Source organism: Chelonoidis abingdonii, chromosome 16 (assembly GCF_003597395.2).
Source record: "Chelonoidis abingdonii isolate Lonesome George chromosome 16, CheloAbing_2.0, whole genome shotgun sequence".
NCBI lineage: Eukaryota > Metazoa > Chordata > Testudines > Testudinidae > Chelonoidis > Chelonoidis abingdonii.
Window position 1 is genome coordinate 15,808,639 of NC_133784.1, and position 130,772 is coordinate 15,939,410.

At 46.3% G+C, this 130,772-nt stretch overlaps 2 protein-coding genes across 42 annotated transcripts in view; both read left to right on the top strand.

Moving 5' to 3' along the window:
* Positions 1-35,905, top strand: part of SORBS1 (sorbin and SH3 domain containing 1) — a 297,291-nt gene extending 261,386 nt beyond the window's left edge. For 12 of the 39 annotated variants that reach the window (XM_075072816.1, XM_075072825.1, XM_075072829.1 and 9 more), the window contains 10 exons: positions 1,771-1,946; positions 5,481-5,566; positions 7,856-8,023; positions 9,595-9,641; positions 10,883-10,997; positions 11,106-11,231; positions 12,346-12,540; positions 28,992-29,050; positions 31,801-31,913; positions 33,773-35,905. In XM_075072816.1, coding sequence (XP_074928917.1) covers positions 1,771-1,946; positions 5,481-5,566; positions 7,856-8,023; positions 9,595-9,641; positions 10,883-10,997; positions 11,106-11,231; positions 12,346-12,540; positions 28,992-29,050; positions 31,801-31,913; positions 33,773-33,840 — 1,153 coding nt within the window. In that variant the 3' untranslated portion in view covers positions 33,841-35,905. Of the gene's footprint in view, positions 1-1,770; positions 1,947-3,239; positions 4,749-5,480; positions 5,567-7,855; positions 8,024-9,594; positions 9,642-10,882; positions 10,998-11,105; positions 11,232-12,345; positions 12,541-14,269; positions 15,023-16,461; positions 16,576-26,057; positions 26,157-28,223; positions 28,284-28,859; positions 29,051-31,800; positions 31,914-33,772 lie in introns of all 39 variants that reach the window. The other 27 variants (XM_075072803.1, XM_075072805.1, XM_075072804.1 and 24 more) reach the window with 6 other exon arrangements.
* Positions 35,906-46,631: 10,726 nt separating this feature from the next.
* On the top strand, positions 46,632-121,599 carry PDLIM1 (PDZ and LIM domain 1). Of its 3 annotated transcripts, XM_032792395.2 has the most exons (8): positions 46,632-46,764; positions 72,509-72,660; positions 91,014-91,098; positions 103,316-103,386; positions 105,306-105,611; positions 111,760-111,908; positions 115,426-115,543; positions 121,064-121,599. In XM_032792395.2, the coding sequence occupies exons 1-8, from the start codon at positions 46,669-46,671 to the stop codon at positions 121,248-121,250; spliced, it is 1,164 nt and encodes a 387-aa protein (XP_032648286.1). In that variant the 5' UTR covers positions 46,632-46,668; the 3' UTR covers positions 121,251-121,599. The 3 variants fall into 3 exon arrangements, with proteins under 3 accessions (XP_032648286.1, XP_032648292.1, XP_032648301.1); XM_032792401.2 differs by lacking the exons at positions 103,316-103,386; positions 105,306-105,611 and adding an exon at positions 102,864-103,060 and having other exon boundaries at positions 46,635-46,764; XM_032792410.2 differs by lacking the exon at positions 105,306-105,611 and having other exon boundaries at positions 46,635-46,764.
* The last annotated feature ends 9,173 nt before the right edge of the window (positions 121,600-130,772 follow it).

Consider the following 130,772-nt stretch of genomic DNA (forward strand, 5'->3'; position numbering starts at 1 on the left):
TCCGGGGAGCTGTGCTGAGCCAGGTAGGGAGCCTGCCAGCCCTGCCAACAGGATTTTTAACGGCCCGGTCAGCCGTGCTGACTGGAGCCACCGGGGTCCCTTTTCGACTGGCCGTTCCGGTCGAAAACTGGACACCTGGCAACCCTATCAAGCACTGGTATCAGATGAGATCTGCTCTTATGAAACACACAACCTGGTTGACTGCTTAGCATGTCTTCTGCCTCTGGAAAAGTCATTTATCCTGTGACAATGCCGACCTTTTGTGTCTGGAAGAGAACAGTGAGCTGTAGGAATAATATTATGTAGCAAACTGCTTCTCAGATTCAGACCTTTGGGGAGATTCCTTAACCTTGGCCTGCCATGGAGTTGTAATCAATCACCTTAGTATCTATTGGTCTAAGCAAATGAAGTCATGTCTATTTTTAACATAAATCTCACAGTCTAATGCCAGGGACAGAATTCTGCTCTTGCATCTGCCTGGCAGATCTGGACTCCAATATTCTGCTCTCCCTACAGGGGAGTTCTGTGCATGTGGGCAGAAAAGAATGTTTCAAATTTGAAACAGTCTATTCTATTTGTGAATGGGAGGCAGCAAGGACTAGTGGTTAGAGCAGAAGCTTAGGTGCTGGTTTTTGTTTCCAGTTTGGCCGCTGACTTACTGAGTAGCCTTAGGCTATGTCTACACTAACGCAATAAATTGACCTATACAATACAACTCCAGCTACGTGAATAATGTAGCTGGAGTCAAGGTACCTTAGGTCAAGTTACAGCAGAGTATACACTACGGTCTCCCGTCGACTTACCTTACTCTTCTTGTCGGAGTAGAGTACAGGGGTTGACTGGACAGCGATCTGCAGTTGATTCGGCGAGTCTTTATTTGACCTGCTAAATCGACCTCTGGTGGTTCGATCTCAGATCGTCAATCCCGGCTGTAGTGTAGACCTGCCGTTAGACCAGGGGTAGGCAACCTTTCTAAAGTGTAAAAGCAGCAAACATGCATCTGACGAAATGGGTATTCACCCACGAAAGCTCATGCTCCAAAATGTCTGTTAGTCTATAAGATGCCACAGGATTCTTTGCTGCTTTTACAGATCCAGACTAACACGGCTACACCTCTGATACTTTCAGAAGCGGTGTGCCAAGTCTTCATTTATTCGCTCTTATTTAAGGTTTATCGTGCCAGTAATACATTTTAACCTTTTTAGAAGGTCCCTTTCTATAAGTCTATAATATATAATTAAACTATTGTTGTATGTAAAGTAAATAAGGTTTTTAAAATGTTTAAGATTCATTTAAAATTAAATTAAAATGCAGAGCCCCCCAGACGAGTGACCAGGCCCCGGGCAGTGTGAGTGCCACTGAAAATCGCTCGCATGCCGCCTTCGGCACCCGTGCCATAGATTGCCTACCCCTGCCTTAGACAAATCCTTACCCTCTCTGTATTTCCATTTCCCCATCTATAAAACATGGGGATAATACTTCCCTGTCTCTCGGGTGTGAAGAGAGGTGTAGCTTGTACAGCTCCTTGAGACAGTGGAATGGAGGATGCTAAAGCAGTGCTAAGTATTTCAAGTGTGATTTCAATACATTCATGGTCTTCAGCTGGAAATCTTACCTCAGCTGTATTGACATGCAGAGGTGTAAGAATCACAGGCACAGCTGAGCACGGGTTCATGAGTGATCTCCTCTGACCTGCTCATGATGCTGTCTACGCACACAGGAAGAGAGAGAAATCAGTCTCTTTCTTTTCTCTTTTAACCCATTTTCTAGCTCAGCCTATTTACCCAGCTACCAGGCAGCAAGGAGAGAGCTGGAACCAGCACCAGTGGACCCTGCTGGCTTGGAGAATGAAAGGCAGATTTACAAAAGTGTGCTGGAAGGTGGTGATATCCCGCTGCAGGGGCTAAGTGGTCTCAAGCGTCCTTCTAGCTTTGCTTCCACTAAAGGTAGGTCAGCAGAGCACTGACCCCTTCCCTCCATTACACACGGTGAGGTGGGTGAACCACCAAGGGCGGTTGGGTCCTTAACCAAACCTAGTGAGGTCTACCTGTCATTCCTCTCTCCTTCTCTGCCTTTCATCCTCTTTTCTGTTCCCCCCCCCCCCCCCCCCGAGCCTGGCCATGCTTTCCCTTCACCCAATCCCCAACCAACTCCAGCTTACCAACAGGGTCAGGACTCTTCCCTTTGCTTTCCCTTATTTCTCTTTCCAACTGCTAACAGTCGGCCAGCACCACCTTCCCCTTTTTCTTCCTCCCTGCAGCACCCCCATGTCCTCTTCCCGCCACCCTGCTGTTGCTGCTGTTCCTGGTGTGCAGTCTGATCAGGTCAAGCAGTGTCTGCTGGCCTGAGCATTATTTCAGTACCATGCACTCTGGGGCTCTCCTGGCTCAACGAAGCATGGGACACCTCTTGACCTGGCAATTGCCTTGGAGCCCATGAGATACAAAGAGAACAGCCAGCCCAGCAGAGACTGGTGGCACTGTTGAGCCTCCACCTTTGAGTTTGCAGCATACTGGGACAGGCGAGAAGCCTGATGCATCTCTGAGCTGGTTGTAAGCTAAAAATGGCTGGGGGCAGAGGAGCTGGTTCTTTTGTTTTCAAAGCCAGTCCTCCTACAAAATAGCATATCACACCTGGGAGTTTCTGTCTTCATCTCCCACTCCCAGCTGTTTTCAGCAAACATAGCTGTGCAAATAGTGCAGAAAGCATACTCAGCCAGTCCCCAGCGAACACAATTGCCGAGGGCCAGCAGATTTGGTCCACTTGTTTTAGTGCAGACGCTTCCTGACTTGCCTGTCCCTGGCAGGAATAATTTACTTGGCAGCTGTTGCATGGGCAGGACCATGGTTGGTCTGATCACTGGCTCACAGTGAAGCTGCTTTTGCAATATTAATCCCTCTGCATCTTTGCTGAGGCCCACATTCTGCTAGATGCTGAGTTGCCTCTTGCATGGTGTGGAGGATGCTCAACATTTGGCAGGACTGGGCCCTACAAGTGCTCCTGGCCTGAAAAAGACCTTCTTCTGATTTTAGAAACTCCACAGCACTGCAGAATTTTGCTGTATCTTTGCACTCGCTTTTATAGTGCATTTTGTGCCATCTCTCTGCTTTTGTGTCTTTTGAACACCAGTTTTTTAAAGTGCATTTTGTGACATCCAAGCATGTTATCTCTCCTTTCTTAATAGCTTTCCAGCATTTAAGCTAACAGGTTGTATTTATTTTATTCTGCATGCTTACCAGTGGATCGTAAAGGTGGGAATGCTCATATGATTGCACCCTCTTCAGTTAATAGCCGAACCTTTAACACTAGTCATACCAGTATGTTAGGTCATGCATGTAAACATAAGAAGCCCTTATCAGCTGCAAAAGCCTGCATTACTGAAATCCTCCCTTCCAAATTCAAACCCAAACTAGCTGCTCCTGCTGCTCTTGTGCAGGACACAAAGGGTATCCTGCTGCCTCATGAGAAAGCGCAAAGCTGTGAGAACCTTCGTAGCTCCAGTGCCTTATTTGATAACAAACAACCTTTCCTAGTCAATGGGGAAAGCGTAGAAAACCTTCTAATGCAATCAAAGCAGGAATATGTCACCAAATCCAGCAGCACTATGAGCCTGCAGGAGTACAGCACCAGTTCTAGGAAGGGCTACCTTCCCAGGAAGAGTGGGATGGAGTTTACAATGCTGTATAAAAATATGCATCAGATCAACAGGTCCAGCATCCACCTGGGCACCATCTCATCCTGCAGTGTGAGGGATATTGCATCCCAGTTTGAGAATGAGCTGAGGGACAGGAGTGAGCAGAGCCCTGGTCAGGAGAATTTGGAGCAAATCCCCAAAGACACTGTCTCATCCCGCATCACTGCCTTCGAGCAGCTGATCCAGAGATCCCGGTCCATGCCTGCTCTTGACTTCTCCAGTGGGCAAAGCAAATCGCCCATCTCTCCACAGTCTAAGAGCTGCCTGAGCTCGGCCTATTCAGCAGAATCCCTCCTGGAGTCGCCAAAGCCAAACCAAGAAGAAGAGGATGCTACCAGCATGGCCGACAACTCCTCTCGCTCCTGCAGCAACATGGAGGACTTGGTGTCAGATCTCAGTGACATTGTCCCCATGGACACACTCTCAGCTTGCACGGACGAGACTGATCTCCAGTCCAACGCATCCAAAGACAGCGGAGGCAGCCTCAGCCATGCCAACAGGCCCCAGAAATATAAATTAAACAAATGCAAAGGAGCTTGCCCGGCTTCCTACACCAGGTTTACCACCATTCGTAGGCACGAGCAACAGCAGGCCTCCAAGAACCCCAGTTCCAAAGGGGACGCCCAGAGGGACAGGCACGCGCTCCCCAGAAATGTCTATCTGATGAGCCCACTTCCCTTCAGATTGAAAAAGCCCTTCCAGCACAACCTGAGAAAGATTTCGCCCGCGGATTGCCTGGGAATCCCGCTGGAATATAGCACTGAGAACCAGAACAACGCAGCTCAGTCACAAGGGTGCCAGGCGGAAAAGAGTCACTACTCCCTGCACAGACAGTGCTGTGAAGACAGACCTCTGGCCCCTAGGCGCCTGTGTTCCTTTGACATTGTGGAAAGGCTTAGCCATTTCCCCAGCATGGAATCCAGTCCAGATAGCTCCATTCTCCGAGCTGATATGCCAGACTCCTTTAATAATGGCAATATTGTTCCATACACTTTCTATCACAGCTTGGATAGAAACAACAACCCACAAAGCGAACTCAGGACATACCCTGGAGGTGGCTATTTGTGTACTTTACCACTGTTACTTTATCTGTCTTCCCACTTTGCTTTTTTCTCCCTATTTTTTGTTGACCCGCCTCTGCGTCATCCAATGCTCATTTTCCTCGTGTGTCTGATGTCCTTTGCGTGTCTTGCTTAGCATTTTTGTTCAGAACTCGTTAACAGTTGCACTTCTGAAAAACAATTTCTGCTGCCTTTTCTAATCACCATCCAGCTCAGTTTGTCTCAAAGGCAACTCCTAGGATGTGAGAATCTTGCAATGAGATAGTCTTAATGCTTTATCACTTGCATATGTGCGAATAGGACACGTCAACCCAGTTGATTTAGTTTCCTAAGGAGCAGTTCCTCCAGGTCTAATTGTGTCTCTGTGTTTCTGAGTGTGCAATCGTGTTTGTATGTGTTTGCATGGGTGGTGACAGTAATATGCTAAATCTTATTTCAATGGCAGCAAATATTTTCTTCACAAAGTCTTTTTATGTTTTTACTCGCTTTCCCACCTCTGTATTATCCTTTGTTTCAATCTGTGTTCACAAGTACAGCCCAAAAGGGAAAAAAAAGATATCCAAAACATTATCAATATTTGACTGAGAATTTGGTCAACAACAACTGAAAATCCTTTCAGCTCTAATGGAAGCAAATCATAGTGCTGTCAAAATATTTTTTTTCCTTTCTGGTGACGCGAGATAAGTCCATCTGTTTTTTAACTGCCTTGTGTTGTTTTGAAGTAGATTCAGAATCACCAAGGCATTTTGCACCAGTCGATTACATGGAAACTCCAGAAGAAATTACTCGTAGACGTCATGATGATAAAGAGGTAAAGCCCTTCCTTGTGGTTTAGAAGCATTTCTCACAGCTAAATATACAGGAAGTACACCACTTGGCCTTACATAGCCTCTGCATCTCCGTACCTACCTATGGAGGAAGTGGTATGTAGTGTTCAGAGTAGCAGCCGTGTTAGTCTACATCTGCAAAAAGAACAGGAGTACTTGTGGCACCTTAGAGACTAACAAATTTATTTCAGCATAAGCTTTCGTGAGCTACAGCTCACTTCTTCAGATGTATAGAATGGAACACACAGACAGGAGATATTTATACATACTTCCACCTTTTCATGTTCTCTGTATGTATAAATATCTCCTGTCTGTGTGTTCCATTCTATGCATCTGAAGAAGTGAGCTGTAGCTCACAAAAGCTTATGCTGAAATAAATTTGTTAGTCTCTAAGGTGCCACAAGTACTCCTGTTCTTGTTATGTAGTAGTTAGAATAAGGGACTCCAGATTTCTATTACTGCATCTGCCACTGATTTGCTGTACAACCGTGGGCTAGTCTCTTCTTGACCTCTCTGAGCCTCAACTTACCCAGTATGTAAACGGGGATAATAATCCTTACCAACCATGCAAGGACTACATGAGAGGTCATTAAGGTTTGCAAAGTACTTTGAGATCTGTGAGAGAAGTATAGTACACTCTTGCTCTAATGAACCTGTTGGAATCCAAGCCTTTTGTTCATAATAGCTAGGGGTTCATTAGACCAAAAGGACAATCAAAATGAATGATACGCTGCTGGGGTAAGTTAATGAAGTGGCTTAAGATAAAAGTGTTCGCTACATTAATTTATTATTAATAATGATACCTGAGGCTAGGAGTTAGTCGTGGAGGGTGAGTTTAGGTAGCATCTGCAACTTCAGCTGGGAGTGTCAGGGCTCCAGGCAGTCAGCCCCTGCAGGAGTGAGGCTCCAGGTGGTTGGCTGTCAGCCCCACACGGTGGGGCTGGGGCTCTGAGACTGTAGTTGGAATCCAGGGACTGGGTTCGTTATGGCCAAGGTTCATAATAATGAAGGCCAATACAGTGAGGATGTAGTGTGTTGTTATAACTCAGCCGATGTGCTTTACAGGAGGGCAAAATGATCTTTCTATAAGCTAACATGGTCTCTTCAGCCAAGTATTAATTAGTAAAGACAAGATTTTCAAAAGCAAGTAGTGATTTGGGGTATTCCCAATTTTAGGTGCCCAATTTGAGACATTTTAAACGGATCTCATTTTCAGAAAGTGCTGAATATTCCATCTCTGAAAACCAGGCCTCTTTACCATGTGTCTGTTTGGGCACCCAAAATTCACCAGCCCCTTGAAATTGTTGGCCAGAATATATACAAACTAACATCATAAGGGAACCACCCAGTCTTTCCAAACCTGGCTAAATTCGATACTGAAGAAAGATACAAACTGTTGACACTCTGGGAGGTTACTAATTTTAGTTAGCCACCTATCTGCTTCTCTGAAAAGCCAGTGACTTAAACTGGGAGATATGTTTTCATTGAAGAATCATGTTATCATTCTGAGTTTAAATAATTTTAACATCTTGCTTTGAAATATTTTTAAGCCCTCCTTTTAATTTCTGTGGAAATACATCTTTTGCTATCTCCTCGTATTGTAAAATATATGAATAGCAACTATCTGCATTCACTGGCACTTAAGGCCCTTGGGTGAGTTAGCACAAAGCTTGGACCACACTCCTGCAGTCAGATCCAGGGGGATGGACACTCACGCCCATAGAATGCAGGATCAAGGGCCCTCATTTCCACTAATCTGCCAAAGGATGCCAAATACTTTTGTTAGTGAGAATTACTTATTTTACTAAATGGTGTTTGTTATGTGAGCCATAAGCAGCTAGGGGGAGATCTGCAAAGTCACAAAGGGTATTTAGCCACTCAACTTCCATTGATAGTCAATGGGAGTTAAGTGCCTAAATGACCATCTGGGCCTGATCTAAAGCTCATTGATGTCAGTGGAAAGACTCCCCTTGACATCCATTGATTTTGGATCAGGTCCTTGGTATGCAGAGTTATTTCATTGTAAATGATCCCATTAAGAACTACCAATAAATAATCTGCTTTAAATACACTGTAATGAAATGTATTTTCTATGCCAAGCTAATCAATTGGAAACCATTGTGTTGTTGATAAAATTGATCTTATATGTTTCTCTAAAGCTGTTGCTATTTGCCGGCACCTCTGAAGTTCTTTATTAAAGTCACATTTGCTGGCAGTCTTCAAATTCCCTAAACTAGATGATTTACTGCCCATTTTATGCAATTTTATGGCAGAAACTTTTAGAGGACCAGAGACGACTTAAACGTGAGCAAGAAGAAGCTGATATTGCAGCTAGAAGGCACACAGGGGTTATTCCAACGCACCATCAGTTTATCACTAATGAGCGGTTTGGGGACCTCCTAAATGTAGACGATACAGCAAAGAGGAAATCTGGGTCAGAGGTCTGTTATAGTTACCTCAGTCTGCTGCTTGACCCAATGCAATATTCGCCTCTCACAATGTTGTGCTTTAGGCCAACATTTGCTCTCCAGAGACTGTTTAATTTTTTTCCCATTCTGGCTTCATTTAGAATTGCTTTGGCTCTTGTGCCTGGTAAATTAATTGATATCTCTATACCAAGCTGTATATGTTAAAGCATGCCTGCTGAGAATTGCTGGTGCACACCTGTGATGCATGCATTTAAATATCAGCTACTTTTAGTGAATCAAAGGCATTTTACATCCCTTGCATCAGACTGCTACGTTGTCTTCTTGTCTGTGCCTTATGCTTAGAAACTTCATGTCTTGTTGATCCTGGTCATGTGACTGTCCTGTATTTTTGTTAGAAATAGAGTATGCTGTTCTCCTTCTTTTGAAAGACGCTCAGTGCTGCTCTAGAAAAGAGTTGGAAGAAGTCCCAGCATGTTTCCTAAACATTACATGATTTAGTCCTTCTAAAAGAGACAAAGGAGGAGATACTTTTCATGTCCTCTCATGGCACTTTTCACAAGAGTTGGGGTGTTTAGGTGGTCAGATGCCACTTCCTGCTTTAAACCATTGTGTATCATGCTGTGTGCTGTTAAACAGCTGCTGTATTTCACCCCAGTGATGAGTGAGGTTGATTCCTGTGTGCAGGACTAACTTTTCCCTCAGTTGCATGGGTGTAACTGAGGCCAGAAATGAACCCGTTGTTTTTAAAGTGCTTTGTGATCTTTCAGAATGAAAGGTGCCATGTGAGTGCAAGATATTAGTTATTATGATTATTATATTACCAACAACTGTAATTATTTTATTTCTAAAATTGCTAATTATTTTTATATTATTATTTCATTGCCATAGTGGCTTAAAAATTATCAAAATATTTTAGGACCATTTTAATCAGCCAACAAAATCATACCCTAAATGCTGTCGATAGACGTGCTCTTAACAAATCCCATCCTATTTACCTTTATAACTAACTTGAGACAGTTTTAGACACATGCTTATTTTTCTTCAGTTCCTCCTGGCCTTTGTCTCTTTCCTACCAATTGAAACAGTGACCATAGTAGTACATGGGCCATGGTGCAGGTGGACAATAGATTTTCAGTGGGGTGTGAATGCCATGTGAGTATCACCCTGTTGCTTTCTGCTGGCCTGCATATTTTTCCTGTATCCAAGGGGAATTTAATCCTAAATCCACAGACTCATTGTAGTTACTGGGGCAGTTGTCAGGTTCAGCAGGGTTTGACATGGTCACTTGTTTAAACATTTACTGCTGTTAAACTCCCTGCTGTAGGGCTTTCCTTGCCATTGGTTACATTTATACCAGAAGGTGGCACTTGGCCTATTGAGGGATAAGTTCTTCTCTCAGATCCATAGAGCGGATCTGGACTCTGGTGCAAGAAGCATGCAGCAGAATATCTGAACCAAGATCAGCTAGTTTCACCCCCAGATTTGTTCTAGTCTTTGAAATGGCTGGGAAGCATTTCCATAGCCTTTTCACTAATGGGTCGAAAACAGAATTGTTGTTTTAATTTGTTGTTTTCAATCTTTAGATGAGACTTGCTAGAGCCAAGTTTGACTTCAAAGCACAGACATTAAAGTGAGTATATCTGGATATGGTTGTTTCTATCTCTCCCTACCTGCTTTTTCTGCATATCATGCATCATTTAGGGTGTATAAGACGACTGATTAATGTTTCTGGAGTGTCTCTTGATCCAGTAATTCAAAGCAAGTCCTTCAAGTCAGTAGAGGAGCTTTGTATACCCTGTGTATCTTCTCCCCGTATGTCTTTGAGGCAAATCCAGTTGCTTCACTGACACAAACAAGTGTTTGTTCCTGCTAGCCCCTGCTGGAGGGTGAGCTGGATTCAACTCCACTTCATCCATTGTAAGCGGATCTGCCAGTTGTGTCCTGACTGCAGTATCTTTATTACTGGTGGTGTTTTGAGAGGCAGGAAGAACCCAGCTGGTTGCTTAGATCCCAGCCTGAGCTTGCAGAGAGAACAGTGTTTTTGGCCTGCTCACTACGTGCATTTGATGTTGATGTGGCCAAGAGAGAGAGGAGCTTGTGTCATCCATGTTAGGAGCGGACAGGGTGGGTTTTTGTCATTCGCTGTTGGCTGGCCCATAGGAGAGGTTTGAGAGTCTGATACAGTTGGTCCTTTCGTTCCTGCTTTTCTTGCTGAAGTTTCCAAGTTCACATCCTGCTGCTGGACTGGTCCAAGCAAAGTCTATAACGGTTGCAAAGACTGGCTGGCCATGGAGCGTCATGTATATGGTGCTTCCATTATCAGCAAATTAGCTTCCTCTTAAACTCTCTCAGAATAGTCCTGGCTCACTTATCTCCTTGCAAAGTGAACAACTGTGCAGGCAAAATGACCAGCCCAAAGCAGGAAAGTGGGCACGGCCCTCTCTCCTCCCATCCTATCCAGCAGCAGCAGCCAGTGGCTAGTGCTTTTAACACTTGCTTGCCTTTCCTTTTCTCTGCTTGTGAAGGGGAGATGCTCAATAATGTCTGGCCACACCTTCTTTATGGAAAGCCACACCCACAATGCACCCAGACAGTGAGCAAACCCTTGGCATCTCATAGTAAGAACAACAGAGTAGTATCTAGATGAGTGGGTTGAGTGTGATTTAAATGCTTCTTCCCAAACCCACCTTGCAGCAAATGGGTAGATAGGGACCCCCGGGAAAGTGTGAGATACCCAGCAGGTATATGGGATGGCACTTGGGATGTCCAGGGTGAATATACACAGCCTCTCTCTCTCTCCTGCAGTGAAATTCATTGTGCTTTGTTTGCGGACAGTATGCAGTTCAGCTGTAACCAATGTGTTGTTAACAGGGAGCTTCCTCTGCAAAAAGGAGACATTGTTTACATTTACAAGCAGATTGACCAGAACTGGTATGAAGGAGAACACCATGGCAGAGTTGGCATCTTCCCACGCTCCTACATAGAGGTACCTCTTTCCTTTTGAAATACTGTCATTCCAGAGCCACAGCTTTGCCTCAGAGCCACCTGCTTGTGGGCTCCTGATGGGTCATTGGACTTCATTTCTTTCTTTCAGCTACTTCCGCCTGCTGAAAAAGCCCAGCCCCAAAAGCTGGCCCCGGTGCAAGTTTTAGAGTATGGAGATGCTGTGGCTAAATTTAACTTTAACGGGGATACTCGAGTGGAAATGTCATTCAGAAAGGTAGGACCCTCATTGGCATGATGGGTGAAAGCATTCATCAAAACAAACCAGATGGTGCATCATTTCAAAGGAGATGATCCACTAAAATTGACAACATTTTGTGCATGTTAGAATAATCTAATTATCTTAATCTAATCCTTGGGGGTTTTATTCAGCACCCATCGCCATAGTATATTGTGATGAGTGTTTTGCAGGGAGACCGTCTGTATCCCAGAAAGCAGACACGTGCTGTATTCCCACTCCAGAGGGACTAGCATGGGTGCAGTGCTGGTGCTGTGATTCTGCATGCTAGATTAGGCCTTTAGTGACACCTGCACAGTCTCATTACCATCACTCGGGTTGCATGGGTGTAAAATGAGGTGCAGAATGTGACTCTGCACTGGAACATCAACTTTCTGTTGATGAATTACTGGCTAGCTTGTACTCCCATAGCATTGCTGAGCCAAACCAGATCACAAGAGTGAATAGAAGTGAACACATATCTGTGTTACTGTAGTGTTCATGTAAGGCAATGAATGTAGACAGGGAGTAAGAAGGTGCCATTTTCAGTCACTTTTCAGAGCAGAACTGAACGCATTTATTAAAGTACCTTAAATAGCAAAATTTCTCCATCTCAAAGGTGGCAGATGATTGCATGTGTGTTGATATTAAAATTCCATGTTCTCTATTTTCTTTTTCATTTTACACAAGGTTGGAGCTTGCAGTATATAATCAGGATTCAAAAGTTTTTCTTGTGTGTTTTGTCAGCAGAACAGAAGGGAAGAGGATTGAGGACAGAGCTTAGAGACTCTGCTATGGGATTCACATAATGAGATCAGAACCTCAGCTTTCATATAAAAAAAATGTTTCTTGCATTCTGCATGCAAAGAAACTCTGTGAAATTTGACCCAAGAGTGACTGCTGCCTGCCTGAGTCTGCAGACAGCCTGAGCTAGCTTCAGAAGGGGTGAACCTCCCCAGTCAGCTCAACTCAGAAACATACTGCCATGTCAAGAAGGGTGGGGTGACATGCCACAGGTGGCTTGAATTCAGCTGGGGCGAGGGCTCTCATCTCCTGTGCTGCAAGTTTACACGCTGGATTAGCATCAGTGCTGTGTGATGGTTCTCTCCTGCAGGGCGAAAGGATCACGGTGATTCGGCGAGTTGATGAGAACTGGTACGAAGGGAAAATCTCTGGTACCAACCGCCAAGGCATCTTCCCTGTCACTTACGTGGATGTGCTCAAGCGGCCACTAGTGAAGAATGCTGTTGATTACCCTGAGCTGCTGATGTCTCACTCCCCTAATCGCAGTACAACAGCTTCCCCGCAGGTACCCAGGCTAGATGTCGCCAGTTACTAGACCTTACAGAACAGTAGGAAGCAGTCATTTGTGTGCAGGAGGAAATCCCCAGCCAAGATTATGGTGTACTGTACAGTAGCACCATCCGTCCTGTCCAGTTCACTACCACTGTACCGGCCCAGGGAGAGCTGAGCTGAAGGGGTTACACTTCACTTACCAGAAAGACTGGGTGGCTGGGAGGACTGGGGACAGGACACAAAGCATTTCAACTCTGATCACAGATTGAACCTTGGCTAGATTGGCAAGGATGGCAAGTTGAGTGAATTTCAGTGTCTTTGCAGGGATAAGTCAGTGACTTTGGTCTCGTTTGATGAGACCAGTGCCTACACAAGTCAAACCATCACTGCAGTGGGCATCCTGTTTGATTAAAAGGGCATTGAGCCAAAGGGGTCAGTGGCAGTCCTTCCATCGATTTCAGGGGGATTTAAATTGGGGCCTAAATTATCCCTCCACACAGCAACTCCAGCTTAGGGCTGAGACAGCTGGGCAGGACAGTGTGTCAGAGGCCCGAGTTACCATTGCTCATGCTGTACACGATCAGCAGCAAAATGGAAGGCTTGAGTCTCTAGGGCCTGCCAGTCTGGCCCCATTAGGAATGCGAAACTGCCTTTAAAACAGGTGTAAAATCCGACTGAAGCCAAAAACCGGTGAATTAAATCCACCACAGAGACAGCGGCCAGTGGCAGTTTTTCCTGTTTCTAGTGGCAATCTCGGATCCAGGACTGACTGTGGGGCTTTATAGCCTTTGATACACTTCACCCTGTACCTGCAAACATTTTTGCTTTAAAGTTGAGTACATACATGAGGTATGTGCAGGTGCGGGGCCTGAGTCCCTGGGTGAGGGAGGGAAGGAAAGGTGTTAGCTGGTTCTGTTCAACATACACAACAAGACCCTCCAGTGAGTAATGCTGGGGGAGGAGAGTCAGGAAGTTAGGGCACGCAACGGAGACTAGGGAAGGATTGGAAATTTCAGGGCTACAGTCAGTGTCTCTGTCCTTGTCTTCCTTTAGTGTTCTTATTAGCAGATATTTCTGTTCCTGGCTGTTGAGTGAAGAGGAGACCATGCTTGCTTTCTTGGGGTTCCCTGAAAAAGTGAATCTCAACTTAGCTTCAGTGTGTGTGGGCCTGGCACATCCTACGTCACCATGGCATGCCTGCCATCACCTTACTGCCAGCTTTTCCCTTGATTTGGGAGCCTGTATGCACCCTTTCTTAGTTTTTTCAGCGGTTTTGTTAATTCTCTCAGTAAAAGCAGTTGTTTTCTTCCTTTCATTCTCGTTTCCTGCAATGCATGGCTGGTGTGCACATATGATCGGGGAAAGCTCTAGGCCTGTCATGCCCAAGTGTCCTGCACCCCTAGACAAGGGCAGAGTTCAACCCATCTTTGTTCCAGCTTCATAAACCTAGAACTTGCTTTAAAATCAGCCAACTCCCGGGATGCTCCCTGCCTGGTAGCAGTGCTGGCTCCTTCAGCAGCCCCATGGCTCCAGTCACTGAGGGGCAAGGTACTACTCAGCGTGAGTAAGGGTTCGCAGTCTGCATGAAGCCCCCAGCGAGAGTTTATCCTTCATGCTGTGTCGTCTGCTTTCCTGCACTCACTCTTCGTTTCCCCACTGCCTTCACTTGTGTTTGAAAATTTTGTACTTTTTCTTGTCATTTGTCTTATTTCTATCTTTTTTTCCTTTTCTTTCCTTTTAAGTCTCCTGGCTCTGAGCTGCTCCATACACCAACTCCTCCACCTTTGCCATTCCCACGCCATGCCCTGTCTCCAGAGGTGCAGGCGATCACGGCCGAGTGGATTTCCCTGACTGTGGGAGTGTCTCCTAGCAGTACTCCTGTCACAACCCCTCCATTGCCTCCTCTCCCCGAAGGCTGTCTCTGTCCCGAGGACTATCTCACGGCCTCAGCTGCAGCCAGCCCCTCCCCCTCTGTTAGCCTTCACCATTCTAACCTTTCGGGCTCCTCCACGCCACAGTCCATTATATCGCCACTGCCATCTTTCCCCTCCAGGCCACCGTCCTCTGCTCACACTTTCAGTCACTCCACTCCGCAAAGCGAAGAAAAGTTTGTTGGCTGCCCTTCCCCCAACCTGAGCAGCTGTCAGACCCTTCACTCGGTTGTTGGGAGACCCGAAAGCTTTCTCTCCGAGCTCAGTGATGTCATTGGCAACCAAACCAAGGTCCGAAATAATAGAGAAGGCAGCAGAAACAGTGAGAGGGAGGGTTGGAATGAGACAGACAAAGGCTCTAATCCCATGCCCGAGATCTCTGTGGAGGGTTGCTTGAAAACATCAAACCTAGACAAGAATATGAGCCCAGAAAAGAGACCCTTTGCGTCCTTTGGGGAAAGCCAATTATGTCAGGAGCTAATCACTACTGGGCAGGGAAATAATGCTGAGAAAAGAGGCACAAGGAAAGGTGAACTGAGACAGATTCGAAGCGGAACAAACAAGGTACTTCTCCTGCATGTATATGCTATTCTGAAACCCTACGCTTACTTGTGTTTTCAAATCCTTACTGCCCAGCTGGCCACACAGAGCCAGTAGCTGTTGCCTATCCCTTTATGGACTATAGCTAGCTAGTGGCTGTTAGCAATACTGTCTCCAGCGTGCAGGGGACTAAAATGGCCTAGAAGTGGATTCAGCAAGGCTGTAGAAAGAGTTAATTGAGAACAAATATGAAAGTAGGAATTGCCTTGACAAATATTCCAAAGCCTCATCTAGTCTGCTATACTGGCCCAATCAGTGGTCATTACTAGATGTGTCAGAGGAGGGCGTATTGCAGCCTCCATGCAATTCACCTCTCTGTACGAAAACAATGAACTACAGGGAATTCCTCCCTCACCCTAGCTGGTGATCAGTTTATGCCCTGAAGTATAAATTTCATCCTAGCTAGGGAGAATACCTATGCTGTTCTCATTCATAAAAATGAAGGCAGGTGAACCTAATGGAGCCTGAGGTGCCGTGAACCTCTAGCCCGGGTCTGTGTATTTGCACAGCCAGCTAGTTAAAGTTAAAGGAGTCATTTTTTCTTGTAACACACTCAATGGGCCTGATTCTCATTTACCCTACTGGTCCCTTTATGTAAATGTCACTAACACCCACTGTAAGGCCCCCTTTACACTGCCAGAGTGAGGTAAAAGGACCTAAGAATTAAAGCTGCAGTGTTTTCTCCCAAGAGTGAGTCAGTTATTTAAAATTATATATACACTTGTTGCTGAAGAGCAAGCTGTGCTCTGTGAAAAGAATAGAGGAATCTTAGGGGAGCTCTCAGCTAGCAGGAGGTGACATAGTTGGCTTCAACACCCCCAACATCCCCCGCTCTGCCAAATCTCAACTGATTTATGATCCCTTGGAGACCATAACCGGCTGGAGTAAGTTACAGTAGCCCCCTAGGTTCTTCTTGCTTACACCCAGGCTGTGGCTTTGGCAGCTTCAGAATCAGGTGCCTGGAACTGGCTCCCTTCCCCTTTCCTGTATCAAGCTGATCTTGATGCAACATAAAATCTGGGCCAGAATTAAACAAGGGAGGGAAAAATGCCTTCTGAGACTGTGTTCCATGCTACCAAATTATATTTTTTTCATATGAAATTAACCAGGTCTTCATCAAAATTGTATCTAAGCTTTACAAAAAGATATAGTTTTTCATCTTTATGTATTGCCAGCAGCCATTACATAAGCTTAACATTCTGCACATTTTAAAATGCAGTCCAGTTGTAAGCAAAGAAGGATGAGCTAGGAAGGTGTGTTGTCTCTTGCATGGAGTTACGTTAGCAATGTGCGCACCAAATTTGAGTGTATATATAAAGGATGCTCTTATCACAAAAGATGATAGCAGTGATTCTGGTAAGAAATCATGCATTTAGCTGACCAACTTTTCTTTCCTTTAAAAGACTGCAGACACTTCATTCTCTTCATCTGCTCTTCTCTCTTCCTCTGCACATTCTTCCTCTGCTGTCACAATACAACCACCTCCTAGACTTACACGCAGGGTCAGAATGCCCCAGGTAACCATTGTTACTGGTAATTATTCTGTGGCTGTTTCCATGCTATTGTTATTAGTTTGTTATGTGGTTGCTTGTCCATATGCTGATTTCACAGGTGAAGTACATCTGCTGACTTTAATATGATGAACCTGTTAAAGGGTCATTTAAAGTTAGTTCCAGATGCCTTGGAAATGATGGGAGTAAGCAGCATGGGTGAAATCTTCAGTGGCTGTATGTCAGTGTAGCTTTGTTGAAGTCAATGGAACTAAGCTGATTTACACCAGCTAAGGATCTGGCCCTAAATTCCTCCAAAGTGTTAGCTTAAGACATATTTGATCTTGTTGGATCCTGAGTGCCTGTAGCTACAGTGAACTTCAGCTGGAATTGCTGTGGTTAGTCTCTGGAGGGATCAGTAGCCTAATTAGTAAGAGCAGTGGTGGATTACTGCATGGGCTAATGGGGCCCATGCCCAGAAACCCCAGACAATTTATGGGCCCCCTCAGGAGCACCGGAACTCTGGCCCTGCCCTTGGCTCCTCCTCTCCCCCTGCCTGCCCAGCTGTGGTAGATAGGGTGCCCTATACCCCACTATACCCTGCCCCGCTTGTTGTGTTGGCTTTTAAGAATGTTTGGAACTCTTTGAAGTAGGAACCCATTGTTTTTTCTGTGTTTATGATGTCTGTGTAGTCTCATGACATGATGCCTTGATACTGATTTAAGCAAGGGAACCACAGTGTTAAACCCCTCCAGAGCCAGAGAAGGAGAGATGCTGAGATTGTGGATCACTTAAGAGCTGCCCAGGGAGCCTGGGCTGCTGTGGCATAGGTGCCGACTCCATCGGTGCTCCAGCTGGAGGGAAAAAAATTAGTGGGTGCTTTGCAACCACCAGCAGCCAGCCCCTGCTCCCTCCCAGTGCCTCCCACCCACAGCAATCAGCTATTCCACAGCATGCAGGAGGCACTATGGGGAGAGAGAGGAGCGGGGACGGAGAGCACTCGGGGAGGGGATGGAACTGGGCAGGAAGAAACAGGGCGGTGGTGCAGCAGGGGCAGGAGGGGGTGGGGGCTTGAGGGAAGAGGGTGGGGCCTGGGGTGGAGCAGGGGGTTGAGCACCCCCAGAGGCCAGAAGAAGCTGGCGCATGTGCACTGTGGGGAGCCCCAGACCCTCTACCTGCCCTGGGCAGGGGGCCAGCATGCCTGAGAGTAACCCCCAGTCCGTGTCCCTGCTCCCCATGGCGCACCACCCAGCATAGGTGGCCCGGGCTCCCTGGGAAGCTTTTACCCACTTCCGGCCTGGCCAGGGCCTTGGGGGGGAAGGGGAGGAGCAGGGGGTGGAGCCATGTGGCTCAGTATGGGCAGCTAAAATGTTTTTTGTGCCCAAGGCCCCAGTAAATTGTTTTCCGTGTCTAAGTAAGAGGGATGTACTGTATCAAGAAAATGGTTTTGCAGGGGTTGTTTTTTATTTGCTTCCAGAAGTTACTAACTACCTTTTTCTGGTATGGGCCACTAAAGATGGGCTCAGGCTGCAGCATTCAGATCTGGAGTGGGAACACCTAAAGCTGTTAGGACCTGTTAGGACCTGGAGTTCTGGCTCAGCACATTGGGAAGGTAGGGGGCCCTTGTAAACTTCAGGATCAGATTTCAAGGGGCCCAAAGTTAGGGGCATGGGGTTTGTATGTGTTTGCATCCAGAGTTTTGGATCTGACTCACATCTGTAGGACAGTGGGTGGCTAATTCTGTGATTATTGGCTTGACTGCTTTGTGTTGAGGGGAGAGTGTTTCTGGCATAACTGCTAATGTCCAGCCTGGTGTTTCATCTGGTTCTGTGGAACCCACTAACACCCAAATTCACTGCAAACAATACCAAAGGAGCCAGTGTTAATACTGTTGTAACATAAACAGCTCAGCGTAAGCACTGAACAGCTGATACCCCCTCCTTTCTATTCCCCCGAAAGGACAAAGAGGTATTCTAGTCTGTTTACACATCAGTATACTTCCAGCTCAGTTCCACTGGCTGGCAATATATGAAGGAGAAAGCACACACTTTGCAAAGGCTAGCGTGGGCTGCTGTTTATTTTTACCAGTAAAGTGTGCAAATTTGATCCAGAATTTGTTAATGGAGGATGAATCTATACACCTGTTGCTATTTTTAGTCATTTCCCTGATCATCAGCTGCTCTCTGAGGGTGAAGTATGGAGTTAAGCCTGCAATTTGCCCTTTGCTCACCTCTGTCCCCATTTCCCCTGGGGACAAGGGCTTTGAATGGGCAAATGTTCATTAAACAGTCACCTTCCCAGTCCCATCCCCCTGAATTTACCATTTTGATTTAGATTCCAAGTACCTGACCCCAAGGGTGGGTTTGTTTCCAGTTCAGATTTTAAAAAATTAAATTTGCAATTTACTTGTGGGTTTATGTTTTCTCCTAACATTTTATTCACTCATCCCTACTGGGAGCTGTGTGTGTGTGTGCAGGGCCGTCCCTAGGGGGGTGCGGGACCCGGGACATTAGAAACTTAGCGCCTATCTGCCGAGGGGTGCTCCCCCTGGCTTCACCCAGGCCCCGCTCCCACTGCACCCCTTTCCGCAAGGCTCCAGCCCCACCCTGCTTCTTCCCGCCCCACCTCTTCCCCTCCCTGTTCTGTCCTCTCCCCAAAGCGTGCTACGCCCTTGCTCCTCCCCCGCAGCGCCTCCTGACGCTGAGAAACAGTTGATCCTTCTTTGGTAGGTGCTGGGAGGGAGGAGGAGGAGGCGCTGACCGGGGAAACCTGTCAGTGGGCATCAGGCTCCTCCTCGCACCCCCCCTCGCCTCCTCACTCCGCTCACCTGCCATTTCACCTCCCCACCCACGATCCTCCACAAAGCACGGGGTCTGGGGCAGGTGCCCCAATTCACCAGCCCAAGGGACAGCTATGTGTGTGTGTTTTTGCACATGTATGCGAGAGAAAGAGAGAGAAAACAGGATGTGATCACAAAATGATAATCCTAAAGATGCACTTTCAGACTAAATGCTGAACAGATGCTGTTTTATTTATGGTTTTGTGCCCTGCTGATAGTATGACCTTGATGTCCTTTTCGGGGGGTTATCAGGCCAACATTTTTATTCCATATGCCATGACAACTACAGTGTTGTGAGGGTCAGGTTAAAATTATGCATTGACTTATGAGAGGCCTCAATCTGCCCTCTGAGTTTGTGGGCAGTTATTTAGGGTGCAGTTAGCACATTTGTATGTACAAATAGATATCCCATTACCTGAATGGCGGGTGGAGACACTGTTTGCATGAGCAGAATTGTAGGCACCAACTCATGGGCAGGTTTTGAAATCTGGCCTTCTATTATTTTTAACTGAATGCTAAAAGCACTAAGGCTTGTCCACGTGGGGAAATGTTCCAGCATTCCTATGCTGGTATAATTATAAAAGTGACATAAGCAAAACTGAAAAAAGGCCACTGTTGTTCTGGATCAGTGTCCACAAGTGGGAGTTTTTCCAGTCATAATGATGGTATCTTTTCTCATATAGACAAGCTCTTAGCAGAAATTAAACTGAGCTACAGAATTCAGACCCACGTTTGGACCTCAGTTTTGACACTGCTCATCCTCAGTGTTTGTGGGTGTTTTTCAGTTTGCAATCCCAATTGCGCTCATTCTAGAGAGCAGCTCTAACAGTGAAATTCAAAGCCAAGCTTTGTTCCAGATATCAGACCCTCTCACATGTGGGGCTGTTTGGACTGGGGTTCTAATTCACTCCTACCTCTAGTACTAACGCAATACATTAAAATGGGCCAAATTCTACATAAAGTTACAATCCCCTGCGTGTGTGTGTTCCTCCTGTGTGCCACCTCAGCCCTGCGCAGTACTGTTTATTCATGTTATAGGTTACCCTTATTGCACATCCATACCTTATTACACTCTGTGGGGATTTGCAGGGAGGGGCTAAAGGTGTTCCCTAGCTGGTGGTTTTCTGCTAAATCGTGATTCCTACAGAGGACAGCTCGCTTACTTATCAGATCAGCGATCTTGGGTCACCAGTGTGTTGCTGGTGGTGGTCAGGAGGTCATCTAGTCCAACCCCCTGCTCAAAGCAGGAGCAACCCCAACTAAATCATCCCAGACAGGGCTTTGTCAAGCCGGGCCTTAAAAACCCCTAACGATGGAGATTCCACCACCTCCCTAGGTAACCCATTCCAATGCTTCACCACCCTCCTAGTGAAATAGTGTTTCCTAATATCCAGCCTAGACCTCCCACACTTCAACGTGAGACCATTACTCCTTGTTCTCTCATCTGCTACCACTGAGAACAGCCGAGCTCCATCCTCCTTGGAACCCCCCTTCAGGTAGTTGAAGGCTGCTATCAGATCCCCCCTCACTCTTCTCTTCTGCAGACTAAATAAGCCCAGTTCCCTCAGCCTCGCCTCATACATCATGTGCCCCAGCCCCCTAATCATTTCCATTTCCCTCTGCTGCATTCTCTCCAGTTTGTCCACATCCTTTCTTTAGTGGGGAACTGGACACAATACTCCAGATGCAGCCTCACCAATGCCGAACAGATGGGAATAACTTCCCTTGATCTCCTGGCAATACTCCTACTAATACAGCCCAATATACCGTTAGCCTTCTTGGCAACAAGGGCACACTGTTGACTCATATCCAGCTTCTTGTCCAATGTAATCCCCAGGTCCTTTTCTACATAACTGCCACTTAGCTAGTCGGTACCCAGCCTATAGCAGTGCATGGGATTCTTCCATCCTAAGTGCAGGTCTCTGCACTTATCCCTGTTGAACCTCATCAGATGTCTTTTGGCCCAATCCTCGAGTTTGTCTAAGTCACTCTGGACCCTACCTCTACCCTCCAGTGTATCTACCTCTTCCCCAGCTTAGTGTCATCCGCAAACTTGCTGAGGGTGCAATCCATCCCATAATCCAGATTATTAATGAAGATGTTGAACAAAACCAGCCCCAGGACTGACCCCTGAAACACTCTGCTTGATACTGACAGCCAACTAGACATCGAGCCGTTGATCACTACCAGTTGAGCCCTATGATCTAGCCAGCTTTCTATCCACCTTATAGTCCATTCATCTAATCCATACTTTTTTTAACTTGCTGGCAAGAATACTGTGGGAGACCGTATCAAAAGCTTTGCTAAAGTCAAGGTATATCACATCCACCGCTTTCCCCATATCCACAGAGCCAATTATCTCATCATAGAAAGCAATCAGATGGTCAGGCATGACTTGCCCTTGGTGAATCCATGTTGATTGTTCCTGATCACCTTCCTCTCCTCCAAGTGCTTCAAAATGGATTCCTTTAGGACCCGCTCCATGATTTCTCCAGGGACTGAGGTGAGGCTGACTGGTCTGTATTTCCCCCAATTCTTCTTCTTCCTTTTTTTAAAGATAGGCACTATATTTGCCTTTTTCCAATTGTCCGGGACCTCCCCTGATCACCATGAGTTTTCCAAGATAATGGCCAATTGCTCTGCAATCACATCAGCCAACTCCCTCAGCTCCCTTGGATGCATTGCATCCGGCCCCATGGACTTGTGCATGTCCAGCTTTTCTAGATAGTCCTTAAATGGTTCTTTCACCACTAAGGGCTGCTCACCTCCTCCCAATACTGTGCTGCCCAGTGCAGCAGTCTGGGACTGGAAACTGACCTTGTTTATGAAGACAAAGATGAAAAAATGCATTGAGTACTTCAGCTTTTTCCACATCTTCTGTCATTAGGTTGCCTCCCCCATTCAGTAAGGGTCCCTTACTTTCCTGACCACCTTATTGTTGCTAACGTACCTGAAGAAACCCTTCTTGTTACCCTTCACATCCCTTGCTAACTGCAACCATTTATGCTTTGGGCTTCCTGATTACACCCCTGCATGCTCGAGCAATATTTTTATACTCCTCCCTAGTCATCTGTCCAAGTTTCCACTTCTTGTAAGCTTCCTTTTTGTGTTTAAGCTCACCAGAGATTTCTCTGTTAAGCCAAGCTGGTTGCCTGACATATTTGCTATTCTTTCTGCACATGGGGATGGTTTGTCTCCGCCCTCAATAAGGCTTCTTTAAAAAACTGCCAGCTCTCCTGGACTCTTCTCCCCACCCCATATTACCCTCCCAGGAGATCCTGCCTATCAGTTCCCTGAGGGAGTCAAAGTTTGCTTTTCTGAAGTCCAGGGTCCGTATTCTGCTACTCTCCTTTCTTCCTTTTACCAAAATCCTGAACTCAACCATCTCATGGTCACTGCTGCCCAGGTTGCCACCCACTTCTACTTCCCCAGCAATTCTTCCCTGTTTGTGAACAGCAGACAGGGCCGCCTTTAAGCTGATTCACCCAATTGCCCAGAATCGGGCCCCACGCCGAAGAGGGCCTCGCCCCTGTGCCTAAGGGGGCCCTGCTCCGGGGGGGTCTTTGGCGGCATTTCGGCAGTGGGGGGTCCTTCAGTGCCGCGGAAAACACAGAGTGGACTCCCTGCTGCCGAGTATTCTAATCAGTCCCCGCGGGTCAAAAAGCCGGCCCTGACAGCAGGTCAAGAGGCCCATAGTTGGTTCCCCTAGCACTTGCATCAGGAAATTGTCCCCTACACTTCTCAAAAACTTCCTAGATTGTCTTTGTACCACTGTATTGCTCTCCCAGCAGATATCAGGATGATTGAAATCTCCCATGAGAAACCAGGGCCTGTGATCTAGTAACTTCTGGTAGTTGCCAGAATGAAGACTTCCAGTTCTTCCTGTTCGTTTCCCAGGCTTCTTGTATTCGTGTACAGGCCCCTAAAATAACCATCCAGTTGTCCTACTTTCTCAGTGTGAATCAGGAAGCCTCCCCTGTTGCACCCGCCTCCTTGTATTTCTTCCTGGTATCCCACTTCCCCACTTACCTTACATACATATACACCCATATACACTACAAATATATACGCCCTACCCATATTATTCATATATATTAATTATCTGGGAGTGCCCCCAAGGCTCAGTCATAAAACTCCATTCCTCAGTCAAAGTCCCAGGTCTAATATTTCCAAGCCCACTATAAGGGACTATTAACAATTGTAAAATAAAATCTGTCCATCAGTCGTACGAGGGAATGTGCAGACTAAGGGACACATGGGGCATGAATGTGTGGATGGGAAAGTAAGGTGGCCCCATAACAGTGTTTAGCCCACTGGGCCACCTTCAGTTCATGTGTTATACTTTTCAGGATGATGAATAAACATCCTCCCATAAAAAGACGATGGGGAAAAAGGTAGGCCAGTGTTGAGCACTTTGGAAAATCCCACTCATGATATTTTTTCTAACAAGAAAACCCTATATCAGTGGGTGCCTGGACTATTAAATTGTGCAGATTTATTCTGGTATCATTACAAAGCTGTGTCATTACTCATGTCTGTGACATGGGGAACAAGGCAGGCTATGGCCATATGACTAAATAGTTAATGTTTGTATAACTTCACCTTATATTAAGAATGTGCTTAAGTTTCTCTGTATTCAGCAAAGCACCATAGTGCCATTGAAGTCAATGGAAATTAAGCATGTGTTTAAGTGATTTGCTAAGGTGAGGATTTAGCACTGAGCATTACTGTAAATCTGTCGCATTGATGGGTTTTGTACAGTATGTTACTTATAGAGCTTTATGTTTAAATTAAACACCAGTGGAGGTGGTGAATTAATTTCTCCAGGGGATTCCTCTGTTTTACAGCTTTAAATTTATGCATCATATTAGGGGTAGGCAACCTATGGCACGCGTGCCGAAGGCAGCACGTGAGCTGATTTTCAGTGGCACTCATACTGCCCGGGTACTGGCCACTGGTCCGGGGGGGCTCTGCATTTTAATTTAATTTTAAATGAAGCTTCTTAAACATTTAAAAAACCTTATTTATTTTACATACAACAATAGTTTAGTTATATATTGTAGAATATAGAAAGAGACCTTCTAAAAACGTTAAAATGTATGACTGGCATACAGAACCTTAAATTAGAGTGAATAAATGAAGACTTGGCACACCACTTCTGAAAGGTTGCTGACCCCTGCATCATATAATCAGATACCTCAGCCTGCCCTCTGAGTTTGTGTGTCTGTTCATTTAGAGGGCAATTACAATGTTTGAATGTGCCAATGAAAGCCCCTCTACCCATGTGTACATGCTATATTTAAATGCTGCCCAATTTATTGATATTTTTGTTCTACAAAATCTTTTTTTCTTTTAAAAAATGTTGACCATTTAAATACAAAACCACACTGGTAGGGTCATTTGTTGGACAGCAATGTGATCATATATACATTCTCCTTCTCCCCCTGCCCCTCCAGAAAGTAGAGATAAAAAGATCGGGTGCCCACAATTCAAGAAGGATGTTGATGAATTGGAGAGGTTTCAGAGAAGAGTCACGAGAATGATGAAAGGATTAGAAAATATGCCTTGTAATGATAGACTCAGGGAGCTCAATTTATTTAGCTTAACACAGAGGAGGTTAAGGAATGGCTGGATTACAGTCTATAAGTATCTACATGGGGAACAAATATTTAATAATGGGATTTTCCATCTAGCAGAGAAAGGTCTAACACAATCCAATGTCTGAAAGTTGAAGCTAGACAAATTCAGACTGGAAATAAAGTGCAAATTTTTAATAATGAGGGTAATTAACCAGTGGAACAATTACCCAAGGATCATGGTGGATTTTCCATCACTGACCATTTTAACTTGAGACTGGATGCTTTTCTAAGAGCTCTGTTCTAGGTATTATGTGCAGCAGGTCTCTGGCCTGTGTTACTCAGGGGGTCCAGATAAGATGGTCACAAGGGTCCCTTCTGGCCTTGGAATCTCTGCCTCATAGATCGCCTCGTTTTCTTCCCTCCCGCACTGCCTGCCAGCTGGGAATGGTTCCTTACCCTATTTTTCCCAGGCTTGTGCCTATCTAGTTTTACTATCCCAGAGGATTGGGGTTTCCATGCCTATCATTGGGAGATTATCCCACAATCCAGTGGTTCTCTCTGCAATTCAGCCCACATTTCCCTTTTCTCCTTCTCATCACATTATTCCCAGCTGCACACCTATGGGCCACGCTGGGCAAATCCTGAGTTAGGTCCAGCTCATCACCTCCACTTTTGGCCCAAGTCCTGTTGAAGTCAAGGAACAGATGCCCACTAATTTCACCAGGCCTTTGCTAGGGTGGAGACGAATGAGCAGATACTGAAAGTGCATGGTGGGAGACGAGCCAGATGTTTGTGTGTGTGTGTGTAATATGCACCTGTGCAGCTCACTGTGAGTCCATGGGAAGTGTGCCCATTTACATGGGCCTTACTATCTGGTGGGCTTAAGGGGCATTTCGAGCAAGGAATGTATTAGGATGGGACAGCCTGAGTTTTCCTGAATCGAACCATAATTCTTGTGTGTCGATGCTGTGTTCCATAGCCATGAAAATCAGCTTTTCCCTCCTCAGTTAACTGTGATTTCTTTGCCTTTCATGTAGTATATCGAGTTCCTTTGCAAAATACTGATTTTGACTTTGTAATCATCCTATTAGCCTTTCAGGACTGACGGTGGCCGTGTAGGAATGACTTCCAAAAGTCCTGTAACAATTTCAGACCACCCAATAAATGCCATGAGCTCTAATTCCATTGTGGTAAGCCCATCCCAATCACTTTCTATTTTCTATACAAAGAACAAATAGTTTCTGAGCAAAATGATCCAGGAGTAATTATTAATCCAAGAGAGCCAGACTGACTAGAGGAGATTTCTGGCTGCATTGCAGTTGGGTGGGCGTACTGGTCAGGGATCTTAAGATGAAGGAACTGAGAGAGGATACTTTAGTCTTTGATGTAGCAGTGGGGGAATCTCCAGAAGATAGGAACTCATGTTCACAGAAACTTCAAGGGAGCTACCCCCTGGCTGAAGTTAGCCCCTCTGTGCTCCTCTGAACTAGCTGAGTCTCTTGAGTGTCCAAACTCAAGCTGGAAATCTCCTGCCATCCATTAAGTTCCCTATTTCCTCCCTCCACTCTGTCTGGAAATGCCGTGAGCAGTCTCTCTCCTGAGCTGCCAGCACACCAAGGCCTTTGGAGAATTCAGCAGTGCAGAGGGTGCACAGAAATGAACAAAATATATGTGGAAAGAGTGAAATGGACCCTCTGGAAAAAAGATTTGGGTCTAATGTTTTACTGAAAGCTCACAGCTAGTGGCAACATAATTTACCCTAGGCAACCCATCTGTATTGCAACTAGAGTAATAGCCCTACAGAGGACAAGTCCTTTACCCCTTGCACAGGCAGTATGCCCATTGCTTTCCTTAGGAGTTTTGACTGTGTAAAAAATGCAAGATTGCAATGTAAATGCAAATATTTGTAGTGGGATTTTTTTCATGTTCCATCCAGTTGCTTGTACCTTGAGACTCTCCAGACAAACTGCTTTTTCTTGACAGTAATCTAGGGCATAGGAATGGCTCTCCAATGGGGAGGTGGTGGGGGGGGGGAGGTGGAGAAGGAGCAAGGCTGAATAAAAGATGCATCTAAGTGGCAGTGTTCACAATGGCTCTAAAGCTTGGACGTGTTTAGATGTTGGGGTTGGGGCAAGCCCATCTCTGTTCAGAAGCACTGGTCCCTCTGGAAGGCTACTGCATTCTTAGAATTCACGTGACGGCTCAGACCCTCACCTAGTGTCAATCAGTGTAGCTCCCATGCAGTGACAGCAGCCAGTGATGCTGGGACATTTTTTACAGTGGGGTTGCTGAAAGCCAGTGCCCCCCATGCCAAACTTTTTACCTCACCTCCCCCCTTACTCCTGTCCGTGCCCTCCACACCTCAGAGCTGGGCCAGGAGCGGGGCCATGGCTCTGGGGCGGGGGCTGCAGACGGGGTAAGGGGGCCAAGATTGGGACCTCGCATGCAAGGCCAGGAGCAGAGCCTCCAGTGTGAGGGCAGCGGCTGTGGAGACCTTGTGTGCTTTCATGTGGCAGGCCATGACCAGAGCCCTGGGTGCAGGGCCGGCAGCAGCCAGGAGCTGAGCCCCTGGGCACAGGGCCAAGAACAGAGCTCTGGGCACAGGTCTTGCAGCCGGGATCCCAGGTGCGGGGCCGGCAGCACCGGGGCCCTGGGTGCAGGGTGGCAGGCAGGACCCCACACAAAAACTAGGGGTGCTGCAGCACCTCCCGCACTACTAGTTCCCACACCTCTGACAGTGACGCACTTGTGACTTCAGCTGAGCTGCATCAATTTACGCCAGCTGAGGATCTGGCCCACTCTTTAGGAGGCAGCTGAGCTGTCATTTTTCCTGATCCAAAATGTCTCCAAGGGCCTTTCCAGAGATAATGGCAATGGCCTTTTTCATTAGGGCCTTTGGCCTAAAGGTCTGACACTTGTGCTTCTGTCCATGTCTTTTTCCCCTACAGGAATTCAATGCAGTGCTGTTTACCATCTGTGTCTCTAGCTGTGTCTTATCTTTTCATCGCCTCCTCTAGTTGCCTATTTAATTTTTTTGCCATTGTATTATCCTTTGCAGCACACATGCTGCTTCAATGCAATTGCATTGCTGTACTCTCCAATGTCCCCTGTTTTAAAAAGCCTATTGTCTGAATCAAGTGGCGGTGGGTGGTTTTGTGTTTTGTTTGGTTTTCTGTGCATCATTTTTTAATTTTAATTCTGATCAATGTAACTTCTGCTAAAATGTCTTCCTTATAATTTGCTTGGTGATCACACAGCCTTCTCACCATTTACTGAGAGCAGGACCAGATCTCACAGAGTCTGAAAAGAGCTATGTGGTAAGGCCACTGTTTCAATCAGATGCACAGTCGTAGCGTCTCTTATCACAGACAGTAACGCCTTCATAGAATTTAAAGTTGCCAGCTGCTTTCTTAGTCACAAAAAAAATCTAGATATCATTGTATTTGTAATGGAGAAATAGAATTTAGCATCTAGAAAAACTACCAGAGTCAACATGGAATTGGTATAATTGCATTGTCTGTATTGGATTAGAGTTAAATGAGTAGTGCATGACTGAAGTGTGCGTTCTCATATTCCAAATGTAGCGATTGTAATGGTGCCACTGCTGACTAACTGCAACCTCTTATGCTTCTGTATGTTTTTTTTTAAACAAATCTTCAAGCTAAGTACCAAATTCTTCTGTATTGCCTGTTTTTCCATGCTTACACCTGGATCCCTTCTGCACTCCACTACCTGGATATTTACCTGGATCTACAACTCTTTTGTTTGACTGGACTTATGTGCTGCATCTGGAATGTCCCATCTCTTCCTGTCTATTTTTCCCTTTCCCCCCCCCATTCCTTGTTGACTGTTCTGTGGGTGTTCCGTGGATGTCAATGCTGCCTACCACGCAGGAAGCAGTTTGCAATGAGATCATAAACATTGCAGAAAAGTCTGTTCATTACTGCAGTACTATTTCTCAGCCTCTTGACTCTCGCCGCACGGTGGCCTCTAATGACAATAAACCATCTCTAATCATTTCTCAGCAACCTCAAGCACATCAACAAGGAGCCAGCCCCGACAGGAGTCAAACACCAGGAGACATGTAAGTGGCTCTGGTTGCCCTCTCTCCCAGGGACCTGGTTTGCATCTGTCATCTGCTGTTAAGTGTGACATTATTTGATGTTTTCCCTAAAGCTCCAGGCCCTGGAGGGATGTGATTATGCAAGAGTGTCAGCTTTCATTAAAAAAATAAGGAAGGAAGTTTCTAGCCCTCATCACTGCAGCAAAAAGTCCGAAATAAGGACCCCTGTGTTTGTACAGCACTGGGCACAATGCGCTGCTCGTACATGACTGGGGTTGCCCTGATTCAAGGTTCTTGAATGCTTGGGGTGAACAGTACCACATCTTCTCTTTCTGCAGCTTGAATCCTTGTTTCTTACACATAGATGGAGGGAAAAACTGTGCCTCAAGTTTTTGGCCAGAGGGCGTGATTCTTCACTGCCTTGTGAAGTCATTTTCACCTGTGTAGAAGTGGAAGCATGAGCATCCTGAGTGGGTAGTGCTTTGCATAGGGGTAAAAAACTACCCAAAGAGCAAAGCAGAGAGAATCAGCCCCATCACACCAATGCATGGAGACAGAAAGAAGTGCTTGAGGAAGCTTGTAAAGTGATACGGTCCTTCAAAGCATAATGGAAATTAGCACAGGGTAAATGTTCAGTTTATCGTACGTACACAGGATCTGAATCAGGTTCCCAGCTGCCGCTCGAGAGCTCTCCCAGTTGAGTCACACTCCTGCATATACTTCCTACAGGGTGTAGGGCTCATGACAGCAAGCCTCATGCCCAACAGTGAGTGACTGCAGGATCAGCCCATAAGATAGATGTTGCACAGATAAAGAGGGATGAGGGCAAGAGAAGTGTGACACAAGGCAGATGGTGGGTGGGACATGGTTAATTAGAGTGGACAATTTGGTGCTAAATGCATAGAAAGTATCATTTCCTGGTGGGACTGCTAGTGTAGGGAAATAGACTCCATAACCTGCTACTTTCTCCTCAAGGTCTGTAGTTCAAATGCAGCCCAGATTGGTGCCTACCGTCTGGCTCATAGGAAATGAGTTGGTGGGTTCACAGTAGCTCATCGGTGGCTAGTTGTTCACAGCACAATATAACCACTTTTACATTGGCATCAATAGGCCCTTTGTTGGCAGTGTCCACAAAGAAACCAAGGACTGAATGCGCTTAGCAACTAATGCTGAGATTGCCAGAGCTGCCTAGGGCAGTGGTTCTCAACCTTTCCAGATAACTGTTCCCCTTTCAGGAGGCTGATTTGTCTTGCATACCCCAAATTTCAACCTCATTTAAAAACTACATGCTTACAAAATCAGATATAAAAACACAAAAGTGTCACAGCACACTAATACCGAAACATTGCTGACTTTCTCATTTTTACCATACAATTATAAAATACATTGACTGGAATATAAATATTGTACTTACATTTCAATGTGATACTTGAGATTGTTTTTCACTTGCGAGCCTTGTCTGAAGCCTGAGCCCCAGGTGGTGGGGCTGAAGCATGTAACTTAGCTTTGCAGGGCCCCCTGTGGTGTGGGGCCCCAAGCAGTTGCCCTACTTGGCACCCCCTAATACCAGCCCTGCACTTGCGATCCCCCTAAACCCATCCCATGACCACCCTGGAAGCTAGGGTTGCCAACCCTCCAGGATTGTCCTGGAGCCTTGAGGATTAAAGATTAATCTTTAATAAAAGATTAATGTCATGAGATGAAATCTCCAGGAATTCATCCAACTAAAGTTGGCAACCCTATGGGATCTGCCACCCCTCAGTTGAGAAACACTGTTTTAGATGAGTGAAGTACCCCCTGGAAGTCCTCTGCATACCCCTAGGGCTAGTTGAGAACCAGTGGACTAGGGCATTTAAACACATAACTTCCATTAATATTAATGGGAACTGTATGTCTAAATCCCCTAGATGGCTTTGAAATGCTCAGCCAAAACTGCTCTCTAGCTCCTTGATAGACATTTGTGATTGAAGTCCATTGGTGGGGCAGCATCAGCGGAACTTGTGCTTTCCACTAACCTAGTCTCTGGAGAACTTGAGGACTAGAGTCTCCAGGGCTGGACGTGTGGCACCTTTTGCCAGCACTGATTTCACTCCCAAAGAGAGAGGGCTGAGCCGCAAGGCTGAGAACTGGAGCCAAACTTCACCTAAAGCTCCAGGGGCTACTCAGAGCCAGGGGCTTGGGTCAGCTTCATCTCCAAACCTGTAGACTCCATCTTGGTTGCAGTGGAGTTGCATGTGTGTATCTCAGCAGAATTTGGCCCCTGATTTCTCCTGTCTGTACTCCTCTCATTCAAACAGTTGCAGTGTACAAAGCGAACCTTTCTTAAAGGCATTTTAGTCAGGTGCCAGGACACTCAGTGTGCAGTGGAATATGACTAGAGGCCTGAGCAAGCAAACGAACACCCCTTCTGCCCAGGGCAGAAGTGGATGTACCCAGACTTAGGAGGATGTGAGGAATCGTGGAGTCTTGGTTCTACCAGCAGTACTCTCCGGGAGCAAGGGTGGAACAAAGAGGAAGTTGTGGCTTCCTAATCCCAGTTCCTTCTCTGGGATGCTCCTTGCAGTGCAGCTGTACGATTGCTTCTGTATTCGTGTGACAATGCCTAGCCCTGCTTTAGCAGCACAGGTTGTTTACAATTGGTTTTGGACTCCATAACAGGACATACAATAGACATGTGGTAGCTTTTCAAACTGTAGTGTGTATTGGATGATTGGATGTCAGCAGAGTTCACTGTATAATTTGTAACATCTCTCTCCCTCCCTCGGCTTTAGACTTAGCTACCAAGCCCTGTACAGCTATATTCCCCAGAATGATGATGAGCTGGAGCTAAGAGACGGAGATATTGTAGATGTCATGGAGAAATGTGACGATGGCTGGTTTGTGGGTGAGTACATCATATGTTCAGTACTAATATTATTATTATAGGTAACCAAAAATGGGGAATAAATTGTGGAAAATTTCAAAATTTGGAAATTGCTTCAAAATGGAACAATGTTTGGGGTTTTTTTCCAAAAAATTTTCATGAAATATTTTTAAAACATTTTTAATTTCCTTTCTTCCCATATTTTTTCCACTGAGAACAATACAGGAATGATATCCAGGCAGATGGGTTTTTCTCACCAACGTTTTATTTTTTTCATTTTTCCTCTTGCTACTCTAACTTTTCAAAACTTCCCCAGTTTTGGAAAGGTGTAATAATTACAGAATTTCAGTTTTTCTTTGGCCACTCTGGAATTTTTCCAAAGATGAGGAAGCTTTGACATGTTGCGGAGAGAGGCGAAAGGAAAACTGGGGGAGGGATATGTGTGTGTGTGAAAAAGAAATATGTTAAGAGGCAAGAAACATAAAATAATAACCCTACAACCCAGAAAATCAAATTTCCAAAATTTGAAATTTCTATTTTTTACAGAAAGCAGAAAATGTTTAAAAAAAAAAAAGCTTCTTGAAAAATTAAGTTTCCTAAAAGGGCCATTTTTCATCAAAGAAAAATCTCAAAGGAAGAAAATCAGCCATCTCTAATTGTTCTGCCACACTGATACAGTGCTGCAGGGCTGCACTGCACTTCATGCACATTTCCCCTGGCTCAGGGCGCTTGCTCTGAACAAACCAAGTCCCAGGGGAAGGGCTGAGCAGGAAGGGAGTGTTAATGAGGGGGGATTGCTGGGAGACATTGATTTTAAAGAAGGATTTGAAGGAAAGGGTTTGGTAGATGAGTAGGGGAGTAGCTGGTGATTGACTCTCCTTTAAGCAGAAAAAAAGGAATACGCCAATGCACTGCACATTTCCAAAAGGGATGGTACCTGGCATGCCTGGTAGCAGCTTCAGCAGAGATGCCAAGAGCTGAATGGGTCACAGTCCACGAGTATGTGCACTCCTCAAGCTGGGGTGTGATTGGCGGTTCAAGGATACATACCTGCCAAGCTCTCACTGAGCTAGCGTGCTTGGAAATGGAGTGCAGCGCAGCAGTGTGAGTGGGGGAAGGGACTAGCACCCCTGATGGACACTCACTCAGGACAGCCACTCATGCTGCCGCAGCTGTTCTCTCTTTTAGCATGCTATCTCGATGAGAGCTAGCCATGGTTATGTCTCCTCCTCCTCACACTCACAGCTCCAAGTGTAGACATACCCTGAGAGGCTTGAGAGCCCATCTCTTTCCTAGCAGGGCTTCCCTCCAGAGCAGGGCTGAGGCACCCTCTGAAACCTGTATGTATTCTGCCCAGGCCAGATTTTCCAAAGAGCTAAGGACACTGGGTGCTGAGTTCTTTTGTAAATCTGACCATAAGCAATGCAATGGGCGATGAGCTCTTTGGACGTCAGGCCCATCTGTGGGTGCAAAGCACATGGAAGCCTGGCCTGATTGTATTCTGAGGACACAGGCCCAGATTGTACTGTCATCACACTTGGGCAAATCACTCCATTGATTTCAGCTGATTTAAATGGATGTAGCAAAGGTCACAGTCTGGCCCCTAGCCTGCAGCCCTGTCAATCCAGCACTAAGAATTGCTGTATTAAAATTAAAAAACAAAATGAGTGTGGTTAGTGACAAAAGTATTTCGGTTAATTCTATTCAGGAACAACAGAATTTTTGACCAGGACCCCTCTTCTCTTGCATTGCCAAGAACAGTGATTTGTACCCAGCCTGGCTTATAAACAGAGCAGGCTGCTCTTTCTCTTTCCAACCCCAGTCACCTTCCCCTGTAGCTCCATCTTACTCAATTGCATTCTTATTTCCTTTCCCAACAGGTACGTCTAGGAGAACAAGACAATTTGGCACTTTCCCAGGCAACTACGTGAAACTGTTGTACCTCTGAAACAGTCATGCACCTGCAACGCTGATTAGTATTGTTTACCGGACAATGTTTAAGTAGCAAAGACCTTTGAAATCAGACAGTTTGTTAATGTAATAAATGAGAGATGAGAAGTGGAATGGGGATGTGGTTATGTGGTACAGTTCTGGGTTGAATGTGCAGGCCTGGGTCTGGGTGTTGCTGGACTTATGTTCTTGTTTGCTGAAGGAAAGAGACAAAGTTTCTAGTTTACAATGCTGCCTTTGTAGCTCTGAGTTCTGAGGGCAGAGCTTAGTTTTCGTGCTTTTCATTGAGTACTTACCTCTGAGAGTTTGGGGAAGCAGCAGAATAGAGTGTGTGATAGGTTTTGCTTATGTGAGAGAAAAAGCAATGGGAACTGTGATGCATTGAGGCAACATGCAGCTCTGTCGCTGCTCCCTCTCTATAACTGAGGGAGGCCTTCTCTGAGATTACCCCCATCTGCAAGGTAATTTTCACTCTGCCTCCCGCTTTCATTCTCAATTCTTTCTTCATTACGTGCACCTTAACATACATGGCAGGCAGAGAACGGTTTATGTGATTAGACTAGGTAGCATATGAGGAGGGGCTTTGAACTAACAGTTTAATCCAGAGCAATCAGCCAAAAAAACCCCTCAACTTTGGTAATATTCTGCTTCATAATATCCACCCCTGCCGGTTTTTCTGTGTGTGTGTGTATATGGGTGAGCATATTGTGTGCATAGAAATGAACAGAGTCACAATTTCCATGAGGAATCAACCCAGATTTTACAAAAACAGAACACAAATAATGGAAAATTTAGGGGACACAGATCCTGTTTGCAAATCCCATGGCTGTTTTTCCTCTAAATGTTGCGCTGAATGACTGCACACATTTTGAAGTATACTCTTTGCAATAAAGACTTTATTTTCCCCTGGTATTCTAGCATAGAGATTCGGGTAGATGCTAGCAAAGTATTACTGAGCTTGCTTTTTTTTTTTTTGTTGGTGGTGGTTCTTGATTAGGCTGTCTCCTAATAAAACTAGCAAGGCAAACCAATTTGTAAAGTGATGTTTATACAGCTATTACCAGCTGCATATATTTGTACTTTTTTGAAAAAAACACAGCTTGCCCAGAGACTTCCCCGTAAGTCAAAAATAAATGTTCTTTTTGATAGAAATTCTATTTCAAAAAGAAAAAAGTATAGATAAAACCAGTTGCATCAGACTGCTTCCTACATTTCCAGTACAAATAGCAAAAGTTAAGATTGCTATTTTGGCATCAGCCATATTTAATAATAGAAAATGCCTATTTTTATGCCAATGCTTTTATACAAACTGATTAACAGTAACTGCAACTAAGTGTTAGCATGACTTGCAATACGTTTTGATAAATTAGCCATACTCCTGGGTTTAAAAACACTTATCTTTCGCTGAGATCAACGGAAGAGAAGACTCAAAAGTGCTTCGGAAGTATGATTGTAAATATGTATATTTAATTTTGTACAGACAATGTACTTACCGTGTATAGAAAAAAATAATTTAAACAAATTGTGCAGGAGGTCAGACTAGATGATCACAATGGTCCCTTCTGACCTTAAAGTCTAGGAGTCTATGAATGAAAGGAGGAAAAAAGGCGGTTATGAAAAGTTTGTTTTTTTTCATTTTTATTTAAATGAAGGAATTCTATGTAAGTTCACATGAAGAGTTTTAGCACAAAATATCCACTCTAAATCAGATACAAATACAACACAAAGCACCATTATATTTTTGTGCAGGAGTGGGAGTAACTTCAATCCTTATCTTATTTATGGTTTTTGATTTTCTGCTTTTGAGTTGCATTCTTGTTATCTGCAGCAATATTTAGACCTATTGCTAGGACTGGATCACACCTAATTAATCTAGCCAACAAAGTAACATGATGATATTGTCTGTATATAACCAGCTCATTTAAAGGTTTATTTTTGTTGCTGTTGCCATTTTTAATTATATACACACACAAACGCACACAAACCACAATTTATTTTTGTGTTGATTTTGGTTCCTTATTGCAGTGGATGACGATTTGACAATAAATTGAAGAGCTGAATTACTCCTTTGGTCCTGGTACAAGTTATTTACTGAAGTTTATTGGGAGTTGTTGTATGGCCATTGACCGTCAGTGAAATTTTGGCCTTTTGAAAATGAGCCTTAGTCTCTTCAATCAGGCTCCAATGCTGAAATGCCTTGAATAGGACCGTCCTTAGGCATACGCAGCATAAGCAGCTGCGTAGGGCACCATGAAATTTGGGGCACTAAATTGTCCCAAATTTCATGGTGCCCTAGGCAGCTGCATGCTGCATACGTGGCAGCACCAGCCCCGGTGACCAGCCCTATCCCTCAGCCAGTCCCCAGTGCAAGGGGTAGGGCCATACCTAGGGGGGTGTGGGGCCCCGGACAATTCCCTCTGCCCTGCCTCTTACCCTTCCCCCCCTGCTTTGCCCCTGAGCCACTCCTATTTCACCTTTTCCTCCTGCAACCCTGCACTCACCAGCGGCGGGAAATGGAGAGCTGCGTCCCCAACCCACTCTGCTTCCCTTGCCCCAGACCCAGCCATGTAGCTCAGGTTGGGGAAAGAACCGCCCCCGGCCCTCACCAGCGGCAGGAAGTGGAGCACTGCAGCTGGTGGAGCAGAGCAGGCTGGGGCTGAGCTGCTCTGCTTCCCACCACTGCTGGTGAGTGGGGGGGGTCCCTACCCCGAGCGACATGGCCGGGGGAAGGGAAGGGGAGCAGGCTAATACCCAAGGCTACTCTGCACCTATAGGGCCCCCAAAAGTAGCCCCCAAAAGCTCCTGCCTCCCAGACCCTGGGGGAGGGCTGGGGCTCTACACAGCTCCCCCACGGGGGAGCTGCATATGGCACCCAAATGGCTAGGGACGGCCCTGCCCTTGAAACATCTGGGCCTAAGTGCCATGGCAACTCAGGGCCTCTGCCCAGGGTAGAACCTTGTGCTCAGACAAAGCCCTGCTAGGCAGTAGCGTAGCTAGCGGGGGAGCAGGGGGCGCAGCCACTCCTGAGGATATTTTCCAAAAGCTGCGCCTTTCTGCACAGCCAGCATTGGGCTCCAGACTTGGAGTCCGGAGCCGGGTTTTGCATGCGGCCACTGGCTGGATCTCCCCTGCGCACCACCCCCTGCATCCACAGCCCGGCTGGCTTGCTCCTGGGCTGCAGGCAGCATCGGCTGGTTGCTTGGCTCCCCGGCGAGGAGGAGGAGGAGGGTCCCGCCTGCCCAGCTCACTAAGCCAAGCCCTGCTTGGCACACGCTGCCCAGGCAGGGGTGGGTTCTGCTGGGAGGGGAAGGGGCCGCGGCGGAGAGAGCGATCCTCTGAACTCCCCCTCTGGCCCCCATCCGCCGCCTCTTCCTCAGGGGCTCCCAGGACCAGCTCGGGCAACGGCCAGGCAATCAGAATTGCACCGCCTCCCTGCTTGTCTGGGTCAGGCTTGTCCCGCGCAGTGCTAGTTCCCACCTGCGCCTCTTGCTGCTGCATCTGCCCTGGCTCGTTGTAATTGAATGAGGGGTTTATTTGATCCTTTTCCCACTCGGGATGTGCACCTGGGAAGCATGGGGCAGGTACAGCTAATGCTCAGCAGCAGTTCCCATTTTTACCAGATACTCTTCGTGCTGCCCTGTGCTGAAACATTAAAGGACCCCGCAGCGCTGAGCATTCTCCTCTGATCAAGTTTTTACTTGGAATTGTCCATGTGCCCCACAAAGAGTGGGATGATAACCCTGGCCATGAATGACGGCTCAGCGTGCTGGCGGTACTGTCCATTAAACCCCTGGCTGGGTTAGTGCTAGGAACAAGATTTATCTTCATGGCTTCTTAAGCTTGTTACTTTGGGGCTTTACATAAATCATTGCACATAGCCGTATGTGAGAAGAGACACTAACTTATACTTAATCATATGTCTTATACCACTCCCTTGCAGCAGAAGGTGTTCACAAAAATGTCCATAGTGGCGATGTTTTTTGTTTTTTCAAGTTATTTAAATGTGAAGTGCATTGCAAACAGGGGGACTGGGCTGGAATCTCTGTGAAATATTTAAATTTCAAAAGTACAGCTCTCCTCCTTTGTACCTTAGTGATTCCAATCAATTTAAACCAGTACCACAAATAAATTAAAATCTCAATAAATGCGTCAGTGGCAGTGCAGAGACCACATAATTCATTAGATGACGTGAATTATGTCATTAAGATGCTGCCCTTGGCTTACTCAGACTGGTTTTAACTGATACTCTCTATTTCATGGTTTTTAGTCAATGGTTCATATTTCACCATTCATTATTAAATGTTGTGCTCGCTTTTTTAGAAAAGCAATCATTTTCCAAAATTGTTTTAAAATTTATCAGGTGAGAATAGTCTGTTAGAGTTAGGGACAATCTAAATGTATTCCGTATAGTGAACTTGTGGAAAAAATTCTGGAGGAAATTTGAGAAAGGAAACAGACTTCTTAACAAAGCTACTGTCTCTGCATGCATGTGACATCATCAAGGTAGAAATCATTTTCATTACTGAAGGATTTAAAAATATATATGGGAAGCATAAACATAGGTTTCCATTCTTAAAAAAAAAAAAAAAATCTTGCTTCCCACCCCTACCCCTGTTGTCAATGTGAATTGGTCGAATTCTTTGGCCAGGTTGAAAAAATGCAGAGTATTGGTATGTCACATTGAGTAGACACTGTCACATCAATGCAGCTGTCTGACTGTGCAGGCTGACATATAGAAGCTGTTCCATGCTAATAACTTCTCCATAGCACAAAACTTATGGTGCCACTGCTCGTGTTTTATCATATTTGATTACTGCTCCCATTCCTCTCTGGGTTCTTCTGGTAGCAGGAGAAAAATGGCTATATACAGTATGGAGATGGCTCCTGGAGAGCCAGTTTGCAACAGTAGGAGGGCCCAGATGGGAGTAGTACCTCAAGGAGATGCAGTTTCAGCAACATTTTTCCCCACATTGTATTGAACTTAATTCTGGGGTTAGAGTTCCACCCGGGATGAGTTTGCTTTAGTCCCTGCATAAACTCTATAGTGTCCCATTGGCTTCACAAACAGCCTAACTGCGCCAAGGCAACATTGGGAGTGAATATCCACTTTCCTAGCCTTTTTAAAGGAGCTACTTGCTATAAAGAGGAATCCTATTAAGCTGCAAAATCATTACAGTGTATGAAGGTAACCTCCAAGAACTTCCTTCCTTCCATTTTGACTTCACTAAGTAGGGAGTTATACACCAAATTGCATGCAAAACTTTAATCATACTTGTTGACTTGCATGCAGCCTGCAGGTGAGTTACATATGTGGGGAACACACAGCCTGACCCAGAGTGCCCAATCGAGAGTTGATTTTCAAGGCTCCACTACAAGAATAACCAATTGGCTCTTCTCCAGCATAGTACCAAAGTGGGGCATGAGTGAGGGCTGACTGGTTGAAGCTCAGTCCATATAAGACATTATACTGGTAAGTAGGTGAATCAACTGGAAGCAATGGCAGTGATTATATCATTCCCCTTGATTAAAGGTGTCATAGCTTCCTACTCAGATTTGAACCTTAGCGTTCATAACCTGAGAAGCTAGCATGAACCCTCTAAGCTTAATTACCAGCTTAGATCTGATAGGCTGCCACCAACCAGGAATCAGTGCCTGGTACACTTGGGTCCCCCAAAACTTCCCTGTGGGACCCCAAGACTCAGATGCCCTGAGTCTCCTAACAAAGGGAAATAAACCATTCCCCCCACCTCTCTCCCACCCAGAATTTCCTCTCTGGGCTAACCTGAGAGTTACTGATGCAACCTCTTTACATCACAATACCAAGAAGCATGTCTCCTCTCTTCCACAAAGAGACAAACCCAAAGACAAGGAAACAGAAAAGATTCTATCTCTCTTCCCCCTTAGCTTCTTCCCGCCCTGGGACACTAGGAGAGTTAAACACAGACAGCAGTTTTTCCCCTCCCCCCTGTCTTTCCTTTCTCCCACCAATTTCCTGGTGGGTCAACTAGAAACAAAAAATCAACAGGTCTTAAAAAGCAAAACTTTTAATAAAAAAAAAAAAAAAAGAATAGAATAACAGTTCTCTGTAATCTAGATGGTAAGATACAGGGTTTTCAACTTATAGAAAATGAATAAACAATAGAAAAGGGATAAACAGCCTTACCCAAAACCAATACAATTTAAAGTACTTATAGCCAAATACACATAAAGACTCCACCAGCCAGATACACAGATGCAAATACAGCAAAACAATTTAAAAGACTATACTTTTGCTACCTTTGTACTTACAACTGGGAAACAGAAGATTAGAAGGACTGGAAATAGATCCTCTCATAGCTGAGAGAGCACAGAACAGACAAAGACCCAAGACCAAGAAACACCCACAAATTCCCTCCCTTAAGCTTTGAAAAATCCGGTTTCCTGATTGGTCCTCTTGTCAGGTGTTTGGTTCCCTTTGTTAACCCTTTACAGGTAAAAGAAACATTAACCCTTAGCTATCTGTTTATGACAGCAGGTGTGCATTTGCTTTTGATAATCAAGTTTTGCAGTTTTGCAGTCCATGATCTGCATTGGTTAATTACTGACTTCAAGGTGAAGTTTAAGGTGTTTCAGCCTACTGGGGACATCCTTGTTTCCTCCTGCAATACGACTACAGCTATGATCAGCCACCCGCTGCAGTGCTTTTATTTTACTCACTTGGTGGCGCTCTGGGTCTTCAGCGGCACTTCGGCAGCAGGATCTTCACTCACTCCCTGGGTCTTCGGCGGCATTTTGGCAGTAGGTCCTTCAGTGCCGCTGAATACACTCGGAGCAAGTGAAGGGCCCGCCGCCGAAGTGCCGCTGAAGACCCAGAGCGCCAATGGGGGAGTTAAAGCGCCGCAGCAGGTGGCGTCTTTTTTTTTTTTTTAATTGCTCCCCCTGTTCCTTCCACCTGGCTAGGGGATATGTCTGTAATGCCCACAGCAGGGAGCCTCCCAGAGCTAGTGGGGCTCATACTAGAGCTCTGCATAGAGGTATGTATGCAGCCCTTTGAAGTTGTGGCTCGGGCTGGATGTTGGGCTCTGAACCCCATCCCTCCAGTCCCTAAGCTTCAGAGTCTGAGCTGCAACTTCACAGTGCTGGCTATAGAGTTATTGTTAGAGTGCTAGTGTGAGCCCCACTCGGCAGACTCACCTGGGCTATGTAGATGTACCCCAAGTGGGGGTGGATGTCTGCCCAGGACATTCAGCTGCAAGATCAGAGCCCTAGGCTGTGAACACCAGTGGCAAAGGCTCACTTGCTAAATGACCACCTAAGTAGCTCAAAGGGTTTTAAATGCTAGACAGATGTGAATTAAGGGCACTATCATATCTTGAGGTTTTAAACAGAAATCCCCATGGGTACATATGAAAGGTTCTACCGAAGAGCAAATGGCACAATGTGGGGAATCAATGGGCCACAGAAAGCAGAGCTGAAACTAGATCCAAGCAGCACAGAGTCCAGCCACTGAAGAGCAGGGTATAGGGAGGTGTGCATGGATTAAGGCTACAGGGGGACAGCTTCATCTATGTCAGGGCTGCTTCCACCTAGTCATTTAGCATAGACTCTCCCCTCCCCAGACAAACCCTTGGGCTCTGCCTAGCGTGCCCCCATGACAGCATCTTGTTTTCTCCTCAATCACCGCTGCTCCTACCAAGCTTGGTAGGCCCACTCCCCCCAAGCAGATTGGCAGAATCTCTGTCTCGGCTTCTCTGCTGCAATCAGCTGTGGGCAAAGATACCAATTACCCAATGATCTAGCCTTAAAGGTGACCTGCAAAGGACAGAAATGCTTGGGTTTGTGCCCTTTATTGATGGATACAGCAGGCCTGAAAGGGTTGGGTTTCTTTTATTTCTTTTCTGCTTGTTTTTTACATTAAAAATTCTAGTCATCTTTACAGTGGAATGCTGCTGCAGACAGGAGAACTGCTGCAATTGTGTGATCCCAAGAGACTGAATGCAATTGAGAGGGGATGGGCCTGTTAGTCAGATCACTTAAACTCTGTTTTTTGTTTAACACCTGTTTTAACTCCGGTGGCTACAGAACATTTGGAGGAGATGATGTCCTGGCTAAAGATGGAACCCCTGTCCTCACATTAAAGGGATAACAATTCTCTATACAGATTGGAGACCACACCCCCGAAAGTCTCCAGCAAGACTAGGAAAGTCCAGACTTTCCACCTTTGGTATGTTGAAAGTAAGACAACGCTGAACTTGTTTTGTGGGGGAGGGGAGGGAAGACCCCTTTTAGGACTTCCATAATATACAATAAAGAAATATAAAAGGGCACAAACCTTATTTAAAAATAACTCCTTACCAATCACTTTTAAACCACCTCTTCTCAGCAGACATTTTAATGGCTTGGCTTATGTGTTTAAACAGCAGTTCCCTCGATGGGACAGAATTGTAACTGATAAGACACTCACCTCTCCTCAAAAGCCCAAGAAGAAGTAACAGAGACTGAGTAGTTGCCAGAAAGTTTGGGCACAAACTTGAAAACCAATGACAAAACCTGGCATCATAATTGGATACCTGATTGTCACCCCACTGCACCTGGACAGGATGTCACAGTAACACCAGACTGGTCACTTACAGAGATGCAGCTTTAATTGTATGCATGCTGGCAACTGCCAGACACATATAATTGCAGATCAAAGAAAACAGAGAACCACTCACAGGTCAAGCCTGCAGTGGCTGAATCTGTGAGGTCCCAGCACTAGAAAAAGTTACTGATAAGATTGAACCATATGTCACCACCATTGATGATGGACTCTGAAAGAGAGAACAGCTTGGCTGTGAGATCTGAGAGCTTGTCAGAGCTATATCCCACCTACAGATGTGCATGTGCAACTCTCTTTCATAGCCAAAACTTCATGACAGCATCCAGTCTGAGTAGTGAGGCAGGGCTCCAGTCAACTGACTGGTGGAGTTTACAGAAATCCTTCCACTGCCTTCAATGGGCACTGGCTCAGAGAGCCAGATGTATAGGGAGAGAGAATGCTCCTTTCCCTGCTGAAGTAGTCAGAGCTCAGGCTGGAGCAATTAAACAGCTCCTTTAATGAGTCAAGCCCCTGGGTCCAAGTCAGCTGGTATGAGCCAGCTGTGGATCGCTAATTGCAGTGTAGACATCCCCCGAGGCTGCTTGCCTATTACTTACTTAGTAACACAGTGTATTGCAGGTCTTAGGTACAACCACTAGGGGTCAGGCTTTTATGTCTCTGGAAGGGACTGATGCCACTTTAGAAGTAACCAAGGCCTGGTTGCTCTGATTCTGACCTGCAGAAGCAAGAAGCTTACTTTGCAAAAGCAGCCACTAGCCCTCCACTGTGCAGGCTGCTGAGGCCTTTTAGCACCACAGCACAAGGCAGGGCTCAGTCCTTGTTTGGGCTGCTAGGCGTTAATACAAATCATAATGTGGAGATTTAGCGGCTTCATTTCCAGGTGCCAGGCACTAGAATTGCTCGGCTGACTTACTTGATCCTCAGTGCCGTGGTACTTTAGCACTGCACAATTGTCAATGGCATTTATCCTCACAACCCCTCAGTCCCTGGGGAGGCCTGGGCTGGACTAAGGGACTTTCCCATGGTTACACAGGATGGTCTCCCACATCCACTGGACCATCCTTCCTTCTGACATTGTTGTTCTTGATGAAAACAAGGCTGAATCCCTCGTTCGATGCTTTGCCTAGCTAGTCTCTATCAATGTTGGACAAATACGGGATACACATCCAGCTACTTAATGTCCTGGGGCTCTTGCCCTTGAAGCAAGAGCAGTGGTTGTTTTGGAATGTGTAGCCATAATGCAGCTATCAGAGCAGGGAAGACCTTGTGCCAACAGCATGAAGACCCAACTGGCAGCTGATTAACTGGGGCATTGCATTTGCCTTTTAATTTTGCCCCTTTGATTTTGTGTCATCTTGCTTACCTTGTTCCACTTCCACATGTTAATCATTAGTATATAGGAAGTGAGGGACGCCGCCATGGCCCTCACCCCAATCCCATGCCCTCAAGCAAAGATTCTTGACAGGGGGGAGAGGTTTGAAGCAGTCAGCATCAGGGCTTTTTTCACATGCCAATTTCCTTTTTGCAAAAATTCATGTGTGATACCTGTCTGATTGCCTGGCATGTGGCTGCAGACAGGCCACTATCTGCGTATTCTTGTTGCAATCTTGTATTAAGATTTCATATTGTTTAGTGTATTATTGTTGAGCATTTGCTTAAAGCCAGATAATGATCCCCAAGGCTAAACATTAACACTGCATTAGTGCAATATTGATTTGGTTGTTGTATTTCCTGGCATTTCCAGCAGGCACCCTGCCCTGTCACTGAGGGTCTGGCTACACTGCACACTAAGCCTGGGATCTGACTCAGCTTTGAGCCCAAGCCCCCTTCCAGCCACATACAACTCAGGTAGACTTGGGTCAGCAACCACTTAGGACCTGGGTCATAAGGTGATGGGGGGGGAATGGGTCCAAGCCCTAATACCATTGGGACCGGAGTCCAAGCCCTATCATTTGGCTGTGTGGCTGAAGTTCAAGCTGCTGACCTGAATCAGAAGGCCTGTGCAGTGCAGTGTGGACATGTTAGCACAGCTTTGAGATCTGGGTCCAGCAATTGTAAGCCCAGGTTACAGTGCAGTGTGGACATAGCCTAAGGTGACAAAGTGAAAGGAAGACCTGTAAACTTTACAGTGGCTAGATCACTGCAGCTTCCTGACTGCCAGGTGAATGGTAGAATTAACATGTCCTTGGTGCGCATACGTCAGGTTTTCTGTTCCTGTTTATCTAGTTAGTTGTGTAGCTTAATATACTGCTGTACTGTTCCTATTGTAAAATCCGGACCATGTGGCACACAGGCGTTAGTCAGCACTGATAGATATGGCATGCTGGCAAGTACTAGTTAACATATTAACTAGTACTGTGACTTGCCAGGAAGGAAAAGGAAGTGTGACTAGACATATGGTCTAGGTCTAGGGAGAGCAACGGAGCAGGCAGAAAAATAGATGAATGAGAGGCTCATTCTCCAGTTATGGGCTCAGTCCTGCATTCCTTACTCAAGAGGCATTTAACTTTAAATCAATTTATCAATTTTTTAGGGGATAAGGCAGTCAGGGAATTCTGTGCCCTGTGCCCACTGTGTCACCTGCAACTTTGGAATCAAGCCTGTATTTTCGCCATCAGAGCTCCCCATATGGTGCTGCCAACATAGAAAGCGAGCCGTTATCCAGTACACTAGTTCATTCAGTCTTGATGCTTAGACCTAAACCATCTTGTTAGTATGAATTGAACATCATTACAAAAAATGGGGGTTATCTTTTTTTCTCTCTGCTTCTGCTCTTCAGCTGCATCCCTTTGGAAGTATAAGGGTCCCAATCCTTCTTTTTGGAGTCCCAAACCACTGCCACAATAGAAATAATTACTGATGATCTATGTTCTTAGTTCATCTGCAAAATGTTTCTTTTCTCCTTGGCCTACACCTCTTAATTTTTTTCTCCCTCTGTGAAATATTTGGGGCACAGTGTGTGTGGAAGATGCTATCAGAATAGAGACCAAATCACACAGCTCACTGAAGCTTGCATGAGTAAATGCCACGGGATTGAGCCCCTGCTAGTCTGTTGACTGTCTTTCAACAGTCTCCACACTTTATGGGCAAACATATATGGAAATTGTGCCTGTCGAGAACCATTTTTATTCCTGGCTTTGAGAAAAGCCAGAATCTTGGTACAGTACTAGCGTCGAGCTTGAAATAAAAATGCAGGATCAAATCATAAGGTGATGTAAACCAGCAAAGCACAATTTTTTAACCTATTTACACCACTGGAGGATATGGACTGTAATTTTTACAAGAAGGGGCTTGAATAAAGTCAAGGCTTTTTATGTAACACAGTATAATAAGATACAAAACGTTGTGGTAAATTGAAGAGTTACCACCGTCCTGTGCTAGGTCTAGTTTCAGCTAACTCTACACAAGGGCTGTTAAAGTGAAAGAATTCCTGTAAAAGATGTATTTGTATTGGACGCCACTTATTTTATGGGGCAACATCAGAAATACGAAGTATACCCTTAAGCTCTATAATGGAAACAGAGCAGCGGGCTGTACCATAACCTTTCCAAGTTTACACTGTGGAGGGGGAATGACTGCATTTTGAGAGCTGGTAAGTGTACTATTCTGATGTGACTCATAAAAAGAAAGACACTGCACCGCCAAATGTACTTTGCTCTTTTAGTCAAGATAGTGGTATTGAACATTGCTCATTTATGACCATCTTTGTAAACATACTGACACATTTTTTTCAAACAACCTCTGGTAATGGCCAGATCACCCCCATTGCTACCACCACACAGTAAGTGTGGCAAACCCTCATTGCAAGTCTCTTGATATTTGGCGTCCCTCTTAAAGCTCCAGCTCAGGTGAATTTATGAGAATTACAGCTTCCCTTAAAAATAAAACAAAAAGTTTCTAGCCATCATTGCTTTAAGCTGTGAAATCTAAAGGCTGACAAAAGCCAGCAGGCCAAGCCCCCCACGCCGATTATTTCTTTCAGGACTCATAATTTCGGGACCACCTGACTGGTGCGTTTAGCCGCTTGGGGCAGGCCCGCTGTGCTCGGCGCTGTGCAGCACGGGCTGGGCTCTCGGCGGTCAGGCGGGTCCCAGGCACGGGCCAGCCTGGGCTGGGGCCACCCCTGGCAGCAGCCAGCGCCCCTCTCCGCGGCGCTGGAGGCCGGGCGGGGCTTGAGCCCGCCCAGGGGCGGAGCGGCCGGTTGCAGTGGAGCAGGATCCCGGCTCAGTCCGAGCAGCCGCCGCCGGAATGAGTAGCCACCGCGTCGCTCTGCAGGGCCCGGGGCCCTGGGGCTTCCGCCTGGTGGGGGGCAAGGACTTCGAGCAGCCGCTCACCATCTCTCGGGTACGAACCCGCTGGGCCCGCCGCCCTCCCGAGTGAGGTGCAGAGAGGGGTGTTGGGGGTGTTCGGGTATCTGATGCAGAGTGAGGGTGTTGGGGAGGCTGTGGGGTGCAGAGAGGAGGTATTGGGGGGCTGTGGGTATGAGGGGGACTGGTGCGGAGATGGGACCCTGTGGGTATTTGGGGGATCAGGACAGAGTGGGAGCCTGGGGAAAGCTGCCCCGTGGGTACTTGGTGGGGGTGTGTGTGCTGACAGGGGTGTTGGGGTGCTGTCCCTGTAAGCGGAATGGTCCCTGGCCACTGCTGATGGGGAAAAGATCTGGGCAACAGTCTGGTCTGCAGACCTCTCCCCTCCCCTCCCCTCCCCACCCCACCCCACCTATTGCAGTGGCTGGAAAGCCTCTAATTCCACAGGAAAAGGCTCTGCGAGTTCTGCTCCTTTGCCCAGGTAGGAATGTGTTCCCATCTCTCACGTGGACTCCATCCCTGGTACTATCTCCAAGCCAGAGTTGCCAAATCTGACTCCAACAATCCTTTAGCAGGAGGGAGCTAAATTCCCTTTCTTTTGTGTTTTGATTCTCTGTCTACTCTAACAATGAAGGAAACTTAGCAAAGTAGGCTGACTTGGTGATAGGCTTCTCAGGGCTGATACTGAAGTAGTGGAAGAGGGCACACGCATGCAAGCTATTGATTATTTTATAGTGCTCTCAAGTGTTCTAGGTGCTGTGTCCTTTCACACACCCCAAAAAGGTGGTTCCCATGTCCAAAGTATTCCTGACCTAAACATGGGCTGGCTAGAGAAGTAAGGCCATGACACATGCCGGGATAATAGGAATCAGGACGACCACAGGCTGAGAGATGTATGTGTCTCAGTGGCTCAAGTTGTAGTATTTGAGGTTTTGGTTCTTGATTTTCTTGTAAAATAGATTTCTGTAGAAGTGGGTCTTGGTAGTGGTGTGAGTAAAGTGTGGAGGTGGAGGCTTGGCCAGTGTGGAAGGGTGTAAAATGTTTGTGTTGGAGATGTATCCAGGCTGGAGCAATTAGTGGGGAAATGGAGGAGGAGCTGCAGGCAGGGATTACATAATGTAAAACCTTGAAAATCTGGCTTGATGCCCTGCTTGAACACCTGCCACTAAGCCAAACTACCTTTTGTTTTAGTCTGTTTCTGAAAATAACTTTTTAAAGTTTTAAGATCCAAGTAAAAAGAGTAGCACTGAAAATGGCTAATCAGTTGTAAGGAGCATAGTATAACTTTCCCTTTCAGGTGAAGTTATGAAGACTTTCCAAAAGTGGAAATATTACTGAAAATGCAAAAAGCAAAAAACCAAATAACAAAAAAAGCTCTTAGTGAAGAGTAATCTGTCTTCCTTCATCTGAGTGGGTTGTTGATTCTGAAGTCTGATGATGCCACCATTCAGGGTGTGAAAAATGTACTTGTGTTAGAGGACTAAATCTCCTAGCCAGTGGTTGATATTTTGGGAGGTGCAGAGAGGGGACAGAGGAAGATGTGATTTTAAGCTTGCTCTGTGCAGGGCTGGACAATATGGTGGTAAAATCGGCAAGGTCCTGTCTACACTAGTGCTATCACAAATAGAGCTACACTTATCACCAAAGTATCTGAGAGCCGCGCACACATTAATGTGGCTGTAGCTCCCTGTGAAGTAGAAAGTATTATCCCCTTTTTACAGGTGGGGAAACTGAGGCACTGATTGGTTAAGTGAGTTCAGTGTTGCACAGAAGGCCGGTGACAAAGCCAGGAATTGAACTCAACACTTTCAGTACCGTGACTAAAAGACTAGCTTTCCATGTCTCTCTCTCCACCTTGGAATATTTCATTAAAACTTTTTCACAAGGACTTGCTTCCCCTGCCTGGCATGTAGCATTATCCACTGGAATAGCTAGCCTCTTGGGCTACACAAGCATTTTCAATAGCACAAAAGTATTAAAACTTTGTTCTTAAAAGGAAAATCAGGCCAGCAATTCTAAGTGGCTCACAGACTCAGGCCTGGTCTACACTACGCTGTTAAACCGATTTTAACAACGTTAAATCACCTGGTACTCTGATCCTCTGGTCAACAACAGTACTCTTCCAAACAACAGCCAGCTCTCTTTCCCTTCTCCTGTCTGACTGAAGCAAGGTTTTTTTAATTAGGTCTCTGGCTGGGCCTTAATTGATGCCAAGCGCTCTAATTAGCCTGTAGTAACCTCTCTTCAGTCCACAAGGAATAAGGCTCTGTTCATCCTGGGGCTTATATACCTTCCACTGATCACTCTCCTGCTGCCCTCTGGCCCTGCTGTATCACTCCATGTTGCCCAGCACTAAGAACATTCTGTTTTGCAAACGCTGCTAAGAGCCTCTCCATGTGCCCATTATAAGCTCCCCTTTAGAGAAATTGACTGGATACTGAGGAAAAGTGTAGGAAAAGTCTTTAAGTCACAAGGGTTTCCCAGCCTACACTCTCTAGAGTACCTGCATATACCTAGAATGAGGGCGAACTTTTTGCACACACTGGCAGGTCCTTCCATCCCTCTCTTCTCCCACAAGCTCCTTGTGTACATCTTCAACCCCCTTATTGCTGGGCTGGTCTGCTCCGCCACCTCCCTTCGGCTGCTTCCTCATGCCAAAGTCTTTTGTTTTTCCCCTCCATTCCCCCCTCTGTTACATCACAAGGGATCTGTTCCACCACCACCCCAGTTCCTCCTCCCCACCATGCCAGGGGCTCTGTGTGTGTCTCTGGTGCGTCCCCCCTGAAATGTATCTTTCTTCCTCACTGGACTGGACTGGAAGGGCAGATGGATTGGTGCCCCTCCTCTGCCACCAAAAAGCAGACACTGATGCCACAGCACACTAGGAGAGAGAAAGGAATGAAACCTCCTCGTGTCTCTCCCTGACTCCCTGTGCTGACTGATCATCTGTTCCACAGCTCTGGATGTCCCCCCTTTTTGGCTTTCCATTGTCTCCCAAATCTGTAGTGTTCTGCCCTCTGATGTCTCCAACATACCCTGGAAGTATGGTCAGCTGCAGCGTTCAGCCTGTCAGACGGGAGGAGAAATGCCATCAAGCTAACTAGAGGGTCTCACAAGGTTGGTCAATGATGAGATGGTCTCTGCCCCAAAGAGCTCGCAATCTAAATAGTGTATGTGTATGAGCAAGAGTGTGGGGTTTATTTTACCCACAATCTTTAAAACTTTCCCACAGCCACTGCCCAGAACAGTGCCTTGGCAGTGTGTTGATGACTTTGTGCTGCCTGCCAATCTGAAGACCAGTAGCTCAAACTTCCAACCCTAGCTGAGCAAATAAGATGCCTCATAGGAGCCACTGAGCCTCAAGTACCGTGCCAGCACCGCAGTGGAACTGCTTGGGCTCCTGCTGCTGCCAAAACCTTTATCTCCTGTACTGTGTATTCATGTTGTTTAAAAATTAGCAGAAGCCCTAGATAAATAACATTCCAGAACGTGAACTGATAATGCTACTTGTGATGCACGTAAACTGTAACTTCTGATTCATGCTAACTGCCGCTGTGCTCCCCTGCTCTTTTTGGGGAGGTTTTATAATCCCATTTTTCCTATTTTTTTGTCCCCCTTAGTGCTGTCTGAAAGACTCTTGCAAATAAAATGGGCTGACTGTCCAGAGGAAATGATGAAACTGAAACCAGGTGCTGTCAAATGCACAAAGATAAAGTACAGAATTTTTTTTTCTCTCTAGTTTATTTCATTTGTGCTACTAATGAATACCTAGCTCCTACTTAGATCTTTTCATTGGTACAGCTCAAAGTGCTTTACAAAGGAGGCAAGCACCATTACCCATTTTACAGTAATCTTAGGTATTTCTTACAACAATCGAAGGTAAATGATTTTAGGCAAAAGTGTGTTTAAGTTGCCACTTCAGATTTTTACTCCTCTTCATCAGTCTCATTTGTCAGTGCTGACGAATGTATTGTAGCTGGGTGGGTTAACAGTGGCACTAATAAATGCAAACTTGTGTGTGCAAGACTGATTTCTAGCACTGGGCAGACTGAAAAATAACCCTCTATGGGTTTTATTTTTTTTCTTTTGGTCAAACAAATGCTGGTCGTTGGAAGCCCTCTGTTCAGTTTTCTCACATATCTCTGCTGTTTTAAATTCATCCCCAAGACCTCAAGTCATAAAGCTTTCTCTCTTTTGTTTATACTTAGGCACATGAAGGCTTTAAGGCTCAAGCTTTCTCCCCTAAAATTCCGTAGAAAATTTTCCACTGATATTTCCTTCCCCTCCCCCCCACCCCGCTGTAAGTAGGCTCTGGCCCTTTGTTCTTTGATTGTAACTATATCAGACATTAGTGGGGTCTGAGTCATGATGATTTTCTGTTAGTGTAACTCCATTTCCCCCCTTTTGTGGTCATCTTTATGAGCTAAGCCCTCTGGGCGTAGCACTCCCATTTCCTTCCATGAGCGTTACCCAGGTGGAATGCTTATAGGATCAGACCTAAAGGCTCTAAACTAACTTCCTCTTACCTTGCCATTCTCTCTAAGTACCCAGTGTTGAAATGCTTCAGTAGTTGCATTTATCCTCTCAACAACATGCCTGTGAGGTAGGTCAGGGTTAACCCTGGTTTGCAGTTGGGAAGCAGAGGCACATGGTATAGTAAGGCCTTGGCTACACTCACACTTTACAGCGCTGCAAGTTTCGCGCTCAGGGATGTGAAAAAACACCCCCCCTGAGCGCTGCAAGATACAGCGCTGTAAAGCGTCAGTATAATCAGGGCGGCCAGCGCTGCACGCTACACCCATAAAGAATGTGGTTTACATGCAGCGCTGAGAGAGCTCTCTCCCAGTGCTGCCGCTCTGACCACACTCACACTTCAAAGCGCTGCCGCGGCAGCGCTTTGAAATTTGAAGTGTAGCCATACCCTCAGTTACTTGTCCAAAGAAGTCAGTGGCCGAGCTGGGAACTGAGTCCAGGGCTCTTGAGTTCAGTGTCTGACCCACTAGAACATCCTTTTCTGGATGTTGGAGAAACAGCGGATTTCACTGACACTAGCACAACGTCTTTGATGACTTCTTATTTTATTTTAGCTGAGAGACAAAGGACAGTCTATGGTATTTCCACTGCTCATCTAATCTCTTTTTAACACTCCCTCCCCCACCCCCCAAATTTTACTTATGTTTGAAACTGCGTCAGGCCCAAAGTTGTGACATTTGTCTTTTGAGCCCAAACCTGTCCTGCTGCCAAGTTTCATTAAACCTGGAGAAGTTGCACTGTATGTAAGAGAGCAGTATGATTGCTCAGAGCTCCAGTATGAAACTGGAGAAAAGCCTGTTGAGAGTCTTTGGGGTAAGTTTAGAGATGAGAGCAATAAGGCTGATGACGTGGTAGGCGTCTGCTATAGACTGCCAGATCAGAAGGATGAGGTAGACAAGGCTTTCTTCTGACAACTAACAGAAATTTCTAGATCAGAGGCCCTGGTTCTCATGGGGGAATTCAATCACCCTGACATCTGCTGGGAGAGCAATACAGCAGTCCACAGACAATCCAGGAAGTTTTTTGAGAGTGTTGAGGACAACTTTCTGGTGCAAGTGCTGGAGGAACCAGCTAGGGGCCGTGCTCCTCTTGACCTGCTGCTCACAAAAAGGAAAGACTTGGTAGGGGAAGTAAAAGTGGGTAGCAAACTGAGCAGGAGTGACCATGAGATGGGTGTGTTCAGGATCTTGACAAAAGGAAGAAAGGAGAGCAGGAGAATACACACCCTGGACTTCAGAAAAGCAGACTTTGACTCCCTCAGGGAACTGATGGTCAGGATTACCTGGGAGGGGGAAAGGACTCCAGGAAAGCTGGGTGCATTTTAAAGAAGCCTTATTGAGGGCACAGAAACAAGCCATCCCGATGTGCAGAAAGAATTGCAAATATGGCAGATGAGCAGCTTGGCTTAACAGAGAAATCTTCGGAGATCTTAAACTCAAAAAGAAAGCTTACAAGAAGTGGAAACTTGGACAGATGACTAGGGAGGAGTATAAAAATATTGCTTGAGCATGTAGGGGTGTAATCAGGAAGCCCAAAGTGCATTTGGAGTTGCAGCTAGCACGGGATGTGAACGGTAACAAAAAGAGTTTCTACAGGTATGTTAGCAATAAGAAGGTAGTCAGGAAAAGTGTAGGACTCTTACTGAATGGGGGAAGCAGGCTAGTGACATATGATGTGGAAAAAGCTGAAGTACTCAATGCTTTTTTTACCTCAGTCTTCACAGACAAGGTCAGCTCCCAGACTGCTGTACTAGGGAGCACAGTATGGGGAGGAGGTGAACAGTCCTCAGTGATAAAAGAACAGGTTAAGGACTATTTAGAAAAGCTGGACATTCACAAGTCCATGGGGCCGGATGCAATGCATCAAGGGTGCTGAAGGAGTTGGCTGATGTGATTGCAGAGCAATTGGCCATTGTCTCTGAAAACTTGTGGCGATCGGGGGAGGTCCCAGACTATTGGAAAAAGGCAAATATAGTGCCCATCTTTATAAAAGGGAAGAAAAAGAATCAGGGGAACTACAGACCAGTCAGCCTCACCTCAATCCCTGGAAAAATCATGGAGCAGGTCCTAAAGGAATCCATTTTGAAGCACTTGGAGGAGAGGAAGGTGATCAGGAACAGTCAGCATGGCTTCACTAAGGGCAAGTCATGCCTGACCAACCTGATTGCTTTCTATGATGAGATTACAAGCTCTGTGGGAATGGGGAATGCGGTGGATGTGATATACCTTGACTTTAGTAAAGCTTTCGATACAGTCTTCCACAGTATTCTTGCCAGCAAGTTAAAAAAGTATGGATTGGATGAATGAACTATAAGGTGGATAGAAAGCTGGCTAGATTTTCGGGCTCAACGGGTAATGATCAACGGCTCAATGTCTGGTTGGCTGCCGGTATCAACTGGAGTGTCCCGGGGTCTCTCCTGGAGCTGGTTTTTTCCAGATCTTTATTAATGATCCAGATGATGGAATGGATTGCAACCTCAGCAAGTCTGAGGATAACACTAAGCTGGGGGGAGAGATAGATACGTTGGAGGGTAGGAATAGGGTCCAGAGTGAACTAGACAAATTGGACGATTAGTCCAAAAGAAATCTGATGAGGTTTAACAAGTCCTGCACTTAGGATGGAAGAATCTCATGCACTGCTACAGGCTGGGAACCAACTGGCTAAGCAACAGTTCTACAGAAAAGGACCTGGGGATTACAGTGGATGAGAAGCTGGATATGAGTTAGCAGTGTGCCCTTGTTGCCAAGAAGGCTAACGGCATAGTGGGATGCATTAGCAGGAGCATTGCCAGCAGATCGAGGGAAGTGATTATTCCCCTCTATTTGGCACTGGTGAGGCCACATCTGGAGTATTGTGTCCAGTTTTGGGCCCCCTACTACAGAAAGGTTGTGAACAAATTGGAGAGAGTCTAGCGGAGGGCAATGAAAATGATAAGGGGGATGAGGCTCATAACTTACGAGGCGAGATTGAGGGAATTGGGCTTATTTAGTCTGCAGAAGAGAAGAGTGAGGGGGGATTTGATAGCAGCCTTCAACTACGTGAACGAGGGTTCCAAAGAGGATGGAGCTCGGCTGTTCTCAGTGGTGGCAGATGACAGAATAAGGAGCAATGGTCTCAAGTTGCAGTGTGGGAGGTCTCGGTTGGATGTTAAGAAACATTATTTCACTATGGTGGTGGTGAAGCACTGGAATGGGTTCCCTAGGGAGGTGGTGGAATCTCCATACTTAGAAGTTTTTAAGGCTTGGCTTGATAAAGCCCTGTCTGGGCTGACTGAGTTTGGGTTGGTCCTGCTTTGAGAAGGGGATTGAACTGGATGACCTCCTGAGGTCTCTTCTACCCCTAATCTTCTATGATCCTAATCTTCTATGATCCACCATTGTTATGATGTTGGAGCAGAACGAGAGGATTTCTCAAGCACTCTCTTAGACACTGTAATGTGAATGTAACTGTCCTTTGAAAGGGGATGCTTAGCAGACACTGCTGAGTTTGGATTTGTTTTCAAAAGAAGTTAAGATTGTAGGGCTTGAGGGGAATAGGGTGATTTTTTTCAAGTTCTTATTGCAAATTATTTTGTGTAGATATGTGTAATATACAATAGATCAAATCCTGCTAGATTTACTCACATGAGTACGGTAAACAGAACTTGGTCCCATAACTTTACTCTTCTAATGATGATGTGCTGTGGATTGTTGTGATAGATCTTATCACAAATCCTCTCCATGCTGCTGACTGACATGCTACAGGTTTATGGCTTTGTTGGCTGTCTTGTGGCTGGTTTATTCCTAGTTTAAATTCTGTGAGATTAGGAGATCTAGGAAAGGGAATTAAACAACTGTTAAATGAAGGAGAAGTACAGTTAGACCCACTTTATCTGTAAAGTGCATATGTGTATCAGCCTGCATTCAGTCAGCTCCTAAGGTGGGAGAGGTAGACGTCTATTTCCTTTGTTCTGTTACCATTTTATGCAGATTGGCATGATGAGCAGCTCTATCAGGTCAATAACAGATCTGTATGGAATTGCTCCACAAGCCCATTTTTTTGAATCTCTCTTTTTTTTTTTGTGTTCCCTGCCAGTTGGTTGTGCTGATCTTGAAAGCGATTGACTGACACAAAATAAGAGGCAGAGGGGGATTTGGCTCAACAAGGAGTCATAGCAAAAATAATAATAATCATAATCTCCTCTTCGCGCTATGTATCTGCACATAATTTAGGAGCTGTCTGTGAAATGCCCAAAGCTGTTGAATGTATAGTAATACATGTTGGTGTGCCATCATCTTTTCCCTAATGAAAAAGAAGCCATGTGTCAGCCTGGTTATATGTGTATATTAAGATCTATGAAATTAACAATGCACATAATATACAGTGTCAGTTACAATGGCCTGAATTTGCCCCAATGAATTTAGTCTGACACGTCTATTAATGAAGTTTAAAAAGAGAGAGAGAGACTAGGATTTAAAGCAAATTAAGGCCTGAGTTTTTTGTAATCAGATACCTGTATAAAGTTTAAACACAGTCCTCCAAGCCCACTAAGTGGTTCATCCAGGTCTTTTCTGTAAACTGTTGATTTAGTTGACAGTTGATTTAGGGGTTACAACTTGGATTTTATTGTTCAAAGTCAGACCTGGGACCAAATCTTATTTATCCAACTCAGTGGAACAAATAGTCTCATTAAAATCCATGTAAACAGTGTAAAATTATCCTTGGTGTAAATAGCTGCTGCTCACTTGACTTCGGAGCAGTTGCATCTGTTTATACCAGTCTGAATCTAGCCCTTGAACCATAGTAAACAGCAGGCTACAGGAAGAGAAGAGCAGCTTAGGGGGGGTGAGTAAAAGCTAGTTACAAGACATATTTAGGGGAAAAAAGATCCTTTTTGTGTGCTAAGCTGCTCAGCTCAAATAAGCATGGAAACAAACCTGCTGAGGTTAGTGCTACATTCACTCTTCTCCCTGTGAGGAGACCTGATCACAATAGGCAAATACCTGTTGGGGTCCCACCAAAATCTGGGCTGTGGCCTTTTCCATGTGCAGGAAGAACCACCTGTAGTCATGGTATGAAATTTAAGTAGAGGTCTAGGTTAGGTACGGGGAGGGTTCTTACCCTCAGAGACTCGCTGGAATGCTTCACCTGCTGCCAAAGGAAACAGTGGGTGTGGCTAGTGTAATAGGATTTTGGGTTGGGCTGACTGTCGGTTTTCAGGCTGTGTGTGTGTAATGTGGGGAGAGATAGATTGTTTCAGCTACATTGAGAACTGTAGATCCTCCACAGTGCTGCCTAGCTCTGACTGCTCAGTGTCTCTGACAAACTCCTGGGCCCCAATTCTGAGGTGGATCCTCGGGAGGAACAGGCTAGGGAAGAAGTGGTAGGGAAAGGACCAATGTAGCTTTATACCACCCTTGCACCACCAGAATTCTGGCCCTCTTCTCAGCCAGTCCTAGTGTCATTTTTATTTTATGTACGTTACTCCCATATAATGGGGTGCAACAAATCTTGTGGCTTTATAGTAGGCCTTGGCTACACTGGCGCTTTACAGTGCTGCAAATTTTTCGCTCAGGGGTGTGAAAAAACACCCCCCTGAGCGCTGCAAGTTACAGTGCTGTAAAGCGCCATTGTAAACAGTGCCCTAGCGCTGGGAGCTAATCCCCACGGGGAGGTGGAGTGCCTGCAGCGCTGAGAGAGCTCTCTCCCAGCACTGGTGCCGCGACCACACTTGCACTTCAAAGCGCTGCCGCGGAAGCGCTCCCGCGGCAACATTGTACAGCTGCAAGAGTAGCCATACCCAGAGTCTGCACAGGCAGAAAGAGCTATTCAAGTGGTGAGTAATTAAAGCAGTAATCACTGGGCAGCTGACTCAGGTTAGGAACAGCACAACTGTTGCATCATTTAAATGCAGTCAGGACTTCTAATCATCCCAAAGTTGTTAGGTTAACTTCTCGAGGCTTTAATGCTAGCTGGAGTCTGTACTGATGAAAGCCAGCACTGAACTTCCTTGGCATGGGGGTTAGGCTAGGGGAGGAGCTGGTACTGGGATGGGCTGTTCAATAGCGATAATGTGTCTCAGGTATCTTAGTACAAGCTTGGATACAAGAGTAATGGGGCATGGGCCTGTAACACATACCCAAGTGTGACTTCAGCGGGATTGCTTGTCTAAGAAATACATGTGTGAGGTCTTGGATGTTCTTCTTGGCTTCTTGCCACTGAGGAGTGGGAAACTTTTCTGTGAGAGTGGTAGGACAGAGGCCAGCAATTTCTGCAGAATCTAAGCTTTCGTTATGCTTGCAAGGCAATCTACTAAAGGTGGACCTATGTGGTGCTTCCTCCCCATATGCAGTGGCCAGGATGCAAGAAGCAAGGGAAAAATCTCCTCCTCCTTCTCTCCAGAAACCAGAGTGGCTTCCAACTGATCAGACTCCTATTAGCCAGAACCCCTTAAGAAACCTCTGCAGGATGCAGGGACACTACAGGGCTATGCTAGGAATCCTAGGGCCCTCCTTCTTCCCAGCTGCTGGGGCTGTGGTGTGGGTTGGGCTTCTCAGGTGGCTGTTGTACCTGTGGAGAGAGGTGTTTCCCTACTTCTCACGTTTGTGTCTGAGAGCATCCTGCACTTAAGGATGAAATAAATACCTCTGATACAAATCAAGGAGTTGTACCAGTTCTCCTCACATTAAAGTGAGTTTAGTTCTGTCTCTAATTTCGTATAACTGGAAACTACAGCTGTCTGTGGGAGGGGTGGCTGGTCCACAGGCTGAAACTGCTCAAGACGTAGTCCGTTCTTGTGTCGTTGCTGGGGTAGGCAAGGGGTTCTGCTTTGGAGTTTTGGAAGAACTTCTTCTGGTTAATCGCCCAGTGTATTTACAGGGACATCCTTTTCCCCTTAATAGCATCTCATATGCTCTAGGATGGTGGGAGAAGGAATAGTGAATCTTTACATGCCAGAATGAGGACAAGAAATCTCTCCCCTTCCTCTGACATTGCTGTTGAAAGCTGAACACCACCAGTATTCATAGAGACATAAGGGGTGGGGGAGAAATACCTGTGTGTGGACCTAGCCCCTGCACTGCCTTGTTACCCTGCCATATGGCAGGGGACACATTTGGGACACACCTTCAGGGTTTTCACTCACAATTGGCATGATAAATGTGCACTAGAAGAGAGTGATTAGTGAAGGGGAGATGTGCTTGTTTGATATGGAAGAAAACCCTTTTTGTCCCTGAGAGCCACTTGAGATGTAGGAAGCACAAGTTTCTCTCTGCAATAATGGTGCTGAAGCCTAGGAGATCCTGATGAGCTGCTGTTAACATGCTGGTTAAGCAAGCTAGCGCTGCCTCTGAGAAGTGGTAACTTGCATTCCTTTTATCTTCTAAAACCTGAACAAAACGCTTTGGAGGTATAGGATGCCTTCCACTAATAACCCAACTCTGCTAGGAGGCAGGAAGGTATCATCCCCAGTTCACCTTTTTGGATCTGTTTCCTCATATGTAAAATGATTTGCCCAAAGTTCCACAGCCACTCGATGGGAGGAACTGGGAATAAACCCCTTGGTGCCCAGTTCTAGCTCCACACATTCCCTTGAGACCAACTTCCTCTCTTTTGGTAACATCTGGCCTGTCTCCCATGGGCTTTTGATGTCCTTTAGAAGTGGGGGGTGGGGTGGGGGCTAAATGGCAAAACCCAATATTTGAATAATTTGAATGAGACCTATCCATTCAAATCTGGGATGAGACCTTTTAAAACAAAGATTTGTGTAGACACTGGAGAATGCTTGACCCATCTGCTGCATTTCCCCTCTCTTCTAGCTGTTGAGCAATGCACCATGGACTGGCTGGCTGGTACCTTACACCGCACTTGGTGACTTTATCACTGGAGCCTTATGTGCTTAGTTTGCAAAGTGCATAGGAATGGAAGGTGCTGTATCAAATGCTAACTAATGTCAGTCACTGTTTGGACAGGTTTGTGCAGTATAAATGGAGGGCTCCTCAGTTTGTTTTAGATGGTAGTTTGCTTAATTATTTAAATAAAATAAGATGAATGGTAGTTGGCAGACAATAAAGAGTCCATTGTTGGGCAGCACCGCCAGGGACAGCTCCAGGCACTAGCCCAGCAAGCAGGTACTCGGGATAGCCAACGGAGAGGGGTGGCACATCCAGCAGTTTGGTAGGATTTCAGGGGCGGGTCCCTCACTCCCTCTCGGAGCGAAGGACTAGCTGCTGTGTTGCCGCCGAAGACTCAAGAGGTGGCGGTAGAGCTATGGATCGCAATCGCAGCTTTTTTTTGCTGCTTGTGGCGGCAAAACCCCTGGAGCCAGCCCTGATCACCGCTCACTCTGTAGCGTTTTGAGGGCTGGCAAGAAATATTTAATTTTGTTTCAAAATGTGGATCACTTTACATGATGAGCTTGGAGCAGAATAACCTCTTGGCCACTGGCTATGTATCAGCCTGGGCAAATCTGCTAATTTCTTGCTGTTGGCTAGTGAAATGGGCTTGAAGGACGACCGTACACCATGGATCCCTTTCCTTAAGTCACCATGTCATTCTTCACGTTTTCAGTATAGCATTTGGCAAGGCAGCCAATGCAATCTGGCCCACAGAACGCTGAAGAGGAGCATTTTGCCTCCTCAGCTCCTTCCATGGCCAACCCAGCATGCTAGGGGTCACTCCCATTCTCTTGCCTTTCTCCTAATTAAATGCATCAGACTTCTGTAACTATACTGGCAAAAACAGGCCCTGTATTTCTCCCCTAGTGGCCACTGGTGCAGCTCCACTTGTATTTTAGCGATGATGGAGGCAATAGCGTGGTGGAGCTCCGGGTGTCCATTACTGCAGCATCAGTAGATCCTACTTGGAATAAAAATGCCAAAGCACTGTCTGTCCTGCAGCTTCCCCCATTGCTGCCCTACGTGGAGCTGCTCCAGTGGTGAATGGTAGATCCCATTTTTTCCTGGTTTAGAAATGGCCCAGGAGGGTTCTCCTAGAATGTGACTCATGGCCTGCTGGTCCTGATGCAACTTGCACAGGTGCCAACTCTGTGTCAGTTTCAGCAAATTCCCAGCTTGACCCGCCTCCCTCGCTTTTCCTGGTGTCATGGACAAATCAGACACTGACACAGGCTTCAGGGTAAGGGGTGGTTAGTGGCGAGGAGCAGTGAACACAGGGTAGGCAGGGATTTGTGCCTACCAAAAATCCCAGCTGACAGAAACCCTTCTTGGTTCAGCGCTCCCAGTGGTCTCCTGGAAATGAACCAGTACCCAGGTGACTTCCACCTGGGCATTAACTCTTATCATAAAGGCTGGGGCAGAATTTGCTCTCCTTGTAAGATGAAGATGCTGTATTTCTCACCCTGAGGGCTGGTACTTCATTCATGTTTCCAGCCTCCCGAGACTATTGTATTCCTAGGGAAGGAACTGGGCCAGGTCAGAGTTTGTTGTGTCAGATGGCTGCCTTTCCCCGTTTTGTGTCAGTGCTCTTCAAGGGTTATGTGAAAAAACAAACCTCTTGTCCACTGGCCCAGCCATTTAAGTAAATACAACTAAAAAGCAAATAAGAACATGCTAATGGTCCTAGTATTGCCAGGGGTGGTTGTGCAACAGAATGCTGACTTCAGGGAGGCTGCCTGCTCCTGCTGTTAAACAGACTGCTCCTGAGAGCACTAGAATGCCAGCTATTACTGCTTTCTCTTAGCGCCAGTGTATGGTTGGGCCACTAGTAGACTGGTTCTCTCCTCTGCTGTAGTGGGTGACTGTAAAGGTATAAATAGCTGTTGCAGTAGCTGATGAGAAACCAAATCTTATGGAACAATATGAAGGGAGCATGCCTGTTTGAGTGTCTCCCCCCCCCCCCCCCCCCCCCCCCAACCACAGAGAAGAGGAAAATCTGCTTGCCTCAATTTTCTCTTAGCCTCTGATCTCTGTTGACCAGCTACAGGCTTTCAACTAGGAGACAACAAGTCTGCATGATATAATNCCCCTGCAGCCCCCCCCCCCGCCCCCCAACCACAGAGAAGAGGAAAATCTGCTTGCCTCAATTTTCTCTTAGCCTCTGATCTCTGTTGACCAGCTACAGGCTTTCAACTAGGAGACAACAAGTCTGCATGATATAATATTTCAAATGCTGAATATGGCAAAACAGAAATGTGGGTGGATGGCAAAGGATTAAACTTAACACTGGCATATGTCTAATAGGTATGAACCCACTTTAGCCTATGTGGCCATACACGTGGCTGATCAGCAACAATATAACTGGATATTCCTCTCCTCCTGATTGAGGTGCTGGCTTATCTGGCTCTCTTCTCAGGACTTTTTTTTTTTTGGTTGTTAATTTTCCCTCTGCTATCTTATTTTTTGATTACCTTCAGCTAGCTTATGTATGTTGTGACCCAGTGTGCCTGGGGTAGCCCTTACTGAAAATGCCAAGGTCAGGGCAGGCTGCAAAAGGGAGAGGATATGTTCCCAAAACTGGTGGTTAACACTGAAGTTAAACTCCCCAACCAGTCACAGACTGTGATTCTGATCCCCCACACTGGTTATGAAGAAACTACAAAAGAAATCACACAGCCCCCTTTATTGCATTCCAGTTCTCTGGATCCCAATCAGCACTTTGGTCCAGTACAGTGAGAAGTTATTTAAAAAATTCCGTTCACATACACAAAATGTTCTTCTAACCCCAAAGGGTCAGCCATGTTACCAGGTCTGTATAGGTTTGGATCTTACCCAAAATACCTTGCTGCCAACCAATCCTTTAGCATCTAAAATGAAAGGTTTATTACAAAGAAAAAAGAAAGAACAAGAAGAAGCAGTCAGATACATACAGAGACTTCAAAGTCCATATATTAGGTTCTTAGCAATATTGGTGAGTTTGCTGGCTTGAAAGTCCCTCTGGAACACATCCAAAGTTTGGATGGGTCATTCAGTCCTTTGTTCAGAGCTTCATTTGTAGAAAAGTTCCTCCAGAGGTAAGAAGCAGGATTGAAGACAACATGGAGATGATGCAACTGCCTTTTATAGTCTTTTGCCGTGCGGCTTGTACTTCCTCTGTCCCAAACACAAAGCTACCCAGCACATGACATGGAATTTTGGAAAAGCCTTAGTTCTCTATCCACGGACATACCATGTGCCTTGCTGATCCATAAGGTGTATTCCCTGGTTCCTTTCAACGGGTTCATTGTACAGTTGATGACCCTTGATGGGCCGTTGAACAGGCTTGGCAGTGCTGATGCCAATTTGTCTGGGAGTGCCACCCAGAAACACAGCACAAGCTTGAATACAGATATACCATCCATGTCTATAAGTCACAATACAAAGATGATACAAACAAGATTATTATACTTGACAAATCATAACATTTTCACAGATACCTTACATGGCGCATCTTGTCAGATTCCTTGCAATTTTATAATATTGGTATCACAAAGTGTTCCACATATTCCGTACGGTGTCACACATGTGGAGTAGGAGTCACCCAAGGCCATGGGGCTAATGTGATGACAGAGGCAGGCAAGAGGTGGACAAGATGGGTGCCTGGCTGAGGAGAAGTAGGCCAGAATGAATCGAATAGATGGCCCTCCCACATCTCTTGCTTTAGATGGAGCCCCATTGCACCACTCTGCTCTCAGTAATTCTGATAAATGAGCTTCCACTTTATGCCATGAAGCACAATTCTGTTCTCTATAGGTAGGAGCCTCATTAAAAGTCACCAGCACAGTCTAGTTGGGTAACTTGTCCTTCACATGAGGCGGATGCAACAATATTTAAGTATCTACATTGAGGAAGTAGCTGGGGACAACAGATAAGGGGAGTCGTATGGTATTTGCAAGAGCTACTCTATGAAAATTGCTGATGGTGGTTTCAGCCAGCAAAGGTCAGACGTGCTGGCAGAGCCTGATAGCGCTCACTTTCATATGTGAGATGTGGCTACAGTGGACTGATGGTGGGACCAGATTTTTAATAGAGGAGGGTTTTGTGCTGCTGTTCAAAGAAAGGGCTGGGAATTGGGGAGGCAGGTATACCATTTTAGCCTTTTAGCTGCCAGGACCTCACACCCTCTCCCACAGCCCTGAGCCACCTTCCACACCCCAAAACCCTCATCCCCAGCCCCACCCAAAATCCCACACCTCCAGCTGGAGCCCTCACCTCCCCCCGCACCCTAACCCCCCTCCTGCATCCCAGTCCCCTGCCCCAGCCCGGTGAAAATGAGTGAGAGTGGGGGAGAGCAAGTGACGCAGGGAGGGGGACAGGGCCTCAGAGAATGGGTGAGGGATGGGCATGGCCTTGAGGAGGGGAAGGCCTGAGGGCAGGCATGTTTGGTTTTGTGCGATTAGAAAGTTGGCAACCCTAGAGAGGGGGTCTCAAGCAGTGAGGTTTACGGGTCTCCCATCCTCGTAATCTCTCTCCAAATCCCCTTTTCCCTGGTCCTCTTCCCCCCATAGCCGGAAGGGGATTCAGAGGGCATGACTGGCCAGAAGAATGTCACCTGCACTTTTCAAGGTGACTGCTTGCTCTCTTCTTCCCCTCCAGGTCAGTGTCTCATGCTCAGCCTGTCCCTTGTGGTCAAGGCACAGAGGCTGGGTATCTTTTCAGGGCAGGTTACTCAGAAGTGACCCAAGCTGTGTCTGGTCTAAGATGAGGCACAGCTAGTGGAGCACAATAAATGACAAAACAGTTAGAGCAAGGCCCTATATTCTCACATTCTGCTTGGGGGTAGGGAGACGGGGACTGTTCCATAATTTGGCAACCCCTCACAAGTTAGGAGAGCCCCTTAGTCCATTGGTTTTCTGGCTCCCAGAAGCTTGCTGTCTGAATTCTGATTGGCTAGTTGTGGTAGCTGTATGTTAGCCTCCAGTGAGTTTTGGATGTCCCTTTCCTTGGGATTTGCAGGTTGGACACTGATTGCCACAGTTTAGAAGGAGTGTTTTTCAGTTTGCTTCCTCTCATCCATGCCCCTTCCCACACATGTGCACATCTCTCCCCATCTTCCCTGGAGGATAAGCCTGGGACAGAAATGAAAAAGAGGCAACTGTATATCTTCCTATCTGCAACGCTATTCAGTTCCTTTCTAGTTTGGAAGGATTTTCACTTTACAGACCTAATTTGTAACAGGGAGAATTTCAAACACAGCCTTAGTTTGAAATGAGGCAGACACAGATCATGCCAGCTGAGTCAAGCAGGCGAAGAGAAGACTTTTATTTCTATTCGTTAATCATTCAGGAAGGAGGGGCTGGCATTCCCCTTTGCTAGCCTCTCCCTCTTGTGCTGACACATTCGGTATGAGGCACAGAAGATGCAGGCTGGAAGCAGCCAGGTGAAGGATTTAGTGAAGGTTACATTTCAGGGCAAGCCATTATTTACTGAATGACAGAAGTGGGTTTTTAAAGACTTTTATTTCTAATTTGCTTTTTTCTCTTTACTAGGCACCCTTATAACCTCTGCTTAGGTGAGATATGTTAGTCTTGGGCTGGGATCTGCATCAGCCTCCTCACCCTCAAAATGGCCGTGAGCCTGTACCATCCCTACGCAGGCAGAGCAATCACAACATAAGTGTGTTTTTTCTGCAGCCTCCACTATCTCAGCCCCATGGAGTTGTGATTCATCAGGCTTTGTTCAGCAGGCTCATGTGTCAATGCCTTTGGCTGCCTGTAGACTCTCTAGGTTAAAGCTTTTATATGTAAGCAGTGTTTGGGGGGCTATTAGGAATTAGCTTGTACTGAGAGGAAGAGCAAATTGCCTAGTTCAGTCTAAGGCAGTATTGCGTTGGTAGGGCTAGTGCATTATTTTTCATAACCATTTTGAATTTTATCTGATTTACAGAGAATAATAAGAAAAAATGAAAATGTCTGTAGACCTCAGTGCCTTTTCCAAGTGGAGTAACAGGCTGTATCTCCATTCTTTAGCTGGGGAAACAAAGGCACAAAGCGGCCCGAGGTCACAGAGCAAGTTGATGGCCAAGTCAGGGATACCAGGTCCCGGTCTCTCAAGGTTCAATCCACCAGAGCACAGTTTCCTTAGCGATGCATCGAAGCTGCAAAGTTTAGATCCAGATATGAATTTCCCAAAGCTGGGGGTGTTTGAGAGCTTTGATTTGGGATAGGGTTTACGTTTTAGTAGGTGGATGTTTTCAGTATCTGGCATATGGCAGACCCTTTCATTAGTTCTGCATTAGGCTATTATGGAAATATATTGCCTATTTAAGTGATTTAAAGTGGGAGGCAGTTACATGAGCACTTCCTTTTAACAAATCTGAACATCTTTGAATTGGTGTCAAGCGTCCAGGTCAAGCTGTGGGCATGATGCAGTCATAGAAGAGAGGTGTGAAGAGAACAATATCTCATTGTTTGGGACTCCTCCATCTGCAGGAAAAGTGTCCTACTGCAGCTGTGATGGGATATGCGGGGCAGCCCAAGGGAAACAATAACTGTGTCAGAATGGACAGGGGCTGTCTGAGCTTGATGCACGTTGGTGTAAGTTTCTCTCTCTCGCCGGGGAAGTTCTCTGCCTTGCAAGCCCATACTAGGAGCTCTCTAAATCTTATAAACAATGTATATTTATAACTGACAGCTCAGCTGGGCTTGCTCAACTACTTCATAGCTGTTCCAGCATGCTGAAAAGTGGGGTGAGTCCAAAGAATAAATAATTGTTCCCTTGCAGAAGGTTTGTAAACTAGGTGTGTCCTGGCTCCAAGATACAGTTTTTAACCTGTGCTTATGTTTCAGATCAGTCCAGTTTTCTCATTTCCGTCGGCTAGTTTCTTAAATAATTGATTAAGCCCTGGTTTGATCACTGTCCTCCTCCCCTGGGGCCATTAAAGGACTTTGCTTGGTGGTTGCAACGTTGCAAGTGAATGTTGCTTAGGACAGGTCTACAGTACAGACCTGTATCCGTATAACTATGTCCCTCAGGGGTATGAAAAATCCACACCCCTGAGTGACACAGTTGTGACACAGTTATCTCTCTCACACACACACACACACCCACCCACCATGTAGACAGCAGTATGTCAGCAGTGGAGCTTCTCCGGTCGCCATAGCTACCACTTTTTGGGGAAGTGACTTAACTACACTGATGGGAGCAGCTGTCCGGTCGCTGTAGGAGCATCTTCCTTAAAGTGCTACAGTGGTGCCACTGCACCGGTGCAGTTATGCTGCTGCAGAATTGTACATGAAGACAAGTTCTAAGTTAGGCCCCGATCTTGCAGTTGGATCTGTGCATTCCCCCCGACAAAGTCTGTCAAGCTTTGTGTGGGCGCGGAGATCCACCTGCTCTGATCTGACAGCAGTACAGTGCCTGAGACCCAGACTCTCAAAGGTATTTGGTGCCTGACTTGCATTGGGGAATTAGGTGACTAGGGCCATAGGTGCAGACTCCGTGGGTGCTCCAGGGCTGGAGCCTATACGGGGGAAAAAATGGTTTTGCTGAGCACCCGCTGGCAGCCTTCCATCAGCTCCCCCAGCCCCTCCTGCCCGCTAGCAGGCCCCACGGAGCAGTGCATCCCTCCTGCCTGTCTCCTGCAGATGTTCCGCGGCATGCTGGAGGCTGGGAGGGAGGGGGGAGGAGTGAGGATGCTGCATGCTCGGGGGCGGGGATGGAACTGGGCAGGAAGAGCATAGCAGGGTGGAATTGGGGCAGGATGGGGCGAGCGTGGGGCCTTGGAGAAGGAGTGGAGTCAGGGCAGGGCTAGGGCAGAGCCAGGGGTTGACCACTCCCTGGCAATTTGAAAAGTCGGTGCCTGTGACTAGGGCTATGGCTCACTACACCTTCTGTGTCTCAGTGGTGTGAATAACCCCCCCAGTCCCTGAGCGACATAAGTTAAAATGACCGAAGCGCTTGTGTGCACAGCACTATATCTGTGAGAGCTTCTCCCACCCACATGGCTTCTGCCGCTTGCGGAGGCATAGATGCTGGAACAATTTGCATAGTGGAGGTGCTGAAAGCCATTGAATAAAACTGTAAATTCTGTATATGATGGAAACTACTTCAAACCAGGGGGTGCGGCAGCACCCCTCGTTCCAGTACCTACACGTGAAGGTGGTTTATTGTGCTGATGAGAGCTCTCTCCTGGCAGCATAGAGTGTTGTCACCAGATGTGCTGCAGCGGTGCAGCTGTACCACTGTAAGTGTAGACATGCAACACTGTAAGTGCAGATACCTTTGTGAATATGAGCCTCAGGTTCTAAAGTCTCCTTTTAACATAAAAATGAGTAATTTTTAGTTCATCAGTCTGAAATGTAAAGCTTTAGACTTTTTTTCTCCATTTTCCTCTATGAATATTGCACTAGGGGTACTTCTGCATAGTGCCTTTCCTCCCACAAGCTCAAACTGCTGTATACACACTTAGGGCATGGCTACACTTGCGAGTTAGAGCGCATTAAAGCAGCCCCGGGCGCCTTAACTCCCAACTCGTCCACACTGGCAAGGCACTTAGAGCACCTGGACTCTGCAACTGGAGCGCTCCTGGTACTCCACCACCATGAAAAGCATAAAGCTTGTTGCGCCTTGGCTGCAACACTGCAGCATCAGTGTGAAGGAAGTGTTGCATTACTGTGCTTTGATCGACCTCCAGAAACATCCTGTAACCTCTTAAGTCAAGTGGCTACTCTTGTCATTGTTTTGGAATCGGCTGTAGGAATGTGGATATGCCCTTTCAAAGCTTAGTTTCTGACAGCTGACATGCTTATCTGCTCTGGGACAAAGCAAGCCATTAGGGTGGAATGTTGCTTGGTGTGAGTGTGTGAGAGAGAGGTGGTGGTGGGGGGGGTCTGAACTGACAAGAGAGCATGCTGACACACTCAGCACCCCAAAAAAACACACTCTCTCTCTCCCCCCACATACACACAACACACTCCACCCCACCCCCTGCATTTGAAAAGCACATTGCAACCACTTGAATGCTGGGATTGATACCACAATGCACTGCTTTGTGATGTTGCAAGAGCTGCTAATGTGGCCACATCAGTGCGCTTGCAGGTGTCAGTGTGAACAGACTGCAACTCTTTCCCTACTATGCTCTCCGAAGGCTGGTTTAACTCAAAGTGCTCTACATCTGCAAGTGTAACCATGCCCTTATTAAGGCTTGCAGTCCCCGTAAGCTTAGGGCTTGGCTACATTAGAAATTTCAAAGCGCTGCCGTGGCAGCGCTGTGGGAGCGCTGCCATGGCAGCGCTTTGAAGTGTGAGTGTAGTCAGAGCCGCAGCGCTGGGAGAGAGCTCTCCCAGCGCTGCTTGTAAACCACATCCCTTACGGGTATAGAGTGCAGCGCTGGGAGCCGTGCTCCCAGCGGTGCCGCCCTGATTACACTGACACTTTACAGCGCTGCATCTTGCAGCGCTCAGGGGGGTGTTTTTTCACACCCCTGAGCACGAAAGTTGCAGCGCTGTAAAGTGCCAATGTAGCCAAGCCCTTAGTCAGGAATCACTTGACCCAGCACTGAATGCACTCACCTCTGAGGAAAAGCACAGGAGCTGTTTAACAGGGCAACAGCTTAGGACAAGAAGCCAAGCATACTGTGTTGAGCTGAAAGAGCAAAGTGAGTTTAAGGGAACCAGACTGTGACTAGCTGAATTAGAATTATGCTAGGATACTGTGATGAGTGTCACTGCTTTTACCACACCTTCTGTAAGCTCTGTAATTACCACAGGTGTTAATGAGCTCGGTTTAGCATCTAACCTAGGACTGTCAAGCGATTTTAAAAAAAATTAATTACAATTTATCTCACTGTTAAACAATAATAGAATACCATTTATTTAAATATTTTTGAATGTTTTATACGTTTTCAAATATATTCATTTCAATTACAATACAGAATACAGTGTACAGTGCTCACTTTATTTTATATTACAAGTATTTGTACTGTTAAAAAAAGGGAAAGAAATAGTATTTTTCAATTCACCTAATACAAGTACTGTAGTGCAGTCTCTTTATCGTGAAAGTTTAACTTACAAGTGTAGAATTATGTACAAAAAAACTGCATTCAAAACCAAAACAATGTAAAACTTTAGAGCCTGCAAGTCCACTCAGTCCTACTTCTTGTTCAGCCAATCGCTCAGACAAACAAGTTTGTTTACATTTTCAGAAGATAATGCTGACCACGTCTTGTTTACAGTGTCACCTGAAAACAAGAACAGGCATTCTCGTGGCACTGTTGTAGCCAGCATCACAACATATTTACATGCTAGATGCACTAAAGATTCATATATCCCTTCATGCCTCAGCCACCATTCCAGAGCATGTGTGTCCATGCTTATGACAAGTTCTGCTCAATAACAATCCAAAGCAGTGTGAACCGACTCATGTTCATTTTCATTATTTGAGTCAGATGCCACCAGCAGAAGGTTGATTTCCTTTTTTGGTGGTTTGGATTCTGTAGTTACCGCATCAGACTGTTGCTCTTCTAAGACTTCTGAAAGCATGCTCCACACCTCGTCCCTCTCAGATTTTGGAAGGCACTTCAGATTCTCAAACCTTGGGTCGAGTGCTATGGCTATCCTTAGAAATCTCACATTGGTACCTTCTATGCCTTTTGTCAAATCTGCAGTGAAAGTGTGCTTAAAATGAACACATGCTGGTTCATCATTTGGGGCTGCTATAACATGAAATATATGGCAGAATGCAAGTAAAACAGAGATGGGGACATACAGTTTTCCCCCAAGGAGTTCAGTCACAAATTTAATTAACACATTTCTTTTTAACGAGTGTCATCAGCATGCAAGCATGTCCTCTAGAATGGTGACCGAAGCATGAAGGGGTATACGAATATTTAGCGCATCTGGCATGTAAATATTTTGTGAAGCTGGCTACAACAGTGCTTTGAGAACGCCAGTTCTCACTTTCTGGTGACATCATAAATAAGAAGCGGGCAGCATTATCTCCCGTAAATGTAAGCAAACTTGTTTGTCTTAGCGATTGGCTGAACAAGAAGTAAGACTGAATAGACTTGTAGGCTCTGAAGTTTTACGTTGTTTTGTTTTTTGAGTACAGTTATATAACAAAAAAAATTCTACATCTGTAAGTTGCTATTTCATGACAGATTGCACTACAGTATTTGTGCAAGGTGAATTGAAAAATACTATTTCTTTTGATTATAAATATTTGCACTGTAAAAATGATAATCAAAAATAATATACACTTTGATTTCAGTTACAACTCAGAATACAATATATCTGAAAATGTAGAAAACCATTCAAAATATTTAATAAATTTTAATTGGTATTCTATTAACAGTGTGATTTAAAACTGCGATTAATCACAATTAATTTTTTTTAATCACAATTAATTTCTTTGAGTTACATGAGGTAACTGCGATTGATCGACAGTCCTAATCTGACCTAAAATATGAGGCCCTCCAGAGGTGCTGTGCCCTCATCGATGTGCTGGTAAGGTCAGCACTATGACCTCCGCCACATCCTGTTGACCTGAATGGGAGTCTTTCCGTTTACCTCAGTGGGCTTTGAAACAGGCCCATAGTGCAGGTGTCTCCCAAGCCTCTGCATGCTGGCTGCCTTATGAGATGTGACAGAATTGGGGCTGACAGATTCTTCCCAAAAGTGAGAGGGGAGGCCCCACCCCCTTTGTGGCCCTGCCCCTCCACTTTCCCCCCAAGACCCTAACCAATCCAGAAGCCGGAGCCAGGCCAGGGAGTGGGGGCCTCCACCTGCCCATGGTTGGGGCTGAGAGCAGCCCCCGCCCAGGCAGATGGACGGTCCGTGGCTCTCCATAGCTGCCCATGTGGCTCTTACCCCGACCTGGCTCCAGCTTCTGGTCTGGCCTGGGGATGGGGCCTCGGGGGCCATGGTGAGAACGGCGTGGGCAGCTGTGGGGAGCCACAGATCCTCCGTCTGCCGTCGCTGGGTGGTCTGGAGGTGGGCAGGCCAGGGGATGCTCTCTGGCCTTCCCACCCTTGGCAGGTGGAGGGTCTGCAGCTCCCCAGAGCTGCCCAGGCTCCCCGTGCCACTCTGACCCAGGCTGAGCTCCAGCTTCTGGCCTGACTGGGTACAGGGCCTTGGGGGGGGAAGCAGAAGAGCAGGGGGCTATGCCCGTGGTGAAAAGTGGGTGGGCCATGGCCCCTTGGCCCCCCTCTGTTCTAGTGCCCCTGGACAGGATCACAGCACAGGCTGGTACAGAACCTTGCAGGTGCAGAGACAGAACCATTGCTCAGATTAGAGGACATCTAGCTCCCATCTCCTCTGGAGTCCAGAGAAGTGGGTCTTGCAGTGCATCAATGAATCATTTTGCTAGTGTTAAAAAAATGGAAATGTGGAAGAGGAGCCTGAGTGCATATCAGTGCTCACAGTGGGGCACAGTTCTGCATAAGCTAGGCAAAAGCCAATAGAAGCACTGATGCGCCTGCGTATGTTAATACTCTGCATGGCCCTCTACCTGCCATCCCTAAATGTCATAGTGCTCACAGCAGCACCTGTTAGATTTGGGATTAAATTTCTAATGCTTTGCCTATGTATGCAGAACATCTCATCCTGCTTGAATTGCTCCATTTTTACCTTCAAGTCGCTTACTTCAAAGTGGGAATTATTATCTTGCAACTATTTTTGGTTTTAATTGACTCATTAAAATTAGAGATGAGGCCTAAACCAAAATCTCAGGCCCAAACCTCACCCCTGTGCTCAGATCTGTAAGCGCATGATCCAGATCTGAACTTGTGTAGCTGCCTTCCGTGGTGTACATTTCTCTGTAATGCTTCTGACACACTGTTTTTGGTGGATTGCCTCTTTCCGTTACTAAGGAGCGTGCCTTCCTAATTGCCCATTGTGAGGCCATCCATGGTGGAGAGCAGTTGTGTTCAGTTGCAGAATGTTACTGAGTTGCTGAGCACACTTGTGCTCGCTCGTTCGCGTGCTCTCTCTCTCTCTCTCTCTCTCTCTCTCTCAGACTTTGTTCATTCTTGGTCATTTTCCTTAGTCTAAAATAAGTGAACTAGGTGAAGAAATAAATGTTTGAAGTTTGCATATGGGGAAAAGATGGCATCCCCATATCTATGATTCAGAGCAAAACCCTGGACTCTAATACTTCTGGATTTGGGGAAAATTGGTATCTGGATCTAAACTCCGCCACCCTTTTATTTAAAACATACCTTTAATATTGAATTCTCTTGCCCCGCCCCCACCACCCACTCCTTGACATCAACCAGACAATACTGTGGGCTTTGTCAACTGTTTCTGAAATTTATCTAGGATGTCACTTTGAAGGGACTAGAAATTGTATTGAAGAATCCAATTTCTCTTGGGTTGTTACCTTCTTATTCTCTCCTAGGTGACTCCTGGCAGCAAAGCAGCAATAGCCAATTTATGTATAGGAGATGTCATCATGGCAATTGATGGGGAGAACACAGATAACATGACACACTTAGAAGCACAGAACAAAATCAAGAGCTGCATAGATGAGATAACTCTGACAGTTGGCAGGTAAGTCACTGAGAGGATGTGCTCATCCTGGGGGCAACCGTTGTTGTGTTGTACTTTGATGGCAATAATATTTGATTTAGCTTATCTGTCCTGGCCTCTTTCCTGGGTTAAGTGGCATGGTTTGGACTGCAACAATGAATTGCGGGTCAGCCTTTAAACTTAATGCTGTTTGCATGTGTTCACTGCTCTTTGGCACAATGAAAACAGCAGTCCAAGTGGCCAATGGGCTGATAGTTGGACACGTTGGTAGGCCTGTCCTGTGACTCCTGACAGGAGGAAACCGAAGGAAGGTAAGTAGCTGGGATCTTTTCATCCTAGTGGACGTGTAAGACCAAAGTAATAGCACTCTAGCAGACCCTGAGTTTTATTTTTAAGCACTAAGATACCCCTGTCGTTGTAGTAACTAATAATCAAGGTGGAAGAGTAATCACGAGCATGTATCTTCATGATGAATTAATTTAACACTATGTGGCTGCCTGCTGTGTGAGCTGTTAGCCAGCCAGTTCTGGCCATATACAAGGATACTAGCAAGAGTTAGATGTACCTTTTTAAAGTTTAATAGAAATGCTCACTCAAACAATGCAGACTGACATGGTGCTGAATTTCTTTCAGTAGCTCAGTGCTTCTGCCTTTCATTACTTTTGGTGGCCCATGATGAACTGTACTTGAAGTGGGATGCATGCAGCTCGACAGCAGCCCATGTGGGTGACTTCAAGAATAGCATTGCAAATGGCCAGTGTATCATTTGAATGTGAACTCACCTGTTGAGTTCTAGGAATGAAATGCCCTCAGTAATCAGGGAATAGCTGTGCAAACCACGGCCTTTGTGTCTGTTAGATAAAATGATTTATTGGACCAACTTCTCAAGCTTTTGAGCCACACACACCTCTTCTGTCACCAACAGCAGTTGGTCCAATAAGAGATATTACCTCACCCACCTTGTGTCTCTAATATCCTGGGACTGACATGGCTACAACTACATTGCATACATGTTAGATAAAATATCCGTTTAGTACCCTTGTAGCAGAGAGGGAGCAGTAAAGTCATAGAATGCTGCACTAGTTGAGACTAAAGGAAAGACGTGAGTAGCCTAAGGAGGCTGTTCAAACTGGCTTTAAATGTCCCTGCGTAAGCTCCACAGATGGTTTGATAAAGTCTTCAGCATTGTGGGTCGCAGCTGAAGTTCCACCTGAAGCCTAGGTATCTGTGTCAGATACCATTGCATGGATTCATCTTAACCTACAAGAGCCATAAAGAGTTCTGCTTTAGTTCTGCCACTGAGCCAATCCTGAGTCGTCGTAGGGCACAGACGTCTCACCTCATCTTCCATTCTGAGCTCTCGGGAGAGAGACTTCTCGTTTCCCCTGCCACTCCCAGCCTGGCATTTGCACCATATTCACACAGAGGCACAGCAAAGGGGAAAGTGCAATCTCCTTCTGCTAGGCCCATTGTTTTTTAAAGATCTGGGGTCTGATGTTTCAGAGGTACCAAGGACTCGCAGCTCCCATCGACTTCATTTGTCACTTCTGGAAATTTGGTCCTTAGAAGCCTTCTTTGTTGCTCCTCTTTCCTCCGCAATAAGCTTTCAATCCTCTCTTCCTGCTTTGCCAGTGTCCTTGGAGTTGTCTCTCTGAGGTGGTGCTGGGGGACTTGTTGGAGGGGCAAGGGGGTTCCACAGCCAAGGGCTGATCCGCGGTATTGAGAATTCTAAAGTTGTTTGGTTATTTCCAATAGTTCACCAGGCGCTTCCCAGTCCAATAAGAGGTCGTGCTCCCTGCTCAAAGGAGCTGACACTTGAAAGCTGGGAGCAGGGGACTGGGTTCAGTGAAAGTGGTGTGACTAGCCTGGGTTAGGCCTGCCATTTCTCATGATCAGGACGGTGCAGAATATAACTTGGAAGCCCTCTTGCTGCCCTTGCTGCCCTTTTGAAGTAGCCTGTTTCTCCCTGGGTGGGTCTGGTTGGCCGGCAGTTGAGGAGGGCAGAGCTGGTAGAGCCTGTGGGTAAGTGCACCCTTACAGATCATTTAGTCTGTTAAATGTATGTGCTAATATTAATCAGCGAGTCATTTACTTTATGGCTGCCCTTTGCACATTTCATTAGAACGGAGCAGGGAAGCATCACAGCAAAATAATTTTAACCAGCTGGGCAGGCATGCAGAGCTGGGCAGTGGATCTGAATGGACATAATCCAACTTAGTTTTGCAGTGTGCTCTCCATACAGAGCATCACCAAATGCTCAATGAGACCATCTTCTATTGTGCTGATGCACTCAGGAAATGAGTGCCATATGCCAAAACGAGTTCCATGCTTCGTCCTGGGGTTTGTGGTCCGCATTGCCCCAGAGGAGCACAGCTGTCACACTGGTTCAAGAAATTTGGTCTTTGTAGTTGGGGCTTGATCTATGAGTTGCTTTAAAAATCAGGACCAAGTTCTTAGACTGGCATCAGAAGCTTCCTGGGAGCCAGTGGAGAGGGATTTGAGTCCAGGCATGATGTGCTCATGACACCCTAGTTCATGGAGAAGGTGCGCAGATAAAGTCTGTGCATCATCTTCAGAGTCATCCTTCAGCTACAGTAATCCAGTAATCCAGCCTGGAGGTGATGAATGCATGGATTACTGTGACCAGGTTTTCTTCTGGGAGAAGAGGATGAAGTTTCCTAATAAGCTGGAGGTGGAAGAAGGCATTTTTGGAAACTGATGCTACCAAGCTTAGTGAGGAGTAAAACCAGAGCCCGGGGCTTCACTGCACTTTGACAAATGGGGCCTGTGAGCCTTCAATGGAAGGTGGAGACGCTAAAGCTGATCTTGCCTGGATTCAGCTTTAGCCAGCTGCTCTTCATGGAGGAGCTGATTCCCTGTAGGCATTCTGACATGCCAGGAGTGGCGGAGTTGTCAGTTGAGACTGAAGCTATGTAGTTGTTATGTTGGCATCTTGTTGACAGCTGAGCCTGTGGGGTGTCACTACCTCACCCAGAGGTCTCGTATAAAAGTGGGAATAGTAAGGATCCTGTGGTATCCCGCCAATGAAGTCCTTCAGAGCGGAGGAGCAGTTGCCCATCATCACACTCTGAGTTCTGTAGAGAAGAATGATTGGAGCTGCTGTAGTGCTGGGCTGTCTACTCCTGCTGCGTCATGTAGATGGGTTAACAGTTCCTTGTGGTCCACTGTGTCAAAGGCTGAAGAGAGGTCCAGCAGTGGAGCATGGAGATCTTACCTGTGCCCATGGCCAGGAGAGTCTTGCCTTTTAGGGTCACTAGAGCTGACTCTGCGCTTTGGCATGGTCTGAGCCCTGATTGTGGGGCATCCAGGATGTTGGTTGATGTCATGTGTTGTTGGAGCTTGTTGCTGCCTTCTTTCTCAGTTAGTTTGCCCAGGGACGGGAGGTTGGAGACTAGTAGTGGAAAAGGTTCCTCAGGGCTGGGTTGAGTGTTGGCTTCTTGAGGATAGGGGAAGTTACTGCATTTTCCAAGGAGCTTGTTAGGTATGTTTCTCTGAAGAACGCGTTAACTGTTTCCATTAGTAGTGGACATAGTTGTTCTTCACTGGCTTTCACTGGCCAGGAGGACATGGATCCGTTTCACAGGTTGTGCTCTAGCATTTTTCAGGGCTTATCATAGAAATGTAGGTCTGGAGGAGTCCTCAAGAAGTCATTCAATCTAGTCCCCTGTGCTGTGGCGGGACCAAGTAAACCTAGATCATCCCTGACGGGTGTTTGTCCAGCTTGTTTTTAAAAGCTTGTAGTGATGGGGACTCCACGACCTCCCTTGGAAGCCTGTTCCAGAGCTTAACTACTGTTAGAGTTAGAAAGTTTTTCTTAAACTCTAACCTAGACTCATAGACTCGTAGGTCAGAAGGGACCAATATGATCATCTAATCTGACCTCCTGTGCACAAAGCAGGCCACAGAACCCTACCCATACACTTTTATAACAACCCCTAACACATGACTGAGTTATTGAAGTCCTCAGAAATGTGGTTTGAAGACCTCAAGTTGCAGAGAATCCACCAGCAAGTGACCCATGCCCCACGCTGCAGGGGAAGGCGAAAAACCTCCAGGTCCCCTGCCAATCTGCCCTGGAGGAAAATTCCTTACCGACCCCATATATGGCGATCAGCTAAACCCTGAGCATGTGGGCAAGACTCACCAGCCAGCACCCAGGAAAGAATTCTTTGTAGTAACTCAGATCCCATCCCATCCAACATCCCCTCACAGACCATTGAGCAGACTTATCTGCTGATAATCCAAGATCAATTGCCCAAATTAAACTATCCCATCATATCATCCCCTCCATATACTTATCAAGCTTAGGCTTAAAGCCAGATAAGTCTTTTGCCCCCACTACTTCCCTTGCTACCTAAATCTCTCTTGCTGCAGATTAAGCCCATTACTACTTGTCCTAGCTTCCGTGTACATGGAGAACAATTGATCACCATCCTTGTTATAACAGCCCCGAATATATCTCAAGACTGTTATCAGATCTTCCCTCAGTCTTCTTTTCTGAAGACTAAACATGCCCAGTTTTTTAACCTTTTCTCATAGATCAGGTTTCCTAAAGCTTTGATCATTTTCTTGAACTTTGGTGTGTGTGAAGGGGCCAAATGCAGTCAGAGGGGATTAGGGGAGCTGAGGATGGAGGTAATGCAAACTGATCCAGTTTTCTTTTCCAGTTAGTTCCATACGTATCCAGTTGATCTGAATGATGAAGTATGCCGACAACTCTTCACATAAGCCAATGCTTGGATCTGGTCCCTGAGCTAAGCAGAATGGGTTGATGAGCCTGTTCGCTGTGTGAAATAGCACTGCTGGCTGAGATGACTGGCTCAGTAGTCCTACGGCTGTGCTGGGCAGAGCATCAAGGACAGTCAGCACAGTGGATGCAATGTGCTTGGCCACTGGAAGGCTTCTTGTGGGAGAGGAGTCCCTTGCTCCCAAGTGACTTGTCCAAACTCTGTCAGCAAGTTGATGGCAGGGATAGAGCTTAGGAGCTCCTGGCTCCTCCACTTGTGGTGCCTAGTCCGTGTCATTCATGCTCCTGGTCTGTTGAGAGAGTGTTCCTTTGTTCAGAGTCAAAAGAAAGGAAGATGGAAAACAGAGTGTTAAGCTGAACTCTTCCTGTAAGTGTTTCTATGGGCTTTTGCTTCTGGAGGAAACTGCCATAATGGCTTAAATGAATGGTGTTTGTGGGGCAAGAGGTACTTCACTCACTCCTTTTTCTGGAGTGTCAAATAAACCAGCAGAAAACAAAAGCCCCTAAAGACTATCCACAGGGGCTCATTGGAAATGGAAACAGATAATACAGCTGGTAAGGAGACTATTAATAATCCCAGATGGCTTCTCCGCAAGCAAAGAACGTGACTGCAGTCAGGTATGCAGAAGTATTCCACCAAGCCGTGAGACAAATAGGCAGACCAAAGCCAGTGACTGCCCATGCCTGCAAAGCTATTCATAAGGTGCATGGAGCAGAAAACTGGAACAATTCCTCAGCTGCGTTCCTCCGTGGGGAGGGAGCTGTTCAAAAACAGAGAACCAAAAGCCCAGTATCAAGATGCTTTTCTGGAAACAAGTAGGATCTTCAGGGTTAGGTTCAGCTCCATAAGCCCTAATGAAGTGTTAACAGTCCTGCTGATCTGCAGCTGAAATTTATACTTTTACCATGATGCCTCACTGGCTATACAAGGGTATTACTGACAGAGGCAGGTTAATATTTACTGGGGCCTTGGGCCCAAATAATAATAATATTGCCTCAGCAGGTCCTTCTTCTCTCACCATGAATGGTCCCTCCACCCAGAGGTCATCAGGACCATCTTCTACAGGTGGGGGAACTCCTCAAGTGGACCTATTTGCTACCAGGCAAAACAGAAAATGCCACCGATTTTGCTCCCTAACGGGTCTCAACAGCGGTTCACTATCCGATGTCTTTCTTCTGTAATGGGCAGGTGACCTGATGTATGCCTTCCCACCTATCCCACTTATCATCAAGGTCCTTCTGAAGATCAAGAGGGACAAAGTGTAAGTCATTATGATAGCCCTGGCATGGCCTCACCAGTATTGGCTCAGCATGCTCATGGACTTAGTGGTGGAGCCCCATAGATGCTTTCCCAACAACCCAGATCTGCTCTCATATGACCACGGATGGTTGCTGCACCCAAACCTTGCCTCCCTGCACCTGACAGCATGGATGCTGTGTAGCCAAGCCTTGAGAAACAGGCCTGCTCTGCACAGGTCCAGCAGATCCTATTAGAAAGCAGAAAACCCTCCACCAAGCAACTTACCTGGCTAAGTGGAAGTGCTTTGCCTGCTGGGTGTCCGAACAGAAATTTTCTCCAGCTCAGACTTCTTTACAATCCATTCTGGAATACCTGCTCTGTTTAAAGCACCAAGGTCTGACAGCCATATCAGCTTCCTACCCTGAATGTGAGGGTGGAAAGCTGATATGGCTGTCAGACTTTGGTGCTTTAAACAGAGCAGGTATTCCAGAATGGATTGTAAAGATCAGTCTTCTCTCATGAAATGACAATCAGATTCCTTAAGGGTCTTGAAATATTCTTCCTGCGGATCTGTGATCCAGTCCCTCAATGAGATCTCAACCTGGTCTTTTCCAGGCTCACTGGTACTTGCTTTGAGCCCTTGGCTTCTTGCTCTGCCCTACATCTATTCCAACGAGGAGAGGCGTCTGCATACTCTCGACATCAGATGTGTCCTGGCCTTCTACCTTGAGTGAACCAAACCCTTCCACGGGTCTGCTCAGCTTTTCATTGCAGTGGCTGACAGAATGAAGGGACTCGGGTGTCCTCTCCAAGAAGTTTTGTCCTGGATAACCACCTACATCTGTACCTGCTACAAGCAGGCAAAAGCTGTGTCTCCACCGATGTTGACAGCTCATTCAACAAGAGCAAAGGCGTTGCAGCAGCTTTCCTGGCATGTGTCCCAATCCAAGATTTCTGCAGGGTCACGACATGGTTGTCTGCCCATACCTTCATGACCCACTATACCATCACTCAGCAGGCTCGAGACAATGCTGGCTTCGGCGGAACGTTATTACAATCGATGCATCCATGAACTCCTGCTCACCTCCAGTGGCACTGCTTGTAAGTCACCTGACATGGAATGGACATGAGCAAGCACTCGAAGAAGAAAAACGGTTACCTGCCTCTCGTAACTGTTGTTTTTTGAGACGTATTGCTCTTGTCCATGCCATGACTCACCCTCTTTTCCCTCTGTTGGAGTTCCGGCAAGAAGGAAGCGAATGGGGGGAGCCAGTAGCATCCCTTATGCAAGCACATACACGCATGACTCTAGAGGGTGCCAGAGACAGCCCTATGGATATCACTGGGGGGGAAACTTCCAGTGCTGGTGCATGTGGTGAGCCTACACCCCTGACGTGAATGAACATGAGCAATACATCTCGAAGAACAGCAGTTACGAGAGGTAGGAAACCGTTTTATGCTTGTTTTTCCACATTCTCAGATACCAGGATGGAATGTGGCATAGAGCAGGGATTCTCTATATTTTTCTTTGAGGTCCCCCCACACCCTTCCAAACAGGCTATAAAAATTCCAGGGCTCAGCTGGGTGGGGAAGGGGAAATGAGGCTCCTGGTTTCAGCTGCAGTGGGAGACAAGTGGTGATCAAAAAATCATCTCAACTTGGGTAGTTCCTTTTGTTAATGGAGCATAGAGCCTTTCACTTCTGAGTCACCAGCTCATATCAGTGGTAGCAAACCATGTAACTATTTGGTGGCCTATATGAAATGAGGATCATTTGTCTAGTTCCTAGTAGTCAGGTGGCCATGTTACATGTAAAGAATTCAGGATTTAGCCCTGAGTACTTTATTTTGTACCATTTCAGTCATGTGTAAATGAGTTGCTTTGAAGTTGATATGATCTGTCTTTTCTGAGATTTGTCTTTGACGGCTTAAGCTACAATACAAAACATCATGTGAAGCTGAAGAAGGTCAGGGCCAGGGTCAATGTGCCAAGCTGCATCTTCATATTCTCTATGTACCAAGAGCAATAACACCTGCACCTTGTGTGAGCATAAAATCTACGGATCTTAATTTTTGGACCTAAATAATTTTAGAGTGGATAACCTGGAGCCCGGCGTGGTTCCTGAGGTCTACAAAACATTTGAGAACCCAAGATTGGGAGGGGAAACTGCCCCATGGTTCAGGTCTAGTGTTAGTGATTTTTACAATCATGTTCTAGTTAATGATTTTTACAGTTGTGGGTTTGAATCCAGATCATGGATTTTAATCCAATTTACAGAGCTAAGTACTCGGATACTAATGGTAGTGGGAACTGCATACATCACTAGATAGATGAGGATCTCCATTTTATGAAGTGGAGAGCAGAATGAAACACTGATTCATGATCTTCATGATATTAATAAGCTTCCAAAAGCCATGAAAGTGTCATGCAAGTTTATTCCTAACCTTACAAATAAGTGTGCGTCTCTGCCATGCGACCAGCTTATTTTAATGGGAGTAGTGTGGCTGAATTTCCTCTGGCTGTTTAAAAATAGTGTAAACATAGAGAGTTGGATAGACACAAGCAGTTCTGGTAAAGGAAATGCTGTTTGTGCTCTGTACTTGATTATGAATATCAACAGCATTCTGATGTTTCCTGTTTCGGTATTTTCCTTAATGATGGTAATAGCTCAAAAATATTTCAGACCAGATTGTAGGCAGGATAACAGCTTGTGGGAGTGGATCAAATTTCTGTCCAAAGAAAACATGCTTGTTTTGTTCTCTCACCCAGCAGTGAAAATTCAGCTCTGGTAGATGTCCACTAGCTTCTGAGGAGTTAACACCAAGCATGAATTGGTCTGCTGAGTGTGCTCTTCTGAATGCACTGCCTGCTGTTTTGCTCATTGACATGACAACACCCTTTGGAGGGTTCTGTTTTCTGCCATTTGAGTGTGGTAGCTCTAGAATGTTGACACGCATGCTGAATTCCTACTTAGGTTAGTGTGACTAGCTAAGAGTTTATGCCTGTTAGCATTTCCATTCATTCATTCACTGTAATTTTGTCCAGTTCAGGTGGGAGGGGATTTTAAAAAGCAGTTCCCAAGTATAAAAGTAAAATTCTCTTCTAAGTCACTGCTAAAGCTCCCACTGTCTTCAGTGGTGGACAGTCAAGCTCCATATCTCATGCTCCTTTCATAGTCAAAAACAGAGAAAACAAAATCCCTGATCTGTAACAGCTGGCAAACTCCAGCAGACTCAAGACTGTTCCATCTTACTACATATATAAGGAAGTACAGTCTTCATTGCCTCCATCCCCAAATTCCCCCTCTGGCTCTGTATTTATTTCAGTATCCAGAGGTGCTGCTCTTTATTGATTAAAGAGAATGACTTCAAAACCAAAATCCTGGATCAAATCTGATTTCAGATCAGGACTGAAAGCTTGAACCAAAGACCCTTTCCAGACTTTTTGAGAAAAGTTTGGATTCTCCACCCAAATTTTTATCACCAAGTTCATGAGTTTCACAACCAGGGTTTTGCACCTGCTCTATCCTTTGGAGAGATGAAGTTTTGGTTCTGTCACTGGACTCTTTGATCTGAACTCTTGTCCTGTTTTAATTGGGGTTTCTGCTCTTTTTAAATTGAGATTCTTGAGCAAAGCAAAATATCTTTTCCCAGCTGTATATGATCAAAATGAGCATGTGATTTTTTCTTTAAGGGTATAAGAAGCAGGAGAGAAGTGGCAGATAGGAGAGCACCTCCAGGACACTGAGAACTCAGACTATTTTGGGAGTCATTGGTGATGGGAAAAGATTCAGTAGGACCAACAGACAGAACGCTCAAGGAAGGGAAAACCCAAGTAAAACAGCCAAATTCTCATACAGCCAAATTAATCACTCAACTCCACTAGCTCCAGTGGAGATGCACCTGTTGAATTTGACCCAAGCCAAATACACAAGCTTTCTGTGTGGCTCTAGAATAGATACACATAAAAAATGGATTTGTATGATCCAGATGAAAGCTTTTTTCACTTGCTAGGCTGAGTTGGTGTTAATTGTAATATCCTTGGCTCTCACAGTATGACTGAGCAAACAAGAAGTTCTGACCCATAGTGCCATCCTGGTATGTAACCAGGAGCAACCAAAAGGCAACATTTTGCATGTCTCTATCGAAATTTTTTTTTTTTCTGAGTAATCCTCTCTCCACAGTGATGAAAGCATGTGCGGGTTGCAATAGTATGACAATATTTGCAGAAAGGAATACAACTATGTAATCTTTCTTCCTGCTCTCTCCATCTCCTTCACCAAATTTCTAGCTGCCCTTTCATGGCTCTGATACCAGCATGTAAATTCTTATCACAGCTTTTTAGTTTGAAAAACAGTCTGTTACTTCTTGGCACCAGTTCTGCCAGAGTGAAGCTGTGCATTCGTTCTCTTAAGCTGCCAAGAGCACAGGAAAATATGGTCTCCTACCAGGTTATATTACAACAAAAGTAAACAATGCAATAACCCAAACACCATCAGGTATTATGAGAAGGAGGGGGCGGGGGGAAAAGATTTAACTGTTCTGTGTCATGCAGGTACACTTGCTACCAGAGGCACTGATTAGTTTGGACTGGTGGGGACTGGTTTTGTGATGTCACAATAGAGTAAAATGTGTGTTCTAAGAGCAGATCTCTGTGAATTCTGTTGACTCTCTTAACTCTGCCTTGTGCTGTCTTGCCAGCAGGAATTTTCCAGCCCTGTCATCTTACTAATAATTCTCTTGGCCCTGGGAAAAGACTGATGCTTGGTGCATGTCTATATATGGGCATGCAGATTGTCTAATCCTCAGATGCAACTCTGGAGACCAGGAAGAGCTCTTTGTTGCTTTCTGGGGCTTGCTCTGGGTTACAGCACTCCTGTGTGAAATTTACTAATGATTGCTGTAGTCAAAATCATTTGCCAGTCAAGTCGGGTTTTTCCCTGTTTCATGGCCTCTTTCCTTTATGTGAAAATAGCTGGCCAGTGGAAAAACCATGGCAGTCTGAACAGTCAGATGTATTTAATATGTGGGGATTGTAATGAATGGCAAGTGTGTGACTTGCTGCCTTTCTGAATAGAATCGGCTCAAATCTGTTATAGGCTCTACAATCGATTGCTAACAGCTAACAGAAAGGTACCTTTTAAGTCATGTGGTAAAGGCCTGTGCTTTTAGAGCAAGAAGACAGTTCTTGCCCCACTGCCTCCACAAAGTTCCAGACAGCCTTATTGCACAGCCTCATGATGCCCCTGGAGTCCTAGCTGGCCACAGATTGGGTACAGTGTTCAAATAGCATCTATGTGGGAAAGTGAGTCACCCATATAATGAATGACTCAAAAGTTACTGCCTCATATCTGTACCCTGGGGCTCACACTTTGCTTTGATGATAGTTGAAAGCCTGGTTAAACAGGCTTACATCATGCCCTGAAGGTGACTGTGCTTAGCCATCAAACCAGCACCTTTCACAGCTTGTTAAAACTCCCTTCTAAAAATGTTTGATGGGGGACGGTATCTTCTGTTTTCTCACACACACAGCTCCCACCCCAGAAAGGGACAGGACAGCTGTATTAAGTCTTGTACTGTGCCAGGAACATTCTTGTGTTAGCGCTTTGGTTATGTCTTTGAGATTTTACTTGGTCGCTTTCAGCCCAGGGTTTGAAGTGGGAATGTGAATCTGCCCCTCTCACAGTATGTTTTTATACAATGCCTGATTACAGAATTAGATCTGCATTGTCCAGCTCTGAACTTTCCCCACTGTTCAGGCCCATTTCTTTATGCAGAATACTGACAGCAAAATGGGATCTAGACTCTTATGTTTACAGAACATTATGTTCAGGGCAGACTTTGTGAAATGTTGTTGTATTTATGAAATATGTCTCCATACTTCTGTCTTAACTTGTATGCGCTTTCCCTCTTCTCCTTCCTACCAATTCCTTCCCTGATTCCTTGTAGATATATTTTAGGAGCTGAGAGAATTCTTTTCTGATCCAGTGTCTTGGTCTCTGCCTAGGGGTGGTGGCCACAGCAAAGTGGTGACTTTTCCTCTGTGCCTGTAGTGCTCGCCCTGTTGTGGTGAACTACATTGCATAGAAATCTGAGCTGCAAACATGTGACGGGAGCATTTTCCACCCACCCATGTTTGCTGCTGGCACACAAACCCTGGATGAGTTTTGTGTCAGCCCCAGAAGGAAACTTGCCCAGTCCCTCTCTTCCTCCTGAACCTTAAAATTGAAACTCTTTGTTTTGGGTGAGGCTGAGTTTAAAGGAAGTTCTATGTAAACCAAATTGTGAATCACAAATCTCTGAGAATTTTAGTCTGGAATCTGTAAAAGATCCTTAGTGTTCAAATCCTATTGTCTTTCAATAAGAAGTGGGTGTCTAATTCTCGTAGGTGCCTTTATAAAACCCCATCCCTAGCACTGGTGAGAAGTGCAGGCTTGACAGCCCTACAAACACGGACAATGTCAGAAGCAACCTTTTCTCCTCTGTGTTCCTCATGTGCATATACGTCTGTCCTGAGCAGAAGGGTCGGAGCTGAAAACTCCCTTTGTAACCATTCAGTCTGGCTCACGTTACATCTTTGTGTGTGTGCGGGCCTAGTGCTTAGAACCAGTCCTGATGGTACTTTTTTGTGGGTTGAATTCCTTTCCCCTAGGAGCTGGTTTGAGACCACCAGTTCATTGGTGGCCTGTGGCCAAACAACTGTCCAGTGAGTGTTCAGCCTCTGCTATCTGAGCAAAATTTGAAAAGATGCCACCATTTGGGTTGGATTTAACTGATCATTTATTAGTAACAGGTTTCAGAGTAGCAGCTGTGTTAGTCTGTAACAGCAAAAACAACGAGGAGTCCTTGTGGCACCTTAGAGACTAACAAATTTATTTGGGCATAAGCTTTCGTAAATCATTTCATCAAACGCCTGGAGTGAAAAATTCAATAGGCAGGTATAATATACAGCACATGAAAAGATGGGAGTTGCCTAGCCAAGTGGTGGGTCAGTGCTAACGAGGCCAGTTCAGTCATGGTGGATGTGGCCCATTCCCAACAGTTGACAAGAAGGTGTGAGTGTCAGCTGTTGGGAATGGGCCCTGGCCGACCCCTTCTCTATAGTCAGTGTGTAGCTGGAGAGGGGCCTTCACTTAAATCTGTAGAAGAATTCACTCTTTAAAACCTGTTAGTGCTAAATTCTCTCCTCTTCCTACCTTATCTGGTGCCATAAATTGCTCACTGAGTGATTGACTGAAGGATTTTGTAGCAGCTGTTGCGAAGACAAAGGGAAACTTTATCCTCACAGGCCACAGGGGGATAAAAATGTTGACTATTTAACCTTTTTGTTTGGATAACTTTTAACTTGGATAGAAAGTAAAGCTGAGGGTGACCTTGCTGTTTCTATTTATATCCAGTGACAAACTGGGATGGTTGCAAACTTGGAAACCAAAATGTTTTCTTTTTAATGTGAAGGCAAATCTGATAATTGCATAAAGTAGTTTACGTCTTTAACACCAAAGTTACCTTCTGTGGTCTGCAAAAAGAACAGGAGTACTTATGGCACCTTAGAGACTAACATATTTATTTGAGCATAAGCTTTCATGGGCTACAGCCCATTTCTTCTTCTGTGGGGTCTGTGTACCTGAGCTAGGCTCTCTTATGTCTCATCTCATGCATGGAGCTAGGAGTCCTGTGTGTTGTAGGTACAGTGGAATATCAGTCAGATCTGCTGACTCAGAGGGGAGAATTTTGTCTCATGTTGATATATGACTTGCCTTGACAATTAAGGCTGAGTGAACCAGGGCTGTCCAGTAGTGGGGGGCAGGTAAGGTCCTTCACTCGCTCCAGGGACCCCGGAAAACTCTCGGGTCTTTGGGGCACTTTGGTGATGCTTCCTGGAGCGGAAGTACCCCCCGCCGCCAAATGACCACTGAAGCGGGGGCCCCCTGCCGCCGAAGACCCCAGATCCCCTGAATCCTGTGGGCGGCCCTGGAGTGAGAAATTAATTATTTGGTCTAGGAACCAAACTGGAAAAAAAAATTAACTTTTCATTAGCTCAAAAACTCAAAATTAAAAAAAAAATTTTTTTCGAGTTGCTTGAAACATTTGGGTTGACTTGAAACAATGTTTCCTCCTAAGTCTTTTTCATTTTAGTTTGTTGGTTTTCACCCTTGCGTGTGTGTGTGTGTGCTGCATGTGTGTGTGTTTGCGTTTGTTTTACTTTGGCCAAATTTCAAAATGCAATACTGTTTTGAAATAAAAAATGAAAACAAAATGTTCTGAAATGGTCAAAACGAAATGTTTGACTTTTTTCTAAAACTTTAAACAAAATAAATCCAAAACTATTTTGTTAAATTCCACTTAAATTTGTGAAGCTTTAGAGCCCCCCCATGAACTTTTTGTTGAAATTACTCTTCTCCAAAAAATGTTTGCTAAGCTCTGCTGAAGAGAACTTTATCTGTACTCAATACAGTATTCAGTAGTTGACCTGCCATCTTACTGTTTGCTTATTTCTAGTTTGAGCTATAGAATGTAAAATGTTAAATATGGTCTACTTAACACAATCAGTATTGTTTTCATGTTTCATGCTGTTCTGCTTCAACTGTGAGGTGGAATATGCCAGCTTTAAAACAGTTTCTTAATATTGAAAAATCATCTCTGTTGTAAACCTGTTTGACCACTTTGAGCTGGAATAAAATTTCTTAAGTAAAAAAAAAAACATCTTGATGCTCTCGTATTTTGGTAGTCTGAAGCTGATGCAGGAGAACACGTTATTACTGAGAGCTTGGAGAAGGGAGTCTATACTGGAAATAGGCCAGTCCTATTCGGAATTAGCACCAGTGATAATTGGTATTAAAGGATATCTTTAATAGTCCAAGAATCATTTGAAATACCTACAGATTTGGAACTAGGGTTCATATTCTGCCATCATCAGCTTGGCTTTTCATCCATTCTGGGTAGGTTTATTTTAATTCCATGCAATTTGTGATGTATCTTGTTTTTCAAGTGAGATGAAAACGGAGGTCTCTTCTAGTCTATATGATCTTTAATGAACTTATTTCTTTATAAGGGGAGGGGTTCTGTCTTCTGGCCAAAACTTCTCCATCCCCAGTCACTGTGCACTGGCTGACTGCCAACCTCCATCTCAGAAGTGGTTGTATTTTGGTCAGGCTGTATAGCAAACTTCATCCTGTATTTTTGGGCGCCCCAAACTCCCATTAAAAGCCAGCTCTCTCAGATAAGCCAGGTGGTGATGTATTTATTAGTGGTACAGATGGACCCTTGCAATGGAACATTTTTTTTTGTTTGTTTTTTAAACTATCCTGCCTTGTAGAAAGAGGTTCTCTACCCCTGGATTGCGGTTTGCGTACTGCACTAAACTGGCTCAACATGAGACTGACTTTCTACTTCTCTATATGACGCGTTTCCAGTGTGTTGGCTTTCAATAATGCTTAATGTTCTGTGTACAATAGATGTTAACAGGAGACAGATGCTATACCCAGGAGAGCTCGCCATCACTAAAGGAGGAGAAAGAGTGGTGGGCTTGTAGATTTTGGTTTTCTTTTCTTTTTTTAAACTGAATGGCAATGGAAGCGGCTTGTTAAATGATATGGGCCAAATTCATCCCTTTTGTAAGTCCGTGGTATTTCCTTCACAATGAATGTGGCCCTGTAATCACCCTCTTCTGTTTCCCACCCCTTTGCACCCCTGATTAAAGGCCTGATTTTTGAAGAGGTTTGTTCCCAACCTCTATTAATAGCATATGCAAATCCTATTTTAGTACTCAAGGATCTAATTTGTGGGTGCAGTTGGGCAATTAGGTATCTAAAAGGTAGAGTTTGCCACTGCAGATGCAAAATGGTTCCTGTCAGAACAGGGCACATCTTTTAAAACTCTTCTGAAGGGTTTATCAGCCATGTGGAACTTCCAAATTTGAGTAAAAATTGGAAAAATCTCAGTGAAATTGAACTGACAGAAATATTTAAAATGTTTTCAGCAATTTTAAATTTTAAAAAATTGGGGAAACTTTTCAGAAAAGAATTCCACATATAATATTAACAAATGTAAGACTCACAACATCCCAATGGGGCACTTAATTATATGCCATTTTAAAGATGGGAAGGCTGGGGCAGAGAGAATTTACGTGGCAAGCCTAAGATTTCTCAGGCCCTGGACTGTGGATGGCTATGTCCTGAGCCATAATCATTAGTTTGTCTTTAATCTATGTTTAAGATCTTTTAAAACCTAGGGGTTACTGTATTCCTAATCTTTATTTGCACTGCAGGCTGGTTTGGGGAAACTTGCAAATAATCCGGTCAATCCACAATGGAAATAGCTGGAACCACTCTCCAGCCTTTCTCCCTGGGAGCAATTGGTCCTTGCAGTTCTCACACTATCCATGGATGGAGTCTGACAAATCATTTTATAAGCCCTCGAGAGGTGTCTGTTTAATCAACAATAACATTATTTTATACACAAAAAGATCAGAATTTAGGGCAGGCTAGCGTAGGGATATAACACATACTCTCTGTATTCAATAGGTGCCTGAAGAAAAGACATGAATAGTACTACCTCCCAGCTATTCCTAACGGCTGAAACAAGCCTTATTCACATGGGTTATCACACTGAAGTCAAAGGAACTGCTCCCATGAATAAGAGTCACACCATCAGGCACTTGGGGTATGTCTACACTGCAATAAAACATCCAGGGCGCTGGTCTCAGAGCCTGGGGTCAACTGACTTGGGCTCATGGGGCCCAGGCTGTGGGGCTAAAAATTGCATTGTAGACATTAGGGCTTGGGATGGAGCCCAGTCTCTGAGACCCAACCCCCTCATGGGACTTCCCGCAGCCCAACTCCAAATGTTGACACTGCAATTTTTAGCCCCACTGGCTGACCCAGGCTCGTGGGGCTAAGCTCAGCCATGCCAATGGTCTGTTGTTGCAGTGTAGATATACCCTTACTGTTTATAACGTGTTGTTGGAATGTTTGCTGGAATGATGTGGGGCCATCATTATTGAAAATTCTGGTAACTTCTATTGTCAAAAATGCTGCTTCTTCACATCCCTGGCTCATTCGGTTAGCAGTGACCACGCTAGCGATGGTCTGATGCAAACACGTGCGGAGCTGGATCAGAACTCTTCCATCTGGTGCCTTCCTCTCTTCTGTACCATGAGCCCCGTGATTGTAAGCCTTCTCTCTCTCTGAATAAGAGATCACCTCAGCTTAGGTCCCCAAGCCATTTCACAGTGTTTAACCTCTCCCCCTCACTCCAGCTATCCGGAATTGTGCCCAAGCACAGTAGCACCGTCCTAGCTGATTGGCAGAACTGCTTCACAACCACAGGCACTCAAATCATGAGTCAGTCCACCAAAAAACATGAGAATTAATAATAAATTTGGAGTATTTATTTGCCTTGGGTGGTAGTGTCACCTTTTCAAGCTTTTCTCCCCAACCATGAGGGCTAGAAACTTACCTTTTATTTTAATAAAAGCTGGGAGCCTCATGTAATCACTTGAATCCAGGAGCTGGTTTTTCTTTCTTTTTTCTTTTTCTTTTTTTTTTAAATGCCAAATACCCCAGGACATATGATCAAATGGAGTTTCTGCACTTTGCACAGTCCTATGTAACACTTCATGTTCTTATGCTAAAATGCCATATTTCAAAGGTTTTTTCATATTTGGGTTTTTTAATATAAAAACACGTTTGGTGTCAAGTCAAAAAGACCTAGTCTGTTATAGGCTCCCCTCTAGTTTTAAAGGAAATTTCTCAGCCCACCTCTATTAGGCCACCTTTTTTTGTCAGTCTTTGGAGTTGGTCACTTAATACAGGATTCACTAACAAATAGTTCTTGAATTTGTTATGTTTGTGGTATATACACAGATAATTTAAATAAAAACATAAAATACGCTAGCTGGAAGGTTGCAATATAACACTATGTTACTTCTAAGAATCCAGAAAAATATACTGTAGCCAAAACCAGAGCGAGACAAGGCAATCTGTTCCCTGGCTAAAACAGAGGCATGCCTCATTCTGTGCTGAATCTCTGCAGACTGACTGAGAACACAGACTGCATGCTTCCTTCAGAGCCCCCTAGCCTACAAGTGGGACAAGGAAACCCCCTTAGGATTTTAAGGGGAGAGCTTGTAATTTTAACAGTTTTTAGTACACTGCAGTTTTCTTCCTCCTTCCTCCCCACCACAGTCCACCCATGCAGATTGACTTTTCCAGTATTTTGTGTGGAATATTTTCGAGCCCTTGCCCTTCCCTGGTGGTGCTGAGATTCCTGTTTCTGAATGGTTTAAAAACCATTTCATTGAATCCCCATAACTGAACCAAGGAAAGAAAACTATCAAATTAACCATCGTTAATGTTCCTGTATTGCAGAACGGAATCCAAAGTCTGGTCCCCTCTGGTGACAGAGGAGGGAAAGCCCAATCCATACAAGATGAATCTGGCATCTCAACCCCAGGTAAGTAATAATGGGCTTGCGCTATTTGTTGTTTCCTCACTGTGCCCTGTCCCAGAGTGGTATATGACCTGATTCTCAGCTGTGCTAAGCGCCTCTGGCTCCAGCTGATTTCAGTGGGAACAGTGGCCTCAAATCTTCTTCAAAGAGGAGAAGACTGGCTGTGATAGTGCTAGGTTTTTAAGGCCAGGCTTGACAAAGCCCTGGCTGGGATGATTTAGCTGGGGTTGGTCCTGCTTTGAGCAGGGGGGTTGGACTAGATGACCTCCTGAAATCCCTTCCAACCCTGATATTCTATGATCTCTGTGCGGGATGAGCTAGTCCTTATTCTGAACTCTGTTGTGGCTCAGCTGAGCTCTTAATGAGGCTTGATGTGGTGCATGATGAGCTGGGTTTAGAAAGAACCTTGTGTTCTCTTCATACTCATTTTTTGCCATACTGCCCGTGATGTGCTAGGCACTCATCTGGCCTAGAGAGAGAGACAGGCCCTGCCTCAAGGAGCTAGCAGCCTTAGGCTAGCTTTGGAACATGGCATAGCCTGGAATGTCGTTATGTCCCAGACATCATTCTCTAGCCTCAGAATTGCTCTAGGTCGAGGTGGGCAAACTATAGCCCGGGGGCTGCATCCAGCCCTCCAGATGTTTTAAGCCGGCCCTCGAGGTCCTGCCAGGGAACGGAGATGGGGGCTTGCCCTGCTCCACATGGCTCCTGGAAGCAGCAGCATGTCCCCCCTGGCTCCTATGTGTAGGGGCAGCCAGGGGCTCCACGTGCAGTCCCTGCAGCTCCCATTGGCCAGGAACCGCAGCCAATGGGAGCTGCAGGAGCAGCACCTGTGGATGGGGTGGCGCACAGAGCTGCCTGGCTGCGCCTCCATGTAGGAGCTGCATAGGGGACATGCCGCTGCTTCTGGGAGCTGCTTGAGGAAAGCACCACTCGGAGCTTGCACCCCTGACCCCCTCCTGTGCTCCAAACCCCTGCCCCAACCCTGATCTCCCTCCTGCCCTCAAACCCCATGGTCCCAACCAAGAGCACCCTCCTGCACCCCAGCCCTTCATCCCCAGCCCCACCCCAGAACCCTCACCTCCTCCTGCACCCCAACCCCCAGTTTCGTGAGCATTCATGGGGGCCCCTCATGTAGTTTCTATACCCAGATATGGCCCTGAGGCCAAAAAGTTTGCCCACCCCTGCTCTAGGTGCTGCCCCGAAGAGCTTGTCTAAATGACTTGCCAATGGGTGAGCTGTTTGGGGCAGGGACTGTGTGTGTATGTGGACAATGCCTGTCACACAGCAGGTGCAACAGAATATGGGCCATAAATTACAGTTTGAGCACTTTGATCTTAACTATTGCTAAGCTTGTTGGCTTTCCTAGATAAGAGAGGCCCCAAGGCAGGGTGGGAGACAAATGAGTCATTGTGAGAATGAATCATTTATGCTAAAAATTCAGGGACACTGACTAATGGGAAAGCTTTGAAGATGGGGGAGTGCCACCCTTTCAGTTCCTTGGTGGTGTGCATAGTCCATTTGTGGGCACGGGTTTTGAAGCATGCTAGTGGCCTGTTTCTATTCAATTTCAGGGGACAAAGGCAGTGAGGTTCTTTGGAAGTCAATGGGACGTAGACAGCCAACTCCCATTAGTGCCTTTCCCCCTATATTAGCGTGACATAGTGCCCTAAGTGGGGCCAGACTTAATACACGAAGGCCCGATCCTCAAATGTATTTTGGCTCCTAACTTCTGTGAAAATCATTGGAAGCTAGAAGCCTAAATGTCTTGATGGATCTGGGCCTAAATGTTTATAACCCATCCTGTACAAAGATAATGTGCCCATTTTGTATCACCGTCCATTTGTGATGGGGAGGAGCAGCCTTTGTTTTGTTTCGTGCCAGGAGATAGAATCATAGATTATTAGGGTTGGACGGGACCTCAAGAGATCATCTAGTCCAACCCCCTGCTCAAAGCAGGACCAATCCCCAAATCCCTAAGTGGTGCCCTCAAGGATTGGGTTTAGCAGACCAATGCTCAAACCACTGAGCTGTCCCTCTCCCCCCAATAAACCTTGGGGGTTGACAGCTTTAAAAACAATTTCCCAATGTTATTTTCAGCCTCTGCCTTTGGCTGTGATTTGGCTCTGTTAGCAGAGGCCCGGTTTCACATTGCTCCTTGTGTCCAATCCCCAAAGAATTTTGTGCGCCAAATTCAGATGGTTACACTTGTGTAAATGTGGAGTAACTGCAGTGAAATCAGAAGAGTTGCTCTGGATTTGCATCAGTATAACAGATCAGAATCTGGCCCTAGAACTTTCCATGTTTGAGGGTTTTTGGTTTTTTTTTCCTATCAAAATTAGAATGTGAGAATAGTTTATTATGTAACCAGGAAAATACTGATTTGTCATGCTATATTTACGTGGTAAATTTATACCACAAAATGAGCCTTCGTATAGAATAAGACCATCCCGATGTAGTAACTTGGAGCTGTTTGCCCAGGAGCTATCCTGGATCTCATCTTTTTCACGGATTTCCTTTCCTCCCGCCCCCCCCATCCCAGGCTAGGGGGATCAGTGTTCATGGTAGGCTAGCAGCTGATGTATAGAACTTGCTGTAGCACTCCTCCCAGTCAACTCCTCAAGTGACTGATACAAGTAAAGCTACAGCAAGCCACACAAGCTGGTAGGACAAATGTTAATGTGGGAGGGGATAAGACAGAAGTGGACATCAGGACTGTGGGTTCTCTGGTGGGTCTCAAGCCTGTGAGTGTTATGGAGAGCTGGGGCTCAAACCACAGGATTCACACTTTTCTACTTCCAAACACTGGAGAAGTTCAGGGCTGGAGCTTGTGACTTGGCCACCTTGGCTAGGGCTAGTCTCATAGCATGCTCTGACACTGCATTGCAGCACTACAGAATACTGTATAAACTCCATCCTTTGGAAGAAGTGGGTAGACATGACTGTCGAAGTACTAAAGATCCCCCAGCACCTCTGTAAAAGCAAGGATAACCCCAGTGCTTGGCTAATGCTTCCGCTTTTAAATGAAGCAAGAGTTAAATCCAAGGCTATGCGAGAACTATTGCTGAGCTTATACTGGCTGTTGAATTTACCTGCATAGTTTTGCCACCAGCCTCTCTCTGTTTTGTAAATCACTTAAAAATGCCTAGCTGTATGGGTTCTTTTTAGTTTAAAACAGGGGCAGACCAAGGAGTTCTCAGGAATTCTGGTGATGAGCACAGTATAAACCCCTGAATAGACAGAACAGGGACTGTGTAGTCCTGAGGTGCAGCCTTCAGCTCTCTTGTTTCCGTAAGCATAGGCCAAAAGAGTTGATTCAAGTTCAACTGCAGGTTTTTATTGCTTAAGAACTCAGGCAAGCAGTTTCTATTGGCTGATAAAGAAAGCTCTAAGTGAAAGCAAACATTATGGGTGTGCCCCTTTGATTTTTAGCCCTCAGCTACCAACTGCCTGCTGATGTGGCTCTCAGAGACATGGAGGGCTGGAAGGGATCAGGAGGGGTCATTGAGGCAGGGCCAAGTATACCAGACCATCCCTGACAGGTGGTAGATGTGACCTGTTCCTAAAAACCTCCAGTGATGGGGATTCCACAACCTCCCTTGTTACAGAGCTTAACTAACCTTATAGTAAAGTTAGAAAAATGTTTTCCAACCTAAATCTCTCTTGCTGCTTTCTTCTTTTCCTACCTTTAGTGGACATTGAGAACAATTGATTCCTGTCCTCTTTGACAGCTCTTACCATATTTGAAGACCTGTGATCAGGTCCCCCCTCAGTCTTCTCTTCTCAAGATTAAACATAAACATTTTTTTAACCTTTCTTCACAGGTCAGGTTTTCTAAACCTTAATTCATTTTTTTTTTTCCCTTCCCTGGACTCCCTCAAATTTGTCCACGTCTTTGCTGAAGTTTGGTACTCAGAACTGGACACGATACTCCCATCTTGAGACCTCACAAGTGCTGAGTAGAGCAGAACAATTACCTCCCATGTCTTACATAAAACACTCCTGTTAATACACCTGTGACAGGGTAGAGGTAAAACCCCCTTTAAAGCCCTGCCAAAATGCTGGCTGCAGCCTGCTCTCTGGCCGGGTGGCCTGGTGTAGAGATGCAGGTACTCAGCAGGGAGCCCAGCTGCAAGCCCTAACGAGGGCTGGCTTAGAGGAGCATTCTGAGCTAAGTAGGGACAGCTGGTCTGGAGCAGGAGAGGGCTATAAAAGCCCTGGGCAAATCTCAGTGAGAAGGCTAGCCTGGGAGGAGACAGGAGGGCAGTATCTCTGTCTCCTTACTGACAAGGAAACCTCAAGGGTCAGGAGACCCTGGGGAGGGTCTGGGGGGCACTAACTGTTGCGGGATCTGGGAACTGCATGAGCACTGTAAATAAAGACACTTGGGGTAATCCAACAAAAGGAGGAGTGAACACTCTTTATTATACCAGCCGAAACACAGGATGCAGGCACAAAAGTGGTAGAGCCTGCACAGGACCCTGTGACAACACCCAAGAATATTTGTCTTTTGCAACAGCTTTACATTTTTGGCTCAGATTCAACTTTTGATCCACTCTAACCCCCAGATCCTTTTCAGAGGTACTGCTGCCTAGCCAGTTATTCCCCATTTTGTAGGTGTGCATTTGATTTTTCCTCTCTAAGGGAAGTATTTTGCATGTGTCCATATTGAACTTCATCTTGTTGATTTCAGACCAATTAATTCTCCAATTTATCAAGGTCACTTTGAAATCGAATCCTGTCCTCCAAAGTGCTTGCCACCCCTCCCAGCTTGATGTCATCTGCAAGTTTTATAAGCATCCTCTCCACTCCATTATCCAAGTCATTAATGAACATCTTGAATAGTACTCAATGTAGAACAGACAGCTGTGGGACCTCACTAGATATGTCCTGGCAAAATATGGGCATCCCTGGATTAAAGGGTTACTTCCAGGGTCTCTAGGCTTAATCTTCACATCAGGTTTGTCATCACTCTCCTCTTAGAGCCTGTTGAAAAGTGAAGCCAGCTGCAGCAGTCTTAATAAATTGAGGTACTAGATAAATCACCCTCTCTTCTTTAGTATACAAGCAGGACAAACTGGCACAGTGAGGGAAGAGTTCTGCAATCCAGCCCATAATCAGAAGAGCCCACTGAGCTTGCCAGCTTTGCCAGTGGCTCTTTAAATGTCTCGAGCCAGTCTGCCAAGAAAAAGAGATTAATGACATGAATAACACCCGCTTTTAATAAGCCCTAGAGGGTTTTATCTGTACTCCTTTCAATGACTGACTGCTGCAAGTGATACTTTGCAGCATAGACACTGTGTGACTGCAATGTCAATTTGAGAATGCTAATTTCTCCTGGAAATGTGGCAAGCATGCCAGGTTGGCTAATTTGGGGGCTCTGTGTATAGAATAGAAAATTAGGCTTCATAATCTTGCCTGTTGCAAATGGGTTTTTTATCCATCATCATACCCTGAGCAGAACATGCTGTCTATACCAGCCTTGCAAAACTTCCAAGAATTTTACCAGCATAGGCCTAATAAAATGATGATTTAACTTTTTACCAACATCATTGTACAAGTTATTATATTTTACTTTTGTTGGGTGAGGTAGATGTTTTTGTTGGACATGCAGAATCTTAGAAGCAACTATCATTATAGCTTACTCATAATTTAAAATGAGTAAATTATTCTTAGAATAGTTAGATATAGAATTTTCATTTATTCTCTTGCAGAATAGATAGCATGTGTTTTGGGGTGGCTTTTTGCCCTGCATAGTAGCATAGTACTTGTTCATACGAGTGTGGGGACCGTGTACTGACCAGAATGACTAGTTTTGGTCCCATGTTACATACACAACTATATGTGGTTCATTTAGGGGCTGATCCAAAACTCATTCAAATTCAATCGTTCAAATGAATAGCTAGGACTGTGGGATGTTTAGTCCTAGAGAGTTATGGCTGTGGTAGCATATGTATTGCATCGTAGAGTAATGATAAAACCAGCTTTTACCAAAAAAGCCTGTAACCCTCCAGTAGTGATGGGTCAGCTAGCTGATGTAGTTCTGTGTTGGGTGTGACCATTAACTTTGGAAGAAGGAAATGACTGGCGTATTTGCTCAATTATTTCCCTTGTGCTTCTTACCCAAATCTTAAGGGTGTCACATTCAGCATCTGTTTCCACTTGTTACCCTTTCTTCCCCCCTCCCCTCCCGTGGAAGGGACAAAACCACCAGAGCCACCTGCCCTCTGTGCTTCATTTCCCTGTTTCATAGGGATCCCAATAGGAGAAGAAGGATGACTTGCTGGTTAAGGTATTGAGTTGGAACCGGGGAGATCTGGGTTAAATTCCTGGCCCTGCCACAGACTCCATGGATGACCTTGGGCAAGTCCATGTAGTTGCGTTGTGCCTCAGTTTCCCAATCTATAAAATGGGGAATAACGCTTTCTTTCCCCCATGCTTTGTCTGCCTTGCCTATTTAGAGTGCAAGCTCTTTGGGGCAGGGTCTGTCTCTTACTATGTCTATGAAGTGCCAGCACAGTGGGACTCTGATCTCAGTTGTGCTTTTAGGTGTGTTGGAAGTCAAATAATAAGTAGTAGATAAAATGGCCTTTGAGAGCAGCTTTGGGAGTGTTCTAAGCTGCAGTCGTTTTCAGGTGATCTGGCCCATTTCCCAAAGGATCCTCTCTTCCTACTTTGAGTTAGAAATATTAGAACATCCCAAAAAATCTAAGTGGAAGATTAAGGTTTAAGGCTCCTTTAACCAAAAATTGTGTAAACTTAACAACGGAACAGTGATTTTTGCTTTGTCTTAAATAAGACATAACCTGCAGAAACATGTTCTAGTTACTTCTGAGAGTGAATAGCAACATTCAGGTGATGGCTGAAACAGCCAGCCACACGTATCAACTTTCCCAAGGCTTCCTTAGGCAGCACTGCTCACATCCTATGGGGTGATGTAATTGTTTCCATTTTGTATATTTGTCTCCATGGAGATTTAGAAGCCACAAAGTATAGAGAGTGGGTGTGTTGTTGTTGATATGACCTTTGATAAGGCTGTGGGTGTGCTAGCAGTCTGTGTGAAGCAATAGTCTATAACGTAACCATCTCCAGTTGGAGATGGCTGAACTTTGTTGGCTGTTGGTGACCTCCTGTTTTTCTTTGTTTAGGCAGCATTACTACATGGGTATGGAATGCTTTAGGAAAGTCAGAGAGAGAGAGGATGTGGGAAGCTGGTCAGACTGCTTTGTCCCCTTGCCTCCCCCCATCAAAAACATCTTCCAAATTTCAACTCTGCTTTCAAAGCCATGAGAAAAGCTTTTGGAAGGATGAGAAAAAAGTAAGGTTATGTGAAGACACTCTAATCCCCAAGACACGTGACACATCCTGTGGATCTCTGAGAGAGATGGGAGCTCAGACAGATTGATCTGTGCACTGGGAATCAGTGAGAGAGTTGGCTGCAAGAACTTTGTTTTTGAAGTTGTTAAATCTTTGGCTTAAACATAGTTCTGTGAACTGTGCTCTTAAAGGCAGAGATGCAAAGCTAGCACGGTATGTGGTGGGTTTGAGCTGAGAAGTTTGGTTCCAGATCTGAACAACTCCTCTCAATAAACCTAAAGCTCATTGGGTCTGAGATTTGGACTTAGACCCATCTCTAGTGTAGAGCAGATAAAGAATGGACACCAAGAAATGTTAATATTCTTCTCCTGGAGCAGATATCTAGGGGCAGTATCCAGTTCAGCTGGCCCCAGATGCTCAAAAACAATGATTGGTTTAAAAATAGCAGGAGATCTTCAAAATTCTGTGTTCTCATTTGCCCCCTGAGTTTGGAGCCTTTGTGGCAGAGGAGAGGGTCAGATTTTCAAGCTTTTCTCCCCAACAACAAGGGCTAGAAACTTACTTTTTAAATAAAAACAGTCTCATGTAGTCCCATGACTCCACCAGCTGGGGTTGTAAGAAGCACCAAATATCGGAAGATTCTTAAAATCAGGAGAGTTGACAACACTGCGACCTGAAATGGGATTTCAGCAGCTTCCTTGCTGTAGCACTATCTTGCTTGGGGCACAGCGGGGAGGCATCAGTATCTCTTTGAATGCAGCTGAAGGAGGAGTGGTAGCAAGGACCCTTGCCCCTCCTAGTACAGCTTTTGGCTTCACTTGGAAAGGAGAGCGGGATGGCGGGAGGAGGTGGGAGAATGGAAGCTTTGACTGTAGGGAAGAAGAATCCTGCTCCTCAGTCCCTTTATTTTCCCTGTGTGACACAGCTCCTCAGAATTTCCTATGCCAGGTGCACCAGGTGTGGGTGAGTGGGCAGCCTCAGCCCAACAGGATCCAAGTGTGGATCGGCTTAGTAGGGGGCGGGGGGGATCTAGGTATGGGTGAGAGGTTTCTGTGTGGGACAATCTGGGTGTGGGTGGCTTAGTGGAGGATCTAGATACACAGGGTCTCATTGGGGGTTCCAGGTGCAGGGGCAATAGGACTCTACAAGTGAAGGTAGTTGGGGATTGGGGATGGGGTCTGGGTGTAGGGAGATGGGGCTCAGTGGGGTGGGTGTGGGGAACACAGTGGGAGGGTCTGGGTGCTGGGGGAGTAGGGCTTGACGGGGTGGGGGTCCAGGTGCAGCTGGTTGGGAATCAGTGGGGTTGGGGTCTGGGTGTGGGGGGCTCATCAGAGGGGTACAGGTGTAGGGGGGTAGGGCTTGTCAGGGTGAGGGTTCAATGGGGCTACTTGATGGAGGAGCCCTAGATGCTGCTGAGGGGGTGCCATATGCTGGGCTCCCAACTCCCTTATCCCCTTTCATTCTCCACTCCACCACACATTCCCCTCCACCTCCTCTCCCCTCACTCGCACATTCCACCCCACCTCCCCTTTCTTCCCCCCTTCCTCTTTCCCTCACGCCCTTCCCTCATTTCCCTCAGCCCCACTGCGGGCACTCATTGTTGCACAGAATAGAAAACAGGAGGGCTCCCAGCACACAGAAGGGGAGCATGACTAGCCCTAGGACCCAGGAAGTAGTGCTCAGCCCCCCCCCCCCCCACCCAGCATTGCTTCCCTTTACTTTGGTGCCATTTTCTGCAGGGAAACACAGGAAAGCTGCGGGGAGGTAGGGGGGTTCTGTGGGCACACAGTCCTGCAAAATCCCCTCAGGAGTATTATTATACACATGTCTGAAACAGTTTTCTACTTGTATCCTCTTAATGGGGGTTTTAATAATTGCATTGAGCCAATTCTTTGCTGGGGTAAGAATATTGATTCTTCCCTTGGGTAACTGACAGAGTGGTCACTCTCATTTCTTGCTGCCATCCACAGTCTCTGCCATGGGAAAGACTATGGGCAGAAGAGCAGTGTCATCATTGTGCTTGAAATAAGACTTGAACAAAAGGCTTGAACACTGCTGGGTAAATGGGACATTAACTTCTTATTGTAGGGGTCGGTCTTTCATCAGTGTGTGGGAAACCTGCAGGCCTAATGCCCAGGCACACCAATTGGAGACGACATGTGAAAGCTCCTCTTTCTAGCCCACACATGTCTGGCTCTAGCTACCTCATTGGTTTCTAATGATTGAAACTCATGAATGAAAGCATTTCTGATTGACTCTGTCAGTCTGGGGACAGCAGCCAGCTGGCTAAGGAAATCTAGAAATGTTACCAAACATTAAAATGAACATTTTGTGGGGAATTCCTTTGTCCTTTTGAAATGGGTGGCTTATTCTGTACCAGTCAAACTGGTAGCATTGCGTTAGGGTTCTGAGATGTACAGGAGTGCTGTGTTAATTGCGGTAAGGGACTGTAGACCCAGGAAGCTAAGGTGGTGATGAGGCCTCTGGTTAATATTGTGTCACTTGGGCCTGAGACCCTTAACAATAGAACAGGGGTCACTGCAAATTTGAAAGAGCTAGAGCAGGTTGAAAAATGTCGAAATTCATCATTTCCACTGCAGTTTGCATTGAAATTTCAACAGAAAAAGAAGGATTTTTGTGAAAACTTTGTCCCACTATTCTCCCAGCTCTAGTGAGCTCCTGCTGTACCCTCTGCATATTGTGCTCAAGCCTGATGCTGTCCTTCTGAGTGCTGGTCTAAACCAACGCTTAATGCACTTTGCCGTGCACAGTTCATGTGAGCCCTGCTGTCCCTCACTGACCATTCCCTAGTGCGCTTCAATCTTGCTCTGCTTTGAAATAGGAGCAGGCCAAAGCGCACTAGGGAATTGTGAGTGTGCAGCAGGGTCCATGTGGACACACAGGCTGTGTCTACACTACAGAGCATATACCTCTCATTAAGGTGATTTTATTTTGTTGGCAAAACACGAGAGTTTTGCTGCGAAAAGTAGCTTTGCAGTGTTTACTCCTGCCCTGTTTTGTCGGCAAAAGGAAGCTTTTGCCGACAAAACTTTGTACCATAGACAAGGCCTCAATGTTCACGGGCCCAGCTGGCGTCATGTCCCAGCTTGCATAGCATTTAACAGTGTTTCTGTCAAGAGCAGTATGTGAATAATTCCATTTGTAGCTGCAGCAGTCTCTGCTTCAGAAGAATCTTCCTTGAGCATGTCTCTCCTTCAGAATTTGGTCCTTTTCTTATTAAATAGCAACTTTCTATAGCCAGTGATTCCAGCTGTCCTGTAATATCTGCCTGAGGCAGCATAATCTAATGGCTAGTCCAGAGGGCCTGGGAATGGGCAGGCCTGGCACCAGTTAGCTCTGTGTTCTTGTCCTGTCACTGACCTCTCTACTCCCCATTTCTGGACCTGTAGATGAGGTTCAGATTTACCCAGCATTAAGTGCTTTGGATGAAAAGTGCTATTGAAAGGCAAGATGACAGTGGAATATTTAAAAAAACCCAAAAATCTTCCATTCTTTTTTGATTAAATAAATACTAAGGAATTTGGTTCCAGAGTTTTTGATCAAATTGATGGGAGGCTCAGATTGGAAGACTGACTGAATTAAATAGGATGCACAGCCTTGTAGCAGGTGAAATCCACTGTCTTGATAACTAACCTATGGGTATTTGTTACTCAGGAACCACATGCAAGAATTTTTAATGCCTTTCCCTTTCTCCTCTTTATGTCGGTGAGAATATGAGGGAATCTTTTCAGAAGTGGCTAGTAATTTTTTGAATGCCTTAATTTTTCAATGCCCAACTTGAGATACCTTAACCAGGCCTGACTTTTGGATGGTGCTGAGCACCCATCCTCTGAAAATCCAGCCTCTTGAAGGTATGAAAGGTTGGACCTCTTCCCCCACCCCTCAATCTACTAGTCACATTTGAAAATGTCAGCCTACGTCTGCATGGAAGCCCAGCCACATGATAAATCTGAGCTGTCCTGCTCCCAGGGCTGGCTTACAGGGGGCTCAGTGAGAGGACGGTTGTGCCAACTTGTGCTCCAGAATCAAACTATTCTATTAATAAAAAAAAATAAAAATAAAAAAGCTTGGGACTGAATGCAGTGGATCCAGTGAAGTTTGCTGGCAGCTCGAGGCAGTAGCGCTGATAGGTGTGCCCCAGCCCTGTCTTTCCAAGGATCTGTGGTCACTGAAGCCTAATGTCTGTATTATGGACTCTCTCTCGTTGTCAAGCAGAGGGAGCAGCTGTGGATAGGGATGCTTGTAGCATGAAGATCTTCGGCCTGCTGAGAGCTCTGTCCCAGCGTAGGGTCGCAGCTGGGTGGATTTGGGGAGAGTGCTTCTCTGCTTACGCAGAGCTGTCCTTGTGCTGCATGTTCATCGGGCTGCCCTGGCACTTCCCACCTGCATGTCAGACACTTCTGATGTTGCCTTTGCTCCCTTGCATGCAGGAAATAAGGCACATAGGAAGCGCACACAACCGAAGTGCTATGCCATTCACTGCTGCCACTGCTTCCAGCACTGCCCCCAAAGTGATCACTGCCCAGTACAACAGCCCCGCAGGCCTCTACTCCTCAGAAAACATCCAGACCTTCAACAGTGCTGTGGAGTCTAAGTCATCTGGTGATGCCCAGGACCCCAGCAAGCCGTAAGTAGTTCCCCACTTCTCTCTCCCTGCCCCTTCCTTGCTGGGATGTCTGTTGTCATGGAGTGAACTTTGTCATAAACTCATTGCAAGTGTATCCATTTTTTAACATGGGACAATTCTCTTTCAGGCTTGTGGAAAGAGTGCAGCTAGCAGGTGTGAGACTGGATGTGGTCAGGGGGGCATGGCTTGTGGGGGCAGAGAATATTCTGCAAGGTGCAAAGGTGAAATTAACAATTGTGTGTTTTTGTTTGCCAGAGACCAGCGCAGTTTCAGCGTGCGTTCAGCATGACATACCAGCCCTTAAAATCACCCTCTGACCGAAACAGGTGCCCAATGTTTTATTATCAGCACTTTGTACAATTAGTCTTTTCTTCTGGCTTTGCAAGCAGTACTGGAAGGGTGCAGTGTGGTACGGAGGAAAGAGCAGCCCCTTTTCAGAGAGGGCTTTGAAATCTTACAGGGACAATGTCAAGGCTTGGAGTTTTTATTAAACTGCCCTTTTCTTTGGATTTTAAAGAATTGCAAAGAATCCTGGGCAGTTGTTTCTCTTCTGCTCAACCTGTTACATGGTTGAGATTGCAAGTCTGAAAACATACTCTACCTCGACAGCAATCCAAGTAGAACAGCCATGGGCATGGGTTTGTATTTGCATCTGACCCTTGCCAAGTAACTCTCACTTCACCAAAAGCTAGCCTGCTTCTAGGCTGAAGTGCTAGAAACAAACCCGAGTATGTCCAATGATGTGAGCACAGGGCTGGGAGCCAGGAACCTGCTGGGCTCTGTTCCTGGCTCTGATAGTGGCTTCCTCTCTGACCTGAAGCAAGTCGCTCACTTAGCCTCCCGATGTCCCAGTTTCCACATCGGTAAAATGGAGATGATGATGATAACAAGAAGTCAGAGCACTTTGGTGTTATTTGTATTACCCTATGCTTAGAACCACTCGTCATGGACTAGGACGTCATGGTGCTAGGTGCTGCACGAACACAGAACAGAGGGCATCACAATCTGAAGATACTGGCCTCTGCTTTCAAAGATGCAGTTTTATGCCTGTGCCTTAGGTGCTAGTCCTCTAAATCCCTGACTTGCAGGTGCAGTTAAAAGGGAGAGGTCTAGGAACTTCAGTTGTGGTCACAGTTGTTTGTGCCTGCAGAAATTGAGACCTTCTAATACTAGTCTGAAAACATGGCTCCATAAGTGCTTATGCAAGCTCATAGCCACCCTGATAAGGTCAGGAAAATGCCTTCAGCATTTTGGCTTCCCTGCCCCCAAGGGTTATTTTTGCCTTTCACTGCCCCTGAGAGAAGGCTGGTATCAGTGAGCCCCATGGGGCTGTCACTCCCCCTCCTTCCCTGGAAAGAGGGCAGGTGGCAGTGGGTGGGCAGAGATTGTAAGTAGCTGCTAAAGCCTAGCAGGATTTTCTTTACCAAACAGGTGTCCTTTTAGAATTGAATTAATAGCTACTGCAAGGCTGCTTTAATGGGCCCTTCACCTGTCCAAACGCCAGACAATAGTGACTGATGCTCTGTGGCTTGTTTTTCAATGGTTCAGACTTCGAAGTGGGTCTGGCACCATGTTCATCTATCATCACATGATCTATAATGCATAGCCCCCAGCATCCATTCAGAGCATCTTTCTCTGAACTCAAGAGGCCAGATCTGTGTGCCAGTGTTATTCTAGAGGAACGTAATTGAAATTGTCCAGCCCAGCCCCTTTCCTCTAGATTTACACTGGTGTAAGCGATGCAGAGTCTGGCCAGAGAAACTGCAACCACTGTATTTGGTTTTCAGATCTTTACAAAAGAACTGCCTTATGGTGACAGGTGGTGAGTGAGGGGAGGGACTTAGCATCTAGTTCCTCCTGCTACACTGTATCCTTGGGTGGTCTGCGCTGCAGTCTGGAGGTGGGACTGCAGTTCATATAGGCATACCTGATCTAACTAGATTAAAACTAGCTCAGGCATGCCTCCGTGTGCTCAGTCACACCTCCTGACTGCAGTGTAGACATACCCTTTGTGCTCAGCCAGAAGCTTTACCATAGAGCTGATCTGTATATGGTGGATCCTTCTAGTAAAAGGAATACCTGATTTGAAGTACTCATTTCAGAATTGCTTGGGAATTTGGTTTAGTCCTCCATTAACTTCTTCCTTCCTTCCTTTCTTCCCCCCTCTGTGTTTTCCTCTCAACTCTGCAACCCTAAAAAAAAAAAAAAATACCCAACCTTCCTCGTAACCCTTTCCTGCCTCTAGCCGTTTATCGCCTCCTGGGTTCCAGGCACCTTTTGCAACAGTCTATAATCCTCTCCAGCCGCATACCTCCTTGCCTCCATTGCAAAGGAGGCACAGCACCTCCTCCATCCCAAGCCAAGTGAGAGTGGGCCCCGAACAGCTAAAACAAGCCGCTCAGATCTGCCCCAACAGCCCTGTGGAAGTGGAGGTGCCAGGACTCAAAGTGGTGCACGTGCAATTTAATTCCCCCTTGCAGCTCTATTCCCAGAGAAACATCCTGGATACTTTACAAGGGCAGATCTCTTCTGTTAGCCCTGCTTTTCCCAGGTAACCTTGCCTGCTGCGTGCGTGGCTTACTCAGTGCACATGTGCATCCTCGGCTTCATCTCCACAAGTGACTTATTTGTCCATTGCTCACAGTGTCGACCGGTCACCAAGAATCCAAGGGTTTATGTGTCACCTTTCTGAATGAAAACTTAGTGCATGATGATCTCATCACAGACGCTTTCTTTGCATTGCATTTCTTTGCTGTGCACAATGCAAAGCACTGAAATGTACCAAATCATCTGCCACTTTCCTCTGCTGCTTTTTACACACACACACATACACACTCTAGTAAAACGTACAAATTTGATTATTTGAAAAATGGTCTTGTACTGATTTGACTTGTTCAGTGGAAGGGTGAGTGGGGTGGTTGTTTAAAGCACCAGACTGGTAACATTTCGTTCCCGAATTCGGTAGTGACTGGAAGGCACTACCATCAGTTCAGCTGGTAAGTGTCCTGTGAGCTTTCATTTCACATAGCACTGGTGGGTGTATGTGTGTATTGAAGGATCAGGCTATGTAGCCTGAGTTAGTCCAATTTCTGGCAAGAACAGGCTCCTCCTCCCCAGTGTTCACTTCCCAGGCAGGTGTCACCTACTAATTTGGAGGCAGGGTGACCTAGTAGATAGAGCATTGGACTGGCATTCAGGAGACCTGGGTGACTTTCAATAAGTCACTTCACTGCCCTGTGCCTCAGTTTCTCCATCTGTAAGGCTAATGATGCTTACATCCTTTATAAAGCGCTTTGAGATCTACAGATGGAAAGCAATATAAATATTTCTGCATTGTATTAGCCTGTATTGATGGTAGGCAGTTTAGTGCTGTGATTCCCTGATGGCTAACCGGCACTGGCATAGCAGCTCAGGATCTGTATTGAGTTATATGAAATCAGTCAACAACATTCAGCACACTTCAAACAGCATTCAGCACAATTGGTTTTCAGATAATGACATTAAAATCAGAGTGGGCAGAGAAAAGCAAAGCTTAAACCACTTCAAGCATCTTTGCAGAACAGCTAAGAGGCCAATTCCTTTCACAGGAGCTGATTAGGAAATCAGCTGCAGTGCCACATTCTTAAATTATTTCAGTTAGTTTATGTCTATTTTATCTTACAGTGCTATGAACTGGCTACTGTGTATGAATCCCAATCTCCTTTGCTGGACAAAATTAGAACTGCAGAGCTTGTCATAGCTCCGATACTGCTAAAAGTCCTTTTAGATCTAGTGTTAAGGACCATATGCTTTTGGAGCAGGAGGATCTGAGTTTTCACCCAGTAGTCACTGCAGAGATCCATGTGGCCAAGTTTTTCACTAGAACAGCCATGAAATCCCAGATAGCCACCACTTTATAACAATGCAGTGCAGATAGTGAACTACAAGGAGCAAAGCATTTCAGTGTTACAACTTGTAATTGATATGCTTTACCTCAGGAACAGTAAAACATTACTACTTCTCATTGCTAATCCAGACCTTGATAATGCTGACAAAAGAACCCAAGTGGGTCTCCACCAGCTTCTAAGCAAAACTTCAGTGCCTGTGGCATTAGAATTCCCTCCCACCCAATCTCGAAGACCTTCATTACCTTCACAAAATGTGTTACAGTAAAATAAAAGCAAAATTATACTTGCCAAAATACACTAAGTGAGGCTGTCTCTTTGTGGGTTTTATTACTGTGGCATTGGGTTCTTGCTAATTTGCAAAACTCAGTAATTCAACAGTGGGTCTCCTGGTTACTACTATGAATTAGCAAGGTTCCTCTGCTCTCCTTTTGGAATGATTAACTCCACTGAAGGAAGTCAGAGTTCTCTTCTGCCAAATATCTGTCCCCACAGACTTTTACTTTTAAGCCAGTTGTATCACTTTGTATTAATAACATTAGTATGTGCGCCTTCCTCAAGACATGAGCAATTGCACAATTTCATGAAAGATTTTTTTAAAAAAATGTTTGGTCTGTCTTCACAGTCTCATTTTCTAAAAAATGGATCACTGAGTGCTAAAAATGTGGAAGGTCTGACACGTACATTATGCACATTGTCACAACACTTATTTGTTTGAAATGTTGTGTGTCTGTTTATAATGCTCCATAAGACAATTTTTAGCATTTTCTTTTCAATGTACATGGATTAAATATCCTCAGTATTGTGAATGAAAGACTAACAGTGGGCTTCAGCCCATTATTTTGAGAGTAGAAAAGGTGATGGGAGAATATAAAATTGTAATGGGGGGGGATCGATTAATTTAGGATAATCCGGGGAATTTCCTATGTAAAAGACACCAAGACTTGATCCTGTTTCTGCTAAGAGTTTCAGATCATTGATATTCATATTATAAACGCTTGACTGTATGTGTATATTACTTTGAAAGAGTACACTGCTTTTACTCCAGAATATTTTACCATAGATGGGAACATTTTTTGAGATTATTTCATGAAAACATGCATTATAACGTTTGCCATCAATTTACCTCTGGTGCTTGGAGTGTTTATTGTGCAGGCTAACCCCCAGATCACTCGATTACAAACTGGCATGGAAAATATGCAGTTGCTTCATCAGCAAAAAGATTTCTCTCTACAAATTCATCTCAGTTTCAGGATGCTTGTGTACAAGTGCCTGCACTTCCTGTATGCGACAATGGTGTTCTTGTAGGCTGAACCTAGCAAACCACTTATGTCTCATTGTATATTATTTAACCTAGTAGGCAGATGACACTCATTCCTCAATGTCCCGTTTTTTAAAGAAGACATTTGCCCTTAATCCAATTTGGGTAATGTTTCCAGCTGCATTCGTTTAGGATGCTTCAGTTAGCACAAATGTATCCACAGAGAGATGGTTTATATTCTGAGGTGCTACATTTACACTTCAATACCAAAACCATTAAACTGAGATTGCTAATCACTCTCACACCACAAAAGGCAACAAAAATGTCTAGGTAGGCAATGGAGATCCAGTGCTTAAAGCAGCAGCTTGGGGACAGGAGGTGGAATGATAGTCCTGACTCTGCCACTGACCTGCTCTGTGAGCTTAGGCAAATTGCTGAAGTGCTCTGTGCCTAAGTTACCCTATCTGTAAAATGGCAATATTGACACCCATTTTTTTTAAAAGCACTTTGAGCTTGAAACTGTGGCTGTCACTATTAGGAGTAAGGTTTTCAGGACCAGGTCTTGCTATAATACAAAGGTTTTTTTTAATTAGAGAGTTAATAGAAGCTAATCAGTGGGGGGAGGAATAGCCTACTAAACCCAGCATTGAGAGTTCAGTCCTTGAGGGGGCCACTTAAGGATCTGGGGCAAAATCAGTACTTGGTCCTGCTAGTGAAGACAGGGGCTGGACTTGATGACCTTTCAAGGTCCCTTCCAGTTCTATGAGATGGGTATATCTCCATATATTGATATGCATAAGTAATATTAGGAATGGAATACAAATTCCCCTATTCAAGTTAAGCACATCAAGTGTTGCTGAATTGTAGCATTGGTCCCCTGCATTCCCAGAGCAGGAACAAGCAGTGAGTCACCCCTCTGCAGCTGAAGTTGAAACTCAGCTTTTATTACTAAGCCCCACTTGCTCCCCATTGCCTGTGCTAAACACTCTGTCTCCAGCTCTAGTTGTGCTAAGAACCAAGCCAGATCACTCTTCTTAACCAACAGGAGCTGGGCCTGCTCCAAGAATAGCACAATTCATTCTCTATGGTACAGGGCCAGCTTTAGGTCAATTCAACCAATTCCCCTGAATTGGGCCCCCAGCCCTAAGAGGGCCCCATGCTCAAGCCCCAGGTGGCAAGAGCCGGTGCGCCGTACCAGGGTGGCCCAGCTTCCCCAGGGAGCAATTTAAAGGGCCTGGAGCTCCCAGCAGGGACTGGAGCCCCAGGCCCTTTAAATTGCCACCAGAGTCCCACTGCTGGAGGCTTAGGGTAGGGCTGCAGGGCTCTGGGCGCTATTTAAAAAGTCCAGGGCTCCAACTGCTTCTACTGCCCTGGACCTTTAAATAACTGCTGGAGCCCTGCCGCTTCCCCAGGGCTTGCGTGGCTATTTAAAGGGCTGGGGCGGTAGAAGTAGGGGAGCCCTGGGCCCCAGGCTGCTGCTGCTGCTACCCTGGTGGGGGAGGGAGAAAGAGGGGGTACTCACTGTACAGGGTGGGCTGTACCCCCTGTACCTGCACCCTGTGCCCACAGCCAGCCCCTGCTGCACCCCCTGCCCTGCCTGCACCAGTTCATGTCGCAGCCAGCCCTGCACCCTCTGCCCGCAGCCAGCCCATCTTCAGCCAGCCCCGCACCCCCTGCCCTGCCCACACCAGCCCCTGCCTGCAGCCAGCCCCGCATCTCCTGCCCTGCCAGCAGCCACCCCTGTCTCCTGCCAGCCTCGCATCCCCTGCCCTGCCTCTAGGCCCTAGGGTGACCAGACGTCCCAATTTTATCGGGACTGGCCCAATAGTTGCTTGTTTGTCCCACGTCCCGACTGATGTTTGGTCGGGACCCTGGACAAACAAGAAATTTTGCCTTCTGCATAGCTCTTGGGCCCCTGCCCTGACTCCGCCCCCTCCTGCTCCCATTGGATCCCTCCCCAAATCCCTGCCCTGGCCCCGCCTCTTCCCCAAACACGCAGCATTCCTCCTCTCTACCAGGTTTGCACACGGGGCTGGGGCCAGGAGCACAGCGTGGAGGCTGCTCCAGCCCTGCAGCCCACGGGGCAGCGCGGTCGGGCGGGGGGCAGCGCAGAGCGGGCAGGGCCCGGGTGGGTGGGGGGCAGAGACACATGTGGGCAGACACGCTCCTGCTGGGAGGGGCCGGGCCCGGCTGCCTGGTTCGCTTCCTGCCCGGGTGAGTCCCCGAGCTCCCTGGGGCGGGCCTGTCTGGGGCTGTGGGAGCGATTGTCCCAGGCGGGGCGAAACGGAGCAGCCACTGCCCTGCATCCCAATATTTCATCTTTGTCATCTGGTCATCCTACCCGCCCTTGTCTCCAGCCAGGCCCGCACCCCCTGCCCTGTCTCCAGCCAGCCCCGCACCCCCTGCCCATAGCCAGTCCTGCTGCACCAGCCCTGCACCCCCTGCCCTGTCTCCAGCCAGCCCCGCACCCCCTGCCCACAGCCAGCCCTGCTGCACCAGCCCTGCACCCGCTGCCCTGTCTCTAGCCAACCCCTGCCGCACCCCCCTGCCTGAAGCCAGCCAATCCCGCACTCCTGTCTCCAGCCCTGCCAACCCCTGCTGCACCCCCCTGTGGCCCTGCCTGAAGCCAGCCAGCTCACCCCCCACACCCTTGTCTCCAGCCAGCCCCGCACCCCTTGCCCTGCCTGCAGTCAGACCCTACCTCTAGTCAGCCCCCTGCCCTGCCTCTAGCCAGCCCCATGTTCACTGGTGCCCTTCAGTTCCCAGGGCAGTAACTCTGCACACCTGCTTCAATGAGGGGGGCAGGGAGCAGCTTGGACCCACACGTGCACACTGGATACACATGTGCACACCCACACATGTAAAATGGAGCTCATTTCTAGTTCAGGCCCGTCTTTTTAAAAAATAACTTCAGGTAGGGTTAACATAAATCTGTATTTTCCCGGACATGTCAGGCTTTTTGGTTAATAAATAGCCATCCGGGAGGAAAATACAGACTTATGGTAACCCTATTGGTACAAAAAATACATACTGTGGCACATCCCTTAAATCAGAACTTTTTATAGGGAACTGAAAGGCTAAGAAACGAAAGGCATTTTTTCCATTATTTTTTTTTTAAGTCATCCCTACTGGGGCCTCTCCAAAAATGTTCAGATTGGGCTCTGCACTTCCTAAAGCTGGCCCTGTGCACAATGCACCTTTTATTTAATTTCAGCAGAATTGTTATTTCCTGGGAAGTACCTTTTTAAATTTCTTACATTGAATTGCACAGTATACTTGAGAAGGGAGAAAAAGAGAGTGTGTGTGTGTGTGTGAGAGAGAGCGAGAGAGAGAGAGAGGAAATCCTCATAAAGAGTTTTCCACTGGGAAGCCATGGTGTTCATCTCACTAGGATTGCACTTTCCTTGTGCAAATGTAACCTCTATCGCCACTATGGTATGCTATATGTTTGCATATGGGGGTGTTCTCAGATTATAGTATTTACAGATTGTGGCAGTGGGTTGTTTTAATTATAGGTCATTTATCAAGCATTTTTTTTTAAATGTTCTCCCCAGTTTGGAGCAACATAACCAGCCCTCCAATAACCTTGTCATAGACAAGGAGTCTGAGGTTTACAAGATGCTCCAGGAGACTGAAGACCCAAGGGAACCACCCAGGCAATCTGCTTCATTCCTGGTGCTACAAGAAATTTTAGAATCTGAAGGTAAGCACTTACTTTGTTCTCCATGTGGCTGTCAGATTTCCTTTGCTATGATCTGATCTATATTCTACATTTGGTTTAAAAGCAAACCCTCTTCCCCACCTGCTGACTGTTCAAAGTGGCCTTTGTAGATGATTTCCACAGAAACCTTCAGACAGGCGCTTTTCCATTAACTTCCATGTGCAGGGATACTCTTTCGATACAGTTGTTATCCATATGTACCCATAGGTTTGAACTCTTACAGCATAGCATTTAAAAAAAATTTTAGAAACTCCCCCAAATTTTCTAAATATCAGGCTTCACTTTTCACCGGGTAAAGAATTTTTAGATTCAGTATTGTATGGGACGATGTGTGTGAGGGTGTGAGCACTAAAACTAGCAGTTTCCATCTTCTCAACAAGGAAAGGGGAAAAATCAGCTGCAGCTGAAATCCAGGAAATTACTGGATCTGGTAAGAACGAGTAGCTGAAGGTGCCACTCTTTTTGGCGCCACTGGGTCAACATGTGGACTTTGCAATGCACAACTACAGTCTCCTTATCAAAAGGATCTGTGTTGTACTTAGTTGAGCCCCAGATCTTGTTTGTTTTTAACTCTTTTTTTTTTTTTTTTTTTAACAAACAGGTCTAGATAGGGAAAGAGATGTGTTTGATGGCCAATTTAAAGCCTTTCTTTGGCTGAGTTCACAGCACTGGGGAGGTGTATGTTCAAGTCCATCTGTAATAACATGGTGGTCTGGTATGAGTCTGGAAGTGAAACATCTGTCAAATTCCATTGTGTAAGCTGAGTGATTTGCAAAGAGCAAACAAACCGCCTCAAAGCGAGAAGCAAATTAGATTCTTAAAATTCTTTTAGTTTAATCCAAGATAAAATCATATATTTTTAAGTGTCCCTGTTTATGTTGCATATTTGTAACTTACAACTACTGATGGGAGTTCTGCACATGTGTGAGAAACTCTCATTTCATTTGTCAATCACTGAGAAAGTCGACCCTGTTCTCAATAGCATTGAAGAAAATAAGAGGCAAAGGGGCTTGTTATTCTACTTTGCAAGGATTTGCAGCATTGCTGGAAACCTCTAGCACTGAAATATGCTTGCCTGATAAAGAGCCAAAATGGGCTGTTGTTTGGTTTCATTTTGAGCTGATAAGTCTTGATACTGAGCAGGAACTGTAAAGTTATGCATCCCTGAAAGAATGTATGTTGCTTAACTTTCTTCCCTTTCAAGATAGCTCAGAAAGGCTCTGGCATTCCAGTCCAGATGCTTGGTGATGCTGCAAAAGTTTACAGTGATAGACAGAGACGCAAGCAGCAAATGCTCAAAGACTCTGAGCCAGATCCCCAGCTGGTAGAAGTCGGCAGAGACACCGCTGTCTTCAGTCATTAGTAGGGTGACCAGAAAGCAAATGTGAAAAATCAGGACAGGGAGTGGGAGGTAATAGGAGCCTGTAGAAGAAAAAGACTCAAAAATCAGAACTATCTCTATAAAATTGGGACATCTGATCCCCCTAATCATTAGACTGCTTTATACCAGCTGAGGATCTGGGCCAGTGTCTTTTGGTTTTTATCTTGGAACTCAGAATAACAACCAATGAAATAACAGTCCCTCTAGGGTGAGCCTCAAATCGCTTTTCAGCCTTAGAGCTCTTATTAGGAGGTCACATTTCATGTAAAATAAGGTAGGAAGGGTTTTTTAAATAACTAAAAAGATGTTTTAAAGTTGGCTACCATGAGCACGCTGCTGTGCCTCTTCCCTGCACAGTCCATCATATTGGATTGTCTGGATGGAGCAACAGTAGTTACACATGTCACTGAGGGACATCATCATGGGCAGCAGTGACTCTGAAGTGGTGCTGGATCCTTCTTGGTCTATTCAGAGGCAACTCAGGATGAAGGGGCTTTGCAGATGTGTAACTACATCAATACACTTACGGTGGGCAAAACCCAAACATAGACGAGTTGGACTGGGGCCAAGTGGGACTTGCACCTCTGTGGTTTAGCCTGCACTAGTGCAAACCCTGCTTTGCCTTGGTACAGTGTGTCAACCACAGGGGTCACCCCAGGGTAACTGCAGTGATGTAGGTACAACGGCACAGATGTTTTGATGTAGGCAGGCTTTGACATGCTTTGCTATTGGCCCAACAGGCAAATGGTGCAACAGCATCCGCAGTGTGTGTGGCTGGCTGTGCTCTAGCCTTTCTCTGTACTCTGCTGTGATAATAGGAGCTATAGCTGCCAGCTGCAACATAGCTAGGGCCCTCCAAATTCATGGCCATGAAAAACACGTCATGGACTGTCAAATCTCATCCCCCCCCATCCTATGAAATCTCGTCTTGTGTGTGCTTTTACCCTATACCATACAGATTTCACAGGGGAGACCAGAGTTTCTCAAACTGGGGGTCCTGCCCAAAAGGGAGTTGCAGGGGGGGGTCACAAGGTTATTTTAAGGGGGTATTGCCACCCTTACTTCTGTGCTGCCTTCAGAACTAGGTAGCAGGAGAACAATGGCGACTGGCTGGGTATCAAGTTCTGAAGCCAGCACCCCACCATCAGCAGTTGAGAAGTATGGGTGGCAATACCATACCATGCCACTCTTACTTCTGCACTGCTGCTGGCAGTGGCTCTGCCTTCACATCTGGGCTCCTGGCCAGCAATCACCGCTCTCCAGCTGCCCAGCTGTGAAGGCAGAGCCACTGCCAGCAGCAGTGCAGAAGTAAGAGTGGCATGGTATGGTATTGCCACCCTTACTTCTGCACTGCTGATGGTGGGGCGCTTAGGGTTAGCAGCGCATCAGCAGCAAGCACAGAAGTAAGGGTAGCAGTACTGCAACTCCCCACCTACAATAACCTTGCAACCCCTCCACAACTCCTTTTTTGAGGTCAGGAGCCCTACAATTACAACACTGTGAAATTTCAGATTTAAGTAGCTGAAATCATGACATTCACAATTTTAAAAAATCCTATGACCGTGAAATTGACCAAAATGGACCGTGAATTTGGTAGGGTCCTAATCATAGCGCAGGCTTCCTCCTTTGTTCTTTCATCAGTGCCATGTGGGCTGGGCTGCAGCAACTTGCGTTTATGACATTGCCGGCCATTTTGGCTGCTTCTGTGGAGTTTTATCCCCTTTCTTTGGCAAACACTGGATGCAGCTCACTCTTGGGTTTGAGTCACATACTCTTGAGAGACCCAAGGGTGTTGTCCTCACACCCTGTCCCATCTTGCCTGAGATGGAATAAAGTCCCTCTGTCCTATCCTGATCTATAATGCATGTACCACTGTCTGTAAATTGAGAGGATCTGCAGCCCTTAACTGCCCCATTATTTTAAAAGCTCTTTCTTTACTGTAAGGCTAGGAATATTGGAATAACACAGGCCCTAGGAGTTCCCTGGATTAATTCTTGCTTCAATTCCAACAGCTGAATTGAACTAGAGCATCTCTAGCAAAGCATCCAGTCTGGATTTAAAGATTCCTCTTTCAGTTTGTGCAGCCCATAATCCAAAGTGCTCTGTTCCTATCCCCAGGTGATCCCAATAAACCTTCTGGATTTAGAAGTGTGAAACCACCAATGACAAAAGTTGCTTCATCGATCGGAAATGCCCAGAAGCTGCCCATTTGTGATAAGTGTGGATCCGGCATTGTGTAAGTATTGACCTGTCCCAGTTGCTTATAGGCAATGTCTACACTACACACCGCTGGTGGTAACATGTAGGGTATGGGTATCTACTACAATCTGCAGAGAAAAGTCTGCTGCCTCTGCGCTGTGGTATGTGCTACACATGGCAGTGAAAGGCTCTGGCAGGTGGGAGAGAGCAGTCAAAAGCTTCAGCATTCCCTACTAACGGAGCCTTTCACTGTGGCAAGGAAAGGCTCTGGCAGGACTAATCTTTCCCTGCAGCAGGAGAAGGCTCCAGCAGAAGAGAACTGGCGGAGTCTTTCCCTGCTGTCTCCCTGCAGTCTTCCCAGTGGCAGGGAAGGGCTCCAGCGATGTGGAGACCGCAGCTAAAATAGCAGCATAGATAGGGAAGCATAGTTTGGGGGAATAGAGTCATGCAGGGTATGTACTTGCATATATACCCACTCCCTTTAGATGCGTCTGAGCCATGGCTCACCAGCTACACTGTGGTTTATACCCATGTTAGGAGGCTGTGCTGGTATGTACGCTACACGCTACCAAAAGAAGCATGCAGTGTAGATGTGCCCATAGAGTGGAGCTTGCCATACTACAGTGTGTGTGTATATGGCCTGCTGTCTAGGACTCCTGTTCTGTGAGAGCTGCGAGCACTTGGCTCCTCTGGAAATAGGGCCAGTGGTGCTTGTACCTTCAGAAGGTTTCACAAATGCTGCCAGTGAACTCTGCAAAGGTCTCCTAGGGTGTCCAGGTGTCCAGTTTCAACCGGAAAGTCTGGTCGAAAAGGGGACCTGACAGTGTCCAGTCAGATCTACTGACCAGACACCCAAAGTCCAGTTATTGTGGGTGGGGAGGCAGGGAGGCACCAGGTCATCATCTGTGGTAGCCCCATCCCAGCTGGGGCCACCAGCTGGGCCTCAGGGAAGAGGCAGCGTGGAGGAGGTTCCAGCACTGCTGCTGGAGTGTCTGGTTTTTAAATATTACAGAGTTGCCAACCCTACTCCTGAGGCAGGGACTACGTTTTCCTGGACACACAGAGCCCAGCCTGTATTTCTCAGTGTAGTGGCGGGTTTATTTCAGACTGACGGAGAACAAATCAAGTCACTAGGACGCATGCAGTCACAGTGACTCCCTATCATGGGCGGTGAGTTCTGTGGGCCCGTGGTGCCTGGGCACCAGGAATATTCCTAGTACCCAGGCACCACGGGCCTGGCTCCAGCACTGGTCTCTCCCTCTGCCCCACCTTCCTCCACCAGGCGTCCCCCCCATTTAAAACAGCCCAGGGCCCCCACTCAACACCGGCAGCGCAGCAGAGCTGAGCGGTTTCCTGCCTGCTTGCTTCACATGGCTGCTGGTCTCCCTGCAGCCCTGGGTGGGGTGGGTCTGTGTCCTGTCCCCAGCGCCCCTTCAGCCAATAGGAGGCTGCGGGGGCAGTGCCTGGGGGAACAGCACATGGAGAGCCCCCCAGCCCGCCCTGCCTAGGAGCCCCAGGTAAGCCCTGCACCCCTCCCCCACCCCAGAGCCTGCACTCCCTCCCTCCGCACCTCCTCTCATCCCCAAACTCTGCATCCCCATCCCTTCCCACACATCCCCTCCGGCCCCCAAACTCCCTCCGAGGGCCTGCATCCCTCACCCCCTTCTACACTAGGGTGATCAGATCACCCAGGTCAAATATCGGGACGCGGGGGGGCCGGGTGGGGGCAGAGGGGAAAAAAATGGCTGCAGAGCAAAAAAAAAAAATCCCCCACTCCCAAGCAAGCGCTGGAGGGAGGCCCAGGAGCCTCAGGGGAGCGCAGGGCCGGGGCGAGTGTGAGTCTGGCCTGGCCCCGAGCAGGCAGGACTCGGGTGCGGTACCTGGAGGGAGAGTAGTGGGTGGCCTGCAGGACCAGGCGGCGGCTGTTCTCCCCACCTGGGCAACAGGACTTGGGAGCAGCCGCTGCTGCAGCTCCCACTGCTGTGGGGGGAGGAAGCGGCCGCTGGCCAAGCTCAGCGGCTGCGGCTCTGGCACCCACAAACCCCCTGAGCCTGGGCCTGCTGTGGGGACCCAGCGCGCATGCTGCGCGCGCCCAGCCCCTGGCCAGTCGCGTCTGGGCTGGCTGCCCAACTGGTGCAATCCCGCAGGTGACCCTGGAGTGGGGGCAGCAGGCCTCAGCCCCCCACATCCCACTCGGGTCCCGCAGGGGAGTGAACGGGGCTGGGCTGCCGATGCCTCCACCGCGGGATTGCACCAGCTGGGCAGCCAGCCCAGAAGCGACTGGCCAGGGGCTGGGCACAGCGTGCGTGCCACTGGGTCCCCGCAGCAGGCCCGGGCTCGGGGGGTTCGGGCCCGGGCGCCAAAGTCGCAGCCGCCGAGCATCATGTGCTTGGCCACTTCCTCCCCCCGTGGCAGTGGGAGCTGCAGCAGCAGCTCCTCTCGAGTCCCGCTGCCCAGGTGGGGAGAACAGCCGCTGCCTGGCCCCGCGGGCCGCCCCCTACTTTCCCTCCAGGTACCATGCCCGAGTCCTGCCTGCTCGGGGCCAGGACGGACTCTCACGCACCCCGGCCCCATGCTCCCCTGAATCTCCTGGGCATGGCGTGCTTGGCAAGAGGCGGGGATTTGTGGAGGGAGCCAATGGGGCAGTGAGGGGGCAGGGATGGGGGTGGGATTTGGGGAGGGATCCAATGGGGGAAAGAGGGGACGGAGTCGGGGCAGGGGAGAGCGCGAGCTCTTCCAGGTTCTGGAGCCTTTGCTTGTTTGTCCAGTGTCCCCACCTAACATTGGTCGGGACGCGGGACAAACAAGCAAATATCGGGACAGTCTCGATAAAATCGGGACGTCTGGTCACCCTGTCCTACACCCACACCCCTTGCCTCAGCCCAGAGCCTACACCCGAACTCCATCCCAGAGCCCAACCTCTCACCTATCCTGCACCCCAATCTCCCACTCCAGCCCAAGGCTTGCACTCCAGACCTCCTCCCCCCATCCAAACTCCCTCCCAGAGCCTTAGGCAGGTAGGGGTGGGAGTTTGGAGATCTGGGCTCTCTTCCCAGCTCTGCTGTGTGACTTGGACAAGTGTCACATCACTTCTTGTGCCTCTGTTTCCCCTCCCAAACATTGTCAGTCTTGTTTATTTAAATCATAAGCTCTGTGAGGCAGAGACTCTCTGTCATTATGGGTATGTACAGCACCTAGCAGAATGGGGCCATGATCTCAGCTGGGGTCTCTAGGAGCTACTGCAATGCAAATAATACATTACATGGAGTGTGGCAAAGCCAGGAACAGGAGCCAGATTTCTTGACTCGCTAGTCCAGTACCTTAAGGCCATGTCTACACTAGCACTTATGTCAGCAAAACTTTTGTCACTCGGGTGTATAAAAAAAAACACCCTGAGCAACATAAATTTTGCTGGCCTAAGTGCTTGAGTGCACAGCAGCTCACACCGACATAGGTACTGCTGCTCCTTGAGCTGGTTTTGTTATGTCGACGGGAGACCCCTCTTCCATCAGCCTAGTGCGGCTACCCGAGCAATCTTACAGCTGCATCGATACAGCTGGGCCGCTGTAAACTTGTAACTGTAGACCTGGCCTAACTATGATATCTTCTGTCCTCCTTGTATCTTTTAACATTGGTTTCCTTATAACTGCTGTCTCTGCAGAATTCTGCCTGGGAGTTCAAGGGAGATCTTTAAATAGATCTCAGATTGGAGGATTATGTTTAAAACCTTCCCACTGCAGTCCATACATACAAAGCCTTCATTAGACTTTCCCATCCTCCTGCATACATCCTCCATGCCAGAATCACACAAGCCTGGCATAGCCTGAACGCTGACCAACACTAGAACATCAGTGAGTTCTGTTACCAGGGATATGTGTGATGTAAAATATGAATCAGCATTAAAATATGAAACCCTGCGGTTCCTCCAACAATTGGGTAGGTCTGGAAAGCTCTGTACTATAAACAGTGTGACTAATGAATTCAAGAGAGTGCTGCTAGAGCAAAATTATACTCCTAGGGAATTGTTTGGGAGCTGTGTCAGGTAGCTAACAAGGTGCCGTGTAGTTTCCTTATTTTGGTTTGGCTAGTTGCAAATAGCATTCGCATTGTGTTTCCCTGAGGGGAATGGAATACAATGGAACAATTAGACACCCTAACTACAGCGTAGGAGTTAGTGACTATTTGCTGCATTGGAAAATTCAGCCAGGGTCCAGGCACCTTTTGCCTCTCCCACAAACATCTGGGTTTTTTTAAGTTGCAAGTCAGAGGGCTGCCCTTTGGTTCTGCAGCCCTTTGCCCAAACTGGTTGTGCTGGAGTTATATTTTGGCTCATTTTACTTATTTTGAGCCATTCAAACCCACTTTTTATGGTACACCCTCAGTGTTGCACACACCTGTTTACCAGCTCCTCTCTAAGACCAAGGCCTGTCTACATTACAAAGTTAGGTTGATGTAAGTCACCTTGCACCAACCTATTTCTGTATGTGTCTACACTCAAATTTGTCTCCTACTGACATAAGCGCCCTGTTACGCCAATGCAGTAATGCCACCACCCTGAACGGCCTTGAGCCATAGTCAATCAATTGAGGTCAACGTAGTGCAAGTGTGACTTATGTCAGTCCTAATAGTCTTCCAGCAGCTGTCCCACAATGCCCCGTTCCCTGTGACCGTGACTGCTCTGTTCACAATTGTAAACTCCAGTGCCTCTCAGGGTCATAGAGACCAGAAGCTGCACCCCACTTTAACCCCCACCCCACATTTTTTTAAATGCCTTTTCCTGGTTGCCCAGCCTGGCAAGCACACCCAGAAGCACAGCCAACCATGCCAGCTCCACTCACTGGGCATGTTCCTGTCTGGAGTAGACGGGAGGTATTGGATCTCCTGGGCCTGTGGAGAGAAGAGGCTCAGCAAGCACAGTTACAGCACAGCCATAGAAACATGGATGTCTCCGGACAGAGTGCCCGGGGGATGCAGGCAAAGGGGTCTGACAGGGATCAGTTACAATGGCGAGTGAAAGCGAAGGAACTTTGCCAAGGATATCACCAGAGAATTTGACCAGGGACTTTCCCTAGAACTTCCTTGTGCTTGTGCTTGGAAAAATGGGAAGGCCAGTTCTAAAAATGCTTTCAGGGAACAGGGTTCTTATTTTGCATAGTGCTAGCCAGTCACGGGGCCAGATCCTCATCAGGTGTAAATTGATGTAGCACCACAGGGAGCACTGGGGTTACACCAACTGAAGATCTTACCCCTAGTCTCTCTAACCCTGCATGGCCCTGGCCTTCACTGTGTGTGAGGGGGAGAGAGTTTTTAATCTTTCTTGGGCATCAGTCTTTGTCCAGCGAGGATATCCACATTCTGCTTCCCTAGACCCATGCTCCCCATAGATATTCTAACTGGCACATTGCTGCTGCAGAACAGCTGCCTCCTTCCCACTCAAGGGGATGGCTGTGCTGTCTGGAGCAGTCCCAGTAGTGGGCAAGCATGGGGAATTTCAGCCAGGGAGTCCTTGAGGGATTCCAGGAGCCCCAGAGCTGAGCCATTATGTTGTTTCCCACAGGGGGGCGTTTGTCAAACTGCGTGACAAGCACCGCCATCCAGAGTGCTACGTGTGCAGCGACTGTGGGACAAACCTCAAGCAGAAAGGACACTTCTTTGTGGAAGATTGCATCTATTGTGAGACGCATGCCCGGGAGCGAGTGACCCCTCCCGAAGGCTATGAGGTGGTCACTGTCTTTCCAAAGTGAATGACATCATCGGCTCTGTATTATTTTTCCTACACTACTGTTTTCCAAAAAGCAGCCCCCCCTTGAACCTGCCTTGCAATAAGCAATGCTCGGCATGGCTTTTCTTTTGCTGCCACAGTAACCCTCCATCTGTTAGCCTTAGGTGCCACTAATTGTTCAACACTTGCATTTTTAAAAATCTGCTCTGACAAATCAGTTTGGATCCCCTTTTTGTACTGTCCAGTCTTTCTCCCTTCACTGTCGATTGCAGATGAAAATCAGAAGCCAAAGCTGAAGCACAGAAGCTGTGTGTCTCAGTTGTTTTTCCTTCTGTTCATGTTCAATAAACGTGATGAATCCACAAGGCAAACCGTTGTCTGCATTTCTTCCAGTTCTGTGTATGTTGGCCTCCTTCCGCCCTCACCCCCAAAAAACACTTCGCATTCTGAACAGGGTTGGCAGAATTCAATTTGTATTTTTTGGTAATGTAGATGTTTATTGTTAAGAATTTTTTTACATTTTTATGAAGGCTGTCGATTAATCGCAGTTAACTCACATGATTAACTCAAAAAAAATTAATTGTGATCGCAGTTTTAATCTCACCGTTAAACAACAGAATACCAATTGTTACTGTTACACAACAGAATACCAATTGCAATTTATTAAATAATTTTGGATATTTTCTACATTTTCAAATATATTGATTTCAATTACTACACAGAATATAAAGTGCACAGTGCTCACTTTATAGTATTACTTTTATTACAAATATTTGCACTGTAAAAATGAGAAAAGAAATAGTATTTTTTCAGTTCACCTCATACAAGTGCAATCTCTTTATCATGAAAGTGCAACTTACAAATGTAGATTTTTTTTGTTACATAACTGCACTCAAAAACAAAACACTCTAAAACTTTAGAGCCTACAAGTCCACTCAGTCCTACTTCTTGTTCAGCCAATCGCTACTAAAAACAAGTTTGTTTACATTTACGGGAGATAATGCTGCTCACTTCTTATTTACAATGTCATCTGAAGGTGAGAACAGGCATTTGAATGGCACTTTTGTAGCCAGCATTGCAAGATATTTACGTACCAGGTATGCTAAACATTCGTATGCCCCTTCATGCTTCAGCTACCATTCCAGAAGAAATGCTTCCATGCTGATGACGCTTGTTTAAAAAAATTATGCGTTAAATAATTTCTGACTGAACTGCTTGGGGGAGAATTGTATGTCAGCTTCTGTTTTACTTGCATTCTGTCATATTTCATGTTATAGCAGTCTCAGATGATGACCCAGCACATGTTGCTAATCTTAAGAATACTTTCACTGCAGATTTGACAAAACGCAAAGAAGGTACCAATGTGAGATTTCTAAAGATAGCTACAGTACTCATCCCAAGGTTTAAGAATCTGAAGTGCCATCCAAAATCTGAGAGGAACAGGGTGTGGAGATGCTTAAAAGAGCAACACTCCGATGTAGAAGCTATAGAATCTGAACCACCAAAAAAGAAAATCAACCTTCTGCCGGTGGCATCTGACTCAGATGATGAAAATGAACATGCGTCGGGCCCCACTGCTTTGGATCATTATCAAGCAGAACTCGTCATCAGCATGGACACATGTCCTCTGGAATGGTGGTTGAAGCATGAAGGGACATATGAATCTTTAGTGCATCTGGCACATAAATATGTTGCGATGCCGGCTACAGCAGTAGAATCATAAATATCAGGGTTGGAAGGGACCTCAGGAGGTCATCTAGTCCAATCCCCGCTCAAAGCAGGCCTATACCCCAACTAAAATCATCCAGTCAGGGCTTGTCAAGCCTGACCTTAAAAACCTCTAAGGACAAGAGCGATCCTCCACCTCACTCTACATCCTAGGTAACCCATTCCCCAAGTACCTTCCACCTCTCTACAGCGAACAAGTTCATCTTACAACATCACACATATGCAACGCCATCCCATCTCCCGTCCCTCAAGATCTCCGTATCAGCACAGACTCCATGGTCAGTAGTAAACATTCTCGCACCTCCCCTTTCATCTTCCTTTCCATTTCTGCATCCACCTCTCAGACAAGAATCAGCATCCTAGACTTCCGCACCATCATTGACAGCCACCTCTATCACCACCTGACCTCCACTGCAACTTGAGATCATTACTTCTTGTTCTGTCATCTGCTACAACTGAGAACAGCCTAGATTCATTCTCTTTGGAACCCCCTTTCAGGTAGTTGAAAGCAGCTATTAAATCCCCCTTCATTCTTCTCTTCTGCAGACTAAACAATCCCAGTTCCCTCAGCCTCTCCTCATAAGTCATGTGCTACAGCCCCCTAATCATTTTTGTTGCCCTCCACTGGACTCTTTCCAATTTTTCCACATCCTTCTTGTAGTGTGGGGCCCAAAACTGGACGCCGTACTCCAGATGAGGCCTCACCGATGTTGAATTGAGGGGAATGATCACATCCCTCAATCTGCTGGCAATGCCCCTTCTTATACAGCCCAAAATGCCATTAGCCTTCTTGGCAACAAGGGCACACTGTCGACTCATATCCAGCTTCTCGGCCACTGTAACCCCTAGGTCCTTCTCTGCAGAACTGCTGCCTATCCATTCGGTCCCTAGTCTGTAGCAGTGCATGGGATTCTTCCGTCCTAAGTGCAGGACTCTGCCCTTGTCCTTGTTAAACCTCATCAGATTTCTTTTGGCCCAATCCTCTAATTTGTCTAGTAGGACTAAGTGGACTTGTGGGCTCTAAAGTTGTTTACGTTGTTTTTTGTTTTTGAATGCAGTTATTTTTTTACATAATTCTACATTTGTAAGTTCAATTTTCATGATAAAGACATTGCACTGCAGTACTTATATTAAGTGAATTAAAAATGAGCACTATATACTGTGTATTCTGTCTTATAATTGAAATCAATATATTTGAAAATGTAGAAAACATCCAAAAATATTTAAATAAATGGTATTCTATTATTTAACAACACGATCAATCACGATTAATCACGATTAATTTTTTTTATTGCTTGACAGCCCTAATTTTTATTGATTGAAATTTCCACAGCTGCATGAAATTATGGGATGAGTTCAACAATAAATATTTAGGGACAGTAGACATTGAAATTCAAAACATGAAATCTTTGTAACTGTTCAAAAAAACAAATTGTCAACATCACATCAAAACATAGTAAATATCCTTCAACCACACTCTACAAAGTTTCCAGCTGCACTTTTTTTCTTCGACTATCTGTGAATTTCTGTCATTATCAGTGGGTATCAGTGGGTTTTTGGGTGTATAGACATTTACTGACATCTACCGGTAAAAATTGACTGTTCCAAGCCTATGAGCAGGTGAGAGGAAGCATTTGTCCTGAGGCTCCCTTGTGATATCATGATGTGCATGGAGTAAGGAACGGGGTGTAGCTGCACCAGCCCAGAGGCACTACAGGCAGAGAGGTCTAGGTTGGATATTAGGAAAAACTATTTCACTAGGAGGGTGGTGAAGCACTGGAATGGGTTACCTAGGGAGGTGGTGGAATCTCCATCGTTAGAGGTTTTTAAGGCCCAGCTTGACAAAGCCCTGGCTGGGATGATTTAGTTGTGTCTGGTTCTGCTTTGAGCAGGGAATTGGACTAGATGACCTCCTGAGGTCTCTTCCAACCCTAATCTTCTATGATTCTATATCTAGCAAAGTTTTTAGTTTAAGATCCCAGTGTCATCTTTTGAAAGTGTTGTGCAGGTTTCCTTTGAGGATGAGGATTGAAAAGTCAGATACAGTGATGGCTTTATTAAAAGTATTCACCCACAAGTGATAGTGGTGGTTCTTTGAGTGCTTGCTCATGTCCATTCCATGCTAGGTGTGTGAGTGCCTGTGTGCACTGTTGCCAGAGACTTTTTGCCTTAGTGATATCCGTAGGGCTGGCTCTGGAGTGTTGCACTTATGCACCAGTGTATGAAGAAGCTTTGGCTCTGTACCCTCTCAGTTCCTTCTTATCACCCATGATGGTCACTGGAATGCCTCTCTTGCTCTTGCTCAGCAAGTGTGATAGTGGTCTCTTCAAACTGCTTCTGTATCTGAGACCTGATCTACACTACAAACTTAGGTCAACATAAACCGCGTTAAGTCAATCTGATGATGTGTCAACACTACTGAGTCCCTTCCGCTGACCTAAGTGGTCTGTAAAGTCGACTTCTGTACTCCACCTCCTCTTGATTCGACATCTACGGGTTGACATGGTTATAGGGTAGACACTGTGTTGTGTCATTCGAATGAATTGGCCTCTGGGAGGTGTCCCACAGTGCTCCATGTGACTGCTCTGGACAGCACTTTCAACTCCACTGCACGTTAGCCAGGTACACAGGAAAGAGCTGCTCCCCTGGTAAAGCCATGGGAACTTTTGAATTTTCATTTCCTGTTTCATCAGCATGGAGAGCTCACCAGCACAGCTGATCAGGGAGACTCAAGACCGCAAAGTCGCTCCAGCGTGAAGTACACAGGAGATGGTGGATCTTAGTGCTGTGTGGGTAGAAGAGTCTGTGCAGGCAGAGGTCTGATCCAGCAGAAGAAACGCTGACATCTATGCCAAGTTTGTGCAGGGCATGGGGGAGGAAGGCCACACCAGGGACACGCAGAAGTGCCACGTGAAAATGGAGGGGCTTTGGCAAGCATACCAGAAGACATGGGAGGTGAACAGTTGTTCTGGTTCTGCCCCAGAGACATACCGCTTTTATGAGGAGCTGCATGCAATTCTCAGTGGCAACCCAACCACTACCCCAAAACGCTGTGTGGATACCTGCCAGGAGCCCTGGGCAACCTTGAGCAACAACGAGGAGGACCTTGTAGATGATGATGAGGAGAATGTGAGGCAGGCAAATGGAGGATCCATTCTCCCCAACATCCAAGAACTGTTTTTAACCCAGGAGCCCATCTCTTCACAGGACCAGTTAGCGGTGGAGTGTGATGCTGGGGAAGGCATCTCTGGTGAGTACACATTTCCAATCAAACTGTAGGGGTTACGTGCTATTTTATATTTTATGTTTAATCTGAACAAAAAAGTAGGTGTAGTGAGTATCGGTGGCCACTCTAGCTACACAGAGAATGCTCTCCAAAAATGACTTTATGTGCATGGGGGTGGCCCGGGAATCCTCCATGAAGATTCATAAATTCATAGATTTTAAGATCAGAAGGGACTATTATGATCGTCTAATCTGACCTCCTGCACAATGCAGGCCACAGAATCTCACCCACCCACTCCTGTAATCAACCCCTAACCTATGTCTGAGCTATTCAAGTCCTCAAATTGTGGTTTAAAGACTTCAAGGTGCAGAGAATCCTCCAGCAAATGCCCCATGCTGCAGAGGAAGCCTCTGCCAATCTGCCCTGGAGGAAAATTCCTTCCTGACCCCAGCTAAACCCTGAGCATGTGGGCAAGACTCACCAGCCAGACACTCAGGAAAGAATTCTCTGTAGTAACTCAGCTCCCACCCCATCTAACATCCCATCACAGGCCATTGGGTATATTTACCACTAATAGTCAAAGATCAATTAATTGCCAAAATTAGGCTATCCCATCATACCATCCCTTCCATAAACTCATCAAGCTTAGTTTTGAAGCCAGATATGCCCTTTGCCCCCACTGCTCCCCTTGGAAGGCTGTTCCAGAACTTCACTCCTCTGATGGTTAGATCTCTAGGAAGTATAAAGATTCCCTGCTGCAAGACCCAGGCTAGGAGTTTGGGTCTATTCTGGAGGAAGACAGGTCTGTAGCCAGGGCTTCTCTCCAGACAGCATTGTTTGCAGCAGACTTGGCAGCCAGGGCCATGGCTATGGCTATGGCTGTCTCGATGAGGTGGAGTTCGTGGCTGCAGTCCTCTGGCCCCTCCCTGGAGGTCCAGTATTCCATCCAGGTCCTCCCATTTGAGAGCAGTGCTCTATTTTCGGATCAAATGGATGGCAGGTGGCACTGCCTGAAAGACTCCCATGCCATGCTTCATTCCCTGGGGGTTTACATGCCACATGCCTCCAGGAAGTCATTCCTGCCTCCTCCACCTCTGCCAAGATTCTCTGGGCCCTCAAGGCAAGGCTCCTATAGCAGAAGGGCCAGAGAGAAGGGTTTCAAATGCTGTCATCCCACTTGGTCCTCCTCAGCCACGCAATTGGGCTCTGCGCACCAATCAGGTGGCGCGAAACAGCACAACCACTGGCTTCCTCTGGGCCCCTGGGGTGCTCTACCTCCCACTCTGCCCCAGGTCCCATCTTCACCCACCCCCGTCCTGCCCCCACCTATCCCTTTCCCTAAGCCCCCACCCCACCTTCCTGCCCCCGCTTCACCCCCACTCTGCCTCTTCCCACCCAGCTGTGCCCCTCCCCTGAGCATGCCCCATCCCTGTTTCTCCCCTGGCACCTCCTGTATGCCGCAGAACAGGTGACTGTGGTGGGCAGGAGGCACTGCGAGGGAGGAGGAGTTGATCAGCAAGGCCACCGGGAGAACCGAGGGGAAGGAGTGGGTTGGCTGCTGGTGGATGCTAAGCACCTACTAATTTTAGTCCTACTACTACTAATGTTAATAGTCGGCACCTATGCAAGGTAAGTATTTTGCGGGTGCGCCTGAGGACAATGCACCAAACTTATTGGATCCAGTCCCCCCATTTATTCTTCAATCGTTTGTTCCCCTTTCGTAGTGCATGGCCCAAATTACTTCTGTCGGCTGGATGCTTCGCACCATAAATTCTGGGTACACCCTTCAGTTTTCTTCCATCCCTGACTACCACTCCCTCCCCGTCCCTCTTGAGGGACTCTTCTCCAGGAAGTGGAAACCCTCCTATAGGTGTTGGCCATAGAGGAAGCCCCTCTAAACAGGAGGGGAAAGGGGTTTTGTTCTCTATTTCCTAATCCCAAAGGCCAAAAGGGACCTCAGACTCATCCTAGGCCTGTGTCACTGCAACAAATATCTCAAGAAGTTTTAAGTTCTGCATGGTATCCGTGATCTCCATTATTCCCTCTCTGGATCTAGGACACTGGTTTGCTGCCCTCAGTTTGAAGGACGTTTATTTCCATATCTCCATTTTCCATGGACACAGAAAGTTTCTCCGATTTTGTAGTGAGTCAACACCACTATCAGTTCGTGGCTCTGCCTTTCAGCCACATACCTGAGGCATCGAGGGGTGCAGAGCTACCCTCACCTCGATGTCTGGCTAGTCAGAGGCAGGTTATGAGCTCAGGTGCAAGGCAGCCTCAACTTGGTGAAGTCAACGTGTCAGAATCTGGGTCTGCTTATAAACTAATGAAATCAACGCTGTCCCCAGTTCAGCAGATAGAGTTTATAGGAGCAGTGCTTGATTCTGCCCAAGCCAGGGCCTTCCTGCCAGAGTCCAGGTTTTGAGCCACATCAGACCTCATCTCCCACGTGAGAGCCCACCCACTCGCAACCACCTGGATATGCTTCAAGCTGCTGGGCCACATGCCAGCATTTACTTACGTGGTCCAGCATGTGTCTTAGACCGCTGCAGGCATGGTTGGTTTCAGACTACATGCCAGACACACACAATTTGGACTGGGTGGTCACAGGCCCGTCACATATCCTGTCATCACTGAGGTGGTGGACAGAACCCAATCAGTGTTGGAGAGGTTCCCCTTTGTGGACCTGTGTACCGCAGCACCTTAGTCTCTGATGCATCAGGCCTGGGATGTGGAGCCCACCTTGGCGACATCAGCACGTAAGGTTTCAGGTCACAGAAAGATTGTTCCCTGCATATACATATCACGGAGCTCAAGGCAATTCAGCTGGCTGCTTTCTGGAGGGCAAAGCAGTCCAAATCCTAATGGAAAATACCATGGCAATGTTCTACATCAACAAGCAGGGCAGAGCCTGATCGTCAGGCACGTGCCAAGAGGCTCTCTGACTGTGGGACTTCTGCCTCCAGCACACCATTCATCTCATGGCCAGGCATCAAGAATGCGTTGGCATATCTCCTCAGCGGGTCTTTCTCATCTCTCCACGAGTGGTCTCTCCACTCAGAGGTGGCCAACCACATCTTCTAAAAGTGGGGGACTCCCCAGGTGGATCTGTTTGTGTCCAGACAGAACTGGAAGTGTCATCGGCTCTGCTCTGTCTGCAGGCTCAAGAGAGGCTCCCTGTCAGATGCCTTTCTGTTCCCATGATCAGGGTCCCTGATGTATGTCTTCCCTCCAGTACCACTGGTGCACAGAAACTTCCTGAAAATCAAGCAGGACAGGGCAAAATTCATCCTGATAGCTCCAGCATGGCTGCACCAACACTGGTTTGGCACACTGTTATTGCTCTCAATAGCAGCTCCATTAGAGCTCCCATCATAGTCATTTCTGACACCTGAATCTAGCATCCCTCCACCTGATGGCATGCTTGCTGTGTGGCTGAATGTGGAGGAGCAGACATGCTCGGCTCAAGTCCAACAGATCTTGATGAGCAGCAGAAACGTAGCCCTGGTACAGGCTATCTGGACAAATGGAAAAATTTTTCATGTTGGTCCACAGGCCAAAACCTACCTGCAGGCCAGACTGCCCAACAATCCATCCTGGACTACTTGTTGCATCTAAAGCACCAAGGTCTGACTCTTTCAGCAATCAGGCTCCACTTGGTGGCCATCTCAGCCTTTCATGGTCAGATTTCTGAAAGGTCTGGAGTGACTTTATCCTCAAGTTCATGACCCTATCCACCTTTGGAATCTGAACCTGGTGCTGTCAAGGCTCACTGGGCCACCCTTTGAGCTGTTAGCTTCATGTTCCTTGCTGCGCCTCTCATGGAAGGTAAGGATTAGCGCACTCACATCAGAACCCCCTATATGGCTTTCTACAAGGATAAGGTCCAGCTGCGGCCCCACCCAGCCTTTTTGCCAAAGGTGGCATTGGGGCGGACTCTGTGAGTGCTCCAGGGACCTCAGGAGGTCATCTAGTCCAACTCTCTGCTTAAAGCAGGACCAATTCCTAACTAAATCATCCCAGCCAGGGCTGTGTCAAGCTGGGCCTTAAAAACCTCTAAGGATAGAGATTCCACCACCTCCCTAGGTAACCCATTCCAGTGCTTCACCACCCTCGTAGTGAAAAAGTTGGCATCTGTGAAAGATTGTGTATCACTGTTCCATGATAATCAGGATATATTCCTGATGGTATTCTATCCAAAGCCTCATAAATCCAGTGAGGAACACAAGCTACATACCCTGGATGTTAGAAGGGCACTGGCCTTCTACCTTGAGAGAACAAAGCCCTTTCATAAGTCGACACAGCTCTTTGTCATGGTGGCGGACAGGATGAAAGGGTCTGCCAGTTTCCATCCAGAGAATCTCCTCGTGTATATCCACTTGCATCAAGTTCTGCTATGAGCAAGTAGGGGTGTCATCACCAGCTGTCATGACTGTCCATTCCACCAGAGTGCAAGCTTCAGCAGCAGCTTTCCTCACTCCGGTACCAATTGTGGCAAATTGCCGGTACTGTTCTGCTGGGTCTCGCGCTTTCTCTTCTCTGGGGTAGGTTCAGGGCGCTATTGCTTGCCTCTGAACCAGTTCTTAATCA

What these genes read in the sequence shown, in the direction of transcription:
- PDLIM1 (XM_032792395.2), top strand. Translation starts at nt 46,669, where the DNA reads ATGAGTAGCCACCGCGTCGCTCTGCAGGGCCCGGGGCCCTGGGGCTTC. An exon ending in AGCCGCTCACCATCTCTCGG is followed by an intron (nt 46,765 to 72,508) that starts GTACGAACCCGC and finishes ATTCTCTCCTAG; the next exon opens with GTGACTCCTGGCAGCAAAGC. An exon ending in GTTAGCCCTGCTTTTCCCAG is followed by an intron (nt 105,612 to 111,759) that starts GTAACCTTGCCT and finishes TGTTCTCCCCAG; the next exon opens with TTTGGAGCAACATAACCAGC.